Here is a 140,034-nt window from a genome sequence, read left to right as displayed (position 1 = left end):
AGCAATTTGGGAGGCTGAGGCAGGCAGATCACCTGAGGTAAGGAGTTCGAGACCAGCCTGACCAACATGATGAAACCCCATCTCTACTAAAAGTACAAAATTAGTCGGGCATGGTGGCGCATGCCTAAAATCCCAGCTACCCGGGTGGCTGGGGCAGGAGAATCACTTGAACCCAAGAGGCGAAGGTTGCTGTAATCTGAGATCGCGCCATTGCACTCCAGCCTGGGCAACAAGGTTGAAACTCTGACTCAAAAAAAAAGAACAGAAAGTAGAAGGCCCGGGTGCAGTGGCGCACACACCTGTAATCCCAACACTTGGGGAGGCCAAAGCCGGCGAATCACCTGAGGTCAGGACTTTCAGACCAGCCCAGCCAATATGGCGAAACCCTGACTCTACTAAAAATACAAAAATTGGCCGGGTGCGGTGGTTCACGCCTGTAATCCCAGTATTTTGGGAGGCCGAGGCAGGCAGATCACCTGAGGTCAGGAGTTCAAGACCAGCCGGGCCAACATGGTGAAACCCCGTCTCTACAACAATACACAAAGTCACCGGGCATGACGGCGGATGCCTGTAATCCCAGCTACTCGGGAGGGAGAGGTGGGAGAATCGTTTGATCCCGGGAGGCGGAAGTTGCAGTGAGCCGAGATTGTGCCATTGCACTCCAGCCTGGACGACTGAGCAAGACTCCATCTCAAAAAAAAAAAAAAAAAATACAAAAATTAGCCAAGTGTGGTAGCATGCACCAGTATTCCCAGCTACTCAGGAGGCTGAGAATTGGTTGAACCTGGGAGGCGGATGTTGCAGTGAGCTGAGATGACATCACTGCTCTTTAGCCTAGGTGACAGAGTGAGACTCAGTCTCAAAAAAAAAAAAAAAAAAGGACTTAGAGATACACAGAGAGGAAGGTCGTGTTCTGAAGGTGGAGGCAGGGATTTGAGTTATGCTGCCACAAGCCGAGAAACACCTGGGGGCACCAGAAGGTGAAAGAGGAAAGTAAGCATTCCTTCCTAGAGTCTTCAGAAGCACAACCTTGCAGACACCTTGACTTATCAAGCGCTGATAGGGTTTGGCTGCGTCCCCACCCAAAATCTCATCTTGAATTGAAATCCCCATAATCCCCATGTGTCAAGGGAGAGACCAGGTGGAGGTAATTGAATCATGGGGGTACTTTCCTCCATGCTGTTCTCGTGATGGTGATTTCTCACAAGGTCTGATGGTTTTATTTTTATTTTATTTTATTTTTTATTTTATTTTATTTATTTATTTATTTTGAGACGGAATTTTGCTCTTGTTGCCCAAGCTGGAGTGCAATGGTACGATCTTGGCTCACTGCAACCTCCACCTCCCAGGTTAAAGCGATTTTCCTGCCTCAGCCTCCCGAGTAGCTGGGACTACAGGCATACACCACCACGCCTGGCTAATTATGTATTTTTAGTAGAGACAGGGTTTCTCCATGCTGGTCAGTGTGGTCTTGAACTCCTGACGTCAGGTGATCCACCTGCCTCGGCCTCCCAAAGTGCTGGGATTACAGGCATGAGCCACTGCGCCCGGCCAGATCCGATGGTTTTATAAGTGGTAGTTCCTTTTGCTTTCATTCCTGCTGCCTTATGAAGAAGGTACCTTGCTTCCCCTCCACCTTCTGCCGTGATTGTAAGTTTCCTGAGACCTCCCCAGCCATGCCGAACTGTGAGTCAATTAAACCTTTTTCCTTTCTAAGTCACTCAGTCTCGAGCAGTTCTTTATAGCAGTGTGAAAACAGAGTAATAATACAAGCATCCTACAAAATAACTTGACCAGTACTTCTTGAAACTGTCAAAGTTTTCAAAACAAAGGAAAATACAAGAAACTGTCACAGCCAAGGGGAACCTAAGGAAAGATCACTAAATGTAATGTGATATCCTGGATGGAATACTCAAACAGAAAAGGGATATTGGGTAAACTAGCAAAATCTCAATAAACTATGGACTTCAGTTAATAACAACCTATCAATATTGATTCATTAATGGTAAACACATGGATTATACTAATGTAAGGTGTTAATAGGGAAATTGGATGCAGAATATATAGGAACTCTTCATACTGTCTTCTCAATTTTTCTGTAAATCTAAAGCAATTTTTTTTTCTTTCTTTCTTTTTTTTTTTTTTTTTTGAGACAGAGTCTCACTCTGTCACCCAGGCTGGAGTGCAGTGGTGCGATCTGCAACCTCCACCTCCCGAGTTCAAGCGATTCTCCTGCCTCAGCCTCCCAAGTAGCTGGGACTGCAGGTGTGTGCCACTATGCCCAGCTAATTTTTATATTTTTAGTAGAGACGGGGTTTCACCATGTTGGCCAGGATGGTCTCGATCTCCTGACCTCATCATCCACCCATCTCAGCCTCCCAAAGTGCTGGGATTACAGGTGTGAGCCACCACACCTGGCTAAAGCAATTCTTTAAAAAATAAAGTATATTTTAGCCGGGCATGATGGCCTATGCCTGTGTACCCACCACTTGGGAAGGCAAAGGTGGGCAGATTGCTTGAGCCTTAGAGTTAAAGACCAGCCTGGGCAACATGGCGAGACCCTGTCTCTATAAAAAATACAAAAAATTAGCTGGGTTTGGTGGCACACCACTGTAGTTCCAGCTGAGGTGGGAGGATCGCCTGAGCCTGGGAGGCCAAGGCTATAGTGAGTCATGATGACGCTACTCCACGCCAGCCTGGGCAACAGAGTGAGACCCTGTCTCAAAATAAATAAATAAATAAATAAATAAAAATAAATAAAGTATATAGTTTTTAGAAACCTAACACTAAAGTGTAGGAAGTTATTTCTCTTCTGTGTTGAATTCCTAATCCTGAGAGATAACCATTAATAAATCTGGTGCATATCCAAATGAAGAAAATTTATCAACAACATCTCCCAGTACTGTGCCCCAGTAGGCCATGGTGGTTGTCTCTGGCATCAGTCTGAAGTGCCAGCTACATCCAAGCAATTCTCGCCTGGCTGCATGAACAGATGACCCTGTCAGTCAGTGGTAGCCAAACCTCTGATTCTCAGAGAGTCAGCACCCAAGAGCCACCTGCTGAGATGACCCTCTCTGATCATAGCTGATTGGTCCAGGAGTGAACATCAAATTTCAGCTGAACCAGTGAGATTCTGTCCTGGGACTTCTTTATTCCCTTGAAAGTCAGCTCCAGACAGTAAGCTGAGGTGAAAACAAAAACCTCGGCAGCAGCCAGGCTCAGTGGCTCACGCCTGTAATCCCAGCACTTTGGGAGGCCAAGACGGGCAGATCACTTGAGATCAGGAGTTCGAGACCAGCGTGGCCAACATGGTGAGCCTCCATCTCTACTAAAAATACAATAAGTAGCTGGGCATCATGGCAGATGCCTGTAATCCCAGCTACTTGGGAGGCTGAGGCAAGATAATCACTTGAACCCGGAGGCGGAGGTTGCAGTGAATGAAGATTGTGCCGCTGCACTCCAGACTGGGCAACAGAGTTAGACTACATCTCAAGAAAAAAATAATTAATTAAAAAACAATACAAAAATTAGCCAGGCATGGTGGTGCATGCCTGTAATCCCAGCTACTTGGGAGGCTGAGGCACGAAAATCGCTTGGTCGTGGAAGGCGGAGGTTGCAGTGAGCTGAGGTCACACCACTGCACTCCAGCCTGGGCAACAGAGCGAGACTCTGTCTTGAAAAAAACCCAAAAAAAAACAAAAACAAAAAAAAACACCAAAAACCTCAGTAGCCATCTGCTGCCATGTATTGGGCAGGCAGGGAGAAATTGTCAAGAGACCAGGAATCATTGGAGGGACAAAGAGTTCCTATCCCACTGCATGGTGGAGAGGAAGGAATCTTGTTCCTGGCAACCAAGTGATCTGCAGCAAGGCTCAGCAACATGGCATTTTACAGAGCATGTGTACTGTTTTTACATGGAGAAAACAATAGTTATAACCATTTTGCTTTGAAAGAAAACCAAAAGATCCCTTCACAAAGGGATTTCCAAGAAAATTTAGTGTTGGTTGGCTTTTTGTAATCAGTAATTTTGAATGTGTTAGGGAGAAGTTAAAGAAACAAACTCTTGAACCCAGCAATAGTATTTTATGATAACAATAATGATAGCTGGCACATACTACTTCCTAGTTACATTTACAGGAAATAGACTAAGTATATGAAATATACTGTCTCATTTAATTGCCCTATGAATTAAGCACTGGTATCATCCTCATTTTACACTCTAGAAAATCAAGATGCAGAGAGTTTGAGTATGTTGCCCACAGTCATGTAGTATTTAACTTCAGAATTTGGGTCTATTTGATCCCAGGGTTCATTCCTTTGACCCATGAAGACCTCTTGGAACAGCTCATTGGATATGGTAGAACAGAGAGAGCAGTACATGCAAACTCCTTGCCTCAGTTTCCTCATGTGTAAAAAATTTCCCATGAATATCTGCCTTGTGATCATTAAGTAAAATACAGCCTATAAAATACCTTCAAAGTGCTTGACATATAATAGGCACTTAAGAAATCCATATTCCCAATGTTGATTGAGAGTGAGATCCAGCCAGCAAAAATCTCATTTGGCCCAAACAGAGGCTGGCGGGGGAGTGGGGGACTCTTTTGCATTCCTAGGTCTTTAGGTGTTTTTGTTCTTTTTTGAGACAGCATCTCATTCTGTTGTCCAGGTTGGAGTGCAGGAGAGTGATCACAGCTCACCAAAACCTCATCCTTTGGGTTAAAGCGATCCTCCCACCTTAACCTCCCAAGTAGCTTGAATTATAGCCACACACCATCACACCTGGGTAATTTTTTTGTTTGTTTTGTTTTGTTTTGTTTTAGTTTTGTAGAAACAGGATCTCATTATGTTGCCCAGGCTGGTCTTGAACTCCTGGGCTCAAGCAGTCCTCCCACCACGGCCTCCCAAAGTGCTGGGACTACAGAGTTGAGCCACCATGCTGGGTTTCATCCTAGCTTTGATGAGGGGATTTAAAGAATTAATACATGCCATGCTGTTGCCATGCTCTTGCTATGAAAAGCCACACAAATTTCTTAAGATTTTGAATTTACAATATTTCAAATTCAGGAGGTCTCATGTAAAAATATGGATTTCCAGTTGCTTTTGGCAAGTTGAAAGCTCTGGAATCACTGGGTGCATATTCCACGGTGCTACAATCACTGGAGCTGAGAGACCCCGTTTAGACAGAGCATGTGCCCTCTGTGAGCATGTGCCACAGCCCCCACCACTCCCCACTGTTCCCCATCATAGAGGCCAATGAACTGGCTTGCAGGGTGTTTTTAGAACTTTTTATTGGCTGGCCACCATGCCTCACGCCTGTAATCCCCGCATTTTGGGAGGCTGAGGCGGGCAGATCATGAGGTCAGGAGTTTGACACCAATATGGTGAAACCCTGTCTCTACTGAAAATACAAAAATTAGCTGGGCACAGTGGTGCACGCCTGTAGGGAGGCTGAGGCAGGAGAATCGCTTGAATCCAGGAGATGGAGGTTGCAGTGAGCCGAGATCGCGCCACTGCACTCCAGCCTGGGTGACAGAGCAAGACTATCTCAAAAAACAAAAAAAAAACAACAAAAAAAATACTTTTTATTATGAATAATTTCAAACATGCACAAAAGTAGAAATAATAGTTACAGAGCCCTGTACTAATTTCTTAAAGCTGACATAACAAATTACCACAGATTAGGCGATTTAAAACAACAGGCTGGGCGCAGTGGCTCACGCCTGTAATCCTAGCACTTTGGGAGGCCGAGGCAGGTGGATCACCTGAGGTCAGGAATTCAAGACCAGCCTAGCCAACACGCCTGTAATCCCAGCTACTTGGGAGGCTGAGGTAGGAGAATTGCTTGAACTTGGGAGGCAGAGGTTGCAATGAGCCAAGATCACGCTATTGCACTCTAGCCTGGGCAACAAGAGCAAAACTCTGGCTCAAAAAAAAAAAAAAAAAAAAAAAGGATGAGTTTGGCCCCTTTTGTCTCACTCTCGCCCTCTCTTTGCACTTCCACCATGTGATGCCTTCTGCCATGTTATGATGCAGCAAGAAGACCCTTACCAGATGCCATTACCTTCAATTTGGACTTCCTAGCCTCTAGAACTATGAGAAATAAATTTCTGTTTATTATAAATTACATTCCCGTCAGCAGTGTATAAGTGTTCTGATTTCCTTATATACCCACCACCCCTTGTCATTATTTGACTTTTTTATTCTAGTAAGTATGAAGTGGTGTTTCATTGTTTTGATTTCTATCTCTCTGATGACTAATGAATTTGAGCATCTTTTCATGTGTTTACTGTTGGTATATCTTTAGAGAAATATCTGTTCAAGTCCTTTCCCCATTCTTTGAGTTATTGATCTTTTGTTATTTATTTTTTTATTTTTATTTTTATTTTTATTTTTGAGACAAGGTCTCACTCTGTCACCCAGGCTGGAGTGTAGTCTCAGCTCACTGCAGCCTTCGGGGCTTAAGCGATCCTCCCATCTCAACTTCCAGAGTAACTGGGACTACAGGCATGCACCACCACCCTCAGCTAATTTGGTTTTTGTTTTGTTTTGTTTTGTTTTGTTTGTTTTTTTGTTTTGAGACTGAGTTTCACTCTGTCACCCAGGCTGAAGTGCAATGGTGTGTTCTCGGCTCACTGCAACCTCTGCCTCCTGGGTTCAAGTGATTCTCGTCCCTCAGCCTCCCAGGTAGCTGGGACTACAGGTGTCTGGCACCAAGCCTGGCTAATTTTTGTATTTTTAGCAGAGATGGGGTTTCACCATGTTGGCCAGGCTGGTCTCGAACTCCTGACCTCAGGTGATCTGCCCTCCTCAGCCTCCCAAAGTGCTGGGATTACAGGTGTGAGCCACTATGCCCAGCCGACGTCCAGCTAATTTGTGTATTTTTTGTTGAGACAGGGTTTCACCATGTTGCCTAGGCTGGTCTCAAACTCCTAGGCTCAAGGGATCCACCCACCCGCGCCTCCCAGAGTGCTAGGATTGTAGGTGTGAACCACTGCACCCGACCTAGTTTTTTTTTTTTTTTTTTTTTTTTAGTTTTCATAGAGACTAAGTCTTGCTATGTTGCCCAGGCTGATCCCAAACTCCTGGCCTTAAACAATCCTCCCGCCTTGGCCTCCCCAAGCACTGGGATTAAGTAAGCCATGCCTGCCCAACATTGTCCTTCGAATCACAAAAGTTTTTAAATTGGATTAAGTCCATTTATCTATTTGTTTTTCCTTTTGTTCCTCATGCTTTTAGTGTTGTATCTAAGAATCCATTGCCAAATCTGAGTTCAAAACTATTATTTTCTACAAACAGCCTTGGCACCCATATTGAAAATCAATTGATCATAGACAGGTGGGTTTTTTTTTCCCCTGGACTTTCAATTATATTCCATTCATCTATATGTTTTTCCTCATGCTAGGACTGCACTGTCTTGATTATTATTGCTTTGTAATGTTGGGAGTGCATGAGGAGTGGCATGCACTGTGGGCTGGGGCTTGTCTAGTTCTGTCCAGGCATGCCAGAGCAAGCTAGGACAACTGATTTGGAATATGTATATATGTGTGTGTGTGTGTGTGTGTGTATATGTGTATATACACACATATGTGTGTGTATATATGTGTATATATACGTGTATATGTGTATATATACGTGTATATGTGTGTGTATATATACACACACACACACTAATAGTGGCTAGCCATCTTATGGTAAGAAATTGTGACTTTTGCCGGGCACAGTGGCTCATGCCTATAATCCCAGCACTTTGGGAGGCTGAGGCAGGCAGATCACCTGAGGTCGGGAGTTCGAGACCAGCCTGACCAATATGGAGAAACCCCATCTCTACTAAACATACAAAATTAGCCGGGCGTGGCGGCACATACCTGTAATCCCAGCTACTAGGGAGGCTGAGGCAGAAGAATCGCTTGAACCTGGGAGGCGGAGGTTGCGGTGAGCTGAGATCGCGCCATTGCACTCCAGCCTGGGCAACAAGCGAAACTCCGTCTCAAAAAAAAAAGAATTGTGACTTTTTATAATCTTTGAAGAGCTTTCCCATTTCTCACAGTAATATGTTTAGAAATCAGGAAGTGTGAGTCTTCCAAATTTGTTCTTTTTCAAGATTATTTTGTTATTCTGAGTCCTTTGCAATTACATGTGAAATTTAGAATCAGCTTGTCACTTTCTCCAAAAAAGCGAACTGAGATTAATCCGTTCATGAGGGCAGAGCCCTCGTTACTCAATCACCTTTTAAATGCCCAACCTCGTAATAGTGTTACAGTGGGGATTACTTTCCAGCACATGAACTTTTGAGGGACACATTAAAACAGCAGCATTTTGTCCTAACCTCCAAGATTCATGTCCTTCTCACGTCCTTCTCACATGTAAAATACATTCCTTCTATCCCAATAGCCCAGGCTGGAGTGCAGTGGCACAATCTCTGCTTGCTGCTGCCTCAACCTCCCAGGTTCAAGTCACCCTCCCACCACAGCTCCCCAAATAGATGGGACTACTGGTACGTGCCACCATACCCAATTAATGTTTGTATTTTTTGCAAAGAAGAGGTCTCACTATGTTGTCCTGACTGGTCTTGAATTCCTGGACTCAAGCAATTCTCCCACCTCAGCCTCTCAAAGTGCCGAGATTACTCCAGGCATGAGCCATCTCACCTAGCCAGCCCTAAAGTCTTCACTTATTTCAACATCAACTCAAAAGTCCAAAGTTCCAAGTCTCATCTAAATCAGATATGAATGCAACTCAAGGCACTATTCACCTTGGGGCAAATTTCTGTGAAAGCAAATTACCTTCTTCCAAAATGCAGTGGTTGGACAGGTTTAAGACAGACATTCCCATTCCAAAAGAGATAATTAAGCAAGAGAAAAAGAATAACTGGCCACGAGTAATCCAAAACCCAATAGGGAAAAACAACACTAAATCTTAAAGCTCCAGAATAATCTTCCTTGACTTCATGTCCCACTTCCTGCAGCATTACGAAGAGTAGCATGCACGCTGGTCGCACTACAGTTCTGGGTCTTGATGGCATTGCCGCTCCCATGGTTGCACTAGTCCTGGTGGGGACTTTCTGCAGCAGCCCCGGCCCCACATTTCCACTCAGCATTGCCCTAGTCGGGGCTATCTGTGGTGGCTCCACCCCTGTGGCAGGTTTCTGCCTGAGATTTCATGCTGTTCCAATACATCGTTTGAATCTAGGTGGAGGGCTGAGTGCGGTGGCTCATGCCCGTAATCCCAGAACTTTGGGAGGCTGAGGCAGGCAGATCACTTGAGGTCAGGAGTACAAGACCAGCCTGGCCAACATGGCAAAACCCCATCTCTACTAAAAATAAAAAAATTATCTGGGCGTCATGGCACACACCTGTAATCCCACCTAATCGGGAGACTGAGGAAGGGGAATGGCTTGAACCCAGGAGATTGCATTGTAGTGAGCTGAGATTGCACCACCACACTCCAGCCTGGGTGACAGAATAAGACTCTGTCTCCAAAAAAGAAAAAAGGGCCGGGCACAGTGGCTCATGCCTGTAATCCCAACACTTTGGGAGGCTGAGGCGGGTGGATTGCCTGAGGACAGGAGTTCAAGACCAGCCTGGACAACATGGTGAAACCTCATCTCTACTAAAAATACAAAAATTAGCTGGGTGTCATAGCACATGTCTGTGATTCCAGCTACTAAGGAGGCTGAGATAAGAGAATCGCTGGAACCCGGGAGGCAGAGGTTGCAGTGAGCCGAGATCGCCCCGCTGCCCTCCGCTCCCGTCTGGGCGACAGAGCAAGACTCGGTCTTAAAAAAAAAAAAAAAAAAAAAAAAAATGAAATCTAGGTGAAGGCTGCCATGCCTTCATAGCTCTTGCATTCTGTGTGCCTGCAGACTTAACACTATAAGGACGCCACCAAGCTTTATGGTTTATGTCTTCCAGAGGAACTGGTCAAGCTGAGCCCGGGGCCCTTTGAGTCAGGGTTAGGTTGTCCTGTACTGGAATGCAGGAAGCAAGAGTTCCAAGGCATCCCGGGGCTGCAAACCCATTGAGAGCACTCTGGGCCCATCCCACCATTCTACCCTCTTACTACTGTAGGCCAGTGAGGGAAGGGGCAGCCTTGAAGATCTCCGCAATGCCTTCAGGGTTTTTCTCCTGTTCTGATGATTAGCACCTGGCCCCCTTCTAGCATACTAATCTCTGTAGCAAAAGGTCTCTGGGACACACCCTTGGTATTCTCTCCTGAATGACTTTTTCACTCAGACTGAGAGTTTTCCAAATCTTTCTGCTTTGCTTCCCTTTTGAAGTCTGTCATTAAGTAATTTTTTTCCCCTCGCAAAGCTTAACATAATCAGTTAAAAGTAGTCATGCATGGCAGGACACAGTGGCTCATGTCTGTAATCCTAGCACTTTGGGAGGCCAAGGCAGGAGAACTGCTTGAGTCCAGGAGTTCAAGACTAGCGTGGGCAACACAGTGAGACATTGTCTCTCTCTCTCGCTCTCTTTTTTTTTTCTTTTTTTTTTGTAAGTAGACTGAATGCTTTGCTGCTTAGATATTTCTTCTGCCAGATAACCTAATTCATTGCTCTCAGGTTGTACATTCCATAAAACCCTCTGGCATGGATAAAATCCAGCCAAGTTCCTTGCCAATTTATAACAAGGATGGTCTTTACTCCAGTTTCCAATACCTTGTTTATCTTTCTGTCTGAGACCTCATCAGAATGGCCTTTACTGTCCATATTTCTTTTTTTTTTTTTTTTTTTTAGATGAAGTCTCGCTCTGTCGCCCAGGCTGGAGTGCAATGGCACAATCTTGGCTCACTGCAACCTCTGCCTCCTGGGTTCAAGCAATTCTCCTGTCTCAGCCTCCCGAGTAGCTGGGATTACAGGTTTGTGCCACCATGCCCAGCTAATTTTTTTGTAATTTTATAGAGATGGAGTTTCACCATGTTGGCCAGGCTGGTCTTGAACTCCTGACCTCAAGTGATCCATCTGCCTCGGCCTCCCAAAGTACTGGGATTACAGGCATGAACCACCGCACCTGGCCTACTGTGCATATTTCTTTTATTTATTTATTTTTGAGACAGAGTCTTACTCTGTCGCCCAGGCTGGAGTGCAGTGGTGCGATCTCAGCTCACTGCAACCTCTGCCCCCCAGGTTCAAGTGATTCTCCTGCCTCAGCCTCCTGAGTAGCTGGAATTACAGGTGCCCGCCGCTACACCCGGCTAATTTTTGTATTTTTAGTATAAACGGGTTTTCACCATAATGGCCAGAGTGGTCTCAAACTCCTGACTTCAGGTGATCTGCCCGCCTTGGCCTCCCAAAGTGCTGGGATTATAAGTGTGAGCCACTGTGCCCAGCCCCTACTGTCTATATTTCTAATAGAATTCTAGTCATGACCATTTAAATAATCTCTAGGAAGTTCCAGACTTTCCTTAGTCTTCTTGCCTTCTTCTGAGACCTTGCCAGAATTGCCCTTAATGCTCCTTTCATGGCAATACAGGCTTTTTCTAGTCTGCTCCTTCAGATCCTTCCAGCCTCTACCCTTTTTCCAGTTCCAAAGCCACTTTCACATTTTCAGATTATTTATTATAGCAACAACCCCACTTCTCAGTAACAGATTTATCTTAGTCCATTTTCTGTTGCTATAACTGAAGAGCTGAGACTGGGTAATTTATAAAGAAAAGACATTTATTTCTTATAGTTCTGGAACTGGGAAGTCCAAGGTCAAAGGGTTGCATCTGGTGAGGGCTTTCTTGCTGTTGGGGACTCTGCAGAGTCCTGAGGCAGCATAGGCCATCACGTGGTAAGAGGGCTCATGAGAGAGGGCCAAACTGACTTTTTATACCCACTCTGATAGCTAACCCCCTCCAATGATATCCTGTTAATTCATTAATACATGAATTAATTCATTAATACATTAATCCATTCATGAGGGCAGAACCTGCGTTACCCACCACCTCTTAAAGGCCCCACCTTTCTTTTTTCAGAGACAAGATCTGGCTCTGTTGCCCAGGCTGGAGTTCAGTGATGCAATCATGGCTCACTGCAACCTCAGCCTCCCAGGGTCAAGCAATCCTCCCACCTCATCCTCATGAGTAGTGGAGACCACAGGCACATGCCACCACACCCAGCTAATTTTTTTGTATATTTTGTTTCACTGTGTTGCCCAGACTGGTCCCAAACTCCTGAGCTCAAGCCATCCACTCACATCAGCCTCCCAAAGCACTAGGATTGCAGGCCTGAGCCACAGTGCCTGCCCCCGCCCTGTTTTGTGTTTGTTTTTGAGATAGGATCTCACTCTGTCACCCAGGCTGGAGTACAGCAGTGTGATGATGGCTCACCGCAGCCTCAACCTTCCAGGCCCAAATGATCCTCCTCCTCCCTCAGCCTCCCGAGTAGCTGGTGTTACGGGAAAGGGGTCACAATCCAGACCTCAAGAGAGGGTTCTTGGATCTTGCACAAGAAAGAATTTGAGGTGAATCCATAGAGTCTTACTCTATGGAAAGCAAGTCTGTTAAGTAAGTAAAGGAATAAAAGAATGGCTACTCATAGGCAGAGCAGCAGCATGGGCTGCTCAGCTGATTAGACTTATTTATTTATTTATTTATTTATTTATTTATTTTGAGACAGAGTCTCACTCTGTTGCCCAGGCTGGAGTGCAGTAGCGCGATCTCTGCTCACTGCAGCCTCTGGGGTTCAAGTGATTCTCCTACCTCAGCCTCCCAAGTAGCTGAGATTACAGGTGTGCACCACCATGCCCAGCTAATTTTTGTATTTTTAGTAGAGACAGGGTTTCGACTTGTTGTCCAGGCTGGTCTTGAACTCCTGACCTAAAGTGCTCTGCCCACCTCAGCCTCCCAAAGTGCTGGGATATAGGCATGAGCCACCACGCCCAGCCTATTTCTTGATTATGTGCTAAACAAGGGGTGGATTCTTCATGAGTTTTCCAGGAAAGGGGTGGACAATTCCTGGAACTGAAGGTTCCTCCCCCTTTTAGACTATATAGGGTAACTTCTGGACATTTCCATGGCATTTGTAAATTGTCATGGCACTGGTGGGAATGTCTTCTAGCGTGCTAATACATTATAATTAGCATATAATGAGCAGTGAGAACAACCAGAGGTCACTTTCATTGCCGTCTTAATTTTGGTGGGTTTGGCAGGCTTCTTTACCGCAATCTTTTATCAGCAAGGTCTTCGTTACCTGTACCTTGTGCCAACCTCCTATCTCATCCTGTGACTAAGAATTCCTGGCCAGGCGCCGTGGCTCATGCCTGTAAACCCAGCACTTTTGGGAGGCTGAGGTTGGCGGATCAGAAGGTCAGGAGTTCGAGACCAGCCTGACCAACGTGGTGAAACTCCGTCTCTGCTAAAAATACAAAAAAACTAGCCAGGCATGGTGGCGTGCACCTGTAATCCCAGCTACTCAGGAGGCTGAAGCAGGAGAATTGTTTGAACCTGGGAGACGGGGGGTACAGTCAGCCAAGATTGTGCCATTGCACTCCAACCTGGGCGACAGAGCGATTGGTCTCCAAAAAAAAAAAAAAAAAAAAATTCCTAACCATTGTAGGAATGCAGCCCAGTAGGTCTCAGCCTTATTGTACCCAGCCCTTATTCAAGATGGAGTTGCTCTGGTTCAGATGCTTCTGACAAGGAGAGTAGAGGCGTCCACCACCATGCCCAGCTAAGGCCCATTCTCTTAATACTGTTACATTGGGGATTCTGTTTCCAACACGCGCACTTTTTGGGGATAAATCAAATCATCGCATGGGAAAGCATCCAGTCCTTTCTGCCTTAAGTATGTTAGCTGTAGGTTTTTCATAGATGCCCTTTGTCACTTGAGGGAGCTCCCTTCTAGTCCTACTTCATGTGTGTTTTTGTCATGAAAGAATGTAAGAGGTTGTCAAACGCTTTTTTCTGCATCCATGGAGATGACTGTGTAGTTTTGTTTTTTTTTTTTTTTTTTTTTTTGAGGCGGAGTCTCGCTCTGTCGCCCAGGCTGGAGTGCAGTGGCGCGATCTCGGCTCACTGCAAGCTCCGCCTCCCGGGTTCCCGCCATTCTCCTGCCTCAGCCTTCCGAGTAGCTGGGACTACAGGCGCCGCCACCACGCCCGGCTAATTTTTTTGTATTTTTAGTGGAGACGGGGTTTCATTGTGTTAGCCAGGATGGTCTCGATCTCCTGACCTCGTGATCCGCCCGTCTCGGCCTCCCAAAGTGCTGGGATTACAGGCTTGAGCCACCGCGCCCGGCCAACTGTGTAGTTTTTATAATTTATGCTATTGATATTATGTGTTGTATAAATTGATGTTTGGGTGCTTAGCAAACTTGGCATGCTGTGACATATCCCACTTGGTCATGTTGTATATGTTGCTGGGTTCTAGCCATTTATTTATTTATTTATTTATTTATTTTTCAAGACAGAGCCTTGCTGTGTCACCCAGGCTGGAGTGCAGTGGCTTTGTCTCGGCTTACTGCAACCTCCACCTCCCAGGTTCAAGTGATTCTCCTCCTTCAGCTTCCTGAGTAGCTGGGATTACTGGTGCACACCACCATGCCTGGTCTAGCCCATTTTAAAACTGCGTAGTCTTCTAATTATTAAGTTGTAAAATTTATTTGTATATTGTGGATACAGTCCCTTATCAAATATATTATTTGAAAATATTTTCTCCCAGGTTTTACTTTTCATCCTTTTATAAATGGGCACAGTGGCTCATGCCTGTAATCCCAGCACTTGGGGAGGCCTAGGCAGGTGGATCATCTGAGGTCAGGAGTTGGAGACCAGTCTGGCCAACATGATGAAACCCTGTCTCTAATTTAAAAAAAACAAAAAACAAAAACCAAAAATTAGCCAGGCATGGTGGGTGCCCGTAGTTCCAGCTACTCAGGAGGCCGAAGCAAGAGAATCGCTTGAACCTGGGAGGCAGAGGTTGCAGTGAGTCGAGATCACACCACTGCACTCCACCCTGGGTGACAGAGTGAGACTCTGTCTCAAAAAATAAATAAATAGCCAGACGCAGTGGCTCATGCCTGTAATCCTAGCACTTTGGGAGGCCGAGATGGGCAGATCACTTGAGATCGGGAGTTCGAGACTAGCCTGACCAACATGGAGAAACTACTAAAAATACAAAAAAATTAGCCAGGCTTAGTGGCGCATGCCTGTAATCCCAGCTCCTCGGGAAGCTGAAGCAGGAGAATCTCTTGAACCCGGGAGGTGGAGGTTACAGTGAGCCGAGATCGCGCCACTGCACTCCAGCCTGCACAACAGGAGTGAGACTCCATCTCAAAAAAAATAAATTAAAATAAATAAATAAATGAGTCTTTTACAAAACAAAAGTTTTTCATTTTGTTGGAGTCTAGTTTATCATTTTTTTTCTGTTACGGATAATTTTTTTGTCATGTCTAAGAACTTTCACTAACCCAATGTCACAAACATTTTCTGCTGTGTTTTCTTCTAGAGATTTTATAGTTGCTGTACTTAAATATATGTCTGTGATTCATTTTTAGTTCATTTTTCTGTATATTTTGAGATAACAGTGTAAAATTCATCCTTCTGCATTTTGATACCCAACTGTCTCAGAAGGATTTGTTGAAAAAACTCTTTTCCTTATCAAATTGCCTTCACACTTTGTCAAAAATAAATTGACCATAATTGTAAGGGTTTATTTCTGGACTCTTGATATTGTCCCATTGATCTATGTCTAGCTTTTCACCAGTACCATATGGAACTTTATAGTAAGGTTCGAATTTGGATTGTGTACATTTCCCCAACTGTTCTTCATCCAATTTTTTTTGGCTATTTTAAGCCCTTGCATTTCCATATGGATTTGGAGATCTATTAGACAATTTCTACAAAAAAAAAAAAAAAAAATTCCTGCTGGGATTTTACTAGGGATCATATTGAATCTGTAGATTAATCTGGGAAGAATTGCCATTTTGACAATATTGAGTCCATGAACATGAATATCTCTCCACCTATTTAGACATTCTTAAATTTCTCTGTGACATTTTCTAATTTTTTTTTTTTTTTTTTTTTTTTTTTTTTTTTTTTTTTGAGACGGAGTCTCGCGCTGTCACCCAGGCTGGAGTGCAGTGGCCGGATCTCAGCTCACTGCAAGCTCCGCCTCCCGGGTTCACGCCATTCTCCTGCCTCAGCCTCCCGAGTAGCTGGGACTACAGGCGTCCGCCACCTCGCCCGGCTAGTTTTTTGTATTTTTTTTTTAGTAGAGACGGGGTTTCACCATGTTAACCAGGATGGTCTCGATCTCCTGACCTCGTGATCCACCCATCTCGGCCTCCCAAAGTGCTGGGATTACAGGCTTGAGCCACCGCGCCCGGCCCATTTTCTAATTTTTAGTGTACAAGCCTTACCATCCTTTTCATATGGTATATCTAAGTACTTTATTTTTTTATTTTTCTTTTTATTTTTTTGAGACTGAGTCTCGCTTGGTTGCCCCGGCTGGAGTGCAGTGGCCGGATCTCAGCTCACTGCAAGCTCCGCCTCCCAGGTTTACGCCATTCTCTTGCCTCAGCCTCCCGTGCAGCTGGGACTGCAGGCGCCCGCCACCTCGCCCGGCTAGTTTTCTTTGTGTTTTTTAGTAGAGACGGGGTTTCACCATGTTGTCCAGGCCGGTCTCGAACTCATGACCTTAGGTGATCCACCTGCCTCAGCCTCCCAAAGTGCTGAGATTACAGGCGTGAGCCACCACGCCCAGCCTCTTTTTTTTTTTAAAGAGCGTTTCGCTCTTGTTGCCCAGAGCTGGAGTGCAATGGCACAATCTCAGCTCACCACAACCTCTGCCTCCCGGGTTCAAGGGATTCTTCTGCCTCAGCCTCCCAAGTAGCTGGGATTACAGGCATGTGCCACCTTGCCCGGCTAATTTTGTATTTTTTTTCAGTAGAGACGGGGTTTCCATGTTCGTCAGGCTGATCGTGAACTCCCAACCTCAGGTGATCCGCCCACCTTGGCCTCCCAAAGTGCTGGGATTACAGGCGTGAGCCACTGCGCTCGGCCTTTTCTTTATTTTTGTTTTTGTTTTTTGTTTTTGTTTTTGTTTTTTAAGACAGGATCTTACTCTGCAACCCAGGCAGGAGTGCAGTGGCGTGATCTCGGCTCACTGCCACCTCTGCTTCCCGGGCTCAATCAATCCTCCCTCCTCAGCCTCCTGAGTGGCTGGGATCACAGGTGCGTCCCACCATGCCTAAGTAATTTCTGTATTTTTTGTAGAGACAGAGTTTTACCACGTTGCCCAGGCTGGGACACTCATAGCTTTTATTGAAAAACAACCTGTGTATACGTGCACCCACGTAGATCAAACCCATATTGTTCAAGGGTCATCAGTATTATGAATAAAGCTACTATGAACATTTGTGTACATGTTTCTGTAAGAAAATAACTTTTAATTTCTCTGAATATATACCTAACAGTACAATTGAGGCCGGGTGCAGTGGCTCACGCCTGTAATCCCAGCACTTTGGGAGGCTGAGGAGGGGGGATCACCTGAGGTCAGAAGTTCAAGACCAGCCTGACCAACATGGTGAAACCCTGTCTCTACTAAAAATACAAAAATTAGCCGGGCGTGGTGGCGCATGCCTGTAATCCCAGCTACTCAGGAGGCTGAGACAGGAGAATTCACTTGAACCTGGGAGGCGTAGGTTGTGGTGAGCCGAGATTGCGCCACTGCACTCCAGCCTGGACAACAAGAGCGAAATTTCATCTCAAAAAAAAAAAAAAAGTACAATTGTTGGGTCATATGGTAAGTCTATTTTTAGTTTTAAAAGAAACTGCTAAACTGTCTTCCAGAAGGTCTATACCATTTTATATTCCCACCAGCAATACCAGTTTCCCCACATCCTCAACAAGCACTTAGTGTTATCACTATTTATTGTTTTATCCATTCTTTTACCTATGTAGTGTTAGCTTATTGTGGTTTTTATTTGCTTTTATTTAATTGCTAATTGTGTTGAACCTTTTCATATGCCTGTTTCCCATCTGTATATGTCCCTTTTGGTGAAATATCTGTGCATGTCTTTTGCCAATTTTATTTCTTTTTTTTTTTTTTTTTTTTTTTTGAGATGGAGTCTCACTCTGTCGCCCAGGCTAGAGTGCAGTGGAGCGATCTCCACTCACTGCAAGCTCCGCCTCCCGGGTTCCCACCATTCTTCTGCCTCAGCCTCCCGAGTAGCTGGGACTACAGGCACCCACCACCATCCCCGGCTAATTTTTTGTATTTTTTAGTAGAGACGGGGTTTCACCATGTTAGCCAGGATGGTCTTGATCTCCTGACCTTGTGATCCACCTGCCTCGGCCTCCCAAAGTGCTGGTATTACAGGTGTGAGCCACTGTGTCTGGCCTGTCTTTTGCCAATTTTCTAATCATATTGTTTAGTTTGTTTTGTTTGTTTGTTTTTGAGACAAAGTCTCTATCTGTCCCCCAGGCTGGAGTACAGTGGCATGATCTTGGCCCACTACAACCTCCGCCTCCTGGGTTCAAGGGATCTCCTGCCTTAGCCTCCTGAGTAGTTGGGACTACAGGCACCTGCCATCACGTCTGGCTAATTTTTGTATTTTTAGTATAGCTGGCGTTTCACCATTTTGTCCAGGCTGGTCTTGAACTCCTGACCTCAGGTGATCTGCCCACCTCAGCCTCCCAAAGTGCTGGGATTATAGGCATGAGCCACTGCACCCAGCCCAGGTTGTTTAGTTTTTTAATATTCAGTTATGGAAGTTCTTTATATTTTTTATTTTATTTTATTTTATTTTTATTTTTATTTTTATTCTTTTTTTTTTTTGAGACAGAGTCTTGCTCTGTCACCAGGCTGGAGTGCAGTGGTGTGATCTCGGCTCACTGCAACCTCCGACTCTCAGGTTCAAGCAATTCCCCTGCCTCAGCCTCCCAAGTAGCTGGGACTACAGACGAGTGCCACCACGCCCGCTAATTTTTGTATTTTAGTAGAGACAGCATTTCACCATGTTGGCCAGGATGGTCTCGATCTCCTGATGCTGTGATCTGCCTGCCTGGGTCTTCCAAAGTGCTGGGATTACAGGTGTGAGCCACTGCGCCCAGCCTATTTTATTTGTTTATTTATCTTTGTTGTTGTTGAGACAGGGTCTTGCTCTGTCGGCCAGACTGGAGTGCAGTGGTGCAATTTCAGCTCATTGTAACCTGTGCCTCCTGGGTTCAAGCAATTCTCCTGCCTCAGCCTCCCGAGTAGCTGGGATTACAGACATGCAGCACCATGCCTGGCTGATTTTTGTATTTTTGGTAGAGATGGGTTTTCGCCACTTAGGCCAGGCTGATCTCGAACTCCTGACCTCGGGTGATCCACCCACCTTGGCCTTCCAAAGTGCTGAGATTACAGGCATGAGCCACCACACCCAGCTGAGTTCTTTATATATTTTAGATGTGATTGTTTTGTCAGATATCTAGTTTGCAAATATTTTCTCCCAACCTATAATTTGTCTTTTCATCCTCATTGGTCTCCCATAGAGCAAATTAAAAAAAAAAAAAAAAAAAAAAAAAAAAAAACAATTAAGGTAGGAAAGAGGAAGCACTTTATTTTTTTATTTTTATGTATTTATTTATTTTTTGAGACAGAGTCTCGCTATGTCACCCAGGCTGGAGTGCAGTGGCGAGATCTTGGCTCACTGTGACCTCTGCCTCCTGAATTCAAGTTATTCTCCTGCCTCAGCTTCCCTAGTAGCTGTGATTACAGGAGTGCCACCATGCCCGACTAATTTTCGCATTTTTAGTAGAGAGGGGGTTTCTCCATGTTGGCCAGGTGGGTCTCAAACTCCTGACCTCAAGTTATCCGCCTGTCTTGGCCCCCAAAGTGCTGGGATTACAGATGTGAGATACCGTGCCTGGCCTAAAAGTTTGATGAGATCCAGTTTATCAAAATTTTCCTTTTATGAATCATGCTTTTGGTGTCAAATCTAAGAATTATTTGCCCAGTCCTAGGTTCCAAAGAATTTTTCCTGTGTTTTTTTTCCTAGATGTTTATAGTTTTATTTTACACATAAATTCATGACTTGACTGGGCACAGTGGCTCACACTTGTAATCCCAACACTTTGGGAGGCCGAGGCAAGCAGATCACTTGAGTTAAGGAGTTCAGGACCAGCCTGGGCAACATGACAAAACCCTGTCTCTAGTAAAAATACAGAAAAATTAGCTGGGCGCGGTGGCCTGGCACCTGTAGTTCCAGCAACTTGGGAGACTGAGGCAAAAGGATTTCAAGCCTGGTGAGATCACACCACTGCACTCCAGACAGAGCTCCTGTCTCAAAAACAAAGCTCCTGATCCATTTTGGGTTAATTTTTATAAGGTATAAAGTTTAAATTGACATTCCCTTTTTTTTGGCCATTTCAGCACCATTTGTTGAAAATTATCTCTCCTCCGTTGAATCGCTTTTGCTCTTTTCTCAAAAAGTATTGGGCATATTTGTGTGGATATGTGTGTGGGTTCTCTCTTCTGCTCCATTGGTCTGTGTGTCTATGTCACCACTTCTTTCTGTGGCTGTTTAGTAACCTTCACGCTGAGAGCAGTGATTCCTCCCACCCACCTTATTCTTAAAATTGTTTTAGCTATTCTAGAGTCCTTCCCTTTCCGTATGAATTTTTGAATAAACTTGCTTCTATCTACAAAAAAATTACTGGAATTTTGACAGGAATTTTGTTAAACATATAAACAAACGTAGGGATAACTGTCATATTTACTCTGTTGAATCTTCTAATCCATGAACATGGAATTTCAATCCAAGAATTTAGGTCTTCTTTAACTTCTTTCCTCAAAATTTTAAAAACTTTCATCCAGCAGATACTGTTCGTGTTTTGCTAGACTTACACCCAAGTATATCATTTTAAAATGTAATGGTGGATTGCATTAATTGACTTTCAAATAATGAAGCAGCATTGCATACCTGGAAAAAAATCCACTTTGTCTTGGCATATTATTTTTATACTCTGTTGGATTTGATTTTTTTTTTTGAGGATTTTTGTGTCTAAATTGATGAGAGATATCAGTGTATGGTTTTCTTTTTTGAGCTTTGTTTATGTTTGGTATCAGGCTAATACTAGTCTCATAAAATGAGTTAGCGACCTCTCGACTTCTAATATTCTAGGAGATACTGTGTAAAGTTGATGGTAATTATTCTTTGAATATTAGTTTAAAAAATATTCTGGTGAAGCCATCAGGGCCTGGAGTTTGGTGGATTTTTGGAAAGTTTTAAAATTATAAATTCAATTTTTCTTTTTTTTTTTTTTTTTTGAGACGGAGTCTTGCTCTGTCACCCAGGCTGGAGTGCAGTGGCCGGATCTCAGCTCACTGCAAGCTCCGCCTCCCGGGTTTACGCCATTCTCCTGCCTCAGCCTCCCGAGTAGCTGGGACTACAGGCGCTCGCCACCTCGCCCGGCTATTTTTTTGTATTTTTTAGTAGAGACGGGGTTTCACCGTGTTAGCCGGGATCGTCTCTCGATCTCCTGACCTCGTGATCCGCCCATCTCGGCCTCCCAAAGTGCTGGGATTACAGGCTTGAGCCACCGCGCCCGGCCAATTATAAATTCAATTTTTCAATAGTTATAGAATTATTAAGGTTATTTATTTCATCTTGAATGAGTTTTAGTAGTATGTGATTTTCAAAGAATTGGCCCATTTCTGTTAAATGCAATAGTGTAAAGTTGCTTGTAGTCTTATTATCCTTTTTGTAGCTACATAATCTGCTGTGACATCCCCTATTTCACTCTAATATTGGTGATTTATCTCTTTTTTGTCACTATTGTTAGAGGTTTGTTAATTTTTTTATATTTCTCCAGAGAAACACATTTTGGTTTCATTAATTTTTTTCTATTGCTTTTCTGTTTTCAATTTCATTCGTTTCTGCTATTATGTTTATTATTTTCTTTACACTGTTTGCTTTACATTTATTTTTCTCTTCTTTTTCTGGTGTCTTGACATAGAAACCTATATTATTGATTTGAAACCTTTGCTGTTTTGTTTTTTGTGTTGCTGCTGTTGTTGTTGTTGTTGTTGTTGTTGTTGTTTTTTGAGACAGGGTCTCACTCTGTAGCCCAGGCTGGAGTGCAGTGGTGCGATCTCAGCTCACTGCAACCTTTGCCTCCCAGGCTCAAGCAATTCTCCTGCCTCAGCTTGCCAAGTAGCTGGGAATACAGGTGCACGCTACCATGCCCAGCTAATTTTTGTATTTTTAGTAGAGACAAGGTTTTAGCATGTTGGACAGGCTGGTCTTCAACTCCTGGCCTCAAGTGATCTGCCCACCTCAGCCTCCCACCGTGCCTGGCCCTTTGCTGTTTTTTTAAAGTAAACATTTATTGCTGTAAATTTCCCTCTCAGCGCTCTTTTAGCGATATCCCACACATTTTCACACACTGTGTTTTTGTTCTCGTTCAGTTCTATTTTTAAAAAAAAATTCGGCCGGGCACAGTGGCTCACACCTGTAGTCCCAGCACTTTGTGAGGCAGGCGAATCATGAGGTCAGGAATTTGAGACTGGCCTGGCCAACATGGTGAAACCCCGTCTCTACTAAAAATACAAAAAAATTAGCTGGGCGCAGTGGTGGGCACCTGTAATTGCAGCTACTCAGGAGGCTGAGGCAGGAGAATCGCTTGAACACGGGAGGCAGAGGTTGCAGTGAGCCGAGATCGCGCCACTGCACTCCATCCTGGGCGAAAGACTCCGTCTAAAAAAAAAAAAAAAAAAAAAAAAAAAAAAAAATTTGATATTTCTTCTCTAACCCATGTATTATTTAAAAGTGTATGGTTGGGCCGGGCGCGGTGGCTCAAGCCTGTAATCCCAGCACTTTGGGAGGCCGAGACAGGCGGATCACGAGGTCAGGAGATCAAGACCATCCTGGCTAACACGGTGAAACCCCGTCTCTACTAAAAAATACAAAAAAAAAAAAAAAAAAAAAACTAGCCGGGCGAGGTGGCGGGCGCCTGTAGTCTCAGCTACTCGGGAGGCTGAGACAGGAGAATGGCGTAAACCCGGGAGGCGGAGCTTGCAGTGAGCTGAGATCCGGCCACTGCACTCCAGCCCGGGCGACAGAGCGAAACTCCGTCTCAAAAAAAAAAAAAAAAAAAAGTGTACGGTTGGCCAGGTGTGGTAGCTCATACCTCTAATCCCAGCACTTTGGGAGGCCAAGGTGGGTGGATCACCTGAGGTCCGGAGTTCGAGACCAGCCTGACCAATATGGTAAAACCCCATCTCTACTAAAAATATTTTAAAAATTAGGCAGGCATGGTGGTACATGCCTGTAATCCCAGCTACCTGGGAGGCTGAGGCAGGAGAATCGCTTGAACCCGGGAGGCGGATGTTGCAGTGAGCTGGTATTGTGCCACTTCACTCCAGCCTGGGCAATAGGAGCAAAACTCCATCTCAAAAAAAAAAAAAAAAAAAAAAACAAGTGTGCTGTTTAATTCCCAAGCGTTTGGAGCCTTTCTGGTTGTCTTTCTGTTACTGATTTCTAGTTTGATTCCATTATGGTCAGAACGAATATGCTGTATGATTTGGATTTTTTGTTAATTTGTTACGGTTTGTTTTATGACCCAGGATATGGTTTATGTTCCTTGGTAAATGTTACTTGAGCGCTTGAAAAGAATATATATTCTGCTGTTGTTGGGTGGACTAGTCTATAAATTTCCATTAGATTCTTTTGGTTGATAGTGTTGTTTAAATCTTCTTTATCTTTGATTTGCCACCTAGTAGTTCTAGTAATTGCCAGGAATTTAGATGTTAAAGTTTCTAGCTATAATTATGGATTTGCCTATTTCTCTTTTCAGTTCTGTCAGTTTCTGCTTATATATTTTAAAGCTCTGACACATTTAGGATTGCTATATCTTCTGGTGGATCGACCCTTTTATCATTACATTACATAATGTCCCTTTTTGTCTCTGGTAATTGTCTTTGCTCTGAAGTCTACTTTGCCATTAATATAGCCATTCCTGCCTGTTAAAAAAAAATGCATAATATATATTTTTTCATCCTTTTACTTTCTTATTTTATTTATTTATTTATTTATTTATTTTGAGACGGAGTCTCACTCTGTTGCCCAGGCTGGAGTGTGGTGGCGTGATCTCAGCTCACTGCAAGCTCTGCCTCCCGGGTTCACGCCATTCTCCTGTCTCAGCCTCCCGAGTAGCTGGGACTACAGGTGCCCGCCACCACGCCTGGCTAATTTTTTGTATTTTTTTGGTAGAGACAAGGTTTCACCATGGTCTCGAGCTCCTGACCTCATGATCCGCCTGCTTCGGCCTCCCAAAGTGCTGGGATTACAGGCGTGAGCCACCACGCCCGGCCCATCCTTTTACTTTCAATCTACCTATGTCATTACATTTACAACGAACTGCCTTTACACAGTATATATTTGGATTTTTTTTTTTTTTTTTTTTTGAGACAGAGTCTTGCTCTGTCGCCCAGGCTAGGGTGCAATGGCACTATCTCAGCTCACTGCAAGCTCCACCTCCTGGGTTCACGCCATTCTCCTGCCTCAGCCTCCCGAGTAGCTGGGACTACCAGTGCCCGCCACCACGCCCGGCTGATTTTTTGTATTTTTAGTAGAGACGGAGTTTCACCGTGTTAGCCAGGATAGTCTGGATCTCCTGACCTCGTGATCCGCCTGCCTCCGCCTCCCAAAGTGCTGGGATTACAGGTGAAAGCCACCGCGCCCGGCCATATTTGAGTAATTTTTTATCCAGTCTTGCAATATCTGTCTTTTAATTGGTATATTTAGACCACTTACATTTAAAATAATTATTGATGTGGTCAAGCTCAAGTCTGCCAGTTTATTATGTGTTTTTTTGTTTTATCCCTCTGTTTATCATTATTACTTGCCTTTGTGTGGATTATTTTATTTAAACATTTTTTAGAGTTCCAATTTGATCTGTTTCATTGGTGCAAAAGTAATGCCAATTTTTACCATTGGTTTTGGTTTTAATGTAATGCCGTTACATTAAAAATAATGGCAAAAACTGGCCAGGTGCGGTGGTTCATGCCTGTAATCCCAGCACTTTGGGAGGCCAAGGCAGGCAGATCACTTGGGGTCAGGAGCTCGAGACCATCTTGGCCAAAATGATGAAACCCTGTCTCTACTAAAAATACAAAAAAAAAAAAAAAAAAAAAAATTAGCTGGACATGGTGGCACATACCTGTACTACTTGGGAGGCTGAGGCACAAGAATCACTTGAACCCAAGAGGCAGAGGTTGCAGTGAGCCAAGATTGCAGCACTGCACTCCACCCTGGGAAACACAGCAAGACTCCATCTCAAAAAACAAAAAGTAATGGCAAAAACCACAGTTGCTTTTGCATCAACCTAATATTTATAATGTTTTTTGAGTGTATTGCATTGTATAGTTTGCTTTGTGATTATTGTTCTAGGCATTACCATATATTTATATAATTCATCACAGTCTACTGGTATCAAAGTTCCAATCTGAGTGAAGTGTAGAAACCGTACTTCCCAATTAGGTCTCTTAATGCTCCCATTTTTAAAGTATAATTGTCTTAAGGATTTCCTCTACATACATTGCACACCACATCAGAAGGATATGGTAGCTTTTGCTTCAACCATAAAATATAATTAAAAATCATGAACTGGCTGGATGCAGTGGCTCACGCCTGTAATCCTAGCACTTTGAGAGGCCGAGGGGGATGGATCATGAGGTCAGGAGATCAAGACCATCCTGCCAACATGGTGAAACCCCGTCACTACTAAAAATACAAAAATTAGCTGGGTGTGGTGGTGTGTGCCTGTAAATCCCAGCTACTCGGGAGGCTGAGGCAGGAGAATCACTTGAACAAGGGAGTCAGAGGTTGCAGTGAGCTGAGATCACACCACTGCACTCCAGCTTGGTGACAGAGTGAGACTCCATCTCAAAAAAAAAAAAAAAATCATGAACTGAAGGATAGTTTACTTCTATTTTTATCCATTCCATTGTACTTTCCTTTTTAGAGGCCCTAGCCTTCTTTTCTTACTATTTTCTTTCTGACTGGAGAACTTCCTTTAGCCGTTCCTTAATGCTAGGTCTTCTGTTAACAAATTATCTTGGTTCTTATTTTTCTGAGAATGATTTTATTTTTTTCCATTATTCCTGAAGGATAATTTCACTGGCTACAGAATTTGGGGCTGACAGTTCTTTTCTTTCAACACTTGGGAAATGCTGTACCATTTGCCTCCTGTCTCCATGGTTTCAGATGAGAAATCTACTGTCATTCAAATTAGTGTTCCTTTAGAGGAAATGTATCATTTCTCTCTGGCTGCTCTTAATATCTTTCTTTGTCTTAGGTTTTTTGTTTTTTTTTTTGTTTGTTTGTTTGTTTGTTTTTTTCTTTTTTTTTGAGACGGAGTCTCGCTCCGTCGCCCAGGCTGGAGTGCAGTGGCCAGATCTCCGCTCACTGCAAGCTCCACCTCCCGGGTTCGCGCAATTCTCCTGCCTCAGCCTCCCGAGCAGCTGGGACTACAGGCGCCCGCCACCTCGCCCGGCTTATTTTTTTGTATTTTTAGTAGAGACGGGGTTTCACCGTGTTAGCCAGGATGGTCTCGATCTCCTGACCTCGTGATCCACCCGTCTCGGCCTCCCAAAGTGCTGGGATTACAGGCTTGAGCCACCGCGCCCGGCTTGTTTTTTTTTTTTTTATAGACAGAGTCTCGCTCTGTCGCCAGGCTGGAGTACAGTGGTGCGATCTCGGCTCACTGCAACCTCCGCCTCCCAGGTTCAAGCGATTCTTCTCCCTCAGCCTCCCGGGTAGCTGGGACTACAGGCGCACACCACTGTGCCCAGCTAATTTTTGTATTTTTAGTAGAGATGGGGTTTCTCCATGTTGGTCAGGCTGCTCTTGAAATCCTGACCTCAGGTGATCCACCTGCCTCGGCCTCCCAAAGTGCTAGGATTACAGGCGTGAGCCACCTTGCCCAGCCTCACCTCCCTTTTACAAATGCATACATTAGTTGGGCATGGTGGCTCACGCCTGTAATCCTAGCAATTTGGGAGGCTGAGGCGGGCAATCACTTGAAATCAGGAGTTTGAGACCAGCCTGGCCAACATGGTGAAACCCATCTCTACTAAAAATACAAAAATTAGCTGGCATGGTGGTGCACATCTGTAATCCCAGCTACTGGGAGGCTGAGGCATGAGAATCGCTTGAACCTGGGAGGCGGAGGTTGCAGTGAGCTGAGATTGCTCCGCTGCACTCCAGACTGGGTGACAGAGCCAGATTCTGTCTCAAAACCAAACAAACAAACATATATTAGCAATTTTAATTCATCCTAATAAATGATGGCCACAATGAAATTATGAGTTTGGAGGGTCAGTTTTAAATCTTCCTCTAAGACACATGGAATGATTGATAGGAAAAAATGTTTATCCTCGAAAATCACTACGTGAACGTCTAAGACCACTTTGGGAGACTGGGCCAATAGCACAGTGAAGCTTGGTATGTCCTGTCTGACAATGGCGTGAGTAGAAATAAACGCCCAACTATCTAAGGCCATGTGCTGAGAACCCTCTAGAAAGCGTTTTGGATGTTGTCACTTCACCATATTGCAAGCTGAAATGACAACTGGGTTAAAATTCTGAAAGGAGCCTAGGTACTCATTAGTGCAGCCTGTGGAAGCTGCATGTCTCGCCTCAAGCAGCAGGTCAAATACATGCTTGCACACTTACCTGCTTACATGGTGACCCACTTATGTGATCACCTGCTCACACACACGTCTTGCACACTTACCACTTATGTGATTGCCTGCTTACATGTATACTCATTTACAGAATTTCTGTCCAAGTGCGGTGGCTCATGCCTATAATCCCAGCACTTTGGGAGGCCGAGGTGGGTGGATCACCTGAGGTCAGGAGTTCGAGACCAGCCTGGCCAACATGGCAAAGCCCCTATCTTTACTAAAAATACAAAAATTAGCCAGGTGTGGTGGCAGGCATCTGTAATCCCAGCTACTTGGGAGGCTAAAGCAGGAGAATTGCTTGGACCCAGGAGGTGGAGATTGCAGTGAGCCAAGATTGCACCATTGCACTTTACCCTGGGCAACAGAGCAAAACTTTGTCAAAAAAAAACAAAAAACAATAACAACCAGAATTTCTGCCTACACAATTACATACCCCTGACCTGGTTGTATGCTTACCCACTTACATATTTACACATTCACCTGTTTGTACGTTTCCCTGCTTACTTGCTGCATGCTTACCTCCTTACACGTGTCCCTTTTATATCAGTCTCACATAGTAACACAATTACATGCTTACTTGTTTATCTCGTTTTACATGCTTGCTTAGTCCCTTACATAGTCACACACTTACCGTTTACACATACTGACATAATCACACACTATATGATTACAAGTTTACACAATGACATGCTTACTCACTTATACAGCTCCAGATCTGCCAGCGCCCAGCTGCAAAGACACCAAGGGGGAAATGCAAGGGGGTTGGATTTCAGAGAAGGCAGGCTCTTAGTTAGCAGTCAGGCCCACTCTCATCCCTGGCGCCTGACTCACACCAGCTTTTCTTGCAAGAGCCCCTGTCCACACCTCCAACAGTTGCCAACAGATTTCCCACGGTCTGGACGTTTTTGTGGGATTTTTTTTTCTTCGTCTCCACGTATGTCTCGTTGGAAGGAAAACAGCCAGCATTTGAGGAACTTGTGTATTCATGGCCTTGTGTGTGGCACCGTGTGTAGATTCTCTCCCCCAGCCTTTTGGTGACTGGCTTGATCAGCTTCACGTGGCTCCCTCTGGTGTGAGCCAGAGCTGATTGTGAAATTGGAGGGTGCTGGCTCCATGGAAGACAGGGATCTCCCGCAGAGAAGAACATCCTGAGTGTGGATGGTGCAGGGAGGGGAAAGCACTGGATCAGGAGTCCACAGACCTGAATTCAGTATCAGGATGAATCTTTTCGGACCTGTGCAACCTTGTGGGAGTCACTCTTTCTCTCTGAGTCTCCGTGTCTTCATATGGGGGAGGTGGGTAACTGGGGACATAGAGAGCAGAGACTGGGTCCTTCTGCCTTTGTCTTTTTTTTTTTTTTTTAACTTTTTTTTTCTTTTTTTTTTTGAGACAAGGCCTTGTTCTGTCACCCAGACTAGAGTGCAGTGGTGCAATCTTGGCTCACTGCAACCTCCACCTCCCAGGTTCAAGCAATTCTCCTGCCTCAGCTTCCTGAGTAGCTGGGATTACAGGCATGTGCCACCACCACACCTGGCTAATTTTTGTGGGTTTTCTTTTGGTTTTTTTGAGACGGAGTCTGCTCTGTTGCCCAGGCTGGAGTGCAATGGTGCGATCTCAGTTCACTGCAACCTCTACCTCCTAAGTTTAAGCAATTCTCTGCCTCAGCCTCCCGAGTAGCTGGGATTACAGGTGCATGCCACCAAACCTGGCTAATTTTTTGTGTTTTTAGTAGGGACGGGGATTCACCATCTTGGCCAGGCTGGTCTTGAACTCCTGACCTCGTGATCCACCTGCCTTGGCCTCCCAAAGTGCTGGGATTATGGGCATGAGCTACCGCGCCCAGCCTTTCCTCTGTTTTTTTGAGATGGAGTCTTGCTCTGTCGCCAGGCTGGAGTACAGTAGCGCAGTCTCAGCTCACTGTAACCTCTGCCTCCCAAGTTCAAGCTACTCTCCTGCCTCAGCCTCCCAAGTAGCTGGGACTACAGACGTGTGCCACCACACCCAGCTAATTTTTATATTTTTAGTAGAGACAGGGTTTCACCATGTTGGCCAGGATGGTCTTGATCTCCTGACCTCGTGATCCGCCTGCCTTGGCCTCCCAAAGTACTGGGATTACAGGCATGAGCCACCGCGTCCGGCCCTGATTTCTGTATTTTTAGTAGAGATGGTTTTCACCATGTTGGCCAGGCTGGTCTGGAACTCCTGGCCTCAGGTGATCCACCTGCCTCAGCCTCCCAAATTGCTGGGATTACAGGTGTAAGCCACCACGCCCAGCCCTTCTGCCTTTATCTTCTATCCCCAGGTTCCGGCACACAAAAGAAAAAGACCCTCAATGAATGCTTTTCAGGTGAAATAAGACTTGTCAAGACATTTCTACATCACTGAACACTAAACAAGTGGCAAAAAAGCCAATGAGCACTATTCTCAAGGGGTCCCTCTATCTGCATTAGAATCATTACAGTATTGGTTGAATACAGACTCCTGTACTTGAGGTCAGGAGTTGGAGACCAGCCTGACCAACGTGGTGAAACCCCATCTCTACTAAAAATACAAAAATTAGCTGGGTATGGTAGCACACACCTGTAATCCTAGCTACTCAGGAGGCTGAGGCAGGAGAATCACTTGAACCTGGGAGGCAGAGGTTGCAGTGAGCCGAGATCACGCCACTGCACTCCAGCCTGGGTGACAGAGCGAGACTCCATCTCAAAAAAAAAAAAAAAAAAACAAGAAAATGTGGCACATATACACCATGGAATACTATGCAGCTATAAAAAAGGATGAGTTTGTGTCCTTTCTAGGGACATGGATGCAGCTGGAAACCATCATTCTTAGCAAACTATCACAAGAACAGAAAACCAAACACCGCATGTTCTCACTCATAGGTGGGAACTGAACAATGAGATCACTTGGACTCCGGAAGGGGAACATCACACACCGGGGCCTATCATGGGGAGGGGGGAGGGGGGAGGGATTGCATTGGGAGTTATACCTGATGTAAATGACGAGTTGATGGGTGCAGCACACCAACATGGCACAAGTATACATATGTAACAAACCTGCACGTTATGCACATGTACCCTAGAACTTAAAGTATAATAATAATATAAAAAAATAAAAAAATTAAAAAAATACAGACTCCTGTGCCCTAGCACCACTGGGGATAGGACCTGAGAGTCAACAGTCTAACAGCTTACATACAGTCACTCGCTTAGAGTCATGTGAGGCAATTTCTGCTGCTCCCTTTTCTCTGTGTGATGGGTTCTTGTTCATCCTTCAAGGTGAACTCCAATATCACCTCCACCACAAAGCACTCCTTGACTGACCTCGGAACTAATTGCCTCATTCTCTGTGGGCTCATAAGTGAACTATGTTATTCACATTTGTGTCCCTGGCACCTAGCCCAGGACTTAGCACATAATAGATGCTTATGTTTAAAAATAAAATTCCAGGCCAGGTGTGGTGGGTCACACCTGTAATCCCAACACTTTGGGAGATTGAGGTGGGAGGATCACTAGAGCCTAGGAGTTTGAGACCAGCCTAAGCAACATAGTAAGACCCCATCTCTACAAAAATAAAAATAAAAAATTAGCCTGGTTTGGAGTCGTGAACCTGTAATCCCAACTACTCGGGAGGCTGAAACAGGAGGATCACTTGAGCCTCAGAGGTTGAGGCTGCAGTGAGCTATGATGGTGCCACTGCAAGTCCTTGTCTCAAAAAATAAATAAATAAAAATAAATAAATAAAATTCAACCTCCCATCTCTGGCCCATGAAGCCCTCGGTTATCTGATCCTCCCCTTCCTACCACGCTTCTACACCGCCCAATTCACCTCTCCCTACTCTGCTTCTCATTATCCATGCTTCTACCACAGTGGCCTTCATTCTGTTCCTTAAACTAGCCAGGCTACATCCAGCTTCTCAGGCTTTGCTGCCTGAAGAAATTGAAAGGGCCTCCCAGTGACACCCTTTCTCATCATCCCGTTTTATTTTTATCACACGTGTATCATTATCTAATCGTTTCACTTTTTTTCAATATATTTATTTTCTGTTTCTCCTCAGGGAACATAGGCTAATTGATGAGATGAGAGATCTTTATGAGTCTAGCTCAGTGTTTCTTAAGCAGGTTTGATCTTTACCCCCAGAGGGCATTTGGCAGTGTCTGGAGACACTTTGGGCTGACACACCCGGGCGCTGCTACTGGCATCTAGCGAGTAGAGACCAGAAATGCCACGAAACATCCTACAATACAGAGAACACCACATAGAATTATCCAGCCTTGAATAACAACAGTGCCACAGTGAAAGTAACCCTGGTCTAGCTCGTCTCTGATGCCCAAGCGCCTGGACCGGCGCCTAGCAAATCGTACGTGGCTCAAGCTCAAACATTTTTGCTGCATGAACGAACGAAATGTTTGAATTACGTGTTGGATTTAATTTTAAAGCTGGAAAGGTCCTTAGAGAGCAATTAAACCACAAGTTTTTATACTCTGCTTCTGGAAGCCTCAGGCTATGGGGCAGAGTTTCAAGAATTCTGCTTGCCAGGAAGAATTTTTAGCTCAACGCTCAAGATGTAAACTTGGGACTGTGGTCTGTTTTATATATTGAGGTCCCAGTAAAATTGTCTGACAAGTTCTACCGCTTAAACAAACTGGACAAACTATTGTTCCAGACCAGCCCCTTCATTTCACCGAGCTGAAAGGAAGCTCCCGGAGAAGTTGGGGGCTCCTCGGTGACACGCACAGAGCCAGGTTCAGGTCTCCTTGAGCGTCCAGCTGGCCTTGGTCACAGACTGGCCATGGCTCTGTGATTCACCAAAGACACAATTTAGGAGCAAGACAATGTGGTATAGCAGTTACTAGCCCAGCCTCAGAGCAAGACAGGGTGGGTTTTCATCCCGGATCTGCCTCCAACCAGCTGTGTGGCCTTGGAAGTCCACTAACCCTCTCTGAGCCTGTTTCCACTGAGGATCTGTGAGATGGAGATAATAATAGTACCCTCTTCATACGGTTGTGATGCAGATTTAAAAAGTTAGTTGGCCAGGTGCCATGACTCACACCTGTAATCCCAGCGCTTTGAGAGGCTCAGGCAGGAGGTTCACTGGAGCCCAGGGGTTGGAGGCTGCAGTGAGCTATGATCACGCCACTGCACTCCAACCTGGGTGACACAAGACCCTATCTCTAATAATAATAATAATAAGACCGGGCGCTATGGCTCACGCCTATAATCCTAACACTTTGGGAGGATGAGGTGGGAAGATCACCTGAAGCCAGGAGTTTGAGACCAGCCTGGCCAACATCGTGAAACCCCATCTTTACTAAAAATACAAAATTGGCCAAACGTGGTGGCACGTTCCTCTAATCCCAGCTACTCAGGAGGTTGAGGCAGGAGAATTGCTTGGACCCAGGAGGTAAAGGTTGCAGTGAGCTGAGATTGTGCCACTGCACTCCAACCTTGGTGACAGAGCAAGACTCTGTCTCAAAAATAATAATAATAATAGTAAAATTAAAATTAAAAAATAAAATTAGAGTATGTCAAAAATGTTTGGAACAGTGTTGAGTGCATAGTAAGTGCTATATGTGGGGTGACAAATTCATCCCAATTTGCCTGCGTCCTTCCTGGTTTTAGCACAGAAAGTCCTGCATCCCAGGAAACCCCTCAATCACATAAAGCAGGACAGTTTGTCATTGTAGCCATATGTGTATGTTTGACATGTTTTGTTTTGTTTTGTTTTGTTTTAAGAGATGGGATCTTGCTTTGTGGCCCAGGCTGGAGTACAGTGCCTCAATCATAACTTACTGTAGCCTCAAACTCCTGGGCTCAAGCAATCCATCCACCTCAGCCTCCCAGGTAGCTGGGACTACAGGTACAATGCCTGGCTAACTTTTTTAGGGAGAGATGGGGTCTCACTATGTTGCCCAGGCTGGTCTCAAACCCCCGACTTCAAGCGATCCTCCTGCCTCACCCTCTGAAAGTGCTGGAATGCTAGGCGTTGAGCCACCATGCCAGGCCTGATATTTTAAACAAAACTGTCTACATTACTGATCAGTAGATGTCTCTATTAATGTTCAGTTTGATTATTCATTACTTGGTACCTTTCATGAAGGAAGGATTACTGACCAATTACTCACACAGATGAGAAAGCAGGGAGTATCTTTAACCTACTTCCTAATAATGAAGTTGGTCATTTTCTGTCCATTCACACAAGAAGGCACACAGCACCTCTATTTGGAAAACACTTTCTTAGCAGTTGGTTTGTTACTAGATCGCCTCAAACAAGAGAACTCTTGTTTCTTTTTTCAAAAAGTCTACTTTTCAAACAGTTGCCAACTTCAGGCTGAATTTTCCCCGGTAAGATAGAATCTTAGGCTTGAAAGAAGTTTAGAAAATGTCTAATCCAGCCATGACATTTCCCAGATGGGACAAGTGAGGCCCAGAGAAGGTTACTAATTTTCCTGGGGTTACACAACAGCAAAGGATGGCTCTGAGACTCAGGGCCAGGGTTTGAACTCCTGGGCCAGGGCTTTTTCAGGGGTTCTCAAACTGGGTTCCACCCCCAATGGCAGGTTTCCTAGAGAAGTGGGTAGTGAGGGAACAAGAGGGAAGCTACATCACTGGGCAACCCCTAGCCCTCCTCCTTCCATCCCATAAGCTCCACTTTGACCATTTTGTACATCGACCTTCAACTTAAGGAGCCTCTGCAACAGGGCTCATCTCTGGAAAAACTCTTTTTTGAAAGCCACTCAGTTATAACGTAGGATTTACACATTTTCTTCCCTGGAAAACTTTTGTTCCCATGGAGAAAACTTAACTTTTTCTTTGAACCACATTCTCCTCCTCTCTAATGGATTTTTACATATTTGGAAAAAGAGAGGCATGCATGGGCCTTTTAAAAGCCAGCAGTTAAACTGAAAGGCTCATTCACTTGTGGGAGAGCTGGGTGACTCAGGGCGTCGGTAACAACTGGCCCAGATGTGAAATCTCATGCTCATTGCTTAGAAAAATGTTTAGAAAAATGCTGCTGTTTGGGATCACTGGACGGAAGCTGCAATGAGGGCCCAAGAGAGCCCCAAGGTCTACAGTTCCAAGGGAACAGGATGGAGGGGGGCGAAGGGTGGTGAGACCGTCTAGAACCCAAGGCTAAGCAGTGCAGGGGGCTGATGGTAAGATATGCCTTTCCCCAAGTGTCTCATTTTAAGCTGAAACAGACAAGATCCAAAGCCAGGAAAACATCCGGGATGGACCCCCAAAGAGGGAGAAAGACAAGAAACACAACGAAGCCAAGGGCACAGCCTTTGTCCATAGGAATCCTGGGCTCTCCATGGAGTGAGTCTAGGCTTAAAGGAAGGGCCAGGAGGTACCAGCTGATTCCCCAAAGTGGAAGGATGAAAGCCTGGACTTGATACTCGATGGAACTGGATTTGAATCCCAATTCAGCTACTCACAAGCTGTGCAACCTTGGGCAAGTTATCCAACCTCTCTGAGCATCCTTTTCTCATTGGTAAAATGTAGGTTGTCCTGGTACCTACCTTATAGTGTAGTGAAGGGTTAGAAAATAGAAGAGTACTGCTCCTTACAATGCACCTGTGCCAAGGAAATAGTTGTAGTCACTAATTATTTATTTATTTATTTATCTTTTTTTGATATAGGCTCTCTCTCTGTCACCCAGGCTGGAGCACAGTGGTGCCATCACAGCTCACTGCAGCCTCAAACTCCTGGGCTCAAATGATCCTCCCACCTCGGCCTACTGAGTACCTAGGACGACAGGTGCACCACCGTACCCTGCTAATTTTGATTTTTTGTTTTTGTTTTTTGTTTTTTGAGACGGAGTCTCGCTCTGTCGCCCAGGCTGGAGTGCAGTGGCGCCATCTCGGCTCACTGCAAGCTCCGCCTCCTGGGTTTACGCCATTCTCCTGCCTCAGCCTCCCGAGTAGCTGGGACTACAGGCGCCCGCCACCGCGCCCGGCTAATTTTTTGTATTTTTAGTAGAGACGGGGTTTCACCGTGGTCTCGATCTCCTGACCTTGTGATCCGCCCGCCTCGGCCTCCCAAAGTGCTGGGATTACAGGCGTGAGCCACCGCGCCCGGCCTAATTTTGATTTTTTGTAGAGATGGGAGGGGGTGGGTCTCACTATGTTGCCCAGGCTGGTCTTGAACTCATGGCCTCAAGCAATCTTCCCACTTCGCCTCCCAGAGGGTTGAGATTACAAGTGTGAGCTACCATGCCCGACCTTCTAGCCATTATTTATGAAGGACCTACTAGGTTCCTAAATGTGTACACCTGAGCCTGAGTTCCTCCCCACAGGCCTGCTCAGCCTCTGTTTACCAGAGATTCTCCCTGATGCTGAGGGATGTTTAAAGTAGGGCTGACACAATTCTTATGTGAAGCCAAAATAGATTTGGGTCAGAGGGCACCCTGGGACACTCAGCCTTTTGACATAGGTGGCTGTTTGGCCAGCTGCCAGCACACAGTAGGGGCTCAAGAAATATGAATGAGTGACTCCATGGAAAAAAATTAAAGACTGAATGTTGATGAATGTCTCCTTCTGGATGGTGAAAAAAAAAAACTTCAAGAATTCATGAACATAATGTTGAAATAAGCCAGACACAAGATAATTTGCTATGTGGTGGCATTTGTATAAAGTTCTAGAAGAGAAAAGATAAATCTATGATGAGAGGAGTCAGAACAGTGGTTGGCTAGGGGCTGGAAAGAACAGACAAAGCTGTTCCTTACGTGCCCAATATTTGTTCCTCACTCTCTTGCCACTAGTGTAACCACTTCATAAAGTTCTGGTCAAGGAGATGTACGTGGAACTGTTGGGTGACAGTTGGAGAAAGCCTCTTATAAGGGCTAGTTCATACTGTTTGCCCCTTTGGTCTTATCTTCCTCCATCCTGCCCTCTGAATATAGATGTGATGGCTGGATCCCTGGCTGCCACATTGGATCATGAGGACTACGGCTGTAGCCTAAGGTTGGAAGAGCTAGGAACTAGCTCCCTAACAACTCCATGAAGCTATCATACCAGCTCTGAACAGCTCACTGCTCTACTCCGGACTTCCTTTGTATGAGAGAGAGACATGGATGTCTCTCTTGGGTAAGCCACTACATTAGGCTGGGTTTTGTTTTGTTTTTACATTATTACAAAGGAATAACTGAGACTGGGTAATTTATAAAGAAAAGAGGTTTAATCGGCTCACGGTTCTGCAGGCTGTACAGCATGGCACCAATATCTGCTCAGCTTCTGGTGAGGTCTAAAGAACTTACAACGATGGCAGAAAGCAAAGTGAGAGCAGACATGCCACATGGCAAGAAAGTGAGCAAGAGAGATGGGGGAGAAGGTGCCACACACTTTTAAGAAAGCAGATCTCGGCCGGGCGCGGTGGCTCAAGCCTGTAATCCCAGCACTTTGGGAGGCCGAGACGGGCGGATCACTAGGTCGGGAGATCGAGACCATCCTGGCGAACACGGTGAAACCCCGTCTCTACTAAAAAAATACAAAAAACTAGCCGGGCGAGGCGGCGGGCGCCTGTAGTCCCAGCTACTCGGGAGGCTGAGGCAGGAGAATGGCGTAAACCCGGGGGGCGGAGCTTGCAGTGAGCTGAGATCCGGCCACTGCACTCCAGCCCGGGCGACAGAGCCAGACTCCGTCTCAAAAAAAAAAAAAAAAAAAGAAAGCAGATCTCACATGAACTCATCACCAAGGGGTTGCTACTAAGCCATGCCATTCATGACGGATCTGCCCCCATGATCCAAACAGCACCTCCCACCAGGCCCCACCTTCAACACTGGGGATTACACTTCTTTTTTTTTTTCTTTTTCTTTTTTTGAGATGGAGTCTTGCTCTGTGGCTCAGACTGGAGTGCAGTGGCTTGATCTCGGCTCACTGCAACCTCTGCCTCCCATGTTCAAGCAGTTCTGCCTCAGCCTCCTGAGTAGCTGGGATTACAGGCACGTGCCACCACACCTGGCTAATTTTTTTTTTTTTTTTTTTTAGACAGAGTTTTGCTCTTGTTGCCCAGGCTGGGGTGCAGTGGCACGATCTCGGCTCACCGCAACCTCTGCCTCCCGGGTTCAAGTGATTCTCCTGCCTCAGTCTCCTGAGTAGCTGGGATTACAGGTGTGCGCCACCATGCCTAGCTAATTTTGTGTTGTTGTTGTTGTTGTTTGTAGAGATGAGGTTTCTCCATGTTGACCAGACTGGTCTCGAACTCCTGACCTCAGGTCATCCACCTGCCTCAGCCTCCCAAAGTGTTAGGATTATAGGCATGAGCCACCGCTCCCCGCATCTTTTTGTATTTTTAATACAGACAGGGTTTCACCATGTTGGTCAGGCTGGTCACGAACTCCTGACCTCAAGTGATCCACCCGTCTCGGCCTCCCAAAGTCCTGGGATTACAGGCATGAGCCACCGTGCCCGCCCTAGGGATTACATTTCAACAGGAGATTTGAAGGGGACAGATATCCAAACCATATCAGCACCATCATTTGGAGGTTTTCTGACACATGCAGTTGAACCTGTTCTCACTGCCCAACAGCCCAGTGAGGTTAGTAGTATAGTACCATTACTGTTGTACAGAATAGTCACATAGCTGGAAATCGGGAGAGCCTGGGTGTGAATCCCAAGTCATGAGGGTTGTTGAGGGCATTCCTTCCATGGAGGTGACTGGGCACACATCACTGTCTTCTCATGTCCAGTTCCTGGAGTCCCCAGACAGCACAGTTCATTATCACAGGACTAAGGGAGTCACAATCATAGGCCCAACAGTTGAGCCCTCACCCACATGATGTCATTGACCTCTCCCAGAAAGAATGGGAGGTGGAGTTGCTTCCCTATTTTACACCTGAGAGAATTGAAGCTGAGGGTGCTGAATTCACTTACCCAGAGTCACAGAATTAGAAAAGGGCACAACTGGGGTTTGAACCAGGGGCCCCTGCCAGCAAAGCCCACTTTCTTAAGCCCTCAGCCACATTACTAGCTCAGAAGCCATGGAGCCTAATTTTCCATGAGACCTCCTTTACATCCTCTGGAAATGACTGGCCAGCCTTTATTTGGTCTTGAACTCCTGACCTCAGGTGATGCACCCCACCTCGGCCTCCCAAAGTACTGGGATTACAGGCGTGAGCCACCATGCCCAGCCACTATTCCATTTATGTCAAATGTCTTGGTGGGGAGCGGTGGCTCACACCTATAATCCCAGCACTTTGGGAGGCCAAGGCAGGCGGATCACCCGAAGTCAGGAGTTCAAGGCCAGCCTGGCCAACATGGTGAAACTCTGTCTCTACTAAAAATACAAAAATTAACCAGGCGTGATGGCGGGCACTGTAATCCCAGCTACTCAGGAGGCGGAGGCAGGAGAATCACTTAAACCCAGGAGGCGGAGGCTGCAGTGAGCTGAGATCACACCATTGTCTCCAGCCTGGGTGGCAAGAGCTAAACTCTATCTCAAAAAAAAAAAAAAAAAATGTCCAGAAAAGGCAAATCCATATAGACAGAAAGTAGATTGGGGTGCCTGGGGCTGGGGTGGGAGTGGGAATTGACTTGAAAATGGTTATTTGTTAGGGGGTTGGAAAGGGTCTGAATGTTCTAAATGAATGCTAGTGGTTGCACAACTTTATACATTTACTAAAAAAATCACTGAACTATATACTCACAATGAATGAGCTACATATTGTATTAATTATGGCTCAGTGAAACAGTTTTGTTGTTGTTGTTGTTATTATTGTTTTTTGAGATGGGTTCTCACTCTGTCAGCCAGGTGGTAATGCAGTGGCAGTATCTCTGCCCACTGCAACCTCCACTTCCCAGACTCAAGTGAACCTCCCACCTCAGCCTCCCCAGTAACTGGGACCACACGTGTGCGCCACCACACCCAGTTAATTTTTGTATTTGTTGTAGTGACAGGGTTTCACCATGTTGCCCAGGCTTGTCTAGAACTCCTGAGCTCAGGTGATCCACCCACCTAGGCCTCCCAAAGTGCTTGGATTACAAGCATGAGCCTCTGTGCCCAGCCAAAACAGTTTTGTGAAAAGGAGATTGAGACTGGATGCGGTGGCTCATGCCTGTAATCCCGGCACTTTCAGAGGCTGAAGCAGGCAGATGACTTGAGATCAGGGCCAACATGGTAAAACCCCCATCTCTACTAAAACATACAAAAATTAGTTGGGCGTGGTGGCACATGCCTGTAATCCTAGCTACTTGGGAGACTGAGGCAGGAGAATCACTTGAACCCAGGAGGTGGAGGTTGCAGTGAGCTGAGGCCGTGTCAGTGCACTCCAGCCTGGGCAACAAAGAAAGACTCCATCTCAGGAAAAAAAAAAAAAAAGTAAAAAAAGAGATTGATATGAGAAAAAGAATAAGACATTAAGTGGCCGGGCGCGGTGGCTCACGCCTGTAATCCCAGCACTTTGGGAGGCCGAGGCGGGCGGATCACAAGGTCAGGAGATCGAGACCACGGTGAAACCCCGTCTCTACTAAAAATACAAAAAATTAGCCGGGCGCGGTTGTGGGCGCCTGTAGTCCCAGCTACTCGGGAGGCTGAGGCAGGAGAATGGCGTGAACCCGGGAGGCGGAGCTTGCAGTGAGCCGAGATCGCGCCACTGCACTCCAGCCTGGGCGACAGAGCCAGACTCCGTCTCAAAAAAAAAAAAAAAAAAAAAAAAGACATTAAGTGAAAAAAAAAAAAAAAAAAGCAGAATGCCAAACAAAATATACCATAATTCCTTTTTACGTAAAAAGGAAAAACCTCCATAGGAACATGAGTACATATACTGATAAATGCAGAGAAACCTGTCGTGAAAGCTCTACCCCATACTTTTGGGAAAGGGAGCAGGAATGGGTGGCTGGAAAGGGGGACATTTACTTTACAGTGAAAGTTAATTATTTGGGTAATTTTTTTAATTAAAAAAAAAAAATCGGCCGGGTGCGGTGGCTCAAGCCTGTAATCCCAGCACTTTGGGAGGCCGAGACGGGTGGATCACGAGGTCAGCAGATCGAGACCATCCTGGCTAACCCAGTGAAACCCCGTCTCTACTAAAAAATACAAAAAACTAGCCGGGTGAGGTGGCGGGCGCCTGTAGTCCCAGCTACTCGGGAGGCTGAGGCAGGAGAATGGCGGGAACCCGGGAGGCGGAGCTTGCAGTGAGCCGAGATCCGGCCACTGCACTCCAGCCTGGGCAACAGAGCAAGACTCCGTCTCAAAAAAAAAAAAAAAAAAAAAAATCTAGCCCCCAGAAAGAAAAAGAGGCTGGGTGCCATCGCTCATGCCTGTAATCCCAACACTCTGGAAGTCAAGCTGGACAGATCACTTGAGTCCAGGAGTTCAAGACCAGCTGGGGCAACATGGTGAAACCTTGTCTCTTAAAAAAATAATAATAATAAAATTAAGAAAAGAAAAAAAATGCAAAAGATAGCAGTAGAGACTGCACTCCATCCCCAGCACCTTCTTTTGTAAGTATTGAGCCCACGGATTTAGGGAATTGGTATTTTGAAGAAGTAAAAATGTGTGGCTGTATCTAGACATAGGAAGGACTTAAGGAATGATCTAGTCCAGTATATTTATTCTGTAGGTGAGGAAACTGAGGTCCAGGGAGGGACTGGGGCCTGTTCAACGCCAGAGCTCATTGGGCCTGGGCTGAAGTCCAGGTCTCAGACGAAGCTCCCAGCTCTGCCCCCGCACTGCACTCTGCACAAATTGTTTCGTGTCTCCAGGAAAGGGGAGTTTATAAATTTGGCCACATTTTGGAACAACAGAGCCATAAATGGACATGACCGAGGGAGGCTGGGAGGTATCTGACCTTTGAGGCTGGGGGCGGGGATGGGAAGAGAGGACAGGGCAGGCAGGCTCAGCCACAGCCCAGATTCCTGCATCCAGGGGAAAATAATGTGGAGAAAGGAGCCATTCCAGGGGGAGGCTGAAGTGAAGCTGGTGAATGTGGAGGGCCAGGCCAACCAGGTTCAAACACCGGCCTCTGCCCCCACCCCCACCACCTACAGACTTTGGGTAAGTGCCTTCACCTCTCTGAGCCTCAGTGGTCACCAAACCTAGTGAATGGCAAGGATATCTGGCAAGTGTGTGAAAATGGCAGATGGCCAGGCCCCAACTCCAACTTACGGAGAATCAGACTCTTCTAGGACGGGGCTGGGATACTCTGATGTAGCTAGTGAACTGGAGTTCAGGAGTCAGTGACATTCAGGCACTTCAAACAGGCTTTGCACATCATTATTATTTTATTATTATTATTATTATTGAGACGGAGTCTTGCTCTGTCACCCAGGCTGGAATGAGGGGCACAATCTCGGCTCACTGCAAGCTCCACCTCCCAGGTTCAAGCAATTCTCCTACGTCAGCCTCCCAAGTAGCTGGGATTACAGGCACACACCACTATGCCTGGCTAATTTTTTGTATTTTTAGTAGACACAGGGCTTCACTATGTAGCTCAGGCTGGTCTTGAACTCCTGACCTCAGGTGATCCACCCGCCTCGACCTCCCAAAGTGCTAGGATTACAGGCATGAGCCACCATGCCTGGCAACCGGTTTGTTCTTTTTTTGAAGCAGGGTCTCACTTTGTCACCCAGGCTGGAGTACAGTGGCTCAATCACACATCTTTGCAGCCTCGACCTCCCAGGCTCAAGTGGTCCTCCTGCCTCAGCCTCCCCAGTAGTTAGGACTACAGGCATGCACCACCACACCTGGCTAGTTTTTTTTTTTTTATTAGAGACTACGTCTCACTATGTTGTCCAGGCTGATCTTGAACTCCTGAGCTCAAGCGATCCTCCTGCCTCAGCCTCCCAAAGTGTTAGGATTACAGGCATGAGCCACCACACCCAGCCCCAAAATCCTTATTTTGATTAGACTCTGTTGCCTGTATATGGAAATCCAGACTGCATAGCCTGGCATTCAGGACTTCACAGCAACCTCCTGAACAGTCATAAACTTCATACACTACCTGACCATCCCTCATCCCTCAATTCCTTCAACAAGCACATGGATAGTGCCCTCTCCGCAGCCCCAGATAAAATCGGGTCTCTGCCCTCCCTGGGGGTCCTAAGTGGGAATAAATTAAATTCCACACCCCAAGGTTTTCTTGTTTTTCCAAACACTTTCTTGCTCACACCTTCAAACCCCACTTTCATAGGGGAAAACCGACCAACAACCCCTCCCACCTAAAGCTTTCCTGGTTCTCTGCACCCCCTGGCTGGGTCACCATTTACTGTGGGTTCTACCCTTCTCATGAATGAATGAGTGAGTGAGTGAATGAATGAATCCCAACTAACTTCCCTCTGGTCCCTAGCACTCAGTTTGTGGCCAATAATGTTTATTGAAATACAATGGAATATGGATTTTCTAAGCCAGTTTTGATCTGAATGCAGCAAACACTGAGAAACAGTGTCAGTCGACAAACATTTATTGAGTAGCTACTATGTGCCTGGCACGTGGAAACAAAGCAGATCATTCCAAATATAGTAAGAGTTACAAGTGCTACGGGAGAGAGAGAGAGACTGAGAGGTGCTGTTTCATATGGAATGGTCAGGGAAGCCCTTTGGAGGAGGTGGCATTTGCGCTGGAGACCTGAAGACTGAGACAGGTGGCCTGCAGAGCCCTGGAAGGGTGACTTGATTTGGGTTTGAGCAGAGCTTTCTGACTTCTGGGTGGTGAGTGGAGGTGGGGTGGAGGCAGTGGTCAGAGCCAAGTGACATGATGAACAGTGGTGTGGAGAGGTGGGGCCCAGCCGTGTGAAGACAGACACCACAGGGGGGCTCTGCTGCTTGGGTGGGATCCCCGGCCTTCTTCCAAGCTTTACATTATTTGATTCTCTGAGCCTTATCTGTGTTTTAAACACACACACACACAAGCAAGTAAAGAAAACCACCCCCGCCCCCCCCCCCAGCCTCAGAAGTTGGCTAAAGCCCGCAAGGTTGTTTGTTTGTTTTGTAAAAAATATGTTTTCCACTGAATCTTCAGTTTTTTGTTTCCAGCAGCTGGCACCCACCCAAGGGAACAAGTTAGCTGGGACAAACGGGGCTTCCGTCCCTCTGTCATTGTCCTCTGGATCACAGCTCGTGGCCGCTAAGAGGGTCATTTCCTGTGGCCGAGAGGCAGGGCTGAGAAGGTGAAGTGTGGGGGCCAGGCCTTCCCACGGATGCAGCTGGGTCAGCTGCATTTCCCCAGAGGACACTGCTTCAGGGGAGGGGGTGGGGCAGGAGAAAGGCAGCCCCTGAGGTCAGGCTTGCAGCTCTGGCCCAGCAGTTCAATATTAAGTCAGTTACTTGAGGTTTAACAACACCACGGAGCAAGGCTCCCAGGCTAGCCCTCAAGAAGAGCCTATTGCACAGATATTGGAAAGTCATTTGTTTTGTTTGTTTGTTTTGAGACAGAGTCTCTCTGTGTCACCCAAGCTGGAGTACAGTTGTGCGATCTCGGCTCACTGTGCCATCACTTGAACCCCCTCTGCCTCCCGTTTCAAGCAATTCTCATAGCCTCAGCCTCCCAAGTAGCTGGAATTGCAGGCTTGCACCACCATGCCCAGCTAATTTTTGCACTTTTAGTAGAGACAGGGTTTCACCATGTTGGCCAGGCTGATCTCGAACTCCCAACTTCAGGTGATCTCCCCGTCTCGGCCTCCCAAAGTGCTGGAATTACAGGTGTGAGCCACAGCACCTGACCTGGAAAGTCACTTGTGTGGGATGAGAGGTACCCAGCCCATACACAAGATGGTCGGGGCACACGATTTGAAAACCCATCAAATTCAGGTCACATGACCTGAGAATGAGGTGAGACTGAGCTGTGTCTGGAAGACAGAAAAGCCCTTCCCCCACTATAGACCAGAGCAGGGGGCGCCAGGCATGGGGACCACTGAATTCCATGTCCCTGCAAGCCACATATATACCAAAATTCTGTTGAATTTCTAGGCTCAGCCCCTCCTGGTTATAATCTGGTTTCTCAAACTGGCTCTCTGTCCCCAGAAAGAGGAAGAAGGGTGCCGGGGCAGTGTCCAGCCCATATCCATCTAACTCCTCACACACTGATATTGTTTGGCTGTGTCCCCACCCAAATCTCAACTTGAATTGTATCTCCCAGAATTCCCATGTGTTGTGGGAGGGACCCAGGGGGAGGTAATTGAATCATGGGGGCCGGTCTTTCCCATGCTATTCTCGTGATAGTGAATAAGTCTCATGAGATCTGATGGGTTTATCAGGGGTTTCTGCTTTTGCTTCTTCCTCATTCCTCTTGCTACTACCATGTATGAAGCGCCTTTCACCTTCCACCATGATTGTGAGGCCTCCCCAACCACGTGGAACTGTAAGTCCAATTAAACCTCTTTTTATTCCCAGCCTTAGTATGTTTTTATCAGCAGCGTGAAAACAGACTAATACACACACCTGTGAGTTTTACATCAAGATCATGTGCCTTCCTCTCAGGCCATTCAGCCTCACTTATAACCTTCAGTCACCATGGCCCACTTCAGACTCCTCCTTCCTGCCTCAGGGCCTTTGCCCATGACTTCCTTTGCCTGGATCTCAAGTCAAAGTGCTCAAGACACCCTAAACTTTTCCTCTCAGAGCTAACTCCCAACTGACAATAGTGATTTGTGTAGTCATTCACATGATATTGTCTTCCTCCAAAGCACCATTGAAGACATTCTAAAAAGCGAGACAGGCACAGTGGCTCACCCTTATAATCCCAACTATTTGGAAGGCCAAGGCAGGAGGATTGCTGGAGCACAGGAGTTTGAGACCAGCCTAAAAAACATAGTGGGACCTTGTCTCTACAAAAAAAAATAAAGAATAAAAAAATTAGCCAGGTGTGGTGGTGTATACCTGTTGTCCCAGCTACTCAAGAGGCTGAGGCTGGAGGATTGCTTGAACCTGGGATGATCACTTGAGCCCAGGAGGTGGAGGCTGCAGTGAGCCATGATCATGCCACTGCACTCCAGCCTGGGTAACAGAGTGGGACCCTGTCTCAAAAAAAATTAAAAAGCGAGAAAAAGCAAAAGGAAGTGAGTGGTTGGTTTTTATGGACCAAGCCTGAAAACAGCACATGTCCCTTCTGCTCACATTTCATTGGCTGGAATCAGTCACATGGTCCCCTAACAGCAAGGTAGGCTGGGAAATGCGGTCTAGTACAGTGTTGAAGAGGAGGATGTGGACCACAGTGGGGTAAGGTGGTTCCTCAAAATGAGAAGAAAGGGGTGATGGGGGCCTGGACAGGCAAAAGGCCCACTATGCACTCCACATGGCCTCTATAACCCTACTCAGGGAGGGGAAGGCGTGTCTCCTGGGCCTCTGTCTGCCTTTTCCTGTGGATGGAAAACTCATTAGTGGTCAGCCTCTGGAGCAGATACCACCCATATGCCCCTGATGATACTTCTACCCGTCAAAGGCTTCTTACTGTGAATGTAACTGCTTGACTGTGTTGTTCTGACCTCGGGAGCACACTTGGGCCTCTCCTCGGGCAAGCGGGAAGGCTGAGTTCCAGAAGCATCCCTCAACCAGTAAAAGATGAGATGTTGGTGGCTAGATACTCCAGCTGCCTTGCTCCTTGGTTGGGATGAATGTCTCTGAGCTTTCCCTAGTGGGGTTGAGCTGCAGTTGCCTATTGCGGTATGCTTTCAATTTATTTATTGAATTTATTGGCTGCTTTCCTTTCCCCATCCCCACTCCCCTGCAGGAGATTCCCTGGGACCACCTCCCAGACAGATCACTTGAACTTAAATACTTGTCTTAGGACCTGCTTATGGGAGGACCCAAACAAAGGCAGCTCCCCAACAGCGGGGACAAGGGACAGTGACGTGGACTCTTCTCCCCTACCTCCTGTCTTGTGCTTCATGCACACACAATCATTCTTTCTTTTTTTTTTTTTTTTTTTTTTTTGAGACAGGGTCTCACTCTGTTATTGAGGCTGGAGTGCAGTGGTGCGATTTGGCTCACTGAAACCTCGACTTCCCGGGCTAAAACAACCCTCCCATCTCAGCCTTTCAGGTACCTGGGACTACAGCCGCGCGCCACCACACCTGGCTAATTTTTTGTATTTTTTGTACAGATGGGGTCTCACTGTGTTGCCCAGGCTGGTCTCAAACTCCTGGGCTCAAGCGATCGGCTCACCTTGGCCTTCCAAAATACTGAGGTCACAGGTGACAGCCACTGTGACTTGCCAATCATTCTTTTTTTTTTTCTTTCTTTCTTTTTTGAGATGGAGTCTCGCTCTGTCGCCCAGGCTGGAGTGCAGTGGCGCGTTCTTAGCTCACTGCAAGCTCCGCCTCCCAGGTTCTCGCCATTCTCCTGCCTCAGCCTCCCGAGTAGCTGGACTACAGGTGCCCGCCACCACACCCGGCTCATTTTTCGTATTTTTAGTAGAGACGGGGTTTCACCGTGTTAGCCAGGATGGTCTCGATCTCCTGACCTTGTGATCCGCCTGCCTCGGCCTCCTTCATTCTTTTTTATTACTGTTTAGAAACACACAAAACACATGTCAATGGGTTGATCATCTTGGCTAGAACTGCTGCAGACTTACCAGGGAGAGGACCTCACGCACTTGGGAGAAAAAGCCTTGGAGGATTTATCTACTCTTCCTGTTTCTTTCCCACACACAGGAAATCCTGGGCAGGCAGAGCTTCCTGACCCAGGGGGAGCTGGTAGCAGCGTTGGGTCAAGAATCGCTTCCTGAAAGGAAATGTTTGGGTGGTCCTAGGGAATCCACACTGCCTTCCTCACAGCCTAGAGAAAGGGAAAGTTCAAAGTTCTGGATTCTAATCTCCACTCTGCCACTGGTCTCCTATGCTATTCTAGGCTGTGCCTTCCCCACCCTAGGGCCTTAGATTACCATCTATGAAGTACAGAGATAACAGAATAAATGTGCTCTGGGGTATCTTAGAATTGCTACATTCTGGCTTTGCACAATGGCTCACACCTGTAATCCTAGCACTTTGGGAGGCTGGGATTACTATCTCAAACTTTCTGTGGGTCAGGTATTGGGAATGGCTTAGTTAGGTGATTCTAGCTCAGAATCTCTGAGTTGATTTGTGGCCAGGTTTTTTTTTTTTTATTGGGTTTCTTGTTTGTTTGTTTGTTTGTTTGTTTGTTTGTTTTGAGATGGAGTCCCGCTCTGTCTCCAGGCTGGAGTGGCGTGCTGCGATCTCAGCTCACTACAACCTCTACCTTCCAGGTTCAAGCGATTCTCCTGCCTCAGCCTCTGGAGTAGCTGAGACTACAGGTGCACGCCACCACGCCCAGCTAATTTTTGTATTTTTAGTAGAGACGGGGTTTACGGACTTACAGTTCTGTAAAATCAGAGGTATAGCATGCCAGGTGGGGCCACAGGGAGAAGCACTAGCATCAGTAGAAAGGCAGAAAGGAATAAGGAGAAGGCATAGCCACAGGTTTATTGTGGTTTCCACGGGAAAGGCAAAGCAGGGTGTGGTAAACAGTTTAGGACTGCCTAGTTTGAATCATTCCAGATAGCTGTGGGGAATAGGGGCTGTCCCTAGTTGTCCGGTACCTGGCCCTAGACTGATTTAGGGCAGGGTATATGAGAATTGGATAAAGGAGGTTGAGGGTATGGACTTGAAATTCATTGGTTTGTGTATAAAACGTGGGCTCACTGACAAGTTGTTCACTGTCTCTAGAAATTACCTACCCCTAAAAGCAGCAGTCTCTTTCCAGTCGGCAAGCCCTCCCTTAAATATGTCAAAAACAACATAAAATATGAGAAAATGTCCAGTGTGACATAGATTTAATATAAACAGTGGTGCATTAATACTCACACCCCAAAAGAAGTCCCAGATGGGCTGTTTTTATCCCTTAAAACACACACACACACACACACACACACACGGAAACACGCACACTCGAAGAAAATGAAAAATGATGGGGGGCAGTGGCTCACATCTCTAATCCCAGCACACTTTGGGAGGTTGAGGCAGGAAGACCACTTGAGCCTGGGAGTTCAAGACCAGTCCAGACAACATAAGGAGACCCCCATCTCTACAAAATATTTTTAGGCTGGGTACAGTGGCTCACGCCTGTAATGCCAGCACTTTGGGAGGCTGAGGTGGGCAGATCATGAAGTCAAAAGATCAAGACCATCCTGGCCAACATGGTGAAACACCGTCTGTACTAAAAATACAACAAGTAGCTGGGCGTGGTGGCACGCGCCTGTAGTCCCAGCAACTAGGGAGACTAAGGCATGAGAATCGCTTGAACCTGGGAGGCGGAGGTTGCAGTGAGCCAAAATCACACCACTGGCAACACAGCGAGACTCTGTCTCAAAAAAAAAAAAAAATTATCAGGCATGGTGGCAGGTGCCTGTAATCCCAGCTACTTGGGAGGCTGAGGCAGGAGAATTGCTTGAACCGGAGGTGGAGGTTGTAGTGAGCTGAGATTGTGCCACTGCACACAAGCCTGGGTGACAAGAGCGAAAACTCGGTCTCAAAAAAAAAAAGAAAAATGTTTTTAAATTAGCCAGGCATGGGAGTGGGTGCAGTGGCTAACACGTGTAATCCCAGCACTTTGGGAGGCCGAGGCAGGCAGATCACCTGAGGCTGGGAGTTCACGACCAGCCTGGCCAACATGGCGAAACCCCATCTCTACTAAAAATACAAAAATTAGCCAGGCCTAATGGTGTACATCTGTAATTCCAGCTACTCGGGAGGCTGAGGCACAAGAATCACCTGAACTTGGGAGGTGGAGGTTGCAGTGAGCCGAGATTGTGCTACTGCACCCCAACCTGGGTAACAGAGAGAGACTCTGTTGCCAGGCATGGAGGTGCATGCCTATAGTCCCAGCTACTCAGGAGGATGAAAGGAGGCTCACTTGAGCCCCAGAGTTCCAGAGTGCAGTGAACCATGATCATGCCACTGCACTCCAGGCTGGGCAACAGAGCAAGACCCTGTCTCTAAAAAAAAAAAAAAAGAAGAAGAAGAAACTGTGCACGGTGGCTCACACCTATAATCCCAGCACTTTGGGAGGCTGAGGCAGGCAGGCCACGAGGTCAGGAGTTCGAGACCAGCCTGACCAATATGGTTGAACCCCATCTCTACTAAAAATACAAAAATTAGCTGGGCGTGGTGGCACACGCCTGTAATCCCAGCTACTCAGGAGGCTGAGGCAGGAGAATCGCTTGAATCCAGGAGGCAGAGGTTGCAGTGAGCCGAGATTGTGTCACTGCACTCCAACCTAGGTGACAGAGTGAGACTCCGTCTCAAAAAAAACAAAAGAAAAAGAAAGAAAGAAGAGAGGAAGAGAGAAAGAGAGGAAGGAAGGGAGGAAGGAAGGAAGGAAAGAAGGAAGGAAGGAAGAAAGGAAGGAAGGGAGGGAGGGAAGGAAAAGAAAAGAAGGAAGACAGGAAGAAAGAGGAAGAAAGGAAAGAAAGAAAAGAAAGAAAAAGAAAGAAAGAAAAGAGAGAGAGAAAAAAAGAAAGAAAATAAAAATATTAATACAGGCATATTTCTGGTTTATGCTGTTGTCAGAATGTTGGCCCACGCTGCAGTCATTCAAAGGCTTGCCTGGGTCTAGAGCCACTTTTAAGGTTGCTCACTCACATGCCTGGCAAGCTGGGGCTAGCTGTTGATGGGAGGACTTAGTTTCTCCCCATGCAGGCCTCTCCATAGGGCTACTGAGTATCCTTACAACATGGCATCAGGCTTCCCCTAGAATGAGTAATTTAAGAGAGCAAGGCAGAAGCAACAATGGTTTTTATGAGCTGCCCTCAGAAGTCACTCTTTGAAATGAATCACTAAGTCCAGCCTACTTTCAAGGGGAAGGGATGAGTCTCCACCTTCTGAAAGGAGAGATGTCAAGGAACTTGCAGGCATAACTTAAAACCATCAGATCTGCTGGGCCCAGTGGCTCATGCCTGTAATCCTAGCACTTTGGGAGGCCAAGGCAGGAGGCTCACTTGAGGCTAGGAATTTGAGATCAGCCTGGGCTGATCAGAAGGGACATAGTGAGATCCCATCTCTACACATTTTTTTTTTTTTTAATTAGCCAGGTGTGGTGGCATGCACCTGTTGTCCAATCTACTGGGGAGGCTGAGATGGGAGGATCTCAGCCACAAGTTCAAGGCTGCCATGAGCTATGATCACATCACTGCACTCCAGCCTGGGCAATAGAGTGAGACCCTGTCTCTATAAAAATAATAATAATAATAACCATCAGATCATTTCTTACTACAAGGGAGTTAGGGAAAACAACAGAGAACAGGATTGTCATGACTAGCTTAGACCAATCACAGTTCACCAACTGGGACACACTGGCACCACAGACAGAAATCAGGGCTCAGTTATCAAGGAAGGAGAAGGAAGGTTAATGGGGAGGCAGTCAAGAGTATCTGCCACAGTCAGGATGATGCAGGAGGAAGAAAATAGGGTTACTCGATAAATGTATATCCTGATACTCCATGGGACGTAAACTAAAACGTTGTTTATCTGAACTCAAATTCAACTGGGTATCCTACATTTATATTGGCTCAATTTAGTATCCCTAAGTGAGAAACAAGCTTCAGCAGCCATTGCAGGAAGTCAGCAAGGACGGGGACTTCTTTGGAAAGAGAAACAAAAGAAGACCTAGGGTGATCTGGGGAGGAGAGGCAAGTCATTGGGACAGAAAAAGAGGAGGTGGCCAGGCACAGTGGCTCAGACCTGTAATCCTAACACGTTGGGAGGCCGAGATGGGCAGATCACTTGAGTCCAGGAGTTGGAGACCAGCCTGGGCAATGTGGCAAAACCCAGTCTGTACTAAAAGCACAAAAAATAGCTGGGTGTGGTGGGACATGCCTATAGTCCCAGCTACTCTGGAGGCCAAGGTGGGAGCATCACCTGAGCCTGGGAGGTCAAAGCTGCAGTGGGCTGTAATCACACCACTGCTCTCCAGCCTGGGCAACAGAGTGATATAGTCATACCCTGCAGTCCAACCTGGGCAACAGAGCAATACCTTGTCTCAAAAAAAGAAAGACAGGAGATTGGGGAGGTTGAGGTCTCTTGTTTTCTTATTCCCTGCTGCCACCCCAACACCACATATAGACTCCACCATCACCACCACAAAAAAAGTGTCCACATTTTTTTTTTTGTTTTGAGACAGAGTCTTGCTCTGTCGCCCAGGCTGGAGTGCAGTGACACCATCTCGGCTCACTGCAACCTCTAACTCCAGAGTTCAAGCAATTCCCCTGCCTCAGTCTCCTGAGTAGCTGGGATTACAGGCGCCCGCCACCACATCCAGCTAATTTTTGTATTTTTAATAGAGATGGGGTTTCACCATGTTAGCCAGGCTGGTCTCAAACTTCTGACCTCAAGTGATCCGCCTGCCTCAGCCTCCCAAAGAGCTGGGATCACTTGTGTGAACCACTGTGCCTGGCCCCTGCCCCGCATTTTTTTTTTTTTTTTTTTTTTGGAGATGGGGTCTCACTCTGTCTCCCAGGCTGGAGTGCAATAGCCAATCACAGCTCACTGCAGCCTCAACCTCCCAAACTCAGGTGATCTTCCTACCTCAGCCTCCTGAGTAGCCAGGACCATGGGCACGCACTACCATGCCCAGCTGATTTTTACAATATTTTTGTAGAGACGGGGTCTCCCTATATTGCCCAAGCTGGTATGTTCATTCTTAATCTCAAAACATAGCCAGGAAACTCTAGCCAGGAGCACTTCTCTTTCCAACACCCTGAAAAACAGCTCATAAAGCTGAAATGGGGGCTGAGGGGCGTGCTGCAAAATACATCCCAGGGGTATGGGAACTGGGAGCCTCACTACGTGACCTCAGGCAAGGCCCTTCCCTCTCTGGGCCTCCTTTTCCTTGGCTGTATAATGAGGGATTGATCTAAATGGTCTCCGAGGGCCCTGTTACTTGGACTATGTGTCTCCCTCCCAAAAGGAAAACCTAGAGGGAACCAAAAAGATATGGGTGGTTTCTCTTGTTCCATCTCCAAGCCCCAAATTTGGACGAAAATATCCAGTGTGACATAGATTTAATATAAACACTGGTGCATTAATACTCACAAATACCCCAAAAGGAGTCCCAGATGGGCTATTTTTATCCCTTAAAACACACACACACACACAGAAACACACAACACTCCAATCCCCGTCATCCGCACTGGGTCAGTATCTCCAGTCGGTTTTTACGAGAAGAGAGAGTTCCACTTAAAGGGAACTAATTAAACAGCTTTGACTTAGGGCGGGAAAGAGGCTGTCGAAAGCCTCCTCGCTGGGCATGATGTCACCACAATTGTGCATTTCTCATGACCCAAGAATGTGAATGTGTTTGCACTGCACATCAGAGCCAGAGCCGGTGATGCAAGCACAGCCTGGTAAACAGGCCCCAGACAGGCAGGCCCTGTGAGGAGCTGTGGTGCAGAGGCCTGGCAGGGGCCCAGCTAGTGTTTAACTCCTTCCTGGCAGAACTGGCTGCTGGGCCAAGGTTTGGTCAAGGGGCCTTCTCCACCCAGTCCCTGCTTCTCTCTGAGGCACAGTCCCTGTTAGTGGCAAGCCCTCAATCTGGAGACACCAAGACCTGCATTCCCACCCACCTGCATGTTTTGCTTGCTCGGGAGCCTGAGATAGGTGACTGTCTGGTCCCGAGTCTTAGTGTCTCAGTTTTCTTATCTGTACAATGGGAAGAGGAATCAGGCCCTCAGTCTCATACCTGCAGCTCCAAGTCCAGAAAATTCAGACAACCAAAGGCTTTTCTGCACACTTAGTGAAAACTTATTCAGGAGCAATATCTGACCTGGATTGACTGAGGCTGTGCAATCTGTTCATTTCACTTAGAGTCAATACTCACAATTCGAGCTACAGAAATATTCATATGTTTCATTGGAGATGGATGGATCCAGACTCCACTGGATCACCTTTTAAAGTCTAAAAAAAATCCTGAATTCTCAGGCTGGGAGCAGTGGTTCATGCCTGTAATCCCAGCACTTCGGGAGGCCAAGGCAGGAGGATCACTTGAGCCCAGGAGTTTGAGGTTGCAGTGAGCCATGACTGTGCCATTGCACTCTAGCCTGAATAACAGACTGAGACCCTGGATCAAAAAAAAAAAAAAAAAAAAAAAAAAGAATTCTGAAACCTATCCAGCCACAAGTATGTTGATCAGGTCTCATGGACCTGAGGCACCTGCCTCTAGCCTGTTGGGACACTTACTGAGCGACTGCCTTCTGCTAGAATGTCAGCCCCCAAGGACAGGGCTTAACTCTGTTTCCAATGTGTCCCCAGCAGCCAGTGCAGTACCTGGCACGTAGCAAGCACCCAAACAATAGTTCTTAAATCTTTAACTGAAGTTATTCATCCCGCATACATGCCATGGTGATGAATATGGGAAACTGAGGCCCAAGCCTCTGAGCTGGCCTGCCCTGGATCTTTTCCCACAAATGATGTTCTGACTTTCCCCAAAAAAGGTAGCTGTTCACATTTCTCTGCCAGCAGCTCACAAACAGCTTGATGACCCCCCTCCAACATTCCAGGGCAGCTGGCTGGTTTTGCGGGCACCGATTAGTTTTCTTTGGCCAAAGGTTCAGCTGATTAAAAAGGGGGGCCCCCATGCATTAAAGCTGGGGGTGGGGAATGGGCAGTCACAGAGTAGAGTAGGGGCTGAAGGTGTCATTAAAGCTTGGGCGGGGGGAGTGGAAATAGAATCTGCTAACTGGCCTGAGACTAAGAACCAATCCCCGGATTCTTCCAGAGGACTGTGAATGTGCTAGTCAGGCTCTGCCTTAATCCTAAAGCTGGAGAATTATCCAGAACCATGCAGAGCTGCCAGGAAGAAAAAAAGCCTCCCCAATGTGGTCTGCCCTACCCCCACCTGCCATGGGGCCCTGAGAAACTCCCTTTTCCTCTCTGGGCTTCAGCATGATGGAGTTGGAGAATCCAGGACAGTGGATCAGAGCTCCTGAGATCATGGACTTAGACTCAGGTTCAGGCCCAGACTCTTCCTCTTGCTGGGCAAGGAGCTAGGGCAAGTAAATTTCAAGCCTTAGCTATCACATCTGTAAAATGGCACTAAGTTATAGGGATATTATCCAGATGAATGTGTCTGGTACATAGTAGCAATAAAAAAGACGTTAGCTGGCCAGGCACAGTGGCTCACGTCTATAGTCCCAACACTTTGGCAGGCCAAGGAGGATGGATCACTCGAGGCCAGGAATTGGAGACCAGCCTGGCCAACACAGTGAAACCCTGTCTCTACCAAAAATACAAAAATTAGCTAGGTGCGGTGGTTTGTGTCTGTAATCCCAGCTACATGGGAGGCTGAGACGGGAGAATTGCTTGAACCTGGGAAATGGAGGTTGAAGTGAGCTGACATCGGGCCATTACACTCCAGCCTGGGCAACAGAGCGAGATTCTGTCTCAAAAAAAGAGAAACATTAGCTAATATTACCCTCAGCATGGATACTCATACCAGTCTGATGTTCTATTTTAGGCACTTAGTACCATAATAGCCTCATTGTTGGAGCACTCACTGTGTTCCCGGTACTACGCTAAGTGCTTCACAAGCGTTTTTTCATTTCTTCCTCCCAACATCTCTCAAATAGGTACTAGCACTGTCCTCATTACTCAGGGGAGAAGTCTGCGGTTCAGCGCGGTGAAGTGATTCCTCTAAGGCTGCATAACTTGTAAGTGGCAGAGCTACGGCCCGTCAGACTCTAAGCGCTTCATACCACACCTACAGGAAATATCTAGCAGCCAGTTCTTTTTTTTTTTTTTTTTTTTTTGAGACGGATCTCGCTCTGTCGCCCAGGCTGGAGTGCAGTGGCCGGATCTCAGCTCACTGCAAGCTCTGCCTCCCAGGTTTACGCCATTCTCCTGCCTCAGCCTCCCGAGTAGCTGGGACTACAGGCGCCCGCCACCTCGCCTGTCTAGTTTTTTGTATTTTTTAGTAGAGACGGGGTTTCACCATGTTAGCCAGGATGGTCTCAATCTCCTGACCTCGTGATCCGCCCGTCTCAGCCTCTCAAAGTGCTGGGATTACAGGCTTGAGCCACCACGCCCGGCCTCTAGCAGCCAGTTCTATGCTCAGTCTCTTGAAGCATGAGATTCCAGGCCCCTAATATGGTGTGTGACTGTGGGCAGTACGGAGGCCTCAATTCTCCCATCTGAACCACGGGGAAGGGCCCCCCTGCCCTGAATCCTCTACAGGGCTGAGAGGAGGGCTCTGGAAACCTTGAAAAGGACTTTGCAGACTCTGAGCTGGGATGGGCACCCTCAAAGGCTTGGTTAGGAGGGAGACAAGATAAAGAATTAATCCGCTTCCTGCCAAGGAAGCCAAGACCTGAAGGAGAAATGGTCCCTGTCCTCCTCCAGGGCCTGCCCCTCAGCATAGTTCCTCCCTCTGTTAGGAGTGGGGCAGAACCGCCAATGGTTAAGAATTTGGCCAAGTCTCAGCTCCACTCATCTCTGGCTGTATGTTCTTTATACTTCCCCTCTCTGAGTGTCAGGCTTCTCAACTGTGAAATGGGGGTGATAATGATAACAGCCTTACCAGGTCTGTAGTAAGGACAAGCCTTGGCCCATTGGTTCATTGTCTTACTTAGCCTATTCCTGTTGTTATAACAAAATACCTCAGACTCGGTAATATATAAACAACAGAAATATGTTGCTCATAGTTCTGGAGGCCAAGAAGTCTAAGAACAACGTGTCAGTAGATTGGGTGTCAATGAGGGCCTGTTCCTCGTAGATGACGCCTTCTATGTGTCCTTACATGGTAGAAGGGGTGAACAAACTCCCTCAGGCTTCTTTTATAAGGGCACTAATCCCATTTATAAGGATGGAGCCTCATTAAGTGATAGCCCCCAAAAGCCCCACCTCTTAATATCACCACATTACAATTACATTTCAACATATAAATTGGAGGAGACACATTGAGACTATACCACCCATTGATATTGATTGAATAATTATCTTTTTGTTTCTTTTTTTTAAGATAGAGTTTAACTCTGTTGCCTAGGCTGGAGTGCACTGGCACGATCTTGGCTCACTGCAACCTCTACCTCCTGGATTCAAGTGATTCTTCTGCCTCAGCCTCCAAAGTGGCTGGGGTTACAGGTGCACGCCACCACGCCTGGCTAATTTTTGTATTGTTAGTAGAGACAGAGTTTCACCACGTTGACCAGACTGGTCTCAAACTCCTGACCTCATGTGATGCACCCACTTCAGCCTCGCAAAGTGCTGGGATTACAGGCATGAGCCACCATGCCCGCCCTGAATAATTATCTTTTGACACCTGGTCTGCAATTCTCATGGAGTTTCCAGTCTGGAAGAAGAGTCTGTATGTAATGTGCTTGGCACAGATAGGTGCCCAATGGGTGGGTGGATGGATGGATGGATGGATGAGATGAGTGACTTACTGCAGGTCTCACAGTTATGAAGTAACTCCTCCTGATACCTCACACTGGCCACCAAAGACACATTAAGCATTGATTAGAGAAGTACTCCGTGGACCAAATTACATGAGTAAAGTCTTAGAATTAGGAATTATTGCAGTACTAGTCAGCAGAGTGGCGCAGCGGAAGCATGCTGGGCCCATAACCCAGAGGTCGATGGATTGAAATCATCCTCTGTTATGAATTTTACAGCTAAATGCACGCGAAAAAAAAAAAGTCCCTAGGAATTATTGCAGCATGGATGAGAGACACTCATTTTATGTTCTCTTTTACTACTTTTCCCAACAAGATCTGCCAGAGCCCCCTGGAGCAGAGCCAGGAGGTTGAGTAGGGAGTAGCGCCCCACAGCCCAGATGAGCAGGCAGGAGCAGGCCAAGCCTGAGGGTCGGGCCTCAGAGGGCCTGATCTGGCCATATTTGGTTTTCAAGGAACTGGAAGGCTTCTCACCTCCTCTGCTGTCCAGGCACAGAAGCAAGGCCACCCACAGTTGCTGAGTCAGGGAGGCCCCTAGGGCAGGAACAGAGGCCCCACAATGGGGTAACTTGAACACAGTGGTTCAGAGCCTGGTCTCTTAGTGTCAAGAAGATATGATGCCAGGAACAGTGGTGTGTCCCTGTGGTCCCCGCTCCTCGGAAGGCTGAGGCAGGAGGATAAGCCTAGGGATTCTTGAGCCCAAGAGTTCTAGGCTGTAGTGTGCTATATTGATCGAGAGTCTATGCTAAGTTCAGCTTCAGTATGGTGATCTCCTGTAAGCAGGGTTGTCTAAGGAGGGTTGAACAGGCCCAGGATGGAAATGGAGCAGGTCAAAACTGTGCTATCAGTGGTGGGATTGTGATTGTGAATAGACACTGCATTCCACCCTGGACAACATAGTGAGACTCCGCCTCTAAAAGTAAATAGGCTGGGCGCAGTGGGCTCACGCCTGTAATCCCAGCACTTTAGGAGGCCAAGGCCCTGCGCCCGGCCTGTAACCAACTCTTATGCAACCTTCAGTGCTCAGTGTAAGGTATCCAAAAAGTTACTTCCTGACTCTGAGACTTGGATTTCCAAATTAGGAAGCTGAGGCACAGAGGGTGAGATCACATTCAAGTAAGAGACAGAGCTAGAGGCCGGGCGCAGTGGCTCACACCTGTAATCCCAGCACTTTGGGAGGCTGAGGCAGGCAGAACACGAGGTCAGGAGTTCGAGACCAGCCTGACCAACATGGAGAAACCCTGTCTCTACTAAAAATACAAAATTAGCTGGGCATGGTGGCGCATGCCTGTAATCCCAGCTACTCGGGAGGCTGAGGCAGGAGAATTGCTTGAACCCGGGAGGTGGAGGTTGCCGTGAGTCAAGATCACGCCATTGCACTTTACCCTGGGCAACAAGAGTGAACTCCGTCTCAAAAAGAAAAGACAGAGCTAAGAAGTGCTTACAACTTGCTCACACTTATCTACATTTCCATTTCTTTTACTGAATCTTTTCCCCCTCAAATATACCCTATCAGCTTCTTTTTTTTTTTTTTTTTTTTTTGTGATGGAGTCTTGCTGTGCCGCTCAGGCTGGGGTACAGTGGTGTGATCTTGGCTCACTGCAACCTCCACTCAACCTCAAGCAATTCTTCTGCCTCAGCCTCCTGAGTAGCTGGAATTACGGGCACACACAACCACACTGGGCTAATTTTTGTATTTTTAGTAGAAATGGGGTTTCACCATGTTGGCCAGGCTGGTCTGGAACTCCTGACCTCAAGTGATCCACCCACCTCAGCTTCCCAAAGTGCTGGGATTACAGGCATGAGTCACCACACCTGGCCCCTAGCAGCTTCTATAACACAACACTGGGCGGCTGTCCCCTCCTTGCCGCCTCCTTCAGTTCCAAATTGCCACCAAAGCCTTATTCAACTCTTTGCAATAGCCCTATGCAAAAGGTAGGCTAGATATCATCCCCATGTCACAGATGGGGAAATTGAGGCTCAGAGAAATGAAGCAAGTTGCTTGAGGCCTTGCAACCAGCAAGAGGAGAAGACATAGGTGGACAACAGTGCTGTCTGACTCCCACTCCAGTGCTCTTTCCCCACCACAACAAGCTGACCCTCGACCTTTCCAGATGGGAGACTTCATCTCAACTCCCACACCTACACAGGAGATTCAGATTAAAGAGAAAATAAATGTGAGATCAATTTGAAAGGAAGGGCCCTGCAGGACCAGTAGGGTATTTTGCAAATAAGTAAAAAGATAAAAATAAAAGTGAGCCGGGCGCGGTGGCTCACGCCTGTAATCCCAGCACTTTGGGAGGCCGAGGCGGGCGGATCACAAGGTCAGGAGATCGAGACCACAGTGAAACCCCGTCTCTACTAAAAATACAAAAAATTAGCCGGGCGCGGTTGTGGGCGCCTGTAGTCCCAGCTACTCGGGAGGCTGAGGCAGGAGAATGGCGTGAACCCGGGAGGCGGAGCTTGCAGTGAGCCGAGATCGCGCCACTGCACTCCAGCCTGGGCGACAGAGCGAGACTCCGTCTCAAAAAAAAAATAAAATAAAATAAAATAAAAGTGAAAAATAAGCCTCCTTTAAAAATCGTAAAAGAATTGGGGGAATGAATAAGCTGTAACTGTTCTAAATCAGATCGTATTCCTACGAGACGCAGGAGACCAGAACAGCTCTCTACAGCCATTAGCTCATCTCACTCATTTACAAGGCTCTCTGCTGAGAGCCAAGAGGGGACCCCCGACCCAGAGGAATCATTACCTGGCCAGCACTTCACTGGGATTTCATGTCCCAGTAAAGTTTTTTCCTAAATTGGGGTACACAATCGCCAACGTCTTGTTATTTGTCAAAGAATATTAAAAGAAAAAATAAATTGCTACTTTCTGCTGTTACCATCATCTCATAAAATCCAGTAACAAGGACTAATCCCAGAATTTGGCAATTTTAAAAATTACCTATGTAAGTGACTCACTATGTTGTCCTAGTTTTCTCATTAGCCTTGGACCAGTGAAAACTGTATCTAAGATGTGCATTTGGCAACCCTCAGATGAATAGGAGAGAGAAAACATGTATGCAAATAACTCAGAGTAGCTCATTGCAACTTGGGATGAGAGCCGCATAAAACTCTTCTAATTACCTTAATTAAAAAAAAAAAAAAAAAAAAAAAAGATTTATTGGAAGAGGGCTTCACCAGAAGATTTTTTGGATTCTGGGGGTTATGTAGTGAATAGGGATCAACAAAACAACCACTCTTGGCAAGGACAGAAAACTTCAAGAACACGTGGAATCAGCCCATTTGCATGTGCTCTCTCTTCTCTCTCTCTCTCTCTCTCTCTCTCCGCCCCCCCCATTCTGTGTCTCTGCTTCTCTCTGTGCGTTAGCTGTCTTCTCACTCTAGTTACAGACAGGGTTACTTCATGTGGCAGAGAACATGGTGGCTAATGTTACCAGAAAAACTCTGAACTGGTACGATGGCAAAAGCCTGTAGTCCCAGCTACTTGGGAGGCTGAGGTGGGAGGATCGCTTGAGCCCAGGAGTTTCAGTCCAGTCTGGGCAACATAGCGAGTCCCTACCTCTAATTGGGGGGTGCGGAGGGGACACTTTAGGCAAATTAAATTTAACAAAGTGTAACCGCAGAAAGAGCAATTCACAAATCCGGCGCCTTGCAGAACCAGAATAGCTTCACAGCAACTCAGAGGCTGCCACAGGGTCAGATTACATTTATGGACAGAAAAAGGAAAGTTACATACAGAAAACAGAAGTGAGGTACAGAAACAGCTAGACTGGTTACGGTTGGCATTATTCGTATACTGTTTGAACTGTGGTCGGCCTGCGATTGGCTGAAACTCAACAGCTGTGATTGGATGAGACCTAGCCACTTGTTACAAGAGTAGTTTACGGTCTGTTTACATACCTAGTTAGATTACAGTTCACAATGTATGGAGAAACCTTTAGACCCAAATTAATATACAACAGGTAAGAAGGAGGCTTTAGGCTAAACAACTCAGTTTCAGTGAGAAAGAAAAAAGAAAGCAACTGCCACAAAAACAGGAAAGGTGTCTGATTGGTCCAGCTGGGTCAGAGGTCTACTTCTGGGCCAATCAGCTGTGGGGTCTGTAACAACATGGCAGCTCCCATGAGAACTGCATGGTTGGAGTCAGAAGAGGAAGAAGCAGAACTGGGCAGGTGAACTGGGAAGAGAACACCATAGATGTCCACTATGGAGATGATAAATGCCGTAATAGATGTGCACAAAAAATGTCATGGGCATTTAGGGGATGAAGACAAAATTTCTAGCCGTGCAGCTAGAAATGTGGTGGTCAGTTAGAGCTTCTTGAAAGAGGTAGCATTCGAGCTGGGCCTTGAAGCCCAGAATCATCTGGAACATACAGAACTTCTAAATACCGTCTCAAATTTGAAGAGAAAGATGAGCACTGGTAGTGGAGAAGACAGCATCCGAAAGAATTAAATATTAATGCCTCATTTTGTCAAGATTTTATAGGTTTTTTATTTTTTTATTTTTACAGATGATGTCTTGCTCTCCCTCCCAGACTGAAGTGCAGTGCAATCATAGCTCATTGCAGCCTTGAACTCCTGGACTCAAGCGGCCCTCCAGCCCCAGCCTCCCAAGTAGCTGGGACTACAGGCGTGCACCACCACACCCAGCTATAGTTTTCAAAATTTAGGTATAATTCATATATAAATTATATTTTATAGTTATTTTGGTGTTTTATTTTGAAATAATTTTAGACCTACAGAAATGTTGCAAAAATAGTTCAGAGTTATCCTAAACTCTTCATTGCCTATACCTTCACCTAGCTTTCTCTGACAGGAACATTTTACCTTACCTTAGTACAATTATCAGAACCAGGAAGTTAACACTGGTACAGTAACCTACAGACCTTATTTGAATTTTAGCTGTTTTCCTTTTGATCTAATCCAAGGTCCTACATTGCACTTAGTTGTAATGTCTTCTTAGTCTTCCCTAATCTGTGACAGCTCCTCAGTCTCTCGCTTTTTTTCTCATATGACCCTGACACATGCTGTTCAGTCATTTTATAGAATATCCCACAATTTGAATGTATGATTTTTTTTTTTTTTTTTTTTTTTTTTTTTTTTTTTTTTTTTTTGGCGATTAGATTGACCTTATGCACTTTTGGCAAGAATATCACAGGAGTAATGTGTATGCCCTTCTTAGTGCATCATATCAGGGGCTACTTTCTGTTGATATGACTTATTACTGGGCATGTTAACACTGATCATGTGGTTAAAGAGGTTATCTGCTGGGTTTTTCATTTGTAAAGTGTCCTTTTGTAATTAGTAAGTATCTTGTGGGGAGATATTAAGACCATGCAAAAATGTAAATTTCTTAACATTTACAGTATGTTTGTTTTTTTGAAATGGAGTCTCGCTTTGTTACCCAGGGTGAAATGCAGTGGCGCCATTTCGGCTCACTGCAACCTCTGCCTCTTGGGTTCAAGCAATTCTCCTGCCTCAGCCTTCTGAGTGGCTGGGATTACAGTGCCTGCCACCACGCCTGGCTAATTTTTGTATTTATTAGTAGAGACGTGGTTTCACCATGTTAGCCAGGCTGGTCTCAAACTTCTGACCTCAGGTGATTTGCCTGCCTCGGCCTCCCAAAGTGCTGGGATTACAGACGTGAGCCACCGCACCTGGCCTACATTTTTTTTCTTAAAGTGCTGTCAAATGCATACCTTCCACTTTTCCTCAATGTCAACTCTTTACCCATGATGTGCCAATCCCTGTGGGGTGTGCCAATCCCTGTGGGGTGTGCTAAGCAGAAAAAGCACTGATCTAAGATGTGTGGCTCAGTTACGTGTAGCTCCATGACCTTGCTGGGCTTTAGGATCCTTATCTATAAAATGGATATCATTATATCTTACCAGTAAGAACTGCTGAGGATTAAGGCAGACTGTACTTGTGAAAGTGTTCTGTAATACAAACTAGCGTTGTTCATTCTCCTTCTGCAGCGCTCAGCTCTGGCCTCACCTCTCCTGTTTGCATTTTCCATTTCCTTCCTGCCTGTGTTCATGCCTGCAGACTTCTGTCTGTCCGCCCTAGCCTAACTCCCTTATCCTACTTGCCAAGCCTTACTTGTGATGTCATTTAATACATTTTGGAGACACAAGGAGAGCCTCGTAGAGATGGACAATTTCCTTCAGTAGTCTCCTGCTGTTTTTGGAGTTGCCTCCAGGTGCCTGGGCCTGTGGGTGGTGGGTAGGAGAACCTTCCTCCCATGGCAGAAATAGTGGGAGAAGTAGGGATTGCCTTCCTCCAATAATAATGCTTTGGTCCTAAAAAGGAAACTCTTGAACCCCATAGAATATTTTATTTTATTTTATTTTTTTGAGACAGAGTCCCGCTCTGTTGCCCAGGCTGGAGTACAGTTGCAGAGTCTTGGCTCACACAACCTCTACCTCCCAGGTTCAAGCGATTCTCGTGCCTCAGCCTCCCAGGTAGCTGGGATGACAATGATGCACCTCCACGCCTGGCTAATTTTTGTATTTTTAGTAGAGATGGGGTTTTCACCATGCTGGTGTCGAACTCCTGGCTTCAAGTGATCAGCCCTCCTTGTCCTCCCAAAGTGCTGGGATTACAGGCGTGAGCCACCATGCCCGGCCAAACCCCATAGAATATTGCAGAAGCCCAAATGGATACTTGTGTCTTACTGAGTGGACACACTTTAAAGTAACTTCAAAACATGAAAGGATGACTTACGCCATATCAAACCTCCTAATTAATCCAGCAGCTATTTTATTTTATTTTATTTTATTTTTTGAGACAGGGTCTCCCTCTGTTGACCAAGCTGGAGTGCAGTGGCACAATCACAGCTCACTGCAGCATCAACCTCTTAGGCTCAAGTGATTGTCCCAGCTCAGTTTCCTGAGTAGCTGGGACTACAGGTGTGCGCCACCATGCCTGGCTAATTTTTGTATTTTTTGTAAAAACAAAGTTTTGCCATGTTGCCCAGGCTGCTCTTGAACTCCTAAGCTCAAGCAATCACCCACCTTGTCCTGCCAAAGTGCTGGGATTACAGGTGTGAGCCACCACACCCGGCCTGCAATTTTATCTAAGGCAGGATGTATTTATTTATTTATTTAGAGACAGAGTCTCTCTCTGTTATCCAGGGTGGAATGCAGTGGTGTGATCATGACTCAGTGCAGCCTTAAACCCCTGGGCTCAAACAATCTTCCTACTTCAGCCTCTTGCACACCCCACCATGCTCAGAATTTTTTTTTTTTTTTTTTTTTTTTTTTTGACATAGGGTCTTGCTCTGTCACCAGGCTGGAGTGCAGTGGCATGATCTTGGCTTGCTGCAATCTCCGCCTCCCAGGTTCAAGCGATTCTTCTGCCTCAGCCTCCTGAGTAGCTGGGATTACAGGCGCACGCCACCACACCCGGCTAATTTTTGTATTTTTAGTAGAGACGGGGTTTCACCATGTTAGCCAGGATGGTCTTGATCTCTCGACCTAGGCCTCCCAAAGTGCTGGGATTACAGGCATGAGCCACCATGCCCAGCACACCTGCTTACCTGCTTCTTTTTTTTTTTTTTTTTTGAGATGGAGTCTCGCTCTGTCGCCCAGGCTGGAGTTCAGTGGCATGATCTTGGCTCACTGTAAGCTCCGCCTCCTGGGTTCACGCCATTCTCCTGCCTCAGCCTCCCAAGTAGCTGGGAGTACAGGTGCCCGCCACCACGCCCAGCTAGTTTTTTTTTTTTTTTTTGTAGTTTTAGTAGAGATGGGGTTTTACCATGTTTGGCAGGATGGTCTCGATCTCCTGACCTTGTGATCCACCCGCCTCAGCCTCCCAAAGTGCTGGGATTACAGGTGTGAGCCACCACACCTGGCCCACACCTGCTTCTTTTTTTTTTTTTTTTTTTTTTTTTTTTTTTTTTGAGACGGAGTCTCGCTCTGTGGCCCAGGCTGGAGTGCAGTGGCCGGATCTCAGCTCACTGCAAGCTCCGCCTCCCGGGTTTACGCCATTTTCCTGCCTCAGCCTCCCGAGTAGCTGGGACTACAGGCGCCTGCCACCTCGCCCGGCTAGTTTTTTGTATTTTTTTAGTAGAGACGGGGTTTCACTGTGTTAGCCAGGATGGTCTCGATCTCCTGGCCTCATGATCCGCCCGTCTCGGCCTCCCAAAGTGCTGGGATTACAGGCTTGAGCCACCGCGCCCGGCCCACACCTGCTTCTTAAAGGACCAAGTCCTGGCTGGGCTCGGTGGCTCATGCCTATAATCCCAGCACTTTGGGAGGCCAAGGTGGGCAAATCCCTTGAGTCCAAGAGTTCAAGACCAGCCTGGGCATAGTGAAACCTCATCTCTACAAACGATTAAAAAAATGTTTTGGCCAGGCATGGTGTCTCACATTTGTCATCCCAGCACTTTGGGAGGCCGAGGCGGGCAAATCACCTGAGGTCAGGAGTTTGAGACCAGCCTGTCCAACATGGTGAAACCCCACCTCTACTAAAAATACAAAATTTAGCCGGGCGTGGTGGCGGATGCCTGTAATCCCAGCTACTCGGGAGGCTGAGGCAGGAGAATCACTTGAACCCAGGAGGTGGAGGTTGCAGTGAGGCAAGACTGCTCCATTGCACTCCAGCCTGGGTGACAAGAGTGAAACTCCATCTCAAAAAAAAAAAAAAAATGTTTTAAAGGGACCAAGCCCTTTTAGGGGGGCTTCTGATCATTTAAATCTCCTCCAATAACAGAAAAGGTTTTCAAATGTTACCCCGGGGATTCCTCATTGCCCGCTCTCAATATTTTCCAAGAAAGACCTGAAGCTCCTTTCTGAGCTTCATTCCCTTATTCTCCTCCCAGCCCCTCAGCTGTCTTTTGTACCAATTAGGTAGTTATTAATTGCTTCCTAATTGCAAAGTGGCTGCCTCCTTACTGGCTCCCACCCACGCTGGCTGGCTGACCCAGGGGTCACATGCATCCTTCAGGGAAAGGTGTTTTGTGAATCCAGTGGTTCATTTGTTCCACACATGTGTGTTAAGCCCCTTCGTTGACGCCAGATCCTTTCTAGGTCCTGGGGACCGTGTTGAATGAGACAAACCCAAGTCCCTGGCTTCTCAGAGCTCACAGTCTAGCAGAAGACAAACAGCAAAAAATAAATCATTTCCGATCGTCAGTGCTGGGACAGGGGAGTAATTACAGTACAGAGTGATTTTGGGGAGCTTCAGATACGTGCTCTGGGAAGGCCTTTCTAAGGAGGTGACATGTGAGTTAAGATCTGAATGGTAATGCAGAGCCAGCCAGAGTGAAGAGGAGGTGGAAGAGCACAGTCCAGGGGGAGAAGACAGCAAAGGCAGAGGCCAGGTGAGAGGAAGCAGCATGGCCTCTCTGAGGGGCATTCATTTCATCTATGAAGCCCTAAGGGATTCAGAAGTCAGCCATCAGGTTGGGGCTAGTTGTAAGGTTTAGGGCAAAACACCCCTCCTCCTCCCTGTTGTTAGAGACTGGAGGTGGGGTTTGGCCCCACCTGGCCCTGCCGCAGAAGGAGGGGTTATTATACATCGGATTGAATCAGCTTCCAGGATCCTTATTGGTCCTTGGTGGTAATTAGGGCGCTCCCGCTTCAAAGTCCCAAATTCAGCCGCCCTGCTGGGCACTAGAGCGGAACCGCTCCGCACCCTACCCACCCCAAGCTCAGAGGTTGGAGAAAACTGCCGTCCCAAAGGAACCCAAACCCAGGCTTGAGACTTTGCAAAAAGACACAAGACGCGGATTGCCATGTGAAGTTTCCAGATTTTTAAAAATGTTAGAACGATGAATTCGCAAAGCTTTAAAACACTATACAGGCCAAACAACATGTCTATGGGCAGGACCTGGCCAGCCAGCCTGGGTGCGGTGGGGCTTGGTGAACGCCTGGAGGTAGGGACAAGGGAGAGAAGGAGTCAGGAAGGATGCTAACTGCATCCTGGATTCTGGGACACCCATGCCCTGGCAGAGATGTGCCCTAAGAGGAACGAACTCACTGCCACAGGCAAAGATTGAGCACCTACTGTGTGCATGGCTCTGTGCTAGGATGGAGGATACAAAACACTTCATAGGACTGCACCCTTGCCCAGGGCTGGGTGGGCGGACCTCAGGAAACCTGGGTTCCAGCCCTGACTTGCTCTCCTATAATTGCTGTGTGAACTTGGATTGATTCATCAGCTCTCTGGGATTCAGCACACAGCCTTTGTTGACATTAGATTAACTAAATCCAGTAAGGGAAGATTTTGAAGGGCCTCTGGGTGTCTGGATAGGGAATCTGGGCTGGGTCTGATAGGAAGTAGGAACCACCCCAGGTTCTTGAGCATGTTCAATAGGAAAGTGAAACAGGCCACCTGTGCAGAGACACACATCATCCTGGTGTGGGGTAGTGAGGACAGCAACTAAGGCTTAGGCAAATCAGATCTGATCACCTCTAGCCCAAAACCTTCCATGGCTCCCTGCAGCCCTCACATCAAAGCCTTTTCTTCTTACTATGGTCCATGGGCAGGGCCAGCTTTGTGTAATGAAGGGTCAGTGTAATGCTCTGCTGTCACTATCTTGAAATACTTAATAATTTTTGAACAAGGGACTCTTTTTTTCCATTTTGCACCAGGCCCCACAAATTAGGAAGGGACCCACAGGGACCCACCCTTCAGTCTGGCCCCTTTTCCGCTCTCCTCATCCAAACCGCACTTCTCCCTTACCCTTCATACTTCAGTCACATTGGTCTTCCATCAGTTTCTGGAGATTGTTCCTGCTTTGGGACATTTGCATAGTCTGTTCCCCTTGCCTGGAACACCCCCACTCCCACGTCGAGACCAACTTAGTTTTTTGTTCAACAATTCCTTCACAATTTCTTCTTATCTTCCAGACCTGAGCATAATTATCTCCTGAGAGATAATTCCTCTGTCCTTCCAGAATTACCTATTCAAAACAAAACTTTAAAAATTATTTAAGCCAGCCGGGCACGGTGGCTCACGCCTGTAATCCCAGCACTTTGGGAGGCCCGGGTGGGCAGATCACTTGAGGTCAGGGGTTCAAGACCAGCCTGGCCAACATCATGAAACCCCATCTCTACTAAAAATACAAAAATTAACCGGTGGTGGGTGCCTGTAATCCCAGCTACTCGGGAGGCTGAGGCAGGAGGATTGCTTGAACCTGGGAAGCGGAGGTTGCAGTGAGCCGAGATCATGCCATTGCACTCCAGCCTGGGCGACAGAGTGAGACTCTGTCTCAAAAAAAAAAAAAAAAAAAAGATTTAAGCCTGGGTGCAGTGGCTTACTCCTGTAATCCCAATACTTTGGGAGGCAAGGCAGGAGGATTGCTGAGGCCAGGAATTCCAGACCAGTCTGGCAACACAGTAAGATCTCATCTGTACAAAAAATAAGAAAATTAGCCAGACATGGTAGTGTGTGCCTATAGTCCCAGCTACTTCGGAGGCTGAGGCAGGAGGATTGCTTGTGCCCAGGAGTTCAAGGCTTCAGTGAGCCATGATTGCGCCACTGCACTCCTACCTGTGCAACAAAGCTAACCCCTGTCTCAAAAAAAAAAAAAAAAAAAAAACAACAATGGAGGCATTTCAGACATCTGTCAGCAGCCATAGGTGATCAGGGACTTTGTGCTTATAAAGGTTTGTTCAGTAACAAATATTCAGCTGGAGCAGGCATCATGGCTCACACCTGTAATCCTAGCACTTTGGGATGCTGAGGCGAGGCAGGAGGATTGCTTGAGCCCAGGAGTTTGAGACCAGCCTGGGCAACAAAGTGAGATCTGATCTCTACAAAAAATAAAATAAATAAAATTAGCTGGGCATAGTGGCATGCACCAGCTGAGGTGGGAGGATCGCTTGAGCCCAGGAGGTCGAGGCTGCAGTGAGCTGTGATGACGCCATTGCACTCCAGCCTGAGCGACAGAGTGAGACCCTGTCTCAAAAAAAATTAAAAATGAATTAATTTTTAAAAATTCAACTGGGGAAATATTTCTAGCTCTCTTTCTCTTTTTTTTTTTTTTTTTTTGGAGGCAGAGTTTCACTCTGGCACCCAATCTGGAGTGCAGTGGCAAGATCTCGGCTCACTGCAACCTCCACCTTCCAGACTCAAGGAATTCTCCCACCTCAGACTCCCAAGTGGCTGGGACTATAGGTGCGTGCCACCACACCCAGCTCATTTTTGTAGTTTTTGTAGAGATGGGGTTTTGCCATGTTGCCCAGGCTGGTCTCGAACTCCTGGCCTCAAGCGATCCTCCCACCTCAGCCCTGCAAAGTGCTGGGATTACAGGCGTGAGCCACCACACTTAGCCATATTTCCATCTCTTAATGAAGTAAGCAAAACCATTTATACCACAAGAGATAGAGGGAAGGGATAGGATTTGTCCAAAACATAATAAATCCCCTTGGCCAAATTCATGGACCCTGGCAGGGTAAGATCAGCCATAGCATCATTTCTGCCTATGTGGCTGACATTCATTATGTAAGTCCCATGTACCAGGATCCCCCTCCCATGCAAGCTCCCTGAATGATCATTCCCAACCTTATAAAGTTGGAAGTATTATTCTCCCCATTTTGTGGATGAGGAAACTGAGGCCTAGAGAAATTGAGTAACTTGCCAAATGTGACACAGTAAAGAATTGACAGAGTTGGGATTTGCACCTAGATCCGTCCAACTCCAGATCTCCCTGAGCCCTTCACTACCCCAAAATAGCTACTCAATTGGCTTGCTGTATGATTTTGGGCAAGTTCCTCAACCTTTCTGAGCCTCAGATTCTTTTTTTCTTTTTCGTTTTCTTTTTCTTTTTGAGACAGAGTTTCCCTCTTGTCGCCCAGGCTGGAGTGCAATGGCATGATCTCAGCTCACTGCAACCTCCGCCTCCTGGGTTCAAACGATTTTCCTGCCTCAGCCTCCCAAATAGCTGAGATTACAGGTGCCCACCACTAGGCCTGGCTAATTTTTGTATTTTTAGTAGAGACAGGGTTTCACCTTCTTGGCCAGGCTAGTCTCGAACTCCTGACCTCTGGTGATCTGCCCACCTCAGCCCCCCAAAGTGCTGGGATTACGGGCATGAGTCACTGTACCCAGCCTCTTTTTCTATTTTTAAGAGAAGGTCTTATTCTGTCGCCCAGGCTGGAATGCAGTGGGTAATCTCTGCTTACTGCAGCCTCAACCTCCTAGGCTCAAGTGATCCTCCCAATTCAGCCTCCCAAATAGCTGGGACTACAGGCGTGCAGCACCAGGCCCAGTTAAGCTGAGCCTCACATTCTTTACCTATAACTTGCCCCTTATTTAAGCTAACACATGGTAAGTGCTGATTTTAGTGCTGAAGTTTATTCTCTCTCTCTTTCTTTTTTTTTTTTTTTTTTTTTTTTTTTTTTTTGAAACAGGGTCTTGCTCTGTCACCAGGCTGGAGTGCAATGGCATGATCTCGGTTCAGTGCACACTCAACCTCCTGAGCTCAAGTGATCCTCCTGCCTCAGCTTCCCAGAGTAGTGGGATTACAGGCATGCACCACTGTTGATTCTTTATAGATGTTAATTCTCTGCTTAACACACACACCCCTCCAACTCTCACCACACCTACAGACACACACACACACACACACACACACACACACACACACGCATGCACGCCAGCCCCACAACAGGAGGAATGTAACAGAAGCAATGCTTTGTGTTCTGTAACCTGTTTCCTTTTCCTGGACACACAGGAAGGTCATGTTCTCATTTTTCCTGCAGTTAGTAGAGTCATGTGACTGCATAAAGGCCAATGAAATTACATGTGACCCCTGTGCAAAGGCAGTGAAGTGTGGATGCGCCTCCTTTGATTTTCTGATTCCCTTTCCACATGCAGAGGATTCAGGAACAGATTCCAGGGAGAGCCTGGGGTGAAGGCAGGATTGGGGGGCAAGGTCACTGTTTGGAAAAGAGCTCCCTGGGAGAGCCCCTACCTATATCAGACTTTGCAGGAGTGAGAAATAAACTCTGATTAATGAGAAATAAACTCTGAAATAAACACTGAGATATTGGTTTGTTACAGCAGTCAGCATTAATTACACTGAATAAAATTGTGCATCAGTTATCAATTGCCACAACAATGCTACATAACAAACCACCTCAAAACTTAGTGCCTTAAAACAGCAACCATTTTTTTAGCTCGAGATTTCATGGATTGGCACTTTAGCCTGGGCTCAGCTAAAGATTTTTCTGGTCTCAGTTGGGCTTACTCATGTATCTGTGGTCAGCTATTGGATTAGCTGGTGACTGACTAGGACAGCCTCAGCTAGGACGACTAGTCCCTGTTCCAGTGGTCTCTTAGGCAGGATAGCCCAGGCTTGTTCACATAACAGCTGCGAGAGTTCCAAGAGAATGAGTGGAATCTCTGAAGGCCCAATCTCTCAATGCCCAGGCTTGGAACTGGCAATGCCACTTCCATATAGTCTGTTGACCAAAAATAGTCACATGCCTGGCTGGGCACAGTGGCTCACACCTGTGTAATCCCAGCACTTTGGGAGGCTGAGGTGGACAGATTACTTGAAACTAGGAGTTCGAGACCAGCCTGGAAAACATGGGGAAACTCCATCTCTATAAAAATTAGTCGGGCATGGTGGTGAGTGCCTGTAGTCCCAGCTACTTGGGAGGCTGAGGTGAGAGGATCACCTGAGCCCAGAGAGGTCAAGGCTGTAGTGAGCCATGATCACACCACTGCGCTCCAGCTTGGGTGACAGAGATATCCTGTCTTAAAAAATAATAAAGAGCTCAGCCTCTAGAATCACAGCACTGGGCTTAAGGCCTGACTCACTTGCTATTGATTTTGGGCAAGTGCCTTCCCCTCTTTGAGACTCACATTTCCCTTCTATAAAACAGGTGCTGGGGCCGGGCGTGATGGCTCACACCTGTAATCCCAGCACTTTGAGAGGCCAAGGCGGGCGGATCACCTGAGGTCAGGAGTTCAAGACTAGCCTGGCCGACATGGTGAAATCCCGTCTCTACTAAAAATATAAAACTTAAAACTTAGCCAGGCGTGGTGGCGCACGCCAGTAATACCGGCTACTCACTACTCAGGAGGCTGAGGCAGGAGAATCACTTGAACCCAGGAAGCGGAGGTTGCAGTGAGCTGAGATTGTACCATTGCACTCCAGCCTGGGCGACAAAAGTGAAACTGTCTCAAAAAAACAAAACAACAACAACAACAAAAAACACAGGTGCTAGAAGAGGGGAGTCCTCATGTTGGGGGCTATTGTGAGAACTGACTGAGGGAATGCACCATGGAAATGTGTGCTGTAAATTACCTATTTTATTACACCCAAGGTGGGCTTAATAGCTGCCAGGGAGTCTTAGTATTATCTCAACCAAACCCCCAATTTACAGAGGAGAAAACAGAGGCTCAGGCAGGTGATGTGACTTGCCAAGGCTGCATAGCTAAGGAGCAGTGATGTCCCCACCATCCTCAAGTTTGTCTGTTTCCAGAAGCTAAGGTCTTAGCCTCTCTAAAGTTAGAAAGTCCTAAGTTTGAGTCTCGACTCTGTCCATTATAGCCGTATGACCTTGGGCAAGTCACATTCCTCTCTGGGCCTCATGTTTTTCTTCGTCTAAAGAAATTAACATCTGTCTCATAAAGCTATGGGGAATCAATGGGAAGATACAAAGAAAGTGCTTAGCAGAGTGCCAAGGAGGGACAGTGTGCACGCTCAGCAACTGAAGGCTGCCAAGTTCCTGTTATCATCAGGTGCAGTGTTCCATCCATCAAAAGGGCTAAGAATAGTCTTAGCTCGGCCAGGTGTGGTGGCTCATGCCTGTAATCCCAGCACTTTGGGAGGCCGAAGCGGGTGGATCACCTGAGTTCAGCAGTTTGAGGCCAGCCTGGCCAACATGGCAAAAGCCTGTCTGTACTAAAAATACAAAAATTAGCCAGGCGTGGTGATGGGCCACTGAAATCCCAGCTACTTGGGAGGCTGAGGCAGGAGAATCACTTGAAGCCAGGAGGCAGGGGTTGCAGTGAGCCGAGATTGTGCCACTGCTCTAGCCTGAGTGACAGAGCAAGACTCTGTCTAAAAAAAAAGAAAAAATAGTCTTAGCCCATGGGGGTGGTGTGAGGAATAAGTGAGTTACTGTGGGCTAAGCTTTAGCGCAGTGCCCAGCACATTATTACAAACTTCATAAGCAGTTGTCATTACTTTTAAAGGGTTTTTGTTTTGTTTTGTTTTTGTTTTTGTTTTTGAGACAAGGCCTCGCTCTGTCGCCCAGGCTAGAGTGCAGTACTTTTAAAGTTCTGAACCCTGTTGGAGGCCAACATGAGACCATGGGGGACCCCAGGCCCCAACTGGCAGTGGCTCTAGGCACTGCCTCCTCTGCCATTTGGCTATTATTAGGTCCGGTGTCCTCATCTCAAATCCAGATGGGGAGTGAGAAGGGCGGGCAGGGCAGGGCCTGGCTGGCGGAAGGCTGGGAACACGGCTTGGAGGCTGGGTTTGGGTTTGGGCCCCACCCTGCCTGCCTTCCCTTGCTTGCAGCTGGTTCAGCCCGCCACGTCTACACTTGGCTCTGAGGTTGGTGCAGAGCACTCCCTCCCACTGTGGCCGCCTCCTCTGGGAAGATTCAGAGACCTTCTGCAGCCTCAGCACTTTTCTGCCTGCCCCAGAGAGGCCAGGCCTGCGTGGAAACTGAATTCGACACTGCGCGCCTTCAGAACTGCGTACCTTCAGAACCGGCAAAGGAGCCATCCACCCTGCTGTCTACAGGTCTTCATGCCTCCAATGAGATTTACTGGATCTTCTGAAGGGGAAGGGCCTATACACCTGGGTTCGAATCCCTTCCCTACCAGTAACATGCAGTGTCAACTTGGACAAATGACTTCCCCTCTCTAAGCCTCAGTTTCTTTGCCCATAAAAGGGACAGAACATTAGCATCTGCTTTACAGGGCTGTGGTGATGGTTAAACGAGTGCATGGTATGGAGTAGGCACTCAATATGTGTCGGTTATTTCATGTTTGAGTGTGCCAGGCCCTAAGGAGGAAACAAAGTTTTGGGAGGTTGAGAATCTGGGGTGCAGAATGGCTGTGCTCCTGATTTGCTACGCTACCTGAAACCTGTCCCTTGTCCTCTCTGGGACTCAGTTACCTATTTGAACCATAATAGGTAATGTGATACCAAGTAATGTGAACCATAATAGGACTCTGTGATACCAAGATTCAGGTGCTCCACTCACAAGTAGAGAGAAGGGTTTGCTGGGATCCCACACTGACAGGTTGGCGAAATATTCATTCTCGGACCGGGCTCTGGAACCAAAATACCCTCGGCCCCTGAGCTGCTCCAGATACTCCCTACTCTGCCAGTCCAGGGCTGAACCTGGAAGAATCTAGACCCTTCTTATTAAGTCTCTTGACCTAGGAGGGCCTGAAGAAGGCCAGTCAAACCCCCTCATTTTAAAGATGGGCAGACTGAGACCCAGGTCTCCCCAGTGCTCAGGCTTCATTTGAGCGGAGCTTCCAAATGGTGGATGATAGAATATGGTGATTAAGAACAAATGTTCTGGCTAGGCGCAGTGGCTCACACCTGTAATCCTAGCACTTTAGGAGGTGAAGGCACGCAGATTGCTTGAACCCAGGAGTTTGAGACTAGCCCTGGCAACATAGGGAGACCCCTGTCTCTACAAAAAATAAAAAAATTAGCCGGGCATGGTGGCACGTGTCTGTAGTCCCACTGTGAGCCTGGGAGGTCAAGGCTGCAGTGAGCCATGGTTGTGCCACTCCACTCCAGCCTGGGTGACAGAGTGAGACTCTGTCTCAAAACAAACAAACAAACAAAAACCAAAAGAACGAGGGTTCTGAACCTATCTCCTTATCTGTGTAATAGTGGTACTACCTCACAGGACTCAAGCTATGAAGGTCATAGTGGTAACAAAATTGCCACACATGCATTATAAACATGATCAGGAGCCAGTGTCCAACCCATCAGGTGGCAATTACATAATACCCCACCATGAGCCTAGACCCCCCACTCCCTGCGCCCAGGCATCAGGGACTCCCAGAAGTCTAAAGAGGTCCAGGCTGGCACATCCAGAACTCTCTCCTTCCTGTCGCAGCCCTTTGCCTCTCCTTTGTCTGTAAGGCTGGGTCTCCTGGAATTCATTGCTGCCCGGTGGGCATCTGAGGCCCCTTCTCCTTCTCCAGGGCCGGAAGTTTGCCTGGCACTGTTGCCCAGAGAACACAGCAGCTGGATGACATCATGGAGATGATGGCCTTGCCAAACTGGTTTCCCAACAGGTCCTCAGTCCCACTCCGAGGGCTGCTGGCCATGACCTAGGGCGCATCCAGTTCTGCACATAAGAAGGAAGGTCATAGCCCTTGGATCCAGTCAACCCCAACAAGAATCATTCATCTCTAGCGACTCCATGCTTCAGCCTCACCTGCCTGTCTGTTGCCCAACAAGGTCCTCAATCCTACTTCCGTTCCCTTGCTCGTGCTGTTCGCATCTCCAGAATGACAGTGCTGTCCTGAGGAGAGGAGGCTTAGAGAACCCAAGGCACAGCTCCTCCATTGTGCAAATGAGCAAGTTGAGGCTCCAAGAGGGCCAAGCCTTACCTAGGGTAGAGCCAGGGGTAAGACACCCATCACCCTTCTTGCCTCCTGACCCCAGGCCTGGGCTTTCTCTGTAGGACCCTGACTGGGTGGAAGGTTAGCCAGGGTGACATAGGGATGCAACGCAGACAGCTTCGTAAAATAGTCATTCTCAGACTTGGGCTCTGGAGCAAAATATGACCCCTAGCCTCTGAGCTGCTCCAGCCACTTCCCATTCTGCCTTTCCAGGGTTGAACCTGGAAGAACCTAGAGTAGACCCTTTCTGTGACAGCCCCTTGCCCTAGGAAGGCCTGAAGCAGGCCAGTCCAATCACTTCATTTTACAGGGGGCAGGCTGAGGCCCAGGCCTCTCTGGTGCCCACAAGATACATTCACCCTGCTCACCTGGCATTCAGAATCCTTCACAAAGAGAACCACCCACATTTCCTGCTCCACCCACAGCCTGTCCTCCTCCTTTTCCCAGATTACTGGTCTTTGATCACACTCTTCCTCTGCCACAAATGCTCTTTCATGCCTTTCTCCCTCTTCTATGTGGGGTGAATTTTAAAACTTAGCTGGGCGTGTGGTGTGTGCCTGTAGTCTTAGCCTCTTGGGAGGCTGAGATGGGAGGACTGCTTGAGCCAGGAGTTTGAGGCCACAGTGAGCTGTGATCTTGCGAAGGCCACAGTGATCTGTGATCATGCGACTGCACTCCAGCCTGTGGGTCACAGCAAGACCCTGTCTCCAAAAAAAAAAAAAAAAAGGGCTGGCTGAGCGCAGTGGCTCGCGCCTGTAATCCCAGCACTCTGGGAGGCCGAGGCGGGCGGATCACAAGGTCAGGAGTTCGAGACCATCCTGGCTAATACGGTGAAACCCCGTCTCTACTAAAAAATACAAAAAATTAGCCAGGCGTAAGTGGCGGGCCCCTGTAGTCCCAGCTACTCAGGAGGCTGAGGCAGGAGAATGGCGTGAACCTGGGAAGCGGAACTTGCAGTGAGCCGAGATTGTGCCACCGCACTCCAGCACTCCAGCCTGGGTGACAGAGCAAGACTCTACCTCAAAAAAACAAAGGGTGACAGTTTATATGCCACTTCCCTAAGAAGTCTTCCAGAGCTTCCCCCATCCTAGTGGCAGCAAAGTGGAGGGAAAAGTCTTCAACATCAGGCAGAATTCCACTTTAGTCTGAATGCCTTTACTAGCCTTCACCTCCCGGAGCTTCAGCTTCCTCTGTCAAATCAGAATGTAGCTATCCTACACAGTGGTCACCTGGCAGTAGTGGGAGCCCCACGTCTGACATTCAACAGGTGCTCAGCAAATGCTGGGGCCCTCATCACAGGATGTTTACTCTTTCCTCAGCTGTAGCCATAAACTTCCCCAGCACTGTACCAGACTGCCCTTTGATCTCTAGATCACCCCCTCTCCCTTGCAGAGAGGAAGACAAAGAGGCAGGCGGGTATGTCTGGAGGTGGACCCAGGCACTAAGGACTTGAGGGGGCAGGACCCACACATCCCTTCCATAGGGCCAAAGGCTAGTGAGGGCATGTGCCAGACAGTAAATCTAAGCATGGAGGAACTCACCGGTACCATTCCTCCTAGCCTACAGGAAGGCAGGGAGAAAGGAGGGTGTTAGCACAAACCAGGCCATTCATTGGAGCTGGTGACTGCCATTCAGGTAGGCCCTGAAAATCAGAGGTGGCCTAGGTGTGCCCTGCATGAAGGGGAGGTCCCAAGGGACGCGCGAATTTTAAAGTATTCAGAATTGGCCTTAGAGGGCGCCTGACCCTCGTTCTGGATAATAACATGGCATCTCGCCCAGGTAGAGAAGGCCTAGGACCTTGAACCATGTCCTCCAAAGTGAGCTCTGTTTGCCTCTCCTGCTGTGTAGCCTTGACAAGTCGTTTTCTTCTGTGCCTTGATTTTCTTTTTTCTTTTTTTTGAGATGGAATATTGCTCTGTCGCCTGGGCTGGGGTGCAGTGGCACAGTCTCAGCTCACTGCAACCTCTGCCTCCAGGTTCAAGCGATTCTATTGCCTCAGCCTCCCAAGTAGCTGGGATTACAGTTGCACACCACCTGCCCAGCTAATTTTTGTATTTTTAGTAGAGATGGAGTTTTGCCATGTTGGCCAGGCTGGACTTGGGTGATCCACCTGCCTTGGCATCCCAAAGTGCTGGGATTACAGGCGTGAGCCACCGCACCCGGCCGGTGCCTTGGTTTTCTGATGTGTAAAATGAGACCACTTCTCAGGGGTGTGGGGATGAAATGAAATGACACATGGAAAAGACTCTCAATGTGGAGACTGGGCCTTTCCTTAGATGGGGGCCGGGGGTGTCACAGAGGACCTGAACCAGGGCTCTTCTGGGGCAACAGGCTGAAACTACCTCCCCAGAATCCCACATTATACTGGTTAAAAGCAGAGTCTGGACTCAGAAGGTGCTGCGTATGAATCACAGCTTTACTACTTATCAGCTGTTGTCCTCATCTGTAAAATGGGACAGTAATCATGGTCTCATGTTCTTGCTATGGGCATTTTATGCCTGGTACATGGCAAGTACAAAATAAATGATTTGTTACTGTTTTTATTTGACAGGACTCCAGACCCCATCCTCCTAACTCCACCCACTTTGGTCTCCATGGAGATCTGAGGGCGGTTTTAGGGCCTGTGGCACTGAAGATGGAATAGCTTTCCCTTGTGGGTCTGACCTCCTGGGTCCCCTGGCTGATTCTTTGTTTGGTCTTGGACATATCAGCTTTCTCTGGGCCTCAATTTCCCATATTTGCTGAACGACAGCCTGGACTCCATATTCCCTATTTAGGACTCCAGCGCACCTAAAGGCAGACTCTCAGGGCTTGGAAGGTAGAAGAACACTACAAGAAGGCAATGTCTGTTCAAAGGTGTGTGGGCTGGGGGAGGTGTGCTGTGTGATTGATCCTGCTCCACCTGAGATGGTCCCGGCACTCCAACCGGCACTCCAACTCCAAAGGGTCAAGGTGCTGCCAGTCACTCAGTCCCTGCTCTGAGGTGGCTCAAACCAGGTGTCCTGAAAGCAGCCTAGGGACGGCGGCCAAGCTTAAACACTGACGCGAGAAAGGGGTGGAGTCGAGGGAGGGGACGTGGTCTCAGGAACAAAGAGGAGGGCGGAGAGGGGCTGCCCTGAAGGCTCTGAGACTCCTACGACCCCAGGAAACTTACCTCGGCTCGGGGCGCCCTCCCCGACTTGGCGCAGAGCCTGCGTCCCCCTGCCGATGCCCACCCGACTCGCTAAAGCCACCGAGGCAGACGACCCCAAGACTACAATCTCCAACCTCCCTGGCCTGCGAGGGGCGTGGCCGTCAAATTGAATTTTCCCAATGGCACACGAGAGTGGGAGGTACCCGATCGAGAATTGGCTGGCGCGTCAGGGCGGGGCGGGGCCAGCCGGGAGGCTGGCGCGGCTGGACCGGCAGCTCTCCACAGAATCCAGGGGACGGTTGCTGAGCGGGACTGGGACACCGGGTCGCGGCGCCTCCCGCCTGCGCGTGTCTAATCCATCTGTCTGGTCCCGAAAGAGCTAAGCCGAGCCTGCGCCGGACGGGTGGGCTGGACTGAGAGGTGGGTGTGCGGACCGCGGGGGGATCCTGATGCTGCCCCAACGTGTTCGGGGGTGGAACCCGGATGTCTAGCCAGGAGTTCTGGAACGTCCAGACCTAGGAGCCCCCACCCATACGAGAGCTCTAAGCCATGAGATAAAGTTCTGAGACTGTTGGGGGAAGACGCCTGCGGATTCCTAAGGGACCGCACGCCCCACAGGGGCGCTAGTCTGTGGCGGCAGAAACCCTGGGGAAGCTGCCACAGAACCCTGAGGCCCCTCACAATGTCCGGCGACCCCAGACTGTGTGACAGGGAGCCATGGGATTGGAGAAGGGCAGCGGCAGGGATCTTCTTATAGTCCCGTGGGTGTCTAAATTAGGCATTAGGGGGACACCTGCCCCTTAGAAGAAAAGACATGGGGGGAATCAGAATGTCCGCAGAACCTAAGGCTGGTGACCACTGTACAGTCTTGAAAAGGTTTAACGCAGACAGAGTAACTAGGTAAGAGGCAAGAATCCTAACAGGCAGAGATTGGGAGGTTGACACCTCTGAGCCTACCAGGATGGGAGGAGGAGCAAGCAGTGACTTAAACAGGCAGGGACCCACATACCCCAACTGTGTGGAGCTGTAACCCTCACCCCCTACCCATGCACTGGATGGGGTGACTTCCCAAGTGACTGTTCTGAAGAGAGGGAAGGGATGATTGAAAGATGAATCAACAGGAGACGGGGGGGCAGTCCTGGGGCCATACATTAGTCAGTCACCATACATTAACTAAGCATCCAGTGTGCCAGACCAGGGCCCCTCAAAGTCCAGACATTAGTTGGGGCTACAGGAGGAAGAAGAGATATATGCTGGGAGGCTGGGCCAGGATTTAGGAGTCCATTCTGATAGGCAGCACTGGGGCGAAATGGGGCTCTTGCCTCTGTCACTGAGAGTGTTCCAGGCCCTTGAGGGCACTTTGGAAGGGAGCTTCGGAAGCCGGAGATGACGAAGATTTTGATTACATCCTTCTCTGCCCTCTAAGTCTTTGGCTTCCTCCTTGCTTAGTGACAAATCCTTGGCCCTCTTCAATCCTCTCAGTTTGCCTGAAATCCAGAGGTTGGGCAGGTCAGCTTCTGAAAGCCCTTCCAGGTGGGGAACTGAATTCTGTGTGAACTGGCAGGAGGTGCTGGGTGCCTGGACACCTGGCTTCAGGAGGTCTGGACAGCAGAGCTGGCTCCAAGAATTGGAAGACAAAGTGTACCTTCCTATACCTGGGGGAATGACAGTGGTGGTGGCAGCGAGAACTATGGGTTCAGCCCACAGCCAGAGGCTGAGCCTGGAGAGTGGGTGGGGGCTGGGTAGGCCCTGGGGATGGGTGGGTGGGGCAGGAAACTGGAGACTGGAGTGCACCCCCTGGTGGTGAGCACAGCTTGGGTGGGCCTTGCCCGGCTCTGGCTTCTCAATCCAGGTCCCTGCCCTCCCTGTTTGAGGTTTAGACAGGATGAGAGTCCATCCCAGGCCACACAGCAGACTGGTGGCCAAGCTGGCAGGGCTGGAACCAAAGACCCCCTACGCTGGGTTTGCTGAGTTTTCCAGCAAACCACCCTAGGGCAGAGGGCAACTTCCAGCCAGGAGCCACATTACAGGATGGGACAGTAATGGACGCTCCTAGGTTAGAGAGGGAAAGTAAGGCACAGAGCCTAAGGGTCTGTGGTTTCTAGAAGCCCCAGCATGCCTGATTCATGTCTGTCCCCTGCAGAATCCTCTGAGCTGGTGACAGGTGCCACAGGCACTGGGGATCTCACCAGAAAGGAACCAACGGAGCTAGGGGCCAGTGAGATGGCAGACGAGGCCTTAGCTGGGCTGGATGAGGGAGCCCTTCGGAAGCTGGTAAGTGGCCCCATCACCCACTGTGGGGACAGGAAAGCCAAGCCAGAGAGGCAGGGTCAATCCAGGATACTTCTCAGCTAACAGGAAGAAGTGATGGGGGAAAGGTCAGGAGGAGGGGGACACGGGAACAGAGGTGGGCCAGTTCCATGTGGCTGATGCAGAGGCCCTTGTGGCATGTGCCTGTCCATGCCAGGTGCTGAAGCCTAGTCCCTCCCAGCCCTCCATGGCCACCACCTGTTTAAACAGTAACTGCTGTGGACTCGCCCATGTGCAGCCACAGGTGTGGTGAGGCTGGATATGCCTCTCCAGAGCAATAGCTGGGGCAGTGCCCACCCCTGGAAGCTGGCCCAGTGATAATGGTAGCAGCAATGATTAACAATGCCAAGGCCTGGCAGGGGGCAGGCTGGGTACTGGGTATATATACCATGTCACAGAATAATTACAGCAGCTCTGAAAGCCTGGGCACTGCAACTCAAGAGAGTTAAAATCACCTGCTCAAGGACACCCATCTAAGAAGGAGCTGTGCCAAAATCCCAACCCCATAGTGGGCCACGGGGGACCAGAGTCCTGGGAAAGTCAAGGCTGGACGAGGCCATAAGAGAGAAACAGGCTTTGTGGGCCCTTATGGATTCTGTGGCTTCTCATCTCATTTTTCTACTCCTGAGTCTCAGTTCCTCTACCTGTAAAATGGAGGGAGGGAGGGAGATGTGTGTGCACACAAGCTCTAGGTCTTAGAGTTGGCATGGGTACAGAATGAGGCATGGACCCAGATCTCAGGTAGAAGAAAGATGAGCCCACTCCATCCCCTTTCTTGTTCCTCTTCCTGAGAGCCCTGTCTATCCCCATGCACAGAGAGGCTGTAGGGCAACCCGGTGGGGCAGGGCTCCTCCCCCAACCCCCAAGACCAGGCAGCCTGACCTGGAGGAGGGGCCAGAGGAGCTCCATCTCCCCAGTCCCTGAACCTTGTCCATGGGGGCAAATTAAAGATTTACCTTACCTAGAAGACAAGTGACCCACCCCCGTCTCATGCCTTCCCCTGCAGGCAGAGGCTGGAACCAGCTAGCGTAGCCCAGCCACTGGGCAGTGCCCAGCTGCTGCCATAACCTCCCCAAGGCACTCCTGCCTGTATGTTCTCAGACCAGTGCATTAGACTCTCTGGGTGTCTGCCTCTCCACTATCACCGCAGGATGTGTGCAGCCTGGAGGGGATGGGGTTGGGTTTCCAAAGGTGCCCACCAGTCAGCTCGACCTCCCCTCAGGAAGTCCAAGTCCCAGTGGGAGTCACAGAGTCTGCGCAGCCCAAAAAGAGGGAATGCTAGGCCAGGTTCCCGCGCATCCTCATCTCAAGGTGTCCACAGTCAGGTTCAGAGTTCTTCAGCCGCCACCTCCCTCTCTCATGCGAGGCTCGGGCGGCGCTGAGAAAAGTTTCGGAGAAGAAGCTGGAGCAGTGGTTGAAGTCAGTCCACTCACGCCCCAATTTCTGGGAAAGAACAGATGAGAACCTGCCCCGGTCTCAGGCTTGGTGCCGCTCGAAGTCTTTCCGACCCACCCCGGGAGCGGCTCCTCCAGCACCCGGCGCCCGCCATTACTGCGCCCCGCGCGCCGGCCCGGCCCCCGCTGGCCTCGTGGCAAGAACGGGGGCGTCCCGAACCGGGCTCCTCCCCGCGGGGCCGGGCCTTATAAGGAAAAGCTGGGCCCGCTCCGCCCGCCCTGCGCCCGGCGTCTGGCCGATTTGGGGATGCGGGCAGTCGCTTCCGGCCCCGGCTCCCGCACATTCTTGAGGATTGGGCGGGGAATGGTCGGAATGGGGGCGCCTGGGGACTTGCACGCCGCGTGCCCCTCCACACCAGCCGGGACGCCCTCCCCTCGGTCCCGAGTTCCAGTTCGACCTCCGTCACTCAGCTGGGTATCCTGGGGACCTTGGTTTCTTCTCTTTAGGTCGGGACACTGAAGCTGGCGGTAGCGGGGGTCTTCATATCTGGCTCCCCCTTCGGCGCCTAGCGCGAGGCGGGGTGGGCCAGGCGAGGGCGGCACCCTGCGAGGGAGGCACCCTGCGAGGGAATGCGGTCGCAGAGCCTGCGGGCTTTCAGCGCCCCCTGGCGAGGCCTCGCGCCACCGCCGGCGGGACCCCCATGGGCAACTGGGGGAGCTGGGATTGGGAGAAACCCTGGAGAGTCCCCTCCGTTGTGCTGTTGGGGAGACTGAGGCCCAGCGAGACCTCAGGGCCTGCCAGGCTTCCCAGCAGCGAGGGCAGAGAGCACACGGAGAGCCGGTCCCCCAGGGGGAGGAAGCACCCTCTTTCCTCCCGGGAGAATTTCACTGGGCAGTTTCGGAAACCGCCCCATCCCCTTCCCCTTCCCCCTCAGTAGACAATGGCGCTTTGTACTTCCTTCCCTCCCTCCCACAGCTCCCTCCTTACACAGCGGTGGGGCCTGGGAGGGTGGAACAGAGGAGACACTGTGGTCCAACCTTTGCCTCCAGGCCCAAAGGTAAGGGTCGTGCCAGAGGGTGACCAGTGGAATGAGGTTGTCAGTCCCCAGCCTTGCCCACCCACTATGGGGGATCAGAGGGAGGCTCCCATTTTCCAGATGGGGACACTGAAGCTCCAGGGGTTGTGTTGTAGAGGTGGGCAAGTTCCTACATCAGACTTTTGTCAGGGACAAGGACCCCATCTCAGAGCGCAGAGCACTGAGAATGGGGACCTAGGAGACAAAAGGCTAGCCCTTGCCCCTCTGGGCCTCTTTACCCTCTGTACAGAAGAGGCTGGACTCTGTCCCCTCCAGCCCCCAGTCTCCAAATGTACCACAGGAGGCTCTAGGCCTGAGACACAGCCAGGACCGGGGGCTGGGGAGTGAGCCTCATTCCCCTCGCCTCTGCTATAAGGTCTCCTTAGGCCTCAGAGCATCTCTAGTCCAGGCTAGAGGGGTCTCCAACAAAGTGCCAGGATCCCTGAGGTCCCCACCATGACAAACAGACCCCAATAGCAGAGCTATCCTCAGTCTAGTGCAGGCCCTGGAGTCAGAGAGACCTGGGTTCAAATCCTGGCTCAGGTCGTTTGACCATGAGCAAATCACATCTCCCTGGACCTCAATCTCCTCATCTGTCAAATGGGAATAACACAGTATCTAGGGTTTTTGTGGGTTTAGGACAAGTAGGGGGCTCAGCACAGGGTTCAACTCACAGGCTCTCCATAAATGTTACTGATGCCTCGAGATATGCTGCCCTTCCTCTTTGCCCTCTCGTCTCTCTCCCTTCCCCTGACTGGCTAGAACCAAGTATGGGGGTGATGCTTATTGCAACTCCAGCTATGTACAGGAGAACCCAAGTCACTGTTCCCAACCCCACCCACTGGCGAATGAGAAAACCAAGACGCAGAGAGTTTAAGGGTTATGCTCCTAATCACCCAGCCAAGCTGGAACCAACTGGGGGCTCTGGCCTGAGTTTCAGGGGGCCTTCTCATAATTCCTCAGGAACGTGGACCCTGGAGGGCTCTTCCCCCAAGACTCTCCCTGCTCTCTTCAGACTAGGACAAGCTGGCTCATGGCTGAGTTGGGCCAGCCCACACTCCCTGCTGAAAACTATCTCCATTCCATCCCCACCCTTGCCACCTGGCCTTCCCCCTAAGCAGAAAGGAATAATGGGAGGGTGCTAAAAAGGGAGATGATAGAGGGTTCTTTGGCCCTACCCCTGAATGATTTGGGGGGTGGGGACAGAGGAAATCACCCCGCCTTTACTGGCTCCATCTGGTTATCAGACCCACACTGGAGGCTTATCTCTGCCACTATCTTCCAGGGGAACCCTGGGCCAGTCCTCTTGAGGACTGAGGATCTGTAGGGGGTGGCTCTACATGGTGGAGGTGTGGGGGAGGCAACAGGATTGGCTGACTCACTCCAGAGAAGGTGTTCTTTCCTGAACCTGGTTAGACCAGTCACCCCCAATTTCCTGGGAACTGAGGGGCTGAGAACCTGGTAGGAGCACCTGTCACCCAGGGATGCCCTCTCTAAGGCCCTGGGGTGGCCCCTAGTGCCAGCTACCTTATATGTCTGGGGAATTGGTCCTTCCACTCTGCGCCCTGGCTCCTTCGATGGTGGCTAGGGCCAGGCCAGTGCAGTGGGAACAATAGCCCTCAGCCAGGCAGGACTCCTGAGCACCTGCCCTCACTTTCCCCATCTGTGGATGAACCAGTCAACCCCCAGGTGGGCTGTGGTGCTTGGTCACTAGACCATGGGAGCCTCCCTTGCTCAGAGGGTAGACTTCAGCTCTCACCTTTCCCTTTAGGGACCCTGTTAGTGGCTCATAGGGTGGCCTTCCTCCTCCTCCTCCTGCAGTAGCTCCCTGGCTTTTGGGGATCTGGGCTCTGAGGGGCAGGAATCGAGTTGTAGAAAGGAGTGCCTGGCTTGGCATTTGGCACAGGTGGGCAGTTTCTGACTGTCCACTCAGTCGTGTGCTCTGTGAACCACAATGCAAAGTGGGCTCCCCAAGAGTCCTGAAAGAGTGGGCTGGGTCTACCCCCGAGACCCTGCGTGGGCAGGCAGGCACGTGAAGAGCTTGGGACAGAGGGAGTGGACACAGGCCACATATTGTGCCCCAGGCAGAGCCCGTGGGCAGCTGGTGCCAGCCCTCCGCCCCTGGCAGCCAAAATGACTTGCCCCTCGCCCCCGCTGCAGCTGGAGGTCACAGCAGATCTGGCAGAGCGGCGGCGCATCCGCTCAGCCATCCGGGAACTGCAGCGGCAGGAGCTGGAGCGCGAGGAGGAGGCCCTGGCATCCAAGCGTTTCCGTGCCGAGCGGCAGGACAACAAGGAGAACTGGCTGCAGTGAGTAGTGGGGGATGGAACATGCGGGTGAGAGGGTGAGTGTGCGCCCCAGCTCAACTCATGTGTGCAGGCAGGCGTGAGCACAAGTGTATCTGTGGACTGCATGTGCCAATGGCGGTACGTCCACACACGCTTCTGGAAAAACAGGGATGTTTGTGGGCATGGAGCATGTCCTGATTGTGGCGTCGCGGCCGTGCTGGTGTAGACGGCACGTCTGAGTGCGTGGTATTAGTGCCCATGTCCATGGGCATATGTGTATCAGTGTGCAGTCAGAGGGTGTGCACAGCCACATGCCCTTCTGCCAAGGTTCTGGGTACTCTGTTCTGACTCCTCCCCTTAGCCCACATCCTCCACGACCTGGCCATGGCAGTGGTGGTTAGTCATGATGTCTCTGCAGCTCTCGGCAGCGGGAAGCTGAGCAGCGGGCTGCCCTGGCACGGCTGGCAGGGCAGCTGGAGTCCATGAACGATGTAGAGGAATTGACTGCACTGGTGAGGCCCAGGCTGGGGCAGGGGATGGGGGCAGGGCAGGTGAAGACCTGGATTCCACAGCCCAACACCCGCAGCCTGCCTGTCACCCACAGTTGCGAAGCGCTGGTGAGTATGAGGAGCGCAAGCTGATCCGAGCTGCCATCCGCCGCGTACGGGCTCAGGAGATTGAGGGTATGTGGCCTGTCCCGGCCCCACCCCTGCCCTGCTGTCTGCTGTCCACAGCACCTCCCCACTACTCACCTGCCACTTGCTGCTTCCCTTCCAGCTGCCACCTTGGCTGGGAGGTTGTGCAGCGCGCGTCCCAAAAGTGGCTTAAGAGAGGACAGCAAGGGGCGAGTGGCACACAGGCTGGAACAGTGTGAGGTAAGGAGGGTGGGAGGGTGGCCCAGTGTCCTGTGCCCATGGATGCCAGTAGCATAGAGCACCTGTGTGTCTTTGCTAGGCTGGTATTTGACTGTAAGGGGCCCACCCCTGCCTTCCAGCCTCTATTCAGCGGCCAGAGGGATCTCCCAGAAATGCAAATCCGCCCCTGGCACCTCCCCTGCTTCAACCCATCCCAGGGCTGCCCCTCACCCTCAACACAGCCCACATCTTTACCTTGGCTTATGGGGCCTGCATGTCAGACCCCAGCTGTCTCACAGTTCACTCTGTTCTCCAGAGAGTGTGGGTGAGAGGTCAGGCCATGCAGGTTCCCTAAGTGGCCAGCAGAGGCCGCTGGGTCCACAGTCCTGGCAGGACCCCACTCCCACTCCAGATGAACCAGGCTGAGGCCAGGGGTCAGGAACCTCCACTCCAGGGATCTATTAAGCTCTCGTCCCCAATAGGTCTCCTGCCATACCCACCCACTGACATCAGGACCGGGTTCTCTCTGAACCCCTTTGGCTAGGTAGTGCCAAGAGATTGGGAAATGGGGATCAGAGACTGCCCTTAGCATATCATTGCCAGTGCTTGCGCAGGTGTGCCTACAGGAAGCCATGCCCCACCACTCTGCTTTGCATGCCCTGCCCTGGGCACTTGCCAGCCTGGCCCTCAGTGGTGGGGTTGGCACTCGAGGCCTAGGGAGCCTTGGTTATATCCTATGGGTCCCTTACAGGTGCCAGAGCGAGAGGAACAGGAACAGCAGACAGAGGTCTCAAAGCCAACTCCCACCCCTGAAGGCACCAGCCAGGATGTGACCACAGTGACACTCCTGCTGCGAGCCCCACCTGGGAGCACATCCAGCTCACCTGCCTCAGCCAGCAGTCCACCCACCGCTGCCTCTCCTGAGCCTCCATTGGAGCCTGCCGAGGCCCAGTGCCTTACAGCCGAGGTTCCAGGCGCCCCAGAGCCACCCCCCAGCCCACCCAAGACCACCAGCCCTGAGCCTCAGGAGTCTCCAACGCTCACCAGCACTGAGGGCCAGGTGGTCAACAAGGTGAGTCTGGGTGAGGGGCAGGGATGCCAGGCAAGTGAGCAGGTCTGGGAGTCAGGCCTTGCTCATGCTGTGTTCTTCCCCCTTGCAGCTTCTGTCTGGCCCCAAAGAGACCCCTGCTGCCCAGAGCCCCACCAGAGGCCCTTCTGACACCAAGAGAGCAGGTGAGGGTCCCAGCAGGGGTAGTCACAGGCATCTGCCTTCCCCTCCCCCAGCCTCCCTTTCCCTGCCTAGAGAATGGGCTCTTGTGCCTGGCAGCTCCAACTTCCTCAGGTCCAGGCAGTCCCTGATACTGCACCCCACCCCTGAAGTGTCCCCGCCCCCAGCTAGGCCCACCTCCCCCTCCACCCCCATGGTTAGAGGCCTCCCCTGCAGCCTTGAAAGGCAACGGGCCTCAGGCACATTCTTCTCCCCAATAAGGGAGTCCACCCATCTCCCAGCTGGAGCTGTGGGCAGCACTGGCCAGGGGGGCTGTCCCCCCTCCCCATCTGCAGGAAGGATCTGGGCATCCTTCCTCCAGCCTAAGCCTCGCCCGGCCCCCAGGAGTGTCCCAAGTCATCCTAGGGTCAGTGTGGGAGGGGAAGAGGTGCCTGTAGGAGAGACGCCGCCGAGTGGGGATGCCGGAGTGTGGGAGATCCAGGAGGGGATGGAGAGGTGGAGTGGGGGTTGAGTATAGGAAAGGTGGGAGGCTAGGGAAGTGTAGAGGAGAGGATTATGAGAGTTGGACCCCCACTATCCCTTGTCTTTTCTCTTTCCCCACATGGCCATCACCCCCTCCCCAACCTGCCAGACGTGGCTGGACCCCGACCCTGCCAACGCTCCCTGTCGGTGCTCAGCCCCCACCAGCCAGCCCAGAACCGAGGTACTACTTATTCTCACACCGCCTAGGACCTGGGCAGACCCTGTCCCACCCAGTCACTGACAGCCCTCCTGTTCCTTCTAGAGTCCACCCCCCTTGCCAGCAGACCTTCCTCGTTCCAGCGGGCTGGCTCTGTGCGGGACCGTGTCCACAAGTTCACATCGGATTCTCCTGTGGCTGCTAGGCTCCAGGATGGCACACCCCGGGCTGCCCTAAGTCCCCTGACCCCCGCAAGGCTCGTGGGCCCCTCCCTCACCAGTACCACCCCTGCCTCCTCCTCCAGCAGCTCCTCCTCTCGGGGCCGCAGTGATACCTCCTCCCGGTTCAGCAAGGAGCAACAAGGAGTAGCCCAGCCCCTGGCCCAGCTTCGAAGCTGCTCCCAGGAGGAGGGCCCCAGGGGGCGGGGCTTGGCTCCCAGGCCCCTTGAAAACGGAGCAGGGGGGCCTGTGGCACGTTCAGAGGAGCCTGGTGCCCCATTGCCCGTGGCCGTCAGCACTGCCGAGCCAGGGGGCAGTATGAAGACTACATTCACCATCGAGATCAAGGACGGCCGTGGCCAGGCCTCCACAGGCCGGGTGCTGCTGCCCACAGGCAACCAGAGGGCAGGTAGGCCCCCCAACTGCCTCCCCAATGGGGATGAGTGCCTGCAACCGCACTTCTGCATACAGGACAGGTGCTGCGGCCAGAGCTCAGGGTGTCTCCAAAGGGTGTGCTGGGAGCGAGGGCACTATCAACCTTGTCTGGCACTGCCCTCACTCCACCTAATCCTCCTGACAGCTGCCTTTCTCCCCACTCAGAACTGACACTGGGGCTGCGGGCGCCCCCGACCCTACTCAGCACCAGTAGTGGGGGCAAGAGCACCATCACTCGTGTCAACAGCCCTGGGACCCTGGCTCGGCTGGGCAGTGTCACTCATGTCACCAGCTTCAGCCATGCCCCCCCCAGTAGCCGAGGAGGCTGCAGCGTCAAGGTGAGCCCCTCCTCACCCCACCAGTCTCACCATCCGTCAGCCTCACATACACTGCTTCAGGGTGTAGGGCTAGTAGGGTTCCTCTGCTCCTCCCCTACTGCACACACAGAGAAACCGAGGCCCAGAGAGGGAAGGTGGCTGCTCACAGACCACAGCCAGTCGGTGGCAGAGCTAAGGCCAGACCCTAGTGTATCAGCCCCTAAGTGTGTTGGAAGCTTACTCTGTACTGGCGTTAAACTTCCTGGATGTTGATCTCTGATCCTTAGTCCGAAATTGGTTGGTTCATTCCTGGTGAACAGATGGGGAAACTGAGGCTCAGAGGGTGGTGAGGGCTTGCTCCCCTCTTCCTGTGGCAGCCCCAGTGCCCCTGCGCCCAGCCACACTGGACATCAGCCCCGAGGTATAGAGCAGCTCATCTGCTCATCCAAGATCAGCCTGGCCCATTAGGAGATTGGAGATTAGTGATTAGCATCTGCGTCAACCCCCCTGTGGGGGTTGGGCAGAAGCTGGGACAGACAGGCAGGGGGGCGCCAATCAGGTGAGGCAGCAGCCTAGCAGGTGCCTTGGGAACTGAATACGCAGCACGCTTCCATTATTAATTCCCAGGCCCAGGATCCACTAGCTGGGAGCTCAGTCGGGGAAGGGATCCCCAAGCGGGCCACCCGGCTGCCCAGGTAATGCCCTCTGTGCTGAACCAGGGACTGAACGGGACTTTGGCTGAGGTGAGATGGCTAGGGCCAGTTTTGGGCCTTCTCATGGGAGACAGGGAGAGAGTGAGGGAAATAAAGCACCCTTCCTTTCCAAAAAAGCAGGATCCAGCTGCCTTCTGACAAGGGATTGTGTGGGATAGAGTGGGGGGACCAGCTGAGGCCCTTGAGGTAGATGGGAGGTGCTCCAGTGAGACCTGGGTCTGACACCACCAACTTGCCTCAGTTTACTCATCTGGAACCAAAGAGGACAGGTGATGTGCTATAACGTGCTTGCTCAAAGCCTGTGGTTGGATGTGAGCACCATAGGCAGGCCAGAGGGCTTTTATGTCAGACCAAGACACTTTTTGTAGCAGATCACTCAAAGTCCTGCCTCCCTGTGCCTCCATTCCCCCATCTGTTCCAGCTGTCTAAAACAGCTGGAGTTAGGGTAAAGGGTAAAGGAGTGCAGGCTCTGGAGTCCAGCAGACTGATTCTCACAGCTAATGTACATGGTGGCTCAGGTCCATTACCTGTTCCCTGCCTCAGTTTCCCCACCTGTGAGGCATGGGGCCCTGATCTCAGTGATCTTCAGAACCCAGGCAGTCTTACTGTGCTGCAGGCCTATGATTTCTGCAGGGCTAGAGCCAGGCCTGGCGATCTGCCTGCTTGGGCATGCCCCCCTCCCCCACTGCCCCTTCCACGGAGGAGCCCAGAATAGGTTTCTATTTGGGCTGCAGCTCCAGCTGGCTGGTGGCGGGCTGGGAGGCAGGGGCGGGGCAGGCCCGCGCTGCCCTTGCCTTTGCCCTCGGACCAGCTGCAAAGACTCAGACACTGTCAGCCAGAAGCAGCAGCCCCTGCCACTGCCCCACCATTACCCCCCATAGCGTCCCCACCAGCACCATGCCGGGGGTACCAGGGCCTGGGCCTGAACTGGCCTCAGCCCTTGAGGAGCAGTTGGGCCGGGCACTGGAGGAGCTGCGGGCGGTGGCTGAGGCAGGCCGGGCAGCAGTGACCCAGGCAGCCCAGGTAGCTGTAGCCACCGTAGAGCCGGTGGCCCGGGCAGCTGAAGAACTGCGGGCAGAGAGAGCAGCACTGAGCCGGCGGCTGGATGCACTGAGCAGGCAGGTGGAGGTGCTGAGCCTACGGCTAGGGGTCCCACTTGTGTCCGGCCTCGAGCCTGAGCTGGAGCCCAGCGAGCTGCTCCTGGCTGCCGCCGACCCCGAGGCCCTCTTCCAGGCTGCCGAGGATGCTGGGACCCCTGTGGCCCACCCACCTGCCTTCAGCACCCGCCGCCGCTCCTCCACCTGCACCACCCGCAGCACTAGTCTTGTAAGTCCCTCTGGGTTGGTGGGAGGGGGAGGGTTTGAGCCAGGCTCTGCCTCCGCTGTGACTTTAGATATGTCACCACCTTCTCTGAGCCTCAGTTTACCTATCTTGACAGGGGACTGGGGCACTAGTGCTCTAAGACTAGGGCAAGAGGGTGCCAGACTCCAGCCCTGAGGCACGCATGGCAGCTGCCCTGGCAGCCCCTGGCATGACCCAGGCCCCAGCCCCCAGCTCCCTGCCGCCCTGCACCCTGGCTAGACCAAGCCTCCCTGAAACAGCTGCCACCTCAGCTCTCCTTACCCTTATAGCAGACAGAGAGGCCCTGCCAGGAGAGGAAGGGCCATAATAGTTGGCCTGGGGCCTTGTCTTCAAGGGGCTAGGGAGATGCCCTGGGAGGGCTACAGGGCTGGAGACTCCTTAGAGGATGGTTTCCAGCAGGGGTGAGGCATGGGGAGGTGGTACAGAGGAGAGCTTCATAGAGGTCTTGGCTCAGGGCAGCCCCAGTCAGACACCTGGTCAGGAGCCTACGGGCCCCGGGCCAACCCCCTTGGCAAGGTGGCAGGCAGATGGGGGGCAACATGTGCTGCCTGGGCACTGGCCCAGGAGGACCCAGGCCTCGGGAACTGGCAGCACAGAGCAGAGCCTGCCTGGGAGGGGGCTGGGAACAAAGCAGCAAAATGAACTGAGGTTCAGGAGTTAGGCTACCTTCAGCTCAGATCCCAGGCTGTGTCACACTTAGAGAGAGACTGTGGGCAAGTCAGTTAGCTGCCCTGAGCCTCAGTTTTCCCTTCTGTGTGTGTGTGTGTGTGTGTGTGTGTGTGTGTGTGTGTGTGTGTGTGTGTGTGTGTGTGTGTGTTTTGTTTTGTTTTTTCTGGTCTTGTTTTGTTTGCGACAAGGTCTTACTCTGTTGCCCAGGCTGGAGTGCAGCTACGTGATCATAGCTCTCTGCAGCCTCTAACTCCTGGGCTCAAGTGATCCTCCTACCTCAGCTTTCTGAGTAGCTGGGACTATAGGTGCACACCACCATGCGTAGCTAATTTTTTATTTTTGTTTTTGTAGAGATGTGGTCTCGCTATGTTACCCAGGTTGGTCTCAAACTGCTGGCAACAAGTGGTCCCTCCCTCCTCGGCCTCCCAAACTGTTGAGATTACAGGCATGAGTCACTGCGCCCAGCCTTCCCTTCTGTTAAATAGGGACAGTAAAATCCCTAGTGCTTATACAACGTTACTATGGACTGGAAATCATCATTATTATTACTATCCATTGTATTAATACAATTCTGGGTACATGGGAAGCCCTACAACAAGGCTGTCAGTGTCTCTTCCCTGACTGACACTGACATGGCCATCTTTGGGCAAGCAGGCTGGCAGGCTAGCAGTTATTTCCAAGGCATGCCAGCAACCCTAGGATCTGCTCTCCTATCCATTGGGGGCATGGATACCCCTGCCCCTGCTTAAAGTCCATGCCCTCTCCCCACCCTGCAGATGGAACCAGAGCCAGCAGAGCCTCCCTCTGCAGCAGTGGAAGCAGCCAATGGGGCCGAGCAGACCCGAGTGAACAAAGCACCAGAGGGGCAGAGCCCTCTGAGCGCTGAGGAGCTGATGACTATTGAGGACGAAGGAGTCTTGGACAAAATGGTATGGCCAGATCTGGTGGGCTGGGGGTTGGCAGAGGCCAGCAGGCACCAGGTAGCCAATGATGGGCTCTATATGCAGCTGGATCAGAGCACGGACTTTGAAGAGCGGAAGCTCATCCGGGCTGCACTTCGTGAGCTCCGACAAAGGAAGAGAGGTAGAGAGCCAGTTGCCCTACCCTAGATCCAGCTGCCCCATTCCCCAGCTGCTCCCCTCATACTCTGGGGTCCATTTGTGGATACCCCAGCTTAATAACTGCCCTACCCAGCTTCTCCTCTAGATCCAGCAGTTCCCTTGGCTATTCCCCCCTGGATCCAGCTGTTCCCTTCCCTAGCTCCTTCTCTCCTGCTGGCGACCCCAGTTATTCTTCCCAACCAGCTTCTCTTCTCCTTCCCAGACCCAGACACTCCCTCCCGCAGCTACTCTCTCCTTGGATCCAGTTGCCTCTCAAAGTACTGTCAACGACTCCTTCCCTGAATCCAGATATTCCTTCTCCCTGCTGCTTCTCTCTCCCTGAAGTCCATTGATGGCCATCTTAGCCTCTGCCCCATCCAGCTTCCCTTTTCCTGGACACAGCTACTTCCTCCCCCAGATAGTTCTTCCCTGAACACATCTGTTCATTCCCTTAGATTCTGGGTTCAATTGCTTCTCCTCTCAAATACTTGCAATTACTCTTTTTCTGAATCTAGCTGCTTCTGCCAGGGCCCACTGATGGCCACCCCAGTCTCTATCTCTACCCACCTACTTCTGTTTTAAGCCCAGTTAACCCCCTTCACTAGCTTCTCTCCCAACTACTCTTCCCCTGGATCAGATTGCTTCTCAGCTCCCATCAATTGCTCCCTTCCTGGATCTAAATATTCCTGCCTCTCCAGCTGCTCTTCTCCAACCAAAGACCCACTGATGGCCCACTCAGCTACTTCCTCATTCAGCTTCTCCTTTCTTAGACTCAGCTACCCCCTCACTAGATCTAGATACCTCTCCTGACTTAGCTATGCATTTCTATAGAAACTCCCTTCTTGGATCCATACCCCTTTGAGTTTAGCTATTCCGTATTCTCTAGTTTCTGCCTGAGTCCATCAGCCCCTTCCCACACTCAATTCCCTGTCAAGTTATGGCTGTCCCCTCGCCCCAGCTGTTCCTAGAGAGGCCCTTGTTACCTGTGTCATTCATGTTTCTAACAAGCCACCCTCCACCCCATCTTGTGTGTCCCATGCACCTGTGCATCTGTGCTGTGTGGGCGTTGGTGGCCCTTTTGTGCATGCACGGGGCATCCCCTGCCCAGACCAGCGGGACAAGGAGCGGGAACGGCGGCTGCAGGAGGCACGGGGCCGGCCAGGGGAGGGCCGTGGCAACACGGCCACTGAGACCACCACGAGGCACAGCCAGCGGGCAGCTGATGGCTCTGCTGTCAGCACTGTTACCAAGACTGAGCGGCTCGTCCACTCCAGTAAGGGGCCAAATGGGGCCCAGGGCTCAGGGTGGGAACACATCCTCCCCCGGCTCCCTGTGCCTTTCACATCCTTCTCATCCCCTGCCCCTGCAGATGATGGCACACGGACGGCCCGCACCACCACAGTGGAGTCAAGTTTCGTGAGGCGCTCGGAGAGTAAGACCACCTGGCGTCGCCCTGTGCCTGCCTGCCTGTCCGCCTACCTCCTCCGGCTCTTCCTTGAGCTCTCTCTCCGTGTCTTCAACTGTGCCGTCACTTTCTTTTCTCTGCCTGCGGCTATCACCATCCCTCCATACAGCCTCTCATCCCATCTCCTGATGTCCAGCCCCAGCCCTCACCCGGTGCCCCTTCCCCTTTTCTGCAGATGGCAGTGGCAGCACCATGATGCAAACCAAGACCTTCTCCTCTTCCTCCTCATCCAAGAAGATGGGCAGGTGAGCACCAGCACCCAATCCCTGACCATAGAGGAGTCAGTGCCACAGGGGACCTAACTGCAAACCCATTTTACAAAGGGGTCGGCCGGGCACAGTGGCTCTTGCCTGTAATCCCAGCACTTTGGGAGGCCGAGGCAGGTGGATCACTTGAGGTCAGGAGTTCAAGACCAGCCTGGCCAACATGGTGAAACCCCATCTCTACTAAAAATACAAAAATTAGCCAGGCGTGGTGGCAGGCACCTGTAATCCCAACTACTGGGGAGGCTGAGGCACAAGAATCACTTGAATCCGGGAGGCAGAGGTTGCAGTGAGCTGAGACCACTCCACTGCACTCCAGACTGGGCAACAGAGCAAGACTCAGTCTCAAAAATAAATAAATAGACAAACAAACAAATAAAATAGAGGGGTAGACTGGGATGCTTGGAGGTAACAGGTCTGTAGCCAGGGAGGGACAAAGTGAGAGTTAAGGATCCTGCTCGTTTTGGGATCTCATTTTATTCTCAACCACACCACAGGAGAGGTGGATGTTCAGGGAGGCCAGTGAGTTGCTTAGGGGTTCACATCTCTGAGTGGCCACAAAAGCATTGAAGCCTTAGAGAGGCCTACCTACCACACTGAGCTGCCTGGTGGCACTGCCACTTGCCAGTATCTGCAAACCATGTCCCAGGTCACAGAGCACCTTTATACCTTAGCCCCATGAGGAAGGAGGGCACCCGCATGTAACAGAGGCTGTTGGGGCTGGCAGAAAGCAGGAACAGGATCAGAATCCAGGATGGGAATCAAAGGGGTCCAGGGACTCTGAGTCAGAGAGACTTTGTTCAAGTTCTAGTTCTGGCCATCACGTCCTCTGAAATCATAGGCAAGTTACTGCCGGGGGTCTCAGTTTCCTCACCTTTAGTGGAATTGGTAAGGCCCCTCCCTGCTCTTGTGAAGTTTAAAATGGCACACAGGAAAGGATCAACAGAGATGAATTATTACCATGTTAGTCGTCATTTTTATTAGCGGATAGTGCCCAGAAGCTGAACTCACCTGTAACTTGAGGGTACAATGAGCCTTCTCAGAGAACTGCTCATGGGTGGGGGAGGGGGAGGCGGAAACCCGTTGAAAACCTTGCTGTCATTTGAGCCTCAGTGAACTCTAAAATGGGTGTGATGAGGACGCCTCCCTCCCTGGCAGGCGTTTGTGGCAGTGGAGATACTAGTGTGCCACAAGACACCCCCTCCTCCTCGCGAGTGGTGGCCCAGGCTGGGGAGCAGCCCTCCTCTCCCTGCCTAACATGCATCTCCCCAACCCCTAGCATCTTCGACCGCGAGGACCAGACCAGCCCACGGGCCGGCAGCCTGGCGGCGCTTGAGAAACGCCAGGCCGAGAAGAAGAAAGAGCTGATGAAGGCGCAGAGTCTGCCCAAGACCTCAGCCTCCCAGGCGCGCAAGGCCATGATTGAGAAGTTGGAGAAGGAGGGCGCGGCCGGGTGAGCTGCAGAAGTGGGCTGGGCATTGGGGGGCGGGGCTTCATAGTTGGCCCGGCAGAGGCGGGAAGAACGCACGGCTAGATCTGTGGTGCAAAGGCCCGAAGGTCACGGAAGGCGGGGCCTGGGATCCACTGGGTGGGCCCACTGAGGCACGCCCCTTATAGTCGTGTAACCTGTTCCTGACACTGCCCCTACAGCAGCCCTGGCGGACCCCGCGCAGCCGTGCAGCGATCCACCAGCTTCGGGGTCCCCAACGCCAACAGCATCAAGCAGATGCTGCTGGACTGGTGCCGAGCCAAGACTCGCGGCTACGAGGTGAGCCCCGGGAGGCCAGGGGGCCTGGAGGCCTCCCCAGACCCCAGCTCAGCACCCCCCTCTTAGCAGAGCTCCTTTTATTCCCCAGTACACTTCCCGCCACTGTGTGGCCTCACAAGGAACATGGAAAGGCTCTTGGGGTGAGGAAACTGAGGCTCAAAGAGGACACAAGACAAGCCCTAGATTCCAGCATCAGTGATGAAGTAACAGGGCCTCTTGGGTGGTGGGCAGGGTTCAAGGCCGGATCCCACTCTTGGAGTCCCCTCCTTGTTGCTCTGTAGGAGGCCCTGAGTCAATTTCTCTAAACCAGGGAAGGAGTGATGAGGCATGACCATGGCCTTAGCTGCGTGGCGCTGGGCCTCTCAGTAGCTCTGTCCCTTGAAATCGCAAATATGGGAGTTGACAGACTCACTTGGAGGAGGCTCGTGTTCCAACTATTCACTCATTGTGCAAGCTACAGGGCTTCTCTGTGCCCAGTGCCCTAGGTCTGGAATACCAGAATGCTGAGGGGTAGACAGCAGCGGGGAGTTGCCCCCAGGGTCCTGACCCGTCCTCTTACGGCTTATAGCATGTCGACATCCAGAACTTCTCCTCCAGCTGGAGTGATGGGATGGCCTTCTGTGCCCTGGTGCACAACTTCTTCCCTGAGGCCTTCGACTATGGGCAGCTTAGCCCTCAGAACCGACGCCAGAACTTCGAGGTGGCCTTCTCATCTGCGGAGTAAGTGTGGGCCCTGGCCCTGCTAATGTTGCTGCACATCTGGGGCTGGACATCGGGACCAGGCCCAGTTGCCCTGAGAACCCCTGGAGCGGGCCGGCCACTTGGTCAGTCAGTGGCTGAGACCCCCTTCCCCAGAGAGTCCCCGTCCTTCTCCATCCCCGCCCACCCGCTGCTGAGCGTGCCAGGTGCCCGCCGGAACGAAGGAGCCACAGGCCGGCCTACCAGCCCGGGCCAAGGCCCACCAGGTGGCCCTGTCCATATCCCCTCCATCCTCCCTCTGCCCCCTTCTCCCTCTCTCTCCCTTTCTCTGTCCTGCTCTCCTCCCACTATCACCAGAGCTTCCTGCTCCCACGGGATCCCGGCTGGAGATTCCAAAAGGAGGCTCCTGGCCCGGGCACCGTGCCCGCCCAGCCTATATAGTGCTGCCAGAGGCTTATATAGGACTTCAGCAAGCCCTCCACTTTGGAATCGTTGCCCCGTCTGCTCACCTCACCCTCAGCACCCTTCTCCATCTGTCTTCCCTTCTCTCCCCTTTTCTTTCTGGTTTCTCTCAAGTTTCTTCCTCTTCCTCCTTCTCCTCCTCCTCCTCCCCCCCCCACCTCCTCTCACGCCTCCCTCACCCCCTCTCCCTGGGGCACAGCCCTCCTCTCCAACCTTGGTGCCAACGCCGTTTACCCCACCCCGCGTTCCCGCTTGCCCCTAGAGTTCTCTGCACCTGTGACTGGTTTGGCCCCCACCCCTGTTTGCATTGCACACCATTAGTGATGGGTAGTGAGCGGCACGTCCACAGTGGGGAGGCGGCATGCGGGGGGCTGGCAGACTGCAGCACTGGAATCGTAATTGAACTCATGTCTCTGTGTGTGTGTGTATGTGTGTGTCTCTGTTTCCTCCCCTCTCTCTTCTCTGCCTCTTCCCTCTCTTCCCCACCTGGGGCCCTGGCCTCCTGCCCCCATCCCCCACCCCTTCCCGGCCCCCTACCCTCCCCAGGACCCATGCGGACTGCCCGCAGCTCCTGGATACAGAGGACATGGTGCGGCTTCGAGAGCCTGACTGGAAGTGCGTGTACACGTACATCCAGGAGTTCTACCGCTGTCTGGTCCAGAAGGGGCTGGTAAAAACCAAAAAGTCCTAACCCCTGCTCGGGGCCCCACGGTGAGAAACGCCGCCTCTCCCATCTGCCCCATTTCACCAGAATCTGCTCAGCAAGGCACAGAGAGGGTCCAGGGAGGCGGGTGGGAGAAGTAAGGGGGGCATTTAGTCAAGCCAGAGGAGCCAGACATAGCCCTGTCTTCTGGCAGTTCAGGGCCCAAGGCGAGACCATTCTGAATGGGCGGTGATGACCCAGGTGAGCAGCACTGTGATGGGGGAAGCCCAGGGGAGGTGCCTGACCCAGGTCTGGACCCTCCATCTGAAAAAAGTGCAAACTAAGCTGGGATCTGAACAAGTTCAGGCTAAAGGAGGGAGAGGGAGTTCCAGGCAGAGGGATCAGCCTAGGCTTAGCAGGGCAAGAGAGCTGAAGAGCGCAGCACACCAGGAAGGGAAGAAACTTGAGTCTGGATATGAGGGAGGAGGAGGGGGCCACAGTTAGAAGTTTGACCTTCAGGCCGAGCACGGTGGCTCATGCCTGTAATCCCAGCACTTTGGGAGGCCGAGGCGGGCAGATCACAAGGTCAGGAGTTCGAGAGCAGCCTGGCCAACATGATGAAACCCCATCTCTAGTAAAAATACAAAAATTAGCCAGGCGTAGTGGCACACGCCTGTAATCCCAGCTACTCAGGAAGCTGAGGCAGGAGAATCACTTGAACCCAGAAGGCAGAGGTTGCAATGGGCCGAAATCGTGCCACTGTAGTCCAACCTGGGTGACACGGCGAGACTCTGTCTCAAAAAAAAAAAAAAAAAAAAAAAAAAAAAATGACCTTCCTCCTGAGGACAACAGGAGTCATAAAAGGTTTCCAAACAGAGGAGGGATGGATGTAGCATTCTAGGACCTTCCTTGGATGAGGCTTGGATGAGAGACGGGATGGACTAGATGGCTGGAATAGCTTAAGAGCGAGAGAGACAGGCTTCCCAATAGATCTGGTTTGGAGAGGGAGAGGGAAGGTCAGGAAGTCTGCCAGGCTCCTATGTGGGCACTGGAGAGTTGGTGGTGCCATACTCCAAAGTGGGGCGCTCAGGGGCAGGACCAGTTCAACAGGAAGATGTTTCTGGCTGGGGGTTCTGGATCCTAAGCCAGCTGTGGCATTTCCTCTCTGGTCACCTCACCTCAGTACCAAAGTAGAGAATTCAGATCCTGAACTAACTACCCCATTACAGACAAGGAGCTCAGAGAGAGAGAGGGGCTAAGACTGTCCTGGGGGTGGGAGGGAGAGAGAAGATGGTTAGTTCAGAGGTGGGGCCAGAAACTGAGACTCCAGACTCCCCACTTAATGGCTGTTTTCCTTGCCCCATCACTGCGTTCCCGCCCATTTTGTAGAGAGGATTGAAAATAGAGGCCCAGAAGGAGCAAGGGGATTGGCTGAAGGAATGTGAGTCAGTGACAGGTAGGGGCACACTCAGATGCCCCTCGGGGCCTATAGCCATTATGGGGGGCAGTCCACACGTGCACACACACACTCAGAGAAGGAGCGCAGATGAGGGGAGGATGGGCTTGGTGCTATCTCCAGATCATATATGGACTTAGGAGCTGCTGCCCAACAAGCCAGCTTGGAGGGAGAGGGGCCCAGCCCAGCCCTGATCCAGTTGGAAAGTGTGACTCAGCTGTTCTGTTGCTCAAGTTGCCTGGTGTTTGGCCTGTCACTGGGGCAGCCTGAGCCCTGAGCCCTGAGCCGTGAGCCCCAGTGTAAACAATGGCTTTATAAGGTCTCCAGGGAAGGGAGTAGGGGCGGGAGGGAGCACCAGGTTGGAGAGGGAGGTCAGGATCCCTGGGACGATAGCCACAGCTGGAAGAAGCTTCAGAGAGAGGCTGCCTCTGCATCATGGTATAGCTCGGGAAACAAGCCCAGTATGGGATAGGGATGACCCCAGGGGCACGTAACTCAGCAGCAGCAGACTGAGAACCCTCTCACTCATCCTAAATTCTTGTAAGGTCTCAAATGAGATAGGGAATAACTGTCCTGTTCTAAAGAGGGGGAAACTGAGTCACAGAAAAGGGCCTTATCTAGCACCCACAACTGGTTAGGGATAGAGTCTGGACTAAAACAGAGGTGTTCTGCCTCCCAGGTTTCTTCTTTGAAGGAGTCCAGGTGAGTTGGGAGTAGGCCCAGCCCTACCACAGTTCTGAGTTTGTCCATAAGGGCACAAGATGGGAGGTGGTCTTGGGTTCTCAGGTGTCTTGAGAATAAGGAGGAATTCTTGCCATTATGCCTTCCCTGCCATAGGAAACTCATTCTGCAACATTGAATGCTTGCTATGTGCCAGGTGTGGCAGATAGGAGAGAGCAAACAGGGATCAAGACAGAAGAGGTCTTGCTCTGGGGGTTGAGGGACAGGGGAAAGGGAGCCAGAGAGCAGACTCCAGCTTCAGAGCTCTGGGGGCTGTCAGTTGCTTAATAGGCACAACCCACTCACTCCAGAGTGGGGAAAAGGCTTTGCCAACACCCAGAACTGGGGGCCGGAGTCCCATGCGGCCCAACCTGCACTTACTAAACCGTGGGGCTTGAAACAAGTCGCTCCTCTGCTCTGTCACTCAGTTTCCTTATCTGTGAAGGGCAACTAGCACTCTGAAGGATGGCCAGAAGGGTGGTCCCACCCCTGAGCATGATGTAGATGGTCCATTGGTATTGGCTGGGATCCTCATCTGCCTCCCCTGCTCTACCCAAGGCAGATGATAAGGGTTAGAGAACCCCTCTGCTGCCCACACATTCCCTGGCCTCCATCTCCAGCAGCAGGGTTATCCCTACCCCCTGTCAAAGAACAGGGGTCTGGGCCTCTCAACAGGAAGTACCGGGTCAGGGAGCTAGCAGACAATCATCAGGGGACCACAGGCTAACTAGAGTGAGAAATGTCCATAGAGAAAGATTGGCCAGTGATGAAGCCCATTTGGGTGCAAAGGCCCAGCTGAGAGGCTTCTACCAACTGAAGTGTGCCAATGAGGGTGAGCAGAAGGCGGTCTCCAGGGAGAGCACGGGCAGGGTTTGGAGCCAGCTCCTCCCCAGAGTTGGAGGAAACAGACCCAGGACCTGCCTGACTGGGATGGGGCTCTCTTCTGCCATCTCCGCCTCCACCTGCCTAGCTCTGCTCCCCCGCCCCGAGGGATACCTCTAGGCTTGGGTAGATGAAGCCAGGGGCTTCCTGCCTTCCTGGAAGGCTTTTCCCTGCCTGGAGTTTATTAAAGACCAGCAGGCAATGCGGCAATAAACAAGACCTTGGGGTAGAGGGGCGCCACGAGAGGCGGGGCCGGTGCTGACATCCACCCCCGTACCCCCTCCCTGCAGGATGCTAGTGGACTGTGTGCCTCTGGTGGAGGTGGAGGACATGATGATCATGGGCAAGAAGCCTGACCCCAAGTGTGTCTTCACCTATGTGCAGTCGCTCTACAACCACCTGCGGCGCCATGAACTGCGCCTGCGCGGCAAGAATGTCTAGCCTCCCTGCCCGCATGGCCAGCCAGTGGCAAGCTGCCGCCCCCACCCTCCGGGCACCGTCCCCTCCCTGTGCGCCCGCCCACCGCTGCCCTGTCTGTCGCGACACCCTCCCCCCACATACACGCAGCGTTTTGATAAATTATTGGTTTTCAACGATTCTGACTCCTCCCTGCGTCTCCTGGGGGTGGGGAGGGGGTTTGAACGGAAGGCGGCTCTGCAAGGTCTCCAACTCCAGCAGCCAGGCACTTGGGAATGCGAGGTCCCGCTGGGGTCCTCAGAGGTTCTTCTTCCGACCTCCCACCCCATCCCCCCGCAGCAAGCAATGAAGGAGTCGAGCCTCAGTTAAGGCAGGAGGGAATTTAGTGGAGCTGGGGAGGGAAGAAAGTGGGGTTGGGAGAACCTTTCATCCCTGCTGGCCTGGGGACGGGGCATCGGCCCTCAGCAAGAGAGGTATTCCCGGGATGCTGAGCGCTTCATTCTGTCTCCAGGACTCAGGCAGGGTGGTCCCAGCTCCGCCACGCCCCCGGACCTACAGGTCGGCGTGGTCCGAAGTTTCCTCCGGGGGCCTAGCGGGCGCCCACACGTACTCGGGGGGCACCTGCGCGTCGGGCGCCGCCTTGCGGTAGAAGCCGAGCTCCTGCACCAGCGCGTTGATCTCTTCGCGGGTCATTTCACTGAGCGGTATGCGCTGAGGCGGAGGAGGAGCGGGGTCAGCAGACTGGGTCTCACCTCTGGCCTTGCCCCCAGCCCGCCTCCCACGGCCTCACCTCCAGTTCCTCGTAGCGGCGGCCCAGCAGCACGAGCTCAGGGTCGGCCCCAGGGAGGTGTTTCATCACCAGGTTGTGACTGGGGGTGGTGTTAAGGAGGGTGGTGGTGGGCAGAGGGAGGTAGTGGTTCCCGCAGCCTTACTGATGGGAACAGCATTGCCTCCATTGCTGAGCGCTTACTCTGTGCCCGGGTGGGGCCAGGGTCTCCGCTTATACGTGAGAAAATTAGGGTTCATTCTGTGGTAGTCATCACTAGTCAATCTCTCTTGCCCACCCAACATGGAGACCACCTCAGAATCCTCTGGGCGGCCACTACCAATCAATTCCACTTGTCAGTTGAAAACCATCTGCCACCCCTTTCTTAAGTTAAGTGGAGATTCTCCCAGGTGCCCAACCCATTTCCCCTCCCCCAGAACAGAAGGATACTAGAATGGAATGTCCTGGGTGACGAAAGCCTTCACCTGGGGAGGAACCAGAGCATCAGAGACCATGACCCCAGTCTCCTCGAGGTACAGACGGGGCACTGAAGCCCAGTGAAGTCATAAAGCAAGTCAGGTGCAGGCTCCTGACTCTTAGCCTAGGGATCCTCCCCCCAGCCCCAGTCATTAGGACCATGTTGCCCACTCCCCAAGAGGCTCAGGGGGAACAGAGCTAGGGACCTCTTCCTTCAAACTCACCTCCTTTAGGCGGTTCAGCTGTCATCCCCCACAGGTCTGGAGGGGGGTAAAATGGGATAGGTCAGAAGTCCTTCACATTTATACCAGCCACATCCCCAAAGCCATACATCCTTATCCCTGAGTTGGGTCGGTCTGTGAGTTATCCCTGGATCAGCAGTTCCCAAGGTGTGAAGGAAATGCTGGCCCCTTGTGGACAGAAGGGGGAACTGTGTATACAGCTGGGGAGACTCAGGCCTACAGACACCAGGGGAAAAGAGCAAGGCCAGAGACCCACAGTGTGCCTGCCAGCCTTGGGGCCTGTACATCCTACTGGCTGTTGACTGACTCCCAATGCCCAGGGGAAATGATCACCCTGCTTCTCTTAAGCAGTAGAGACCTGGGCTTGGCCTTTGATCCCTGAAATCTCACAGTGGAGGCAGACCAGAAGGAAACACCTCAGAATGGCCCTGGGGTCCCCCATTAGAGACACCTACCATCTGGTCCCTACTCTACACAGGCAGACCTCACCCTGCCTGCCACCTGCGGCCCAGCCCCACAGACCATCTGCTTGCTTCCCTGACATGGGAGGGTGGGAGGACTCCTCCCTGCCTTCCCTGAGGAGACACCACCATCCAGCAGGAGTGCAGACCCCAGGACCACCCACTCCAGCCCTCCTCCATCCTACCCTCAGCCCTTTCCTTAGAGACAGGGTCTCACTATGTCTGCCAAGCTGGTCTTGAACTCCTGGGCTCAAGCAATCCTCCTGTCTTGGCCTCCCAAAGTGCTGGGATTACAGGGGTGCACTACCGGCACCCAGCCATTCTACACCTTTTTGTCAGAGCTGACAAAAAGCTCAGAGGAGGCCGGGCACGGTGGCTCAAGCCTGTAATCCCAGCACTTTGGGAGGCCGAGATGGGCGGACCACGAGGTCAGGAGATCGAGACCATCCTGGCTAACACGGTGAAACCCCATCTCTACTAAAAAATACAAAAAACTAGCCGGGTGAGGTGGCGGGCGCCTGTAGTCCCAGCTACTCGGGAGGCTGAGGCAGGAGAATGGCGTAAACCTGGGAGGCAGAGCTTGCAGTGAGCTGAGATCCAGCCACTGCACTCCAGCCTGGGTGACAGAGCCAGACTCCATCTCAAAAAAAAAAAAAAAAAAAAAAAAAAAAAAAAAAAAAAAAAGCTCAGAGGAGGGCTGTGATGGTCAAAGTCACATAGCAAGACAGGGACTCCGAAAGGGAATTTCCTGGTAGGGGGAGCATGGGAGGCGGCTGCAGAGTAAATGTTGACAAACAAGTTCCCAACTTGGTTCCCCCTCCGAGTTGGCCCCCTTCCCTGGCTCCTGCATATGGAAGGAGGCACCAAGAAACTCTTCTCTCCCCCTAGAAGAAGGAAAAGAGACTTTCTGGAACCTCAAGCCCTGGAACTGGGTGGGGGAGGAATTCCAGGAACATGAAGTGATGGGGGATGGGAAGTTGGGACAGGATTGGGAGTCATAGGCCACGAGAAGAGTTAGGAGACTGCTCTCTCAGTGTGTCTGGGTGTCCGCTGGCGGGCCGGGTAGGGGGAGCTGGGGAAGGGTTCGGAGTTCCAGGCCCCAAAGTCGGTGTCTCAGACTTCCACGGTGGATGCTGGGGTCATCTGGGGCTAGGGAACAGGAGGGACGGTCCCGGCGCAAGGGGGAAAGCAGGGACTCGAGGTTCGAGGTGGTCCTGGGGCCAGGGCAGACGGTGCTCCCATGGGGCCGCAGGGTTGGGGGACGGTAGGGTTGGGGGACGGTAGTGTCGGGGCTGGAGGCCGGCGTTCTCACCTCTACCCGGGCGCGGGTCAGGCCGCTCAGACGATTCCAGTCCGGCCGGTAGGCAGTGGCGGCTGTAGCTGGGGCCACAAGCGCCGCGAGAAGCAGCAGCAGCGCCAGCGGAGGCAACAGGAGGCTCATCGGGACCCGGCCGCAGGTGATGCGCAAGCTGGAGGCGAACCTCCGAGTCCCTGCGCCACGTCTGGGCCTGTAGGCTGGCCCCGCCCCCGCCCCCGCCCCCACTCCCGCTAGAGGCCCAGCCCCGCTGGAGACCACGCCCCCAGCGATCGGTCTCCGCCCCACGGCTCCCCGCCGTTACCTCCCGCTTGCTCAGGGTGAGGTCCCGGCTCCTCCCTGGCCTTTGGGCCTTCACTTTCCCAGGTCCGAGAGTGTCCACGCTCCTTTTGTAGAGCGAGGATGTGGACGCTCCCACAGGATGCGGCCAGGCAGCGCCACCTCACGCCGGCAGAGGGTGCCGGCGAGACGCTGAGGGACACGAGAGTTTCTGAGCCAAACCTGCCACTTTAAGATAGGGAAACTGATAGGACACCCAAGAAAAAAAAAAAAGGAAAAAAGAAAGAAGAAAAAATAAGATAGGGAAACTGGACTTTCTGAGGACTCCTCGCTTTGGAGCGTGGGAGATGGAGAGTGAGGTTCCGTAGAAGGGGTGCGGCTTCTGGGAGCCACTGAGACCTACCAGCGTGCATTCTACCATCCACAGCTACTGCTGAGCAGACTCTCTGTCCTGGGGTGAGGAAAGGAATTTGTTACTCAAAGGTGGGAAAATGCAAAGAGGGTTACAGCTGTTAGGCCACAACAGGGTCTTAAATCAGCTGGGTTATATTTACGGAATCAGGATTTACTTTTTTTTTTTTTTAATGTGGCTATCTAATTCAATTAAAAATCTTGTCTTTTTCAGTGCTACTCTGCAGTGTTACCTCTGTTATATATAAATAGGCAACCATGGCTGGGCGTGGTGGCTCACACTTGTAATCTCAGCACTTTGGGAGGCCGAGGCGGGTAGGTTATTTGAGGTCAGGAGTTCAAGGCCAGCCTGGCCAACATGAAACCCCATCTCTACTAAAAATACAAAAATTAGCCAGGCGTGGTGTGGGCGCCTGTAATCCCATCTACTTGGGAGGCTGAGGCAGGAGAATCACTTCAACCTGGGAGGCAGAGGTTGAAGTGAGCCAACATCCTACCACTGCACTCCAGCCTAGGCGACAGACACTCTGTCTCAAAAATAAATAAATAAATAAGCAACCATATAAATATCTGGGAGTCTACTTATGAATATTGTACCCTATTCTACTCCTCCAGTGCATTTGTCTAACTATGCTGTCTTATTAAGTATAGCTTTATAGTCAGACTTGACATCTGGTTGTCTGTTAGTCCTCTAGCTTTGTTCTTTCTGCTTTTTTTTTTTTTTTGAGATGGAGTCTCATTCTGTCGCCCAGGCTGGAGTGCAGAGGCCCCATCGCGGCTCACTGCAACCTCCACCTCCCAGGTTCAAGCGATTGTCCTGGGCGCCACCATGCCCAGCTAATGTTTTTTGTATTTTTAATAGAGATGGTGTTTCACCGTGTTAGCCAGGATGGTCTTGATGTCCTGATCTCATGATCCACCTGCCTCAGCCTCCCAAAGTGCTGGGATAACAGGTGTGAGCCACTGCACCTGGCCCGTTTTTTTTTTGTTTTTGTTTTTGTTTTTTTTGAGACAGAATCTCGCTCTGTCGCCCAGGCTGGAGTGCAGTGGCTCAATCACAGCCTGAACCTCCGAGGCTCAAGCAATCTTCCCACCTCAGCCTCCTGAGTAGCTGGGACTACAGGCATGCACCACCATGCCCAGCTGATTTTTTTTTTTTTTTTTTTTTTTTTTTTTTTTTGAGATGGAGTTTCCCTCCCATTGTCCAGACTGGAGTACAGTGACATGATCTGGACTCACTGCAACCTCTGCCTCCCGGGTTCAAGTGATTCTTTTGCCTCAGCCTCCCAAGTAGCTGGGATTACAGGTGCCCGCCATCATGCCCAGCTAATTTTTGTATTTTTAGTAGACATGGGGTGTCACCATCTGGGCCAGGCTGGTCTCGAACTCCTGACCTCAAGTCATCCACCCGCCTTGGCCTCCCAAAGTCCTGAGATTACAGGTGTGAGCTACTGTGCTGGCTTTTTTTTTTTTTTTTTTTTTTTTTTTTTGGGGGGGACAGAGTCTTGCTCTGTCACCCAGGCTGGAGTGCAGTGGCTCAATCACAGCCTGAACCTCCCAGGGTCAAGCAATCCTCCCACCCCAGCCTCCTGAGTAGCTGGGACTACATGCATGCACCACCGTGCCCAGCTGATTTTCTTTATTATTTATTTATTTATTTATTTATTTTGAGACGAGTTTCCCTCTCATTGTTCAGGCTGGAGTACAATGGCATGATCTGGACTCACTGCAACCTCTGCCTCCCAGGTTCAAGCGATTCTTTTGCCTCAGCTTCCCAAGTAGCTGGGATTACAGGTGTCGGCCACCACACCTGGCTAATTTTTTGTCTTTTTAGTAGAGATGGGATTTCACCATGTTGATCAAGCTGGTCGCGAACTCCTGGGCTCAAGTGATCCTCCTGCCTTGGCCTCCCAAAGTACTGGGATTACAAGCATGAGCCATCATGCCTGGCCTATGGCCTACATTTTCCTGTGGTGAGAGCCATGTGTAAGCCCACAGCCTCAGTGAGCCACCGCAGGCAGTCTAGCTTTGTTCTTCTTGAAGGCTGTCTTGACTATACTCGGCCTTTCGCACTTCCAGGTACAATGTAAGGCCAGCTCGTCAACCTCCACAGAAAAACCTTCCACGTTTCTATCAGGATTTCAAATTCCCATTGGGGAAATCAATGTGGGGAGACTCTACAGCTTTACATTATTGTGTTTTTTCTACCACGAACATGGTAAGTCCCTCCCTTTCTATAGGTCTTCTTTAATTTCAGTAACATTTTGTGATTTTTAGAGTAAATATCTTGCATATCTTTCATTAGATTTATTCCTAGATATTTAATTTTTTATATAGCATTACAAACTCTATTGTTTTTACATATTCATTTTCAAGTTGCTTGGCAGTAGCATATAGGAAGACAATTGATTTTTGCATATTAACCTTGCAGCCAGTGGCCTCACTGAATTGCTTACTCTAATAGTTTAACTGGAGATTTTTAAAAATTTTCTACATATGCATATTATATCACCTGGAAATAAAAGTGGTTTTCTTCCTTTCTGATCCTTATACCTTGGTTTTGTTTCATTGCACTGTCTTAATTGTACTGTCTGGGACCTCTGGTACAATGTTGACTAGAACTGGTCATCGTCTTTTTCCAGAGATCATCTTTTTTTTTTTTTTTTGAGATGGAGTCTCACTCTGTCGCCCAGGCTGGAGTGCAGTGGCGCAATCTCGGCTCACTGCAAGCTCTGCCTCCCGGGTTCACGCCATTCTCCTGCCTCAGCCCCCGAGTAGCTGGGACTACAGGCGCCCGCCACCATGCCCGGCTAATTTTTTGTATTTTTAGTAGAGACGGGGTTTCACCGTGTTAGCCAGGATGGTCTCGATCTCCTGACCTTGTGATCCGCCCTCCTCGGCCTCCCAAAGTGCTGGGATTACAGGCGTGAGTCACTACGCCCAGCCCCAGATGTCATCTTTAAACGATCATGTTTGCTGTAGGTTTGTTACTGATGTGTTTTATAAAAGAAAGTTTTCTATTTCTATTTTTCTTAGAGCTTTTATCTTGAATGAATGTTGAACTTTGTCAAATGTTTTCCTGCATCTATTGAGATGATCATGTGGTTTTTCTCCTTTATTTTATTAAATGTGGTAAAATACATGAACTGATTTTCATATGTTAAACCTTGCATTCCTATAATAAACCAATTTGGTTGCATAAAAAAAGAGATAGGAAAACTGAACCCTAGGGAATCCTTGTTTGCACTATTTGTTTATTCAGCAGATTACGGGGTCTTGTTGCTGACTAGGCTGGTCTCGAATTCCTGGCGTCAAGTGATCCTCCTGCCTCAGCCTCCCAAAGTGCTAGAATTACAGGTGTGAGCCACTGTACCTGGACTTTTTATTTCTTTGGACAAAAATTCCAATCAAGATTTTTATTTCCCAGAGCACACATTGTGGTGATGGAATATTGTGTACCCTGTGGGGGTTGGCAGGATAAAGGGATTAATACATATAAAGCTTATTAGAACAGGACCTAGTACAGGACGGGCGCAGTGGCTCATACCTGTAATCCCAGCACTTTGGGAGGCCAAGGTGGGCGGATCACCTGAGGTCGGGAGTTTGAGACCAGCCTGACCAACGTGGTAAAACCCCCTTGCTACTAAAAACACAAAAATTAGCCGGGCATGGTGTGCATGCCTGTAATCCCAGCTACTCGGTAGGCTGAAGCAGGAGAATCACTTGAACCTGGAGGCGGAGGTTGTGGTGAACCGAGGTGGTGCCACTGCACTCCAGCCTGGGAAACAAGAGCAAAACTCCGTCTCAAAAACAACAACAAATATATATATATATGTTAGCTGGGCATAGTGGCGGGCGCCTGTAGTCCCAGTTGCTTCAGAGGCTGAGGCAGGAGAATCGCTTGAACCTGGGAGGTGGAGGTTGCAGTGAGCCGAGATCGCGTCACTGCACTCCAGCCAGGCGATGGAGTGAGACTCTGTCTCAAAAAAAAAAAAAAAAAAAAAAAAAAAAGTACCTAGTACAGTGTTCGCTTTCATTATCAGTTCCTTCCTTACCTCATAAAGACCCCGTGAACTCCATTTTGCAGGTTAGAAAACAGGCTTACAAAGGTGAAATGAGTGAACTGTGCATTTGGGACTTGAACCCAACATGTCTCTGCACTCATCTTGAGAGTCGGGAGTTTCTTCCTTAGAGTGGGTTCGTGGTCTCACTGACTTCAAGAATGAAGCCGCGGACTTTCGCGGTGAGTGATACAGCTCTTTTCTCTTTTCTTTTCTTTTCTTTTCTTTTCTTTTTTCTTTTTTCTTTTTTTTTTTTTTTTTTTGAGACGGAGTCTCACTCTGCCGCCCAGGCTGGAGTACAGTGGCCGGATCTCAGCTCACTGCAAGCTCCGCCTCCCGGGTTCACGCCATTCTCCTGCCTCAGCCTCCCGAGTAGCTGGGACTACAGGCGCCCGCCACCTCGCCCGGCTAGTTTTTTTGTATTTTTTAGTAGAGACGGGTTTCACCGTGTTAGCCAGGATGGTCTCGATCTCCTGACCTCATGATCCGCCCGTCTCGGCCTCCCAAAGTGCTGAGATTACAGGCTTGAGCCACCGCGCCTGGCCTCCTCCCCTGCCCTCCCCTCCCCTCCCTTCCCCTCTCCTTTCTTTTTTGAGACGGAGTCTCGCTCTGTCACCCAGGCTGGAGTGCAGTGGCCGGATCTCAGCTCACTGCAAGCTCCGCCTCCCGGGTTAACGCCATTCTCTTGCCTCAGCCTCCCGAGTAGCTGGGACTACAGGCGCCCGCCACCATGCCTGGCTAATTTTTTATATTTTTTAGTAGAGATGCGGTTTCACCATGTTAGCCACGTTGGTCTCGATCTCCTGACCTCACAATCCACCTGTCTTGGCCTTTCAAAGTGCTGGGATTACAGGCTGTTTCAGCTCATAAAGGTGGTACGGACCCAAAGAGTGAGCAGCAGCAAGACTTACTCTGAAGAGCGAAAGGACAAAGCTTCCACAGCATGGAAGGGCACCCAAGCAGGTTGCAGCTGCTGGCTGGGGGTGGGCGTGGGGGGGTGGTGGCCAGCTTTTATTCCCTTATTTGTCCCCGCCCACATCCTGCTGATTGGTCCATTTTACAGGGTGCTGATTGGTGCATTTACAATCCTTTAGCCAGACACATCGCACTGATTGGTGCATTTACAATCTTCTAACTAGACAGAAAAGTTCTCCAAGTCCCCCACTCAACCCAGGAAGTCCAGCTGGCTTCACCTCTCAATCTCAGGCATAAGCAGATCGCTCTTTCTGCCATCTTTATGTGCTGCCATAATGGTGTGCATGAATGTCCTGGCTGATGCTCTCAAGAGCACCAACAATGCCAAAAGAGAGGCAAACACCAGGTACCTATAAGGTCGTGCTCCAGTGTCATCATCTGGTTTCTAACTGTGGTGATGAAGCATGGTTACATTGGCGAAGTTGAAATCATTGATGATCACAGAGCTAGGAAAACTGCTGTGAACCTCACAGGCAGGTTAAACAAGTGTGAAGTAATCAGCCCCAGATGTGATATGCAACTCAAAGATCTAGAAAAATGGCAGAATAATCTGCTCCCATCCTGACAGTTTAGTTTCATTGTACTCACAACCTCAGCTGGCATCATGGACCACAAAGAAGCAAGACAAAAACACACAGGAAGGAAAATCCTGGGATTCTTTTTCTAAGGATGTAATATGCATTTGCAGATAAAATGCCTACAATTAAAAAAAAAAAAAAAAAAAAAAAAAAAAAGAACAGATCACCAGATTCGGATGCCAGTTCTCTTCTTCATGCTTTCTTCAGCAAACACACCAAGTCCGTCACTGTCCTCTTTTCCCTTTGAATCTAGGGACTCCTTCTCAATACTGAGCCAAGGCTGCATTATGACTTTCATGGATGCTAGGGTTTTCTCTTTTTTTAATTTTTATTTTTATTTTGAGATGAAGTCTTGCTCTGTCACCCAGGCTGGAGTGCAGTGGCGCAGTCTTGGCTCACTGCAACCTCCACCTCCTAGGTTCAACCGATTCTCGTGTCTCAGCCTCCTGTGTAGCTGGGATTACAGGAGCATGCCACCATGCCCAGATAATATTATTTTTAGTAGAGACAGGATTTCACCATGTTAGTCAGGCTGGTCTCAACCTCAAGTGATGTGCCCACCTCGGCCTCCCAAAGTGCTGGGGTTACAGGCATGGGCCACTGTGCCCGGCCTCTTTTTTCTTTTTTTTAGAGCCAGGGTCTTGCTGTGTTGCCCCAGCTAGTGTTGAACTCCTGACCTCAAACAATGCTCCTGCCTTAGCCTCCTGAGTAGCTGGGATATGGACACATGCCTCCATTAAATATACATAATATACATAAATATTATATATATATTTGACTTTCAATTGCTTTGGTAAAAAGATAACTATAATCTAGGCTGGATTCATTATTATTAGTATACGTTTCCTTTTTTTTTTAATAACGTTAACTTCCCAGTGTATCCTTCTCATTTTAAAGGATATTAAAAACATTTTCGGCCAGGCGCGGTGGATCATGCCTGTAATCCCAGCACTTTGGGAGACTGAGTCGGGCAGATCATGAGGTCAGGAGATTGGGACATCCTGGCTAACATAGTGAAACCCCTTCTCTACTAAAAATACAAAAAATTAGCCAGGCGTGGTGGCAGGCTTCTGTAGTCCCAGCTACTTGGGAGGCTGAGGCAGGAGAATGGCGTGAACCCGGGAGGCGGAGCTTGCAGTGAGCTGAGTTCACGCCACTGCACTCCATCCAGCCTGGGTGACAGAGTGAGACGCCATCTCAAAAAAAAAAAAAAAAAAAATTTTCATGGACCCCCTAAAAGTATGGTGGGCCCTAGACAATGAGCCTACTGTGCCTTCTAGAGAAGTCAAGTCTGCACTGAGTCTTTTGTTTGCACCCTGCTAACTTCCCCTTCACTAACTTGATTGTAAAGATATAAAAATAATAGGCTTGGCTGGGCATGGTGGCTCATATCAATAATCCTAGCACTTTGGGAGGCCCAGGCAGGGAGATCACTTGATGTCAGCAATTCAAGGCCACCCTGGCCAACATAGTGAAACCCCTCTCTACTAAAAATACAAAAATTAGCCGGGCATGGTGGTGTGTGCCTATAATCCCAGCTACTCAGGAGGCCGAAGCTGGAGAATTACTTGAACCTGGGAGGCAGAGGCTGCAGTGAGCCAAGATTGTGCCACTGCACTCTAGCCTGGGTGATAGAGTGAGACTTTGTCTCAAAGAAAAAAAAAAAAAAAAAAAAAAAAAAGCTTAGAGCTGTTATTTAATGTCTGTTTTCTATAAATATTTGAGTATATTGTCAATATGATTGGTCCTGTCCAAACTGTTCACATAGTAAGCTATCTCTAATACTCTGTTTACTGCTGTGGGAATATGAATTCACCCTGGCTTTCTGAAGGGCAAAATCAAAACCCTAAAAACATTTTTTGACCCAGTAATTCCATTTTTCGGAATTAGCCCCAAAGTAATCATCAGAGAGAGGACTGTTAGGTCAAGCTTGTTTATTAGAATACCATTTATTGTGGTGAAGAATTGGGGATACAACCTAAGCATGTCACAGCAGGGGATGAGTTAAATAAATGAGAGTACCTCCATAGGATGGAAAACCATGCAATTGTTAAAAACGATGCAGCAGCCTGGGCATGGTGGCTCACACCTGTAATCCCGGCACTTTGGGAGGCTGAGGTGGGTGGATCACCTGAGGTCAGGAGTTTGAGACCAGCCTGGCCAATATGGTGAAGCCCCGTCTCTACTAAAAATACAAAAATTAGCCGGGCATGGTGGCGGCTGCCTGTAATCCCAGCTACTTGGGAGGCTAAGGCAAGAGAATTTCTTGAACCCAGGAGGCAGAGGTTGCAGTGAGCCGAGATCACACCCCTGCACTCCAGCCTGGGCGAGTGAGACTCTATCTCAAAAAAAAAAAAAAAAAGATGCAGCATAGATTGACAGACATGGAGAATGTTCGTGGTTATGGTATTCAATAGCAAGAAAAAAGCAACAAAAGCAGTAATATAGTAATATCAATTGGGAGTTGTGATGCTGTGGGCTGCAAGTCACAGAAACCCCAATTTAAACTGGCTTAAACAATAAAGGGAGCTGGTTGTGGTGGCTTGTGTCTGTAAACCCAGCTACTCAAGAGGCTGAGGCAGGAGGATAACTTGAGGCCAAGAGTTCCAAACTACCCTGGACAACATAGTGAGAACCCATCTCTAAAAAAACATATTTAAAATCTAGCCAGGTATGGCAGTGCCTGTAGTCCCAGCTACCCCAGAGGCTGAGGTGGGAGGATTGCTTGAGCCCAGGAGTTGGAGACTACAGTGAGCTATGATGATGCCACTGCACTCCAACCTGGGAGACAGAGTGAGACCCCATCTCCTATAAAAAATAAAAAATAATGCAGTGAGCCTAGATCGCATGACTGCACTCTAGCCTGGGCAATGTAAGACCCTGTGTCAAAAAATAATAAAAATAAAGGGGCAGGGCCCAGTGGCTCATGCCTGTAATCTCAGCATTTTGGGAGGCCAAGACAGGTGGATCATTTGAGGTCAGGAGTTGGAGACTAGCCTGGCCATCATGGTGAAACCCCCTCTGTACTAAAAATACAAAAACTAGCTGGGCATGATGGTGCACACCTGTAATCCCAACTACTCAGGAGGCTGAGGAAGAGATTGCTTGAGCCCGGGAGGTGGAAGTTTCATTGAGCCAATATTGCGCCATTGCACTCCAGCCTGGGTGCCAGAGCGAGACTCAGTCTCTAAATAAATAAATAAATAAATGGAATCTGTTGGCTCAAATAATTTTAAAAGTCCAGGCCAGGTGCGGTGACTCATGCCTGTAATCCCAGCACTTTGGGAGGCTGAGGCGGGCAGATCACCTAAGGTCAGGAGGTCCAAACCAGCCTGGCCAACATGGCGAAACCCCGTCTCTACTAAAAATACAAAAATTAGGCCGGGCGCGGTGGCTCAAGCCTGTAGTCCCAGCACTTTGGGAGGCCGAGACGGGCAGATCACAAGGTCAGGAGATCGAGACCATCCTGGCTAACACGGTGAAACCCCGTCTCTACTAAAAAAATACAAAAAACTAGCCGGGCGCGGTGGCAGGCGCCTGTAGTCCCAACTGCTCGGGAGGCTGAGGCAGGAGAATGGCGTAAACCCGGGAGGCGGAGCTTGCAGTGAGCTGAGATCCGGTCACTGCACTCCAGCCTGGGCCACAGAGCGAGACTCCGTCTCAAAAAAAAAAAAAAAAAAAATACAAAAATTAGCCAGGCGCAGTGGTGGGTGCCTGTAATCCCAGCTACTCAGGAGGCTGAGGCAGGAGAATTGCTTGAATCCGGGTGGCAGAGGTTGCAGTGAGCCGAGATTGCGCCATTGCACTCCAGCCTGGGCGACAGAGTGAGACTCCGTCTCAAAAAAAAAAAAAAAAAAAAAAAGTCCAATGGCAGGTAGGGCTTCAGGTGAGGTTTGATCCAGTTAATGATCCACCGAAACCTGGTGTCTCTCCATTCTGCTTTCCATAATGTCAGTTTATCAGTAGGCCAATTTTCTGCATGGTGTCAAGATGGCTGCCAGCAATAACTAGAGCCATTGAGCTCTTCATTTACATCTAATGGAAGGGAGATCATCTTTTTTGGCAACCTCCTCAGGAGAGAAAATAAGCTTCCTTTCCCAAAAGCCCTGAGCAAAAATTTCCTTATATCTCACTAGTCCATTCATGATCTAATCATGTGCCTGGGGAAATGGGAATTGCTCACTGGCTTAACCAACTGGGACCCATTCCTGAAGCTGTGGGTGGGGTCCACCATATTCCAGTTCCTGTTAAGAAGGAGATGGGGCCGGGCACGGTGGCTCAAGCCTGTAATCCCAGCACTTTGGGAGGCCGAGACAGGCGGATCACGAGGTCAGGAGATCGAGACCATCCTGGCTAACACAGTGAAACCCCGTCTCTACTAAAAATACAAAAAAACTTAGCCGGGCGAGGTGGCAGGCACCTGTAGTCCCAGCTACTCGGGAGGCTGAGGCAGGAGAATGGCGTGAACCCGGGAGGCGGAGCTTGCAGTGAGCTGAGATCCGGCCACTGCACTCCAGCCTGGGTGCCAGAGTGAGACTCCGTCTCAAAAAAAAAAAAAAAAAAAAAAAAAGAAGGAGATGGGCTGCAACCTTAACAGGATCCTAACCCTAACCCTAACCCTACTGTGTTGCTGGACATTGTAGTGGCAACACAGTAACCAACCAATTTTATAAAGCATGTATAGGCCCAGTCTTGGTGGCTCACGCCTGTAATCCCAGCACTTGGGAGGCTAAGGCAGGTGGATCACTTGAAGCCAGGAATTCGAGACCAATCTGGCCAACATGGCAAAACCCTGTCTCTGCTAAAAATACAAAAATTAGCTGGGCATGGCGGTGCACGTCTGTAATCCCAGCTATTCGGGAGGCTGAGGCAGGAGAATTGCTTGGACATGGGAGGTGGAGGTTTCAGTGAGCCGAGATCATGCCACTGCACTCCAGCCTGGACGACAGAGTGAAACTCTGTCTCAAAAAATAAATAAGTATATATATAAAATATATAACATGTATATGTAAATATACATATATATAAATATATATGCATATTATATACAACATGTATATATAAATATATATGCCTAGACACCCCCACCAAAAAATGTCTATAAGGAAACAGTCCAAAAAGTCAGAACGATTATTTCCTGGTGGATGAAATTATAGGTAAATGTTTTCCTTCTGTGTTTTATATAATAGGCATGAATTACCTAAACACAAACAGTAAACTTTGTTTACAAAAATAATGGAACATATCCCCCTGTTTCCTTCTACTCCAACCCCTACCCCAGTAAGAGCCTCAGAGTAACTGAAGCCAGACGCCCCATGGAGTTGTCGTTTTTTCTGCTGACAGAGCCAAACCCCAGTACCCCATGGGCCCTGGTTGTTTGCTGGACAGATGCCACCAAACCACTCTCACTGCATTAGCCCGGATGCTGTGGCCCCTAAAGGCCACAGCTTGGGCTGCTTAGGATTGACCAACCAGCCAGTGGAACGAGTGGTGGAGACTGTGACCATAATAGTACCAGGAACATTGTGGCATCAGCAGCATGGGAAGCCCAAGATCTCCCAAGACAGATCTCTGCCCGTAATCCATGCCTCTTATGTGGCAGCATGTAATTTAGGACAGTAGTCTTCCTCGGGTGGGCTGAGGTTGGGGATTAGTCTGTGACAGGGTCAGGCTCAGACAGGGTCTAGGTCAGCCCTTAGTTGACTAATCTGTAGCCTAGGGCTAGATTCAGGGCTCAGTCCATGATTGGGCTTAGTCTTCAGTCTGTGACCAGGAGCCAAGCTCAGTCTGTGACCAGGGTCATGGCTCAGTCAATGACTAAGTTCAGGGCTCAGTCTGTGACCAGATTCAGGGCACAGTCTTCCGTTAGGGCTCAGTGTGTGACCAGAATTGCATGATCCAAGGTCAGAATTCAGTCTATGGTCAGAGTTCAGTCAATGATTAGACTCAGGACTCAGTCTTTGACCAAGATTAGGCCTCAATCTTCTACCAGAGTCAGGTTTAAAAGGTTAGTCTGACTCTTCTTCCAGAGTCAGTCTAAAAGGTTAGTCTGAGCTGAGGCTATAATTCAGTCTGTGACTAAGACTCAGTCTTAGAGTAGGATAAGGGCTTGATCTGGGCCCAGAACCAAGGTCTTAAGTTGGGATCAACCTAATTCAGGCTTAGATCAGTGGGTGATTAGAGTCGGGGTTCATTCTAAGGTGATGTCAGAGCTCAGTCAAGAGCTGGACTAGTGGCTCAGTCAACAGCAGGAGTAGGGTTCAAGAGGGAGGATCAGGACCATGACCAGGGCTTTATTTGGCTCTATGCTGTGTTCTGAGCTCCAATAAAGAAGTTTTTGGAGGCATGGGAGCCCAGAGCAGGTCAGTCTGCAAGAAATGAGAGCCCCGAGGCAAGCTTAGCAGGGTCTGGTGGCTACAGGAACCTTCCCCTGGCCTGCTGAGGCCGGGTGTCCTAGAGCCTCTAACCTACATGGCTCTGCTGCTTGAGATCCCCTCGCACCAGAATAAAAATAGCCACTCACTTCAGAGCAGCTGACAGCGGGTGCTGGGCTGCCTGGGAGGAGGGGGAGCCAAAGAGAAGGAGGAGAGAGGCCTGAGCTCAGCCCCAGCTGTGTGACCTTGGGAAAGTCACTCCTCCTCCTCCAGCCCATTTCCTGAGTGGCAGAATGGGGAGTGAGGATGACATCTGCCTCAGAGGGTGAGAATGAAGTGCTGGGGACATAACATGTGACACTTGTTACCAACAAGAAACCCTGGAGTGAAGTCTTGGGAGAAAAAAATGCTCTTTTGTGCCCTGTATACTTCCTTCTCAGGGAAGCTCTCCCTGATAACCCCCACTTTCACCTTCCCACAATATCCTGCATCACCCTCTACACCTTCGCAGATGGTAGCCACAGCACGACCTCCCTCCTGGTGGTCCTGGGTCAGGGTGACCAGGGAGAGAAAGGAAGGAGGACAGACCCTCAGTACCATTGCCATCCTTGGGTGCCCCTGGAAAGTGAACTGAGGAAGAGGAGGAGGAAAAAGACAGGAAAAAGACTTCTCTCCCTTCCCTGCTCATGGTATGTTTACTCCAAGCCAAAGGGCCGGAGGGCACATGTCCAAATTTCTCATCCTTTCACAGCCAGAACCTTCCTTCCCCATCCATGCTTTGTACCTGCTGTTCTCTCTTCTTTCCAGCCAGGGCGTTTCTCTTCTTCAATTTGGCAACACGGACTCTCCTTCAAAGAAGGGGTTCAACAGTCAGCTCCTCTGTTGGGGAGAATTATCCACTGCCTCTCTAGGAGCTCCATGCTCTGTCCTCTCTCTACTCGCTGTGTAATCCCTGGGCCTCGGTTTCTTCCTCTGTCCAATGGGGACCTCACTACCAACCTCACAGGGTTACTATGGAGAGTAACTGGAATACTCTGTCTATCGTTAGCATCCTCCCTTCCTATCCCTGACCCACGCAGCCTGAAGGACAGCACTGAGTTTCCAGGAGTGGGCTGGATGAGCCCTGGCCCCTGCCTCAGTACACCCACCCTCCTCCCCCACCAAGAGTGAGGGCAAGGAGGGAGCCAGAAAGGGCTTCCGGAGACAGCCGTCTCCAGGGGGGCGGTTCTCCCTGACAGCGGCCCCCAGCCTGCCGCCCTGAGCCCCAGAGCCTGTTATCAACCTCCTTAGTCATCACACCAGGAGCTCAAATATAGCTCCAACTCACTCCCTTTTCAGCTGGGGTCCGCCCCCCACCCCCTTCTCCTGACAAGGCCAGGCTTAGATCTCAGAGCCCCTTCCTTGTCCTCCCAGGAGAGTAACCACTCTCAGCCTCAGTTTCAGCATCCACCACATGGGCAGGCTGAAGTCGATGGTGATGATGATGATGATGATAAATACAGAGCAGCCACCTTTATGGACAGCTTGCTGTGCCAGGCTCTATGCTAAACATTTCATATATATTATCCTGTTGAATCTTCACCAGCACTCCTAGGAGGTGTCTGCTGTTTTAATCTCCCTTACACAAATTGGGAATCAGAGTGACCTCCTCAAGTAAGTCAGTGGTAGGGCCAGAAACAAAGTGCCCTGCAAGGTCTGAGCTCAGGGAGCGGGTGGTGGGAAATCCTGGGTTGCCCTCCTGAGGCAGAGGAGCCCTCTGCAGACACATTTGCATGACATTTGCCTGGCTTCCAAAGGGCACCGATGCCCCTGTCTCAGCCCTAGATGGCTGAGCCCTAGCACTGGTCCCAGAGGCCTGGATCTGCCCATCATTTCATCCAGGATTACATCAGAAGCTGGGTAGTCTTGGGGGCTCCCATTTTCTTTTTCTTTTTTCTTTTCTTTTTTCTTTCTTTCTTTCTTTTTTTTTTTTGAGACAGGCCTCACTCTGTCGCGCAGGCTGGAATGCAGTGGTGCAATCTCGGCTCATTGCAACCTCCACCTCCCAGGTTCAAATAATTCTCCTGTCTCAGCCTCCCAAGTAACTGGGACTACAGGCATACACCACCACACCCAGCTCATTTTTGTATTTTTAGTGGAGATGGGGTTTCGCCATGTTGACCAGGCTGGTCTCGAACTCCTGACCTCAGGTAGTCTGCCCACTTCAGCCTCCGAAAGTGCTGGGATTACCGGCACGAGCCACCGGGCCCGGCTCAGGGGCTCCCATTTTCTTATTTGTAAAATAGGAGTCAGAGGATGAGACAGGATGAGTTCAAATCTTCCTTTTTCTGGTAACCTTAGCATCACCACCAGGTCTACTCTCACATCCTCCCTGACTGCCACCTCCAACTCCAACACTATGTCTTTCATTAACACGACACCATTATCAGTATTGGTACCATCATCACCTCTACCTTTGCCATCACCATCACCTCCACCACCTTCACCACCACCACTGCCAGCCCCCTACTTCCATCATCATAATTAAATACATCATCACATCCACCACGACAATCGCCTTCCCCGTCACCACTGTCACTATGTCCACCGTCACTGTCCAAAGACCTTTCTACCCCAACACCCTAATATGGCCTGAGTCTCTGCCCCTGCAAATTCCAGCAGAGATGCTGGCCTGAAAATACAGACTAGACCTACAGACAGTCAAGCAGAGGTAGGAAGTGCCTTCAGGAGAGGAAAGAGAGGCATCTGCCTTTGTGTAGGAGACTGCACAGGCCCATGCAGATGCTCCATGTTGGTTAACAAACACTCCCGTGGGCCTGTTGGGGACTATGCCTTGGGCTGGGTCCTGGCTGTAGCAGTTCTCAGGCCTGTTTTTAACTCTCTTGCCAGTCTCTTACCCCACTGCAGGGCCCTTCTCCACCCAAGTTCCCTTCCCCCAGATACCCCAAAGGGCTGGTGCTAGTCTTAGGGTCACTAAGTTTTCTCACTGAAACACAGGAGACCTTCTCAGTCCACAGGTGACCTTGAGCAAGTTCCCCTCCCAAACCACACCCAGTGAATACTGGAGAGAGGAAAACTGACAGAACCCGAGCTGGGTCAGGCCTGGCTGTGGGGACATCTGAGGGCAGCTAGGTGTCTGCAGAAGAGGAGGAGCTAGTGCTGAAGCCTGAGGTGGGAAAGGGCTGCAGTGGCTGGAGCCTGAGTGTCTGGTTCTGGGTTGGGAAGGCTAGAGCCTGGGACTGACAGTAGGAGTGGTGGGGGGTGGTGGCACCAAGACCTGAAAATGGGGCAAGGGTGGGGGCCGGGGCAAGCTCTGAGCTGGCAGGGATTCAGGAAAGTCACAGGATCAGGGCAAGAACTCAATTGTCTCTGAGGCCCTGGAGAGGATGCTGACCTCTGAACCACCTGTCCTACCTTAACGCAGGTGTGTTAATGCCCGTCCCTGGAGCAAAGGGCTGGCGAGGCCTACAGCAGAAAGGTGGGGGTAGACAGACAGCCTCCTTCATGCTACCAGTTGGGACCTGGGCCAGGCAGATGGGTACACTCTCCCCTCCCCACCCCATGACTGTTCCAGCCTCAGCAACCAGTTTGAAGGATTTCCAGGGGGTAGCCACCTTGCTCTGGCCTCTTCCAGGCTGGAAGTGGGAGCCTGTGCCTTTAAATTCTCAGCAGGTTGAAATGGCTGATGACATCACTGGTTCCCGGGAGCGGTAGAGCTGGAGCCGGGAGCCCGAGGGAGCCCAGGCTGCTGGGGGCTGCAGACATGGAGGGCCAGAGCAGCAGGGGCAGCAGGAGGCCAGGGACCCGGGCAGGCCTGGGTCCCCTGCCCATGCCCCAGGGTGTTGCCCAAACTGGGGCACCCTCCAAGGTAAGACCCCTGAGACCCAGTCCCCCCCACTTTCCTGATCCCTGGTTCCACACCCCCCCCAACATACACTGCAGGCACCCTGGTGCTGACTGAGGGGCTGATACTTTCCTGTGCTCGGTGAGCAGGGGCTAGGTAAAGAGAGCACCCTGGGGGCTGAGGGGCAGTGACAGGATGCCCGGAGACAGATGAAGTTAGCCATCACCAGAAGCCCTTGGGAGAGTCCTGGACTGGGTATCAGAGGACCCAGCTGAGCTCCAGCTTTGCTGTGTGACCTTGGGCAAGTTGCTTTTCCTCTCTGAGCCGATGCAAAATGAGGGGGCTTGTCACTGAAGACTGAAACTGTGACATCTGGGATGGCTAAGTTGTTAGTGCTGGAGGCGGTGTGATAGTTGGGGGGAAGCCGGCACACAGTGTGACACTTGGAGCCAAGGAGGGTGCCTAAAATGCAGCCTCAAAGAGCTGAGTTTGAGAAGGGAGGCGGAGATGGAGTTTTAGGTACTCTGAACTGAGGAGGATACGGGACAGAGACAGAACTGCGTCTCCAGAGGCAAGGCTTCCCTGGGCCCTGTTACCCTACCCAGGGCCACCCTGGGGCAAATATAGACCTTCTTCTGCCCTCCTTGGCAAAGGACACTTTATCCTGTCTTCTGGAGACAGGGGACATAGAGAGAATAGATGGAGAAGGAGGAGAGGTCGCTATGGGATTCCGTGACTCCCTGCCCCTCCCACCTGCCGGACACAAAAAGGATACCTGCTTGCCTGTCCTTTCAGGTCAGGGAGAAAGTGGAGGATGTAAGAGGGCACAACCTGGGCACAGAGAGATGTGACACCAGGATCAACTTAGAATCCTGGACTTGCTCTGAATGCTAGATTCACACTTGGTGAAGATGGACTCTTCCACAGGGCTGGATGGAATTCTAGCAAATGTTGGGTTCATAAATGCAGACAATGTGAGACGAAAATTCCCCAGAATATAATGTGACCAGGGTCCCTAGACCCCATCTCTTCATTTTACAACAGAGAAACTGAGGCCCTGGGCAGAGAGATACTTGCGTAAGGTCACCCAGAGCTGGGCTTTGAATCTACACAGCCAGTCTCAGCTCCCAGCTCTTGCTCCTGAGTGGAGCTCTGGGAATGAGTAAGAGAACAGAGAGGGCTGTAACCAAGGGATTTGGATGTTTAGGGGCTGGTGGAGAACTGAGGGTTTCTGGGCATCATGAAGGAAGGGGGCGGTATTTAACAGGCTGCACCCATAGGTCTATATTTTGGCAATAGAAAAAGAAAAGAAAGAGGCTGCCCCCAGTGTGCCCAGACCTGGAATGTCAGGTCAGTAGCCGTGGCTGGGGGAGCTTCAGGGACCGCAGTGGGAGGGTTGCCCAGGAAAGCTGCCCAGAATGGGCAGGATGTGGGTACCAGCCAGGAAGGCAAGGCAAGTCATCAGGTTCAGGTTCACACTCTGCCTCATTTGAGTCAGGGTCTTAGTTTCCCCGTCTGTGAAAGAGGTTTCAGACTTAAAGGAGGGGTTAGGATTTTGTGTCCTATCTCCTCCAAGACAGAAGTTGACCCGCAGCAGAATAGATTGAGGTGAGATAGTAGGAAGAACTTCCTTGGAAAGATGTGCCTTTCTTAGTTAGATGAAATCTGCCAGGGTCTATATGGAAGTTGGGGCCCAATGCCCTTGTTAGGGTCACTCTGAATCTTTGACTTGTCCTCCACAAGGTGGACTCAAGTTTTCAGCTCCCAGCAAAGAAGAACGCAGCCCTAGGACCCTCGGAACCAAGGTTGGCTCTGGCACCTGTAGGGCCACGGGCAGCTATGTCAGCTTCCTCAGAAGGACCGGGGCTGGCTCTGGCATCTCCCCGACCAATCCTGGCTCCACTGTGTACCCCTGGAGGGCAGAAAACAGCTCCTGCCCACCCAACATCTGTGGGCCAGCTGGTGATGTCTGCCTCAGCTGGACCAAAGCCTCCCCCAGCGACCACAGGCTCAGTTCTGGCTCCAACGTCCCTGGGGCAGCTGGTGATGTCTCCCTCAGCGGGGCCAAGATCTCCCCCAGCCACCCTGGGGCCCAGTCTGGCCCCAACCTCCAGAGACCAGAAGCAGGAGCCACCTGCCTCCGTGGGACCCAAGCCAACACTGGCAGCCTCTGGCCTGAGCCTGGCCCTGGCTTCTGAGGAGCAGCCCCCAGAACTCCCCTCCACCCCTTCCCCAGTGCCCAGTCCAGTTCTGTCTCCATCTCAGGAACAGGCCCTGGCTCCAGCATCCACGGCATCAGGCCCAGCCTCTGTGGGACAGACACCAGCTAGAAAGAGGGATGCCCCAGCCCCTAGACCTCTCCCTGCTTCTGAGGGGCATCTCCAGCCTCCACCTCAGACATCTGGTCCTACAGGCTCCCCACCCTCCATCCAAACCTCCCCAGACCCTCGGCTCTCCCCCTCCTTCCGAGCCCGGCCTGAGGCCCTCCACAGCAGCCCTGAGGATCCTGTTTTGCCACGGCCACCCCAGACCTTGCCCTTGGATGCGGGCCAGGGTCCTCCAGAGCCTGGCAACCGCTCCCCTGGACTTCTGTCCCCCACCTTCCGGCCTGGGGCCCCCTCAGGCCAGACTGTGCCCCCACCTCTGCCCAAGCCACCCCGATCACCCAGCCGTTCCCCAAGCCGCTCCCCCAACCGCTCTCCCTGTGTTCCCCCAGCCCCTGACATGGCCCTCCCAAGGCTTGGCACCCAGAGTACAGGGCCTGGCAGGTGCCTGAGCCCCAACCTTCAGGCCCAAGAAGCCCCAGTCCCAGTCACCACCTCCTCTTCTACGTCCGCCCTGTCATCCTCCCCTTGGTCAGCTCAGCCCACCTGCAGGAGCGACCCCGGCTTCCGGTGAGAGAGCCCTCTCCCAAGAAAGGTGGCTGGGCTTAGCTCTGAGGTTAGCCATTCTTCCAGGGGGGATGGCCTGCTCTACTTCAGCTTCCCTCTCTGAGGAAGAGTCTTTGGGGAGGGGCTTGCTGGGCTCCCTGTCTCTGAAACTCTCAGAAGACAGCATCCCCTCCTAAGGAACTTGCCACCTCTCAGTTGACCTCCCCAGGGAGAATGTGGCAGGGGGACAAGATGCGGGGTCTCCTGTGGGTCCTTCTTAGGGCTTTGGCCCACACCTGCCTCCATTTAGTTCCCCAGGGAGTCCTGTGAAAGGAAGCTTGAGGGTGAGGGAGTGGTGCCAGGACTACACCCTCATATGCCCCTGCCTGCAGGATCACTGTGGTCACATGGAACGTGGGCACCGCCATGCCCCCAGACGATGTCACATCCCTCCTCCACCTGGGCGGTGGCGACGACAGCGGTGGTGCAGACATGATCGCCATAGGGTGAGGTGGCAGGGCATGCGGACCCCCTCCTGAGCCCCTCGGGCCTTCCAGGCTCTCCACCCATGGCAGGGGCTTCCAGGGTGCCTCTCTAATCCCATGGCCACCCCGCCCCCATCCCTCCAGGTTGCAGGAAGTGAACTCCATGCTCAACAAGCGACTCAAGGACGCCCTCTTCACGGACCAGTGGAGTGAGCTGTTCATGGATGCGCTGGCGCCCTTCAACTTCGTGCTGGTAACGCACCCCTCACCCCCTGGACGGCAGAGACCCTGCTGAATTCCTGGCTCCAGCTGTACCCTGGCTCACTGTGGGGCCCGCTGGGCCTCTGTGGCCGGGTCCGTGACATGGGTGGGTGGAGGAGCAGACCTGAAGGTGGGCGCGAGGGCGGGGGAGTCGTGTTCTGTCCCCCAGCCGCGTGGCCTCCCACTGCAGGTGAGTTCGGTGAGGATGCAGGGTGTCATCCTGCTGCTGTTCGCCAAGTACTACCACCTGCCTTTCCTGCGAGACGTGCAGACCGACTGCACGCGCACTGGCCTGGGCGGCTACTGGGTGAGCCTTCGAGCTGTCCCAGAAGGGGATGGGACATGACGGGGGCCTTAGATTAGTCCCCTGGCCCCATACACCAGAAAGGTCCCCTTCCCATCCTCCACCCTTTACCCTGCGGCCCACCCCTCCCCATGAACCGCCCAATACCTCATCCTATTCCTCTAGTATCTGAGTGTTGTCCCTCATTTCCCTAGGACCCACCCACCTTCCACCCACATCTCCTCTCGACACCCCCCCAACCTCCCCCCACCTCACCTCCTGGCCTAAGCCCCACCCATGAGCCACCCTACCCTGCCTCCCTAGGGTAACAAGGGTGGCGTGAGCGTGCGCCTGGCAGCCTTCGGGCACATGCTCTGCTTCCTGAACTGCCACTTGCCCGCACATATGGACAAGGCGGAGCAGCGTAAGGACAACTTCCAGACCATCCTCAGCCTCCAGCAGTTCCAAGGGCCAGGCGCACAGGGCATCCTGGATCATGAGTATGGGCTGGGGTGGGGCCAAATGGAGCTTGGGTGGGGCTAGTGATGGGGGTTTTTGTACCAGCTTAGGTGGGGCTTATGGAGAGAGGCGGGGCCTATGGGGGTGAGTGCCCACCCAGACTACTTGTAGGAACATGAAAGCAGAGAACAGTTGGCTGGGGAGGGGCGGAGCCTATGGGGTGGAGCTTTGCTGAGGGGCAGGGCCTTGCTGAAGGTCAGAACCTAATTTCCTGTAGACGGGTCCCCCGATCTTCCTCTGCTCTTTGGCAGGCTGGAGGCTCTGGCACTAATCACCCACTCACTACATCCCCTCGGGTTGGATGGGGCCTGGAAAGATCTGGGCTGAGCCCTTATCCCCCATGGACCCGTTGACACCCCCCACTGCCCCCCACTTCTCCACCATCCCCCACCCCAAACAGCCTCGTATTCTGGTTTGGGGACCTGAACTTCCGCATTGAGAGCTACGACCTGCACTTTGTCAAGTTTGCCATCGACAGTGACCAGCTCCATCAGCTCTGGGAGAAGGACCAGGTGGGGTCCTTGTCCCCAGAAGCACACAGAGCTAAGCCCCGCCCATGAGCCACCCGACCCTGCCTCCCTAGGGTAACAAGGGTGGCGTGACCATGCACCTGGCAGCCTTCGGGTTGCCAGAGCATGTCCCAGGACATGCCTGTACCTTAGGCTATGGTCCCTGTCCTCACCTACCCCACCCCTCCTCGGCACAGCAGAGCCCAAGCTGTTGTCCAATCTGCTCTCCTGGACCCCCCACAGCTCAACATGGCCAAGAACACCTGGCCCATTCTGAAGGGCTTTCAGGAGGGGCCCCTCAACTTCGCTCCCACCTTCAAGTTTGATGTGGGTACCAACAAATACGACACCAGGTGAGCTCAGTCCGAGGAGGGATGGGGAAGTGAGCTGAGGTCTTCTCAAAAAGGGAGACTTTGGGAAGAGGGGCAGGAGGCAAGGTGGAGGGTTGTGCCTTGATCCCCAGCCCCTGAAACTTGGGGTACCCCTGCTCACTGCAGTGCCAAGAAACGGAAGCCAGCTTGGACAGACCGTATCCTGTGGAAGGTCAAGGCTCCAGGTGGGGGTCCCAGCCCCTCAGGACGGAAGAGCCACCGACTCCAGGTGACGCAGCACAGCTACCGCAGCCACATGGAATACACAGTCAGCGACCATAAGCCTGTGGCTGCCCAGTTCCTCCTGCAGGTGAGTTCTGGCCTCATCTTCCCTGCATAATATCCCCAGACCCAACTTGGCACACCACTGCCCCTCACCATTACCCTTTGTATAACCCCTTGTACCTGCCCTCAGCAGCATCCATTTGTTGTAACAGAGTGGGAATGGGGTTGCGATCTCCATTTTCAGATGAGGAAGCTGAGGCTCAGACACATGGCATCACTTGCCCAGGGTCACACAGCTAGTAAGAGAAACAGTTAGGATTTGAATCCAAGTGAGTTTGGTTTCAGAGTCCATGCCTTTTCTTTTCTTTATTTTTTTTTTTTGAGACAGAGTCTCGCTCTGTCACCCAGGCTGGAGTACAGTGGCACAATCTTGGCTCACTGCAAGCTCCACCTCCCGGGTTCAAGTGATTCTCCTGCCTCAGCCTCCCGAGTAGCTGGGATTACATCACCCGCCACCACGCCCAGCCAATTTTTGTATTTTTAGTAGAGACAGGGTTTCGCCATGTTGGCCAGGCTGGTCTTGAACTCCTGATCTCGTGATCCACCCACCTCGGCCTCCCAAAGTGCTGGGATTACAGGCGTGAGCTACCGTGCCCAGCCAACTTTTTTTTTTTTTGAGATGGAGTCTTGCTCAGCCACCCCAGGTTGGAGTGCAGTGGCACAATCTCAGCACACTGCAACCACCATCTCCTGGGTCTAAGCGATTCTGCCGTCTCAGCCTCCCAAGTAGCTGGGATTACAGGCACCTGCCGTCATGCCCAGCTGATTTTTGTATTGTAATAGAGACAAGGTTTCACCAAATTGGCCAGGCTGGTCTTGAACTCCTGACCTCAGGTGATCCACCTCAGCCTCCCAAAGTGTTATGATTACAGACATGAGCCACTGCGCCCGGCGCCTTATTTTATTTTATTTTATTTTTAAATGGAGTCTCACTCTGTCGCCCAGGCTGGAGTACAGTGGTGTGGTCTTGGCTCACTGCAACCTCTACCTCCTGGGTTCAAGTGATTCTCCTGCCTCAGCCTCCTGAGTAACTGGGATTACAGGTGCCTGCCACCACGCCTGGCTAATTTTTGTATTTAGTAAAGATGGGTTTTTGCCATGTTGGCCAGGCTGGTCTCGAACTCCTGACCTCAGGTGATCCGCCCACCTTGGCTCCCAAAGAGCTGAGATTACAAGGTGTGAGCCACCACACCCAGCCTTAGAGCCCATGCCTTTTCTACTAATCTCTAACTCCTGTCTTCTGAGAAAGGTTTAGAGCAATTTATCTTAAAATTCACTTACAGGCTGGCACAGTGGCTCACACCTGTAATCTCAACACTTTGGGAGGCTGAGATAGAAGGATCGCTTGAGCTCAGGAGTTCAAGACTGGCCTGGGCAAGACAATAAGACATCTCTAAAAAAAAAAATCAAAAAAAGGCCGGGCATGGTGGCTCACGCCTGTAATCCCAGCACTTTGGAAGGCCGATGTGAGCTGATCACATGAGGCCAGGAGTTTGCGAACAGCCTGGCCAACATGGTGAAACCCATCTCTACTAAAAATACAAAAATTAGCCGGGCGTGGTGGTGAATGCCTGTAATCCCGGTTGCTTGGGAGGCTGAGGCACAAGAATCACTTGAACCTGGGAGGCAGAGGTTGCAGTGAGCCAGTATCGTGCCAGTGCAATCCAACCTGGGTGACATGAGCAAGACTGTGTCTCAGGGAAAAAATAAAATTTAGCTAGGTGGTGCACACCTGTATTCCCAGCTATTTATGAGGCTGAGGTGGGAAGATCACTGGAGCTTGGAATATCTAGGCTGCTGTGAGCTGTGATCATACCACTACACTTCAACCTAGGCAAAATTAGCCAGGTGCGGTGGCAGGCACCTGTTGTCCCAGCTACTCAGGAGGCTGAGACAGGAGAATGGCGTGAACCCGGGAGGCGGAGCTTGCAGTGAGCTGAGATCCGGCCACTGCACTCCAGCCTGGGCGACAGAGCGAGACTCCGTCTCAAAAAAAAAAAAAAAAAAAAAAAAAAAAATCACATATACATCGTAGTTTTCACTACTAGTGTCTTAAAAATAACAAATAAGATATAAAAATTCGCATATATAATAAGACCAGCAAAATCAAACTCCATGTAACATTCATTCATATTCATTCATTCATTATTTACTGAGTACTTACTGTCTTACCATATGCCAAGCATTATGAGAATGTGTAGTGATGGGGAGGGAGAGCAAAGATATAAAAAAATACAAAGCTAAACTCTAAGTAGTTACTATAATTTAGTATTATATTTAGGATTGAGGTTCCTGGTTGCTGACATCAAAAGGGGAAATTCTAGAATCTCAGAACCAGACCTGTGAGACCATGTAGTCCAACTCTCTTTTTTTCTCTGGTGGGATCTGAGGCTCCTCGTGGGGTAGGCACATGCCCCAAACCATATACAGGCTCTGCAGTGGCAGGGCAGGGTAGATCCCATCTTTTCAGCCCTGAAACCCAACTCTGGGCTCTTCGAGTCTCTTGATCTGATAAGAGGGAGCCCGGTAGGCCAGAAAATGTTTTTCCTGGTAACTTTGTCACATGGCCAGTCAGTGGGACATTGGCCGATATCTTTAGCTAGGAATGGAAATATCCCCACGCTTGGCCTGCCATGACCTCTGGCAAAAGGGTCGGGCATGAAGATTTAACCCACAATCAGGGACCTCGCCTGGAAAATCACTTCTTTTGAACCCCACCGTGTCCTTCCCGCCTCCTCCAGGACTGTGTCCCTTTAAAAACATTTCCCAGCCAGGTGCAGTGGCTCACGCCTGTAATCCCAGCACTTTGGGAGGCTAAGGCAGATGGATCACTAGGTCAGGAGTTCCAGACCAGCCTGGCCAACATAGTGAAACCCTGTCTCTACTAAAAATACAAAAAAAATTAGCTGGGCATGGTGGCGGACACCTATAGTCCCAGTTACTTGGGAGGCTGAGGCAGGAAAATGGCGAGGACCCGGGAGGCGGAGGTTGCAGTGAGCTGAGACCGTGCCACTGCACTCCAGCCTGGGTGACAAAGCAAGACTCCATCTCAAAAAAAAAAAAAAAAAAAAAATTACCATTGAATGAGTACCTACTACATGCCAGGCCTATGTCGTGTACTTTACATATGTCATCCCTTTGAATGCCTCAGTAGGCCCTGAGATGTCCCAGTTCTCCTCTCTGTTTTACTGATGAGGGAAACTGAGGCTCAGAGAACTTAAATCTTTTACCCAAGGCAATGCAGTCAGAATAGGGCTCAGTAGGGGTTTTGACGCTGCAAGTCCTTGGAGGGCTTTTTCAAAGGTCTACCCTTGCCTGCCCCTGCTGTTAGGAACACAGGAATAGGGAAAGAATGTGCCAGTTACTTCTGGAACAGCTTGGCTCGGAAGCTGAGGGAGGGAAACCTGAAACTAGGTAAACAGGGGATCAGACAAAGATCTGGAATTGGCACCAACTGAGCCCTTCCCTGAGGGACAGAGGTGGGGCCAATATCCTGGCAGCCTGCCACCTCAGCAGCTCCACCCATTCAGGTGGTACCCCTGGTGGGTCTGGGTTGACCTTGGGGAAAGGATATTCATGGTTATAACTTTCCTTCATGGACTGACGACAAGGTAATAGTAGCCACTTAGTACTTAGACTCAGTTGGAGAAACTGAACCTTGGGATGGTTAGAGCCTGCCCTGAGGTCACATAGCGAGTTAGTGGTAGAGCCTGGAAGTGGACTGAGGTCTCCGTCCTCCCACTCAGAGCTCTTCTTGCCTGCTCAGGAATATTCAGCTTACCCCAAATACCTAGTGCATCATAGGATTTTACTGGTCTTCCTTGCTAGCATAGAGATAAATCATTTATTGAACACTTACTGGTATACTGGGAAATTTATGGGATGCTTTGCAAATGGTATCTCACTGAATCTGCTGAACAACTCCAAGAGTAAAATAAGAGTCTCTGAGTTTGGCCGGGCACGGTGGCTCATGCCTATAACAGCACTTTGGGAGGCTGAGGTGGGTGGATCATTTGAGGTCAGGAGTTCAAGAACAGCCTGGCCAACACAGTGAAACCCCACCTCTACTAAAAATATGAAAATTAACCAGGCATGGTGGCGGTGCCTGTAGTCCAAGCTACTAGGGAGGCTGAGACAGGAGAATCACTTGAAGGGATTGCAGTGAGCCGAGATCACACCACTGCACTCCAGCCTGGGTGACAGAGCCAGACTCCGTCTCAGAAAAAGAAAAAAAAAAAGAGTCTCTGAGTTTACAGATGAGGGCCCTAGCATTCAGAGAGGCTGAGGAACTCACCCAGCCTGTCAACGCAGAGCCAGAGCCAAATCCAGGATCTACTAGCTTCAAAGCTGTGTTCTCACTCACTCCCTAAGGAGGCTGTGGGCAGAAGGAGCCCTGGGCTGGGAGGCAGCACAGGGCTTGGTATTTATACTAGACCTGTTCTGCCTCAGTTTCCCAGTCTGTAAAGTGGCCCTTTGTCTCAGGCAATTTGTGCTAAGACCCAACAGCCCTAAGTGTGTGGGATACTAGAGGGTCTCCCCTGATGTGGCCCCTGCCCCTGCCTTGCCTGGACAGTTTGCCTTCAGGGACGACATGCCACTGGTGCGGCTGGAGGTGGCAGATGAGTGGGTGCGGCCCGAGCAGGCGGTGGCGAGGTACCGCATGGAAACAGTGTTCGCCCGCAGCTCCTGGGACTGGATCGGCTTGTACCGGGTGAGAGGGGCAGTGGCGATCAGCGACTCAGGGAAGCAAGGGGCCTGGAGGAGCGGCTGAACAGCATGGTGGGGTCACTGGCTTGTCCAAATCTTGATGCCACACTGGGAGACTGCTGGGATCAGACATTATAGGGTCACAACACTGATTCCACAACACTGATCCCCCAGGTGGGTTTCCGCCATTGCAAGGACTATGTGGCTTATGTCTGGGCCAAACATGAAGATGTGGACGGGAATACCTACCAGGTACTTAAAAGGAGCAAGAGTCAGGGGAAGTCCCTGTTGCCTTTGGGACCTCAGGACTCGCCTTGGGGTCTCTCAGGTGGCCTCCCTGACCCCCAACTTAGGCTTATACCCCTGGGCCCACCAGGTAACATTCAGTGAGGAATCACTGCCCAAGGGCCACGGAGACTTCATCCTGGGCTACTACAGCCACAACCACAGCATCCTCATCGGCGTCACTGAACCCTTCCAGGTAAGTAGGCCAGACTGCTGGGCTGGGGGTGCCTAAAGACTTTTGTCAAATGCCACAGCCCTTACCTTCTGCTCCTTGAGCTCAGACAAATAAACTGACCTCCCAAGATCTGCCAACGAGAGAGCTAGATCTCGGGAGGTCAGGCCTCAGTGGCTGGGTTGGGGAGCAGGGTGCCCCAGTGACCAGCATTTCCCCCAGATCTCGCTGCCTTCCTCGGAGTTGGCCAGCAGCAGCACAGACAGCTCAGGCACCAGCTCAGAGGGAGAGGATGACAGCACGCTGGAGCTCCTTGCACCCAAATCCCGCAGCCCCAGTCCTGGCAAGTCCAAGCGACACCGCAGCCGCAGCCCGGGACTGACCAGGTTCCCTGGTCTTGCCCTACGGCCCTCATCCCGTGAACGCCGTGGTGCCAGCCGTAGCCCCTCACCCCAGAGCCGCCGCCTGTCCCGGGTGGCTCCTGACGGGAGCAGCAGCCGGGGCAGTAGTGAAGAGGGGCCCTCTGGGTTGCCTGGCCCCTGGGCCTTCCCACCAGCTGTGCCTCGAAGCCTGGGCCTGCTGCCCGCTTTGCGCCTAGAGACTGTAAACCCTGGTGGTGGTGGCTCCTGGGGACCTGATCGGGAGGTCCTGGCCCCCAACAGCCTGTCTCCCAGTCCTCAGGGTCATCTGGGGCTGGAGGAAGGGGGCCTGGGGCCCTGAGGGTGGGGCAGGCAGATGGGCCAAGGTGACCACCGTTCTGCCTCAATCTTTTGCAAGCCCACCTGCCTCTCTCCTGCTGCTCCTCTAGCTGTATCTGCACCTGCCTCTCTATCCTGGCCAGGGGTGGACAACTGGGGTCCCCCAAAGCTCAGTCCTGGCACCTCAACTGTGACAATCAGCAAAGCCCCGCCCAGGCCCCCATCTGGGATAATGGGGGAGCTCTGGCAGATTTCCCAATCCTGGAGGTCATCCGTTAGGAATTAAATTCTCCAGCCTCACTCTCGGCTCTTTCCTACTTGTTAGTAGTCTTGGGATGGGGGTAGACAGAGGCAGGGACTAAAGAGGTGAGGGAATGACAGAACCGATATTTACCAGGCACCAGTTGTATATATTACACATGCCATCTCCTTTAGTTTGCACTGCAACCCTGTGGGATCAGTGCTGTTCTTAGACCTATTTCACAGGTAAGCAAACTGAGGCTTTTAAGAGGTTATATCAACCTCTCAAGATCAGACAACAAACCATAGTTCAGCCAGGTGTCGCGGGGAGGGAATACTTACTAAGTGCTAAGCACTGTATATGTATTGGTTCACTTAGTCCTCAACAACCCTATGAGGTAGATCCTGTTTAGACACCCCCTTTTTTCAGGGGAGGAAACTAAGGCTTAGAGTGCAAGAGGGAGGTCCTTTGCTCAAGGGCATGGAGGAGATTTGAATTTAGGTTTAGGGCTGCGCCAGGAAGGGCGCAGCAGCTGTTAAAAGAAGGGGCCCCCCTGGAAGGAGGGAGCTGAAAGCCCTCTCCAACACCCACCCCGATTCTGGATTCAGACACAGACATTTCTGTGACATCCTAACTTCCCATCTGCTACCCCAGGCCACAGCACCCAGGCACTGGGGCTCCCCTAGGCAGGTTTTTGAGGCATGTATTATTTTTGCAACATGGGCATACATGTACCTCCTCCTGGTAGTGCCTGGGTCTGCTGCAATAAGTTACCCTTTCCCCATTCCCATCTGTATGGGAACTTCACATTGCAGCAGTCACCAAAGCCTAGGGCATCTGAATGAGCTTCCTGAACACCACATCCAGGCAGAGAAGAGTTGTGTCATAATGTGCTCCAGCATTTGGGCCTTGAGATCCCCTCATTCAGCCTCTTGATTGTCCACAACAGCCTCTGCCATGCTTCAGTCTAACCTATGGAGGGAAGGCTGAGATTCCTAGCGCCTGGCAAAGCCACGGGCAAGGTCCAGGCTGGTACCCAGGAAAGCTGAAACTGAGGTCACTGGCTCCAGGATTTCTGCTGCCCGTTGGGTCTCCTGGCTGCCTGGGTTAGCTGCAGGCACTGGTTGTAGAATGACACGGGGCCTCTCAGGGGCTCGGAAGGCCATGCCTGCCTCTCGTCTGTGCCTTTATGCTGGAGCTGGCGTAGCCTCTGCTGAAGCCTCCGCAAGTGCCGGGCTGACACCTTGATGGCCCTAGGGTCTCTGGAACAGCTGTAAGGAGAGAAAAGTGGGGCAGATGATCAGGGCTGACAAGGATCCCACCCTACTCTGCAGACAGGGGGGCTGAGGCCCAGAGAGAGAGAGGGCTGGAGCCAGAGTCACCAGCAAGGCAGAGAGGGGTGAGTTTCACGGAGAAAGGGTATAATAAACCACGCTGGTACCTGGAGGCCTGGGATCTGCCACTAGCTGGCTGTGGAAACCTGAGCCAGAAGCCTCAGTTTCCTCATCTATGAAATAGGAAAGTTAAGAAGGAACTGGCTTTGAGAATCAGAATCCAAATGAAAGCAGGGCACCGTGGCTCACGCCTGTAACCCCGGCACTTTAGGAGGCTGAGGTGGGAGGATCGCTTGAGTCCAGGAGTTCAAGACCAAATGAGATTGTGGATTAGGAGTGAGTTAAGTACACATTTTGCTGTGTGCCAGGCAGGGATTGACCTACGTGCATCCTGCCATTTCCTTGGTTCCTACGACCATTTTACAGACAAAGACGTGAAAACTTGGAAAGGTGAACCAATTGCCAAGGTCACGTGGGAATCAAATGACATAGCCAAGATGCAACCCACAGAGGCCAACTGCAGCGCTGGACCTGGGGCAGCAGGGGGTAGAGGGATGAGGCTATGGCTGGGAGCTCAGAGGTCTCCCGATCCCTTCCCTTACCCCCTTGGCCCAAACACCCAAAGTGGGTACAGGCAACCTATCCCTTGAGAAAAGCCCCCCATCCCTCCTGGCTCTGACATCACTTACTCTTTGCCTTCCACACAGTCCAGTGGAGGGGCCAGCTTGAAGCAGGTTGTGCCCAGCAGCTCCCAAAGCATGTTGGTAACCTCGGATGGGCTGTGGAGCCTCAGGAAGCGTGCCAGACTGAGAACAGAGGCAGGCTCAGGCCGGGGTAGGGCCTTGCCAGCCAGGGGCCCCTTCCCATGCCTGGCAGCAGGCAGCCCACCCCACAGGGGTTCAAAGGGGCCTCACCGGCGCGTGCAGTTGCAGTGGAAGAGGGGCTCTTGGGCGCTGTTGAGCAGCTGGAACTTGATTTCCTGGGGTCCAATCTGGTGCTCACACTGGTCCAGGTGGCGGCGGAAGCTGCGGCAGACCCGGCGGGCACCTGAGGGGTGGGTGTGGTGTTGATGGGAGCCCAGTCCACCAGGGAGGCCCCACCAATGCCTGCGCCATCCAGGAGAAATGCCAGCACATGTGCTCAGTCACACACACAGCCTCCTTCCATTTCATGCCTTCTGAGAGTCTCTGTGCCCTCAGTGTGCTGCCCTTGTGGGAGTGCCTCCCTAACGCCAAGTCCCCAAACAGTAGTACTGCCATGGGGGACGCCCAGAATACTGATGTTAGTCAAGAAAGGCTTCCAGGAGGCAGAGGCTGCTAAACTGAGGCTGGGAGAGAAGAGGAGGAGAGGAGGAACAGCATGTGCAAAGGCCTCGTGGTAGGAGAGCCTCGTGCTTTTGAGGAACCAAGTGAAGTTCGTGAAACTAGAGTTTTGAAAGGGGGTAGGGTCTGCGGGGCCAAGGCTTGAGGGCCTCCGGGTGTCGGGACATCATTGGCCGAGATGAGGAGTGGTGGTGGGTGCACAGTGGGGCGTGATGTGGTCACATTTGTGGATTATGAAAATCCAGTGCTGCAGTGCGATTTGATGGGAGAGGTTGGGAGATCCCAGGAGGAAACTGGGGCAGGAAAAGAGGCAACACATGGCTACCCCCAAACAGAGGCAGGGATACCCCCTCAAGTCAGGAACCCCCAAGCTTAGGTTCTGAGCTCACCCTGAGGTTTTAGGCCACCCTGTGGGCCCTGGAGGCCTGTGGGGGCCACATCAAGCCTGGGAGAGACCATAGGGTCCTGGAGGACTGTGGTGTTGGCTTTGCTGGGGCGCTTGGACCCTTTCTGCTGTGGTGGCCACTTCTGAAGGTGCTGCTTCTGTCGAGGCTTGGGAGGGGCTGGGCTCTGGGAGCTGGGAGTTGGGGAGGTGGCCCAGGAGCTCCAGGAGGCATTGTAGAAGGTCCTGGGCTGAAGGCGAGCGAGGGGCACTGTGCCATATGTCCTACACCTGGGGGATGGCAGTTGGTGGCAATTGGTGACTAGAAATCCCCCCTCCCAGAAGCCCCCAGGGTCATCTCCACGGAGACCAATCCCCTGCCGGTCCCATCCCCCATCCCACTGGGTTGTGGGGGACACCCAAGAAGGGTCTGCATCCCGGGCCCTCAGGAGAGGACATACAGAATGGGACATCATTCCCTGGAAGACAGACAGACAGATAGGTCTCCCTCACCAGGTTTGGAGCCTGGGATCCCTCTCTGTCTGGAAAGGGACTCAAGGGGGTGGCCACATACCCGCCCCACCAGTACCACGCCACACACGCCTCCTGCTCCTCCAGCACAAAGCAGGGGATCTCCAGCACGTTGAAGAAGGCCACGCCCACGATGTCGGAGATGGAGTCGCGCTGGTTCTGCAGGCATTGCTGGAACCTGCCCAGAGCAGATACTCAGGACCGTGGGGCATGGAGGGCTGTCTGACTCCTCCCCCAGCCCACCCTGCCACTACCAGCTGGGTGGTTTGGGGTCCAAGCGTCCCTTCTCTCTGGCCTCAGCTTTCCTACCTGCACTGTGGGGTCCAAGCTGGCTGACCTTTAAGATCCTCTGCAATCCCAATGTCTAGTTACCCAGGGACTGGGTAACTCTGCCCTGTCCCTGAGCTCTGTGCCCTCGCTGCCTGCCACCAACCTGGTGTCACAGTCACAGTGGGAGATGGTGTGGAATCGGTAGTTTCGGATCCCATAGTTGTACTGCAAGGGTGAGATGTTCTGTGGGCAGTGGTCATGTTCCCGGCAACAGAGATCAGGTCCCTGGAAGACCCCTGCAGGGAGGGGAGGGGGCACCAGCTCAGCAGGGTCCTAAGCATCACGCACCAGCTATGCTCCCCTGGTAGCAAGAGGGTAGAGACCTGGTTCTCATCCCAGCCCTGACACAAATGCCATGGGGGTCCTCAGACCAGTCACTCTCCCTTCTGTGGGACTCTCAGAGTTTCAAAGTTGGAAAAGAGAACCCAAGCTGCAGCCCCTGTTGGGCAACTCTAAATGCCAGGCAGGCCACCCAAAAATACATGGAAAGGTCTTCCTCGGGGGAACTGGAGTCTGCCTCCAGAGTTCCCAAGCCCGCACCCCAAATAAAATCCAAAATTATGAATGTGTGTATGACGAAATGGCAAACAGGCAGGGTGCAACCTTTCTCATTGGCATAAGGAGGTGTTGCCAGGATGCCAACCTGCTCTGACTCAGGTGCCACATCCTCCCCCAACCCTGCACACAAATGCACAGACATCTGTACTGAAAGTGTAAGAAATTCGTCTATGTTTATTACCATCTAAGCAATAGCACTCTTTACTAAGCATTTTCCACATGCCTGGCACTTCCCATATCCAGGCTCACAGCCAGCCCTGAAAGGGAGGTATCACCTTTACAGGTGAGGAAACAGGCTCAGAGAGGGGAAGTGACTTGCTCAGCTTGTATGTGCTGAGTTGGGATTTGAAGCCAGCCTTTGGTCTCAGCATCCATTCCACTGGGAACCCCGTGCCCACGAAGCCTCCTCCAGGGTAATGACTTTTTGGCTCAGTTGAGCCTGGATGCTCCCCCAGTCTGCCCAGTCCCTTGGATGGTATTTAATGAGGACTCCCAGGTTTGAATAAGACCTTCCCCAACCATGACCTCATTTAAGCACCCCATGAGGAGATTTGTGATTACCCTCACTTTATAGATAAGGAAATTGGGGTTCACCACGGTCAAGTCACTCTCCCACGGACACACAGCCTAGGAGAGTAAGGGCTGGGGCTAAAGAAACCTTGCCTCCCTGATCAGAACCCCCAGCCCACACACCCCTTATGGCTCACCCAGCTCTGAGGAGTTCCCAGCAGAGTCTCCAACTCCACACCACAGTGTGCCAGGCATGATCCATCCTCTCTTCTCTCGCTGGTGCCCTCCACCAGGGACTCCACTCTGCCCTGCTGCTCGCTTCTTCCTAGCCCCTGCTGGACTCTCCTCAGGCCCTCGGCATGCCTCCCACTGACTCAGAAGAGTGGCCAGTGCTCTCTGCAGCTCAGGTCCAGGGGCGTGGATGAAGGAGCTCCGGGCAGTGTCATGAGAACAGAGGGCACCGTAGGCTGCAGTGAGCTCCGGCTCATCTTCCCAGCTACATGCCTGCAGCCTCCTATGCGCATCCCAGCGGGCATGGATCAGGGTCAGTCCCTGAGCATCCTTGGCCAGGAAGCTCAGGGACCCCAGTGGGTTGCCAGGGACGGGCTTGGTCAAGTGGCAGGAGGTCCTGTACCAGTGGAGGGCAGGGGAGCCCCCCAGGGCCACCCCCAGGAAGCCCAGCATCCCGAACAGCCCTTCCAGAACCCCCATTCTGCACTGGCCCAGTCCAGTCAGACAAAGCCCCTGGGATGCCTGCCCTTGGTGGCCCCACGAGGCGGCAGCTGAGCAGTGGAACGGAAGCGGAACCCAGCAGGCCCGGTGCAGCGGGACCAATGAATGGAGCTGCTGGAGGAGGAGGAAAGAGGCTGGAGTATGGGGTGATCTTGGGCTTGTAACCGAATCTACCGGCCGGGCAGGATGCTGATTGGCTGAGGAGTGCACTTGCCAGGGCCCACGCCCCCATTCTGCCTGCCCTTCCCAGCGCCATCCAGTCACCTGCTGCCAGCCCTGCCTGGATGGGGACTGTGGGAGCCAAAGCCTTAAGCTGTGGGATGGGGACCAGGTGGGGGCTTTCACATCTCCTTGAAGGGAAGGAAAAGGGTTCAGGAGCTTGGGGGAGTCCCCTAGAACCCACCCTTGTCACCCTTACCACTGTCGTGGCTGCCACACCCACCTCCATCAGGTTGGCAGGGGGCCATGGGCCTCTGCCAGAGCTGGGTGAAGGAGGTGAGGGCAGGGCTGGGGCTCTGAAGCTACCACTCTGGGAGCTCCCAAGGCTTCTGGGAAAGGGAGTGCCACCTGAGGTGCTCCCCTGCCAAGTCCTGGTTCTTAGAAAGGCATACTCAGGGGACAGGGCCCCAGGGCTCCCCACTTCCTAGGACTCCAAGCATGTGCCTAGCCTTGCAGCAACCCTCCTGGTCTGATAACTGGGGGAGACACAGCGGGAACAGGCCTTGAGAGCCGCATAGAGCAGGGCTGATGCTCTGGATTT

At 50.6% G+C, this 140,034-nt stretch overlaps 4 protein-coding genes across 11 annotated transcripts; 2 read left to right on the top strand and 2 right to left on the bottom strand.

Annotated features, from left to right (window-relative positions):
- Positions 1–78,947: 78,947 nt before the first annotated feature.
- Positions 78,948–102,285, top strand: SMTN (smoothelin). 6 transcript variants are annotated; one of them, XM_050806699.1, is made up of 21 exons: positions 80,534–80,654; positions 80,831–80,962; positions 85,629–85,777; positions 86,175–86,268; positions 86,361–86,439; positions 86,534–86,631; positions 87,362–87,682; positions 87,771–87,843; positions 88,470–88,541; positions 88,623–89,144; positions 89,336–89,508; positions 91,434–91,526; positions 93,008–93,160; positions 93,239–93,314; positions 94,440–94,604; positions 94,701–94,763; positions 94,972–95,041; positions 96,339–96,512; positions 96,710–96,827; positions 97,396–97,547; positions 101,980–102,285. In XM_050806699.1, the coding sequence occupies exons 1-21, from the start codon at positions 80,574–80,576 to the stop codon at positions 102,128–102,130; spliced, it is 3,009 nt and encodes a 1,002-aa protein (XP_050662656.1). In that variant the 5' UTR covers positions 80,534–80,573; the 3' UTR covers positions 102,131–102,285. The 6 variants fall into 6 exon arrangements, with proteins under 6 accessions (XP_050662652.1, XP_050662653.1, XP_050662654.1 ...); XM_050806695.1 differs by lacking the exons at positions 80,534–80,654; positions 91,434–91,526 and adding an exon at positions 78,948–79,108 and having other exon boundaries at positions 80,832–80,962; XM_050806696.1 differs by lacking the exons at positions 80,534–80,654; positions 91,434–91,526; positions 101,980–102,285 and adding exons at positions 78,948–79,108; positions 98,535–98,698 and having other exon boundaries at positions 80,832–80,962.
- A 186-nt stretch (positions 102,286–102,471) lies between these two features.
- SELENOM (selenoprotein M) lies at positions 102,472–105,901 on the bottom strand. Its single transcript, XM_050806772.1, has 5 exons — positions 105,365–105,901; positions 103,574–103,609; positions 103,323–103,357; positions 102,897–102,975; positions 102,472–102,817 (listed from the first exon to the last, which is right to left on the bottom strand). Exons 1-5 carry the CDS (start codon positions 105,491–105,493, stop codon positions 102,659–102,661), a joined length of 438 nt encoding a protein of 145 aa, XP_050662729.1. The 5' UTR covers positions 105,494–105,901; the 3' UTR covers positions 102,472–102,658.
- Positions 105,902–108,142: 2,241 nt separating this feature from the next.
- On the top strand, positions 108,143–133,634 carry INPP5J (inositol polyphosphate-5-phosphatase J). 3 transcript variants are annotated; one of them, XR_007729259.1, is made up of 16 exons: positions 108,143–108,275; positions 118,557–118,734; positions 121,715–121,913; positions 123,633–124,783; positions 125,152–125,265; positions 125,389–125,497; positions 125,696–125,812; positions 126,113–126,288; positions 126,708–126,819; positions 127,060–127,169; positions 127,314–127,497; positions 132,046–132,183; positions 132,354–132,431; positions 132,556–132,660; positions 132,859–133,418; positions 133,457–133,634. XR_007729259.1 is itself a non-coding variant. In XM_050806693.1 (15 exons), exons 3-15 carry the CDS (start codon positions 121,731–121,733, stop codon positions 133,354–133,356), a joined length of 3,075 nt encoding a protein of 1,024 aa, XP_050662650.1. In that variant the 5' UTR covers positions 108,143–108,275; positions 118,557–118,734; positions 121,715–121,730; the 3' UTR covers positions 133,357–133,634. The 3 variants fall into 3 exon arrangements, 2 of the variants coding, with proteins under 2 accessions (XP_050662650.1, XP_050662651.1); XM_050806693.1 differs by having other exon boundaries at positions 132,859–133,634; XM_050806694.1 differs by lacking the exons at positions 108,143–108,275; positions 118,557–118,734; positions 121,715–121,913 and having other exon boundaries at positions 123,633–123,694; positions 124,606–124,783; positions 132,859–133,634.
- On the bottom strand, positions 132,183–139,378 carry PLA2G3 (phospholipase A2 group III). The gene is made up of 8 exons (XM_050806725.1): positions 138,740–139,378; positions 137,578–137,710; positions 137,188–137,322; positions 136,621–136,904; positions 135,824–135,956; positions 135,599–135,715; positions 134,311–134,846; positions 132,183–132,298 (listed from the first exon to the last, which is right to left on the bottom strand). The coding sequence occupies exons 1-7, from the start codon at positions 139,251–139,253 to the stop codon at positions 134,633–134,635; spliced, it is 1,530 nt and encodes a 509-aa protein (XP_050662682.1). The 5' UTR covers positions 139,254–139,378; the 3' UTR covers positions 132,183–132,298; positions 134,311–134,632.
- Positions 139,379–140,034: the final 656 nt, after the last annotated feature.

Source organism: Macaca thibetana, chromosome 10 (genome assembly GCF_024542745.1).
Source record: "Macaca thibetana thibetana isolate TM-01 chromosome 10, ASM2454274v1, whole genome shotgun sequence".
In the NCBI taxonomy this organism is placed as follows: Eukaryota; Metazoa; Chordata; class Mammalia; order Primates; family Cercopithecidae; genus Macaca; species Macaca thibetana.
The sequence above is the reverse complement of the archived record's forward strand: the minus strand, read 5'-3'. Positions and strand labels throughout refer to the sequence as shown.

Bases quoted from the DNA above. Each gene is read 5' to 3' on its own strand.
- SMTN (XM_050806699.1), top strand. From the start codon at position 80,574: ATGAGAGTCCATCCCAGGCCACACAGCAGACTGGTGGCCAAGCTGGCA. The intron at 80,655-80,830 runs GCTGAGTTTTCC...CTGTCCCCTGCA, and splicing joins AGACCCCCTACGCTGGGTTT to GAATCCTCTGAGCTGGTGAC. The intron at 88,542-88,622 runs GTACTACTTATT...TGTTCCTTCTAG, and splicing joins CCAGCCAGCCCAGAACCGAG to AGTCCACCCCCCTTGCCAGC.
- INPP5J (XM_050806693.1), top strand. From the start codon at position 121,731: ATGACATCACTGGTTCCCGGGAGCGGTAGAGCTGGAGCCGGGAGCCCG. The intron at 124,784-125,151 runs GTGAGAGAGCCC...CCCTGCCTGCAG, and splicing joins AGGAGCGACCCCGGCTTCCG to GATCACTGTGGTCACATGGA. The intron at 127,170-127,313 runs GTGAGCTCAGTC...TGCTCACTGCAG, and splicing joins ACCAACAAATACGACACCAG to TGCCAAGAAACGGAAGCCAG.
- PLA2G3 (XM_050806725.1), bottom strand. From the start codon at position 139,253: ATGGGGGTTCTGGAAGGGCTGTTCGGGATGCTGGGCTTCCTGGGGGTG. The intron at 137,711-138,739 runs GTGAGCCATAAG...CCCTCCCTGCAG, and splicing joins TGGGAACTCCTCAGAGCTGG to GGGTCTTCCAGGGACCTGAT. The intron at 136,905-137,187 runs GTATGTGGCCAC...GCCATCCCCCAG, and splicing joins GCGTGGTACTGGTGGGGCGG to GTGTAGGACATATGGCACAG.